Raw genomic sequence first — 144179 nt, 5'->3', positions numbered from 1 at the left:
ACATAAATGGGACGCTGAAAATCCTGCTTTCTCAACAATAAATTTGCAATGCAATGTAAAAACATTGCACCTTTTTAACAAAAGGCGAACTTAATTAAATATATCTTTCAGTCAACCTTTTATATGAAGTAAGCACCTTTTTATAAGGTCGTTGATCTCATCGATTTTTTTTTTGTTTTCTGAAGGATTGATTTACCTATAGGTATACTTATAAGAATTTTGCTGCGTCCCGATTTTTCGTCTCAATCCCGCTTTTTACCCGACAGCGACAGAAGGAGGGTTATAACTTTATACGTGTGTCCCGATTTTTTAAAGGGGCTTGGCAGCGCTAATCATAACCCACTTCGTGCTGATGAGCAAAACAACTCGCACGCGTCCTAAGCGCGCGCGCACGTGGCCCGAAGGTGATGCACTCGTGTGACTCCTTTCTTGTCAGCTAAAATTCTTGTGTCCAAATTAGAAGGTAACTCTATACAATGATTCTCACATTCTAGCGGACTGAATTTGTATATTTGTACATCTGCAATGTATCAAACATACCATCTACTTACATGACCCGACGAGCTTTTACCACCATGTTCAGCAGTGGACGTCCTATGGCTGAAAATGATGATGATAACTCAACGATACATACGACCTCAATTTCAGTGTACTATACGAGTAATTTACACAAAATAATAACTTAAAAGTTAACGGTAATAAACTTACCTGTTTACTCGTTTAGTTTTAGATATAAATCGCCAAATTGTACGATTTTGAGGTAACTAATTGTATTAACAGTCACGAAATATCAAAGCTAATGGTGATCATTCTAGCGAAGAATGGCATTGACACTCGTTATTTTATTGGCAGTATTAGAGAAAAGCTAACTTATTTCTGCCAAATAACAAAACCTAATGTCTATGAATTGGGACCCTATGTGCGAAGCCCCAAAGTAATAAATGTCGAGTTCCATTCGGGATCTAATGTAAATAGACATACAGCGGTCAGTGATAGAACTAGGATTACGGCAGCCGTCGCCGGACGGTCTTAAGCCAATATGATTGATGGGATCTCCTGCGTTATTCCAACCTATGAACTGACTTGTGCTCCAACACAGAACTATGCATGGAATGTATAGGGAAATGTATGGTTATACAGTGACAAGCAAACAAATAGAGCGTCGGCATGAAATTGATGTCACCCGTTCCATTTGATTCATGCTCTCTACGAGTACATGCTCGCTGCAAGCCGGGCCGATGTTTCGTACACAAAACCGAAACAAATATCCGTTGTACGAATACATTTTCGGTAAGCATTGCGAAATTATGTTTAAAACTGTTCATAACAACCATTACTTTAATGTCTTGTCATTTGTCAGAGTATTATAAAATACTTGTTAAAAATATTACAACACGAAATAGGAGGACGAAGAGACAGCGGTGGTGATAAATGACAATATAGATAGGTATTACACGAGTGCTTTTGCAAAATCAATCACTATCTTGTTGCAAATGTCCGCAGGTGGCCAGCGGTGATGACCAGTTTGCATATCATTAGGACAATCGACGAAGGAAGGGTGGGTACTGGGTAGCCACTTAGATGTGTACAGTGGAGTGGGGAATATAGCGTTGCTTCTTCGCACTGTAGTAGATATATTCGCGTCGAGTGCCGGGTCGTGGCCATCAATCATCGCTGACGTTGTAACACACGTTAAATGTGCCCATTTCCGGTGCGTGCGTCTGCTATTGTCGATACGCGGGTCAGGAGTTGACCTTTTGGTTCGGATATCGATAAGTGAGGCGCCGGTGCCATCGCTAATGTCCTCTTCGTTTACAAACACTGCAGTCGTTCTGCGTCATTTCGGTGCCGTGTTGTGGCGAGCTCACACGAGAATTCGGACGTTTTTTAAACAATAATGTAACTTGTACGACAGAAGATACGATATTTAAACTTATCCAGCAACAGTATGATTATTTGTGCATTCAGGAAAGTAACTGAATAGCCCTTTAACTCAACGACTCTACAGCCTTAGTTAAATAAATAAAGTAATACTACTCGTAGAAGCGTTTACCGAACCAATCTGATCTCGGAATTGTGCTGCTGAGCGCTTTTCACTTAACTAACTAATGGCGTATTTGCGTAGAAATCGCGATAAATAAGGCAATTTCCGCGTCAAATAGTTGTTGAGGTTCCTTATTATTAAATCGAAGTCCAATCCAATCCTCTTCGTTTCGCTGGGGCGGGCGGAAGTCGGTCGCATGGCGCGGGGCCGTACGGCTCCCCCCAGCCGCTTTCCTAGGGCTGCCGTAACAAAATTGAAAGTTGAAAGCCGAAGCGGAGCGTTCCCTAATAAGCTCAGTCATTGCATTTATAACTAGAAAAAAATAAAAGAAAAGCTGGGTTGCATCAGTAATTTGAAAGGTTTCTAATAGCTCGGAGAGAACATAAAATTCTTTGAAAGGCAAAGGATATCTAGATTTATTATTTTCTTGTTGAGTTTAGTAAAAGCTTTTTCTAAAGAGAGTTTAAACCCCCCTGCATTTTAGTGTGCTTGCAGAAGGCAACACAAATTAAAGTATCAAACATTATCAAATCAAGTTTCCTCTGCTAATTTAGGCAAGTATGTTGCAAATCGCAATGTAAGTACGGGCTATCCGAAAATTTGGGCGGAGGGTAGCCCTGTGGTAGTGACGCGCCTAGCTCCATCTCCCCGAGGTGAATGAACGTCTTAAACAGCGGATTTCTATTACGCATATTGGGCACTAGGCGATTAAGTAAATGTAAGCAACACGTGCCGTTTAGGCTCGGGCCGAATGAGCGTAATTTGCGTCGCGTTTTTTTGCGTAATTCACGCTGCATTTGGTCTTAAAAGTTTCGTTGAGGGAACGCGAGCGACGTAAGTCCTAATGTCGATTCAAAAATTAAGTAAACTTACAATTTAGTAAAGTAACCTACGTTGTAACGCCGAGGGCATTAATTAAATGCTATCTGTTTTATTATGGGAAAGTAAGGAATTATTTCCTTATTTTCCAGGTAATGCCTGATGATGATAATTAATTACCTATTAAATAATACTTAGATAGTTTCTTAATTATTATTTTCCAGGTAATGCCTGATGATGATAATTAATTACCTATTAAATAATACTTAGATAGTTTTTTTTTTTGCGCTGGCATCCCTAGCTGTCAGACGCGTAATTTTAACGGGCNCTTCTCAGCACTTGCCAAATGTTGGTCTCGAAGCGCTGGTAGGGTAAAAAGATTATGAGACATGTAGAGGCTCCTTAAGAGCAAAATGACGATTTGTAAGAACTATTTATTAGTCCAAACAAATAAAGAAATTTTGACTTTGACTTTGACTTTATTAATAATAAAATAATTTAGAAACAAAAAAAAAACAAAATCGAATATTATAAAATTTTAAAAAGCGGTAACGTACTTAAGAAAACAGAAAACTAATCAATAAGTAGTCGATATGTAAATGACCAGGTATTTATACTCTTTAAATTATCTTACATGAACGAACTTGACTGATAAATCGCGTAGTTATGGTGTCTTCGATGGTGCGATTACCAAAATTACCCAATCTTTTTGGTTTGCGTGAAGTAACGGAGGGGGCACTCCCTGGCCCACAGGGGCACGGCGGTGACTCATCCGAATGTCAGCTGTAATAAATTCTCTTTCTAACGAATCATTCGTGTTCCGCCTTTGCTCCTATCTCCCCAACCCCATAGATTTGGCTTAAGCGTTACGTTACACATTCTCGCATTGAGAATGGATTATTTCATTGTCATTATCGAATGGATTAAAAACACTTACCTACTAGTTTGTGTTATTTATAAATTTATTATAAAATACTGAGCTACCGAAGTGATTTTTGTTAATTTCAAGGATGTATTATCAAATGAATTAATAATAACAGAAGGTTTTTCTAAGCAAAAGTTAACTGTGTGAATTTAAACACAATTAAGTATAAAATCTATTGCTAAAATACCTAGTACCTGATTTTTTTTATGTTATTTGTAAATTCATGCACGTTCGACGACACAATAATTATTTTAAAAAAATTAGTGTAAAGCATAATAAAAAATTAATTACATTACAAAATACCTAAAGTAATAATCATCTAAATACCCCTTTTGTTATCCATTTCAGTTAAATATCCTTAAAATTATTGAAGCGTACTTATTACATAATATTTATTTGCTTATACAAATGGGTAATTATCGTTAGTTATGTAGTAAACCAGTGCGAATGTGCGATGATACGGCGCGGCGTGGTCGCGGTCGGCGCCCCGTGTCAGGTTCCCTGTATCACATACGGCTTTTCACGGACAAACGTATATTATACGTAAAGATTTCTACTTGGCAGTTAGCACCACAGATCACAGAAACTACAGGGAGATGTGACAAGGGGGCGGGGCCGGTGTCGCGGCAATATGCCCAAAAACAGCCCCCCTAGACAAAACGCACTTTTTGATCGAATCGAAAATCGAATCCGTCAAAACTCCATACAAAAAAGGGGCTTTTCGACTGGTTTGCGATTATAATTTGCACTTTGTCTAGACCCACAGAACACATTGCTTGTGAAAGCAATGATGACAGCAGCGACGTCATAATGTAAACAGTTTACATTGCTTGCGTAGTACCTACTAAAGAATAATCGAACGTTGAGTACTGATACCGCAGTAGATAATGAGCACATATTTTGATTTTGTGTGTGTGAATTTCTAATGCGACACTGAGTTTTGAACTCAGCGCATTAGTTGGCATCTTTATGGTTAGCACGTTTGCCGACGAACCGGACACGGTTGGACAATGTGGTGAATATGCAGAAGCTAGCGGAACTATTTGACATACGCACTACATGTGACTACAATCACCCTTGATAGAGTTGAAAGACTTGAAAACCAAGACAAAAAATACAGTCGAATTGAGAACCTACAGCTTTTTTGAACTCGGTTAAAATTAAGACAGAAAAAGATCCGAAATGTAACTCTATTACCAATCTATCTGATATAGAGAAAAATAATTTTATTTGTAAGAAACAGCGGTGAAAATTTTGAAGCTAGCGGAACTATTCCACATACGTAATACATTATTAACTTAAGACAATTTTTTAAAGAACTTATCGTATAATTAAGTAGCATTCTATCTATTTGAAGCTAATCTTACTTTTCGCCTTCAAAACTTTTTAAGGTGTTTAATCCGCGGCGCCCTATTGGAAGAACTTTCCACAAACTACGTTGGACACCTAACTTTATCGACAAACTTTACGCCAACTGCTATCTATCGATGGTTCCTAATCCTGGTAAAACTTTAAGACCTGTCTCTATTTACTAAAAAAAAAGTTAGGCGTTACAAGAAAATGCACACCACGTTTTACTTTAGTTTATCATCAAATCTATTGATTTATTAAAATTATAATTTGATTTTTAATCATGCAATTAGAAATATTAATTTATTGGACTCGCCGCAGTCTAAAAATTATGTAACATTTTATTCCGCAATTACTTGGCAGGCTCATGCACTTTCAGTGACTTCAGTGTGCCTACCATGAGTTTACGTTAGGTGTGCTCGCTAGCGACTGCGTAAAAAAATGACATTTAAATGTATGACATATTGTGCAGCGCCCCTAGCGGCTACTTTCAAGAAATAAAATCTTCATAGAATTTTTGACGTATTCGCTAGTGAGCTCACCTAACTTAAACTCATGGTAGGCACACTGATTTATTGTTCTACTTTTATATTACGCGTTATTGCCATGCACCCGTTGCTAAATTGCTATTAATCAGTGAGCTAATAATACTGCGTTGGTGCGAGTAAATTTAGCTTATCACACGACTGCAGCTCGACGACGGAGACTCACTTAAACTGTCTAACTCGGTTCAATTTCAAAGTTTCTAGTTCTGTCCCAATTCTATATCTGTAGTTAAATGAAGACGGATTGCTGACGCCCGAGCGGGGTTTATTAGATACCAACTCGAATCATGCTCGAATCATATCACGCTTCACACTCGCCTCGGGCTAATTCATTTAAATGTAATGAATTCGAGCCTAGTATGAACTGGAGGCTCAAACTCAACTCGAATTCAGTTCGAAATGAATACCTAAGTACGTGGAATCCTTAATCCTAATCAATTTTAGTGAAATTAACAATCTTATGAAAGACCAGCTAAATAAGATTACTTTCAGTTAATTAATCTTAGTCGTAATGATGTCAGAAGTTGAAAGTGCCAAAGGCGATTTCAGAGAAGGGTGCACTTGGAATTTTTAATTAAGTATCATCTATCTTTTCGAGGATAATATAATTTAATTATATTCCAATATTTCTTGAGATGAAAATCTAAAAGCATTTTTAATGAAAGTGTTATAATTTATTGGTAAGTAGCTCTAGCAATTGTTTTTATGGTTAATCAAATTCAGCGGTCCGACTGCTTAGTTGCTCAATGTAGCTACAGGTACCTACTAGGTAGAGTTCTCAAGGTTGTACACCCAGGTGGATTGGCTTTAGTAGGTCCTAGCCTACGCCGGGTCTCAAAGGTGGCAGGAAATTGCGTAGTAGTTATAGCCAATTAAACGAGCCGTTGAACTCTTAGATTAAAATGACATACTGCATCTCAACGAGAGACCGAAGGCGCCAATGGGTAGGTGTACTAAACTGTGGGCGTACGTTCGCGATAAATCTTATCGTAAAAGGAAAATACATTTTCGATGCAGGCAGATACTCGAAATAAATGTTATGTAGGTAGATGCCGTCAGTGTTGTCTATTTTCCTTTTATACGTAGAAAAGACTTCTCTAAGAAACTGATCGATAAGATAATACAAAGAACGCTAGACTCATTGTGTGTCCTAATATAACATTCTTTCTTCGATGTTGATATCCGATATAATGAAAAATGATATCATCTTCAGACCTAATGGGCTAATACATTCCGAGAAATGGATTACCTAGATCAAATTCACTCTTCCATTAATTGCGGAAAATGAGTTGTTGCTTTAGGTAAGTAAAAGAGATAGATATAAATTATCGGATAGCCTCGTTAAATCCTATGACTGGTGTATGTGTGTCATGATTACCAACATCGTTGACGTTTTTTGCATGCTTGTGTTTCGTAATTTGCCTATTCAGTTTTTACATGTCGCTTTATCTGTACCGTGAGATGAATACCAAATTAATTGGTAAGTAAAGTTTTGAAACTGCTTTGGATTTCGTCCCCTCAAAGGATCCGAGTCTGATAGAACCGTGATTATTTATTTACTAACTCTGCCACTAGCGTTAAAGGCAGTTCAAAATGTTTCCAAAAGTTAGAAAAACTAAAAGGAAACCTTAGTACCTAACTGGTCGTGTAGTCATATTATGTAGAGAAAAACTTTAGCTTTGTCGAGCACATTAAACAGATCGGTGAAAAAGCTAAAAAGAACTTTTATGCCTTAAGTCACATTTCAACCTCGACGTGGGGTCTAACGTTTAAAATCCTCCGAGTAATATATTCGGCCACTTATTTAAGCTCCATTTGCTATGGTGCACCAGTTTGGGCTGACAGAGCTACTATAGGAGCCGCTCGACGGAAACTACTCCAAAGTCAACGCCTTGCATTGATTTTTCTTTGCAAAGCTTACAGAACTGTGAGCACGGAGGCTCTGCCAGTCCTGGCTGGTGTACTGCCGGTCGACTTAGAGGTACAGAAGCGTGCGGCTATGTACTTCACATCAAGGGAAAATATAACCTCCGATTTCTTAAATAGCCGCGATCGTTCTAAAATAAGTCGATTATTTGATTCCCGAGAAGTCGTTGAAGAAGATTTACTTAATGAATGGCAAAAAAGATGGGATACGTCAGTCAAAGGACGTCACTTATATAAATTCTTCCCGAATGTACGCGAACGTCTAACTAGGCGATGGTTAGAAATCGACCATTGCTCGTCGCAGTTCCTCACGGGACATGGCAACTTTAAACATAAACTTCACGAATTCAAACTAGTTCCGTCTCCTTTTTGCGAGTGTTCCACTGATGATGTCAGTCATGAGCAGTCTGCCCATCATATCTTGTGGGAGTGTGATCTTTGGAAACATGAACGTGATATAATGCTTAATTCAATACAACATACATCTGTTTCCGCAATTTATTACACCGATCTTGTCGCGACAAGGAAAAATTTCCGTGCTTTTAAGCGATTTTGTGAAAAATATTATTGGCAGGTAGTTGCTAATTACTCATAAGATAGGCCCCCTTAATTTAATTTATTGTCCGTGGTGCATAATCTTTTTCTTAAAGGTTTTTAAACCTTTGTTTGTCACCTGTCATCCGCTTTGCAATGGAGGGAAGTCGAACCTTAATTTCGAACTCCTCCTATGTTCTTCTGATTAATTTCGTTGCGGGTCCAATTTAAATAACTTTCCCCCGGGACAAACTTGACCTTCATTGGTTGGGTTTTTGTGGCGGTCAAGCTGTAGATCCTGGCTACACAGGAGTTGCAGTGGTGGGAACGAGAGGTGGGAATAGTCCCGAATATTATGTATCCTAAAGATCCAACGCGTATCTTTATAATTCATGTCAAAGTACAAGAGCTGGTGGCAAAGATAAATAGGAAAACCTACCCTAGTTGAGTAGCGTTGGTACTTAAGCATTAGGTTATTTGTCTATTGTATGGTAGAGCTTATTTCTTTAACTCATTTTCACCAATGTTATCTCGACCTCTTAAAAAACTTTGCTAGCAGCGTCAGAAAATAAAGTTTTATTTTCCACGTTTACGCTAAATTCCTTGTAACTAGCCGTAGCCAGCACATATTTTTAATACAAGTCTATCTGATTTCCATACTTGACGTTGTAACAAATTCCTAATTGCCTTAACTAGCAATTTACAGCCCAGCAGTGATGTCAAATTGCATGTCGAATTTCCTATTCGTCGATTGAATGTTGCCGCAACCATTAACTCTACCTTTTGTTTTATCTGACGACTGCCGCAGATCTTTGCTGATGAAAATTAAGGCTTGCACCACATTAACTTTAACCATAACTGTAATTGTAACCGGTGTTCTTGTATGGTATGTTCGTCAGACTTTTGACATTTGTTTATTAATGAAAGATTGTGCAATCAAGGTTAGAGTTGCTACGATTAAAAATACTTCTTGGGGGCTTTTTTGTTAAAATTACAGATTTATTAGTGACTGTAACACTTATTATTACTCTGTGCTGTAACATCTAGCTAACACAAAAATCATCTCAATATCATAAAAACAATTGAAAATCAGTGACACAATAAAGCCGAGAAGCGACAATGATTGCATCAGTTTGTGGAGGTTAAGTATTTTTTACCCGACAGCGTGCCGCAAAAGGAAATTATGTGTTTTCAGCCTTTGTATGTAATCAATAAGAATTTTTAATCGAACCTTTTCCTATTATGGGGTCCCGACTGTTAAAGTCAATTAAATACGAGTTATTACTTATTTAACAGATATCTAGATTACTAGAGCGTAGCTATTTATTGTTCTGTTTTTATTCTAAGTTAATTTTTATCCGTTCTGATTGAATCCAAACCGGGAACATCGATGCAGCAAGGCACAGGTGCAGTCCTTGCATAATCTGGCCCACACTCCACCTCCCGCCTCGATTCCTTGATAAAGAGTTGGAGGTTCGAAAATTGCGCTATTTGTAAAAATCCCACGCTGAAATTGCGAGGAGCTCGAGGGAACATTGCGAATTATTCGAATACTTATTACTCAGTTCTGTTATTGTACAGATGACGAGCGACGATGAGATATCAGCGTACCTAACCATTTTGTGGCATCTAAATGTAGTTGAAATAAGCAGAATTTTGCGACGGAAATGTGTGTATTTTTGAATAATAGTTAGGTATGCATTTTATAGAATTGTCTTAAAAACTTTATGTAAGGTTTATTTCCCTCTTCACCGTCGTTAAAGTATTCATTTACTGGACTAGACTACTAGACTAGAGATTTGAGAAAGTTATAATCTCATATGCTACGATCTGCGATAAGTTCGTGGCTCTACATAATAGGTATATGGGGCACGTGTGTCGTAAGTTCGTAACAGATGTAATCAAAAATAAATTACGTATATTATGTATATGTATAAAAGACTTGCGATTCTACTGTAGCCAACAAATAAGATTTTCTTCTATTGTAGCCAATAAATAAGATTTTCTGAGAATACACAGGTGAAATACGTTATAATTATAAAAACCTCTACGTTTTTCTAATAAAGATAGAAAATAACATAATATAAATATAAAACAATACGCAGAAATGATAGAATACAAAATAAGGATCTATTTATCACGAGTAGGTAAATAAGAAATATGATTTTCGGATCTACTAGGTTCCTACGTAGTAAACGCCATTCGGATGTTATTAGAAAAAATACATAAGTTCTGCTAATAGAGCTGCTAAATAATAACATAAATAGAGAACAATACGCAGAAACGATAAAATAGAAATGAGGTATAATCCGTAGAATATGTAGAAAATAACTTACATTATATTTTTGGACATAGTTTCTTAGCCTTACTCGATAGGTAGGTAACTTATAAAATAGGGACAAATCGTAGTTAAGTGAGAACTTTTTTCTAAACTTATCTCAATACAATTCTGAGAAAGTAAATAGAACCACCTTCGTGATATGATCTAGATAGATAATAGTCTTGCGTAATTTAACCTTTAGTTAACTAACATGTACAGTTTTATCACAACTTAGAGCTCTACTTAACTACCTAATTAAAGTTGTTATTAACCGTGTTTACATAGCAGCAGTGGAAATAAACACAATTAAGAAGTGAATAACAAGTAATCAATTATAAACTAAATAGTTAGGTACTCGTATGCAGGAATACGTACGTTTTGGCTTCACGAAAGGTATATTTTTTTAATTATCAGTTAATAATCCTTTTTAAGACATTAATACATGGATTTTAGTATGAATACATAATTTTAAATAGTCTAATAAGATTCATATTAGAACGCATGCAATGTTTTTCATTGTAGAGCTTCCGATGAAGATAAGTTTTGTTTACCGAGTAACTTTTATTCACATCCCAACACTGGGGCGTGATAATTGAAATAAAGTTCCGTAACAATTAAGAACACTTACCGATTAGCGCCAGCGATCTTGCTTTGTAGTAACGAGTTCGTCAAACAATTCCGTTTCAGTCTATAAACACTCCGAAAATCTTAGCTCTACCATCCAATAACAATGTTAATTTCACTGGTGGAATGTGTTGAGAGTCAGAGAGGTGTCTTTTGTTTTTAAAAGTAAGCGACGCACATTCCGTGCACAACCATAATATCGCGTTCGCGTCTGATATGGTTGTCCCTAGGGCGAAGTCTGGGAGACCGCGCCGGCCGCGCTCCGCCGGTATGGTACCGCGACGAGTGCCACAAACTCGTGTTGTAGGCGGAAGTGTACAGCACAGCTTGCAGCGGCAACACGCTCGGAATTCCTGACGACGCCATCTAGCGGAACGGTGCTCAAACTTTTCCAACGGTGCTGTTTATAGCAAGGTGCAAATAAGCTCCTCAACCCTTGAGTAAAAAATATTGATTTTTTGGGTTTACAAGGGTCTTACGTGTCTTTTTAAGCTGCTAATGTTTATAAAATTTGCAAATTGAGTTTGTTTAACGCTATCTTTAAAGAAATGGTGTGTCAACAGCTCTCTACCATCACGAATCTTTTTCCACTAATGTCTTTATTAATTGAATATCTAGAGCTACCTATATTTATGCATTAATATGTAACTTTTATTGTTATTTTGTTATTATTCGTGAAAATATTGTTACATTTAGTTTATGCATGCAAAGCGACATCTATAGCATATTGTTCTTATTAACTGCTTGCAATAGCCGCGAGAAAAACCAGCAAGGTTTTCATGACAATTAGTTGACATTAATTACAACAGACGGAGCTACTAGTTCCGTTGTTAATAACACCCAACTGACTCTACATAGTAAAGTTTTTTTAACGCAATCTTTAGGTAAAATAGTGCTTTTTAACAAAGTGAAAAAAGTCATGTCCCGAGTGCAGACGAACAAAAAATGCAAACTTTGCGTAACCCAGAGACTGATCGACTCTACCTAGTTTCTTGAATTCCATGCGCTACTATTGGAAAGGAAATGAAACTAAATAGTGGAACCACCACCGAGGCACTGCGCGCGGTCTGTGGCAGTAACAATGGTTTCCGACTTCTGAACCATTTTCATACGATTTCATAAAAGCCATAATATAAGTAGAGTCTCTATGGTAATTTTCTCTAAGTAATTTTTCTGAGACTTCACTTTTAACGTGGCTTTTTCAAGGAAAATTATTTTAAGCTAAGCCACTGCTTAGCCATCTTATCGCAAATTGTGTTGGTTCAGTCAATAACTTCCAGTTTTAAAGGTACCACTTAAATATAAACTTGCTACGAGGATGCTTAGTAAGTAGGTACAGTCAGCGTCGAATAGTTTGTGACACCCAAAGTGACAAAAAACTTGATAAGAGAATCTTATTCCAGTTACAAAAGACTTATTGGAAACTTATTGGCTACTTTGGGTGTCACGAACTATTTGACTCTGACTGTACCTGTAAGGTGAAAGTAGAGGCTATAACAATACAGTAAGTATTCGCAATACAATATAGGTACATAGTTTATAAGTTTTAAAATAAACAATGCATTGTTACTGTTTCATGTTGAATCGCACAGTGTGAACATGTAAATCGAATGTTATATGACGAAGCACGCGCATACAGAAAACTACAATATTACTACAACTGTAGACAATAATAAATTGTCTGCAAAGTTCCTATAAACACCTTGGTGTATAATTTAAATATTTAAGTTGTGGCTTCGAATAAATGCAAAGAATGTTAAGCAAAACGCGTAGGTATCAAGTTTATAAAAATCATACAATAACGTTCGCAAATGGTAGAGCAAAACACATGACGATTTAGGTTGGGTTGCAACATCTTAACTACTTTAACCTTGACAATCGTCAAAAATCTGTCAAACTTCTTACAAAAAACACCGGTTATCGTTATAGTCACGGTTAAGTTACGTGTTATAACTCAGCCTTAGACAGTGAAGTTGGTGAAGTCTACCTGGGTTGCATCATCTTAAGTCTGTCAAAAATCCATACAAAAACATGTTATATGTACTTGGGCTTAAAGTCTTAAAGCCAAGTGTGCAATTTAGCTAAAACATGATTAATACAATGTAATTTAACATCCTAGTCTTCGTACTCCCCAGACTAAAGTTCAGCCGCAGGCCTACGCCTGATATATATATATAGATCCAAGCATTATTAACTACGTTACGAATTAAATTTGCGAAACTTTGTCACGTACTGCAACCTCATTCAATAATTCCTCAGAAGTAGGTAACTACTAACTTCCAGTAATCTTGTAGATAGACTCGTATCCCAAGACAATAGAAATGCTAGATGGTTATTAGATATAGAATGACAACTGTTGCATAAATTACATTTTTGGCGCTAAGTAGATAATCAGTTTTACAGGGGCATCGCACGACTGGTCGTTATTGTATAAAGCTTTGGGGGAGGCCTTTGTCCAGCAGTGGACGTCATTTGGCTGAAACGAACGAAAGAACGAATTAGTTAAAATACCTACTTCAGCCAATTTTAACATAAATATATTTTTTACATTAATTTATGTTTGTTACTTTGTTATATTTTGACCTACAGTTTACCTATCGTCAGCTTTCCAATGAAGTTTATCTCATGATGTGTAGCAGATTGCGATCAACGCCAAAGATCAACTCTTACTTTAGCTGATGGAAAAATGTATGCATTCATACTGATTGATGATTTAAATAAATAAATTTCAAGCAGCAAATCGAACGCACAGCGTTGAACAGAGCTCTGTGATTGGTTCGTGTGTCACCCTGTGAGACCTTTAGAATGTGTGCACAAAATTGGACAGGTACATAATCACGAGAAAAAATGTACCTATAATAAACTTACGTTTTCAGTTTAATTTAACACTTACTACTAGGGGAGAATTTGTGCTTATGACTGTACAGCAGTCAAGATTTTTATTTATTTATTATTTTATTTATATTAGGGAAACAAACAATTTTGATATACAGACAAATAATCACACAAAAAATAGGACAGAAATCAGCAAAGTTTCCACAGTTAAAATTAATACAGAGTGCAGACTAAATAGTAATTAAATAGTAATAAATTATATTCAGTCAGTAGAAATAGAAATAGAAATAGTTCAGTCTTGGTTTCAGTTGATTAAAATGATGTTCAACTCTACATTCAGAAACATTCTTATAAGTATTTTGCGATTGTTATTTTTTATATGTGCAATATTCCTTATTGTACCCAAATTACATGTTCATATTGTAGGAAGAGCCTATAAATACATAAAATACTAGGTAATAATAGTAAAGAAAGGAAACACTAAGTAGGAAGTTTATAGAAATACAATTTGTGTTGTGGAGGTATACGAGCACGGTGCCATGAAGCAACATCCTTCATTTGTTTGAAAGAAACGAAAATGTTGCGACAGGTCAATTGATGATAGAGACTGTATAAAAACCGTTAAAATACGAGTACCTACTTGCACTTGAAACAATGTTAAATATTATGCAGTTTTCATGATGGTTAAGTATACATACCACGTAAGGTTTAGTTTCATTTGAACTAGGAACTAAGTATCAATGTAAGGTAAGAGTTATAACTTTGAGTACGTTCCTGAAAAAAGTTAGACGCTTGACAACTTTTAGGCTGAGTTGCACCACCTAACTTTAACGGTAACCACAACGATAACCGGTGCTTTTTGTATGCAGTTTGACAGATTTTAGACGTTTGTTAAAGTTAAAGTAAAAGGGTGCTCCCAGCCTAAGTTACTACAGATAAAAAGTGACTTGTGAATTTAGTGTTACCTGTGAGAGCTTTAAACTCAACAAATATTTAACTGACTACGTTTAGTTTCGTGCTGTTACTTTGAAATGTTCAAATATTTGTGATGACAACTTACCTAGGCTATGAGAGGAGTACCAAGTGGAAATGGTATGTAACGTCGGCTAAAACGTAAGATGAGTGCTAATTATTGTCTTAAATGAATGACAAAAACACACATTTTAGCAAATTAAGTCTTAACTAAGTGCTAAAAACAAGATTATATTAGTCTCAAGTTACGTAATAATGGGAAATTGCGTGAACCTCAAAAACATTCAGAACATTTGAGAAACAAAGTTAAAAAACTAATAATACTTAATTGGATTAATATTTATTGCTTGGTCAACAAGGTCCTTAAAAGTTTTCCTTTTAGGGACGATTCATTGAAAACGGGTGGAAATTTCTGAATTTTCGTACCGAAGGTTACCAATTTTCGCTCCATTCTGACCAATTTCTAATTCATTCTAACTTTTGTTTCTAAACTTCATGTAAGTACTTATCTAACTTCTAAATATTAATATATTAATTTGCAGTTCAAACGCTGTTTAACGTCGATGAGTTAATAGAAGTAATTTTGTATTTTTTTGTAGCAATTTTAGTCGGTAGGTACATATTAGGTGTAATGACTATGATGCTTTATCAAAATTAATGATAGGCCCTATTTACGATTCTTGGGAGTTCAATAATTTAGGAATCGAAAACTACTCGTAAGTAAATTTCCTTATTAACAATTTCTAATTAAAAACTCGGTAAGTAGAGGTACCTACTTACTTAACTTCTCTTAACTGAACTTAATCCTATTTAGGTAGGCAAATAAGAGATCTTGCTCGAATGGAAATTGTTGAATTCATAAAATTTACTGTCACAAGCTGAAATCTACCTTGTGTTATTCTTCTGTGTAGTCATTTTCTCTTGTAACCCATTTCGACGCCTATGATGTCGCTGGCACAGCAAGTTACGTACCTAAGTAGTTTTACCATAGTAGGTTCTAAGACATTCATAAAACGTAAATAGAAATAAATGTTGATATTCCTTAGATGCGACTCTATTGTTAGGTATCGAATACTAATCAGTCGCGTGGCATCACTTCCGGAAAACACGTCCAATAGTTTACTTGAAACGCAACTTTACTTCCAGCACGGAATGTCATTGATACTTGACTCATCATCATCTGTTTCCTTCACCTAAGAATCAAAAGCTGGAAACGTAGAGTTGGTTGATTTATGTCAATTTTAATCGATGACGGGACTATCTTAAACATTGAAGGTGGTGGGCCCAGTTACTGGAAGAGAAAGTATGTACCTATTTAAAAATGCAATCCAGTGACCTGGCCCGTGTGCCAAGCTAAAAATGGGCCGAGTAACTGGAAGACTCCCTTCGTTGGTTGGGTTTTTATTCTGTAGGTAGTAGTAGATTTTGGATACCCAGAAGTTGTAGAGATAGGAACGAGAGGTGGGATTAATAGTCCCGCTAAGGAACCTTTTGGAAACAGAAATCGACTCGCTATGTAGGATGCCCATACGTAATAAGTAGGTAATATATGTACCTACTTACGTACTTTCAGATACTACAAATTACTGGCAATATTTAAATATCTTTGGACATTTATCTAATAAAATGAGTAAAGGAAATACTTAGCGCGATATGAATCGACATAAATTCGTAAACCCATAAAAACCATAATCAATACGCAATATCTACGTAGATCTCACTATCGCAATAGGTACCTACTATCACGAGTAGTAAGTATGATCACGTCACTAAATAGTGTAAAGAAGATTGAAGTATACGACCATGTTCATTTCATTACGTGATATGGAAAACAAATCGAAAAAAATCTTATTTTATACGCTGTTTACGAGGTACAGTGTGTTAAATTGCCTTTGTGTTAGTACACTGATTGAATTGGAGGCCCGTATAAAGAAACGGAATTCAAAACTTGATTAAAGTTGAGTAAAATTCTGTCCTGAAACTGGTTTAATTTAAAAAAATCTTTGCTTGAGATTGTTTTGTGTTTTATGTGTTGTTTAGTAGTAAATCTAATGGCCTAAGTGTGTGTGTCATTGTTTAGGTACCTCTCTAATACTTACATATAAAAATAAGTTTACACCTACTGATGTAAGTTAACTTAGATCAAGTATTTCAGTAAATGTCTTGAAGCGTTGCATATTCGAGGATACGATGGCACTTGATGGATATCGATAATATGCAGACAGTGATTGATCGTAGCCCATCGCATAATGTATCGAGTAGCACTAATAAATCAGTATTTATATAGATACTAGCTTTCCGCCCGCGGCTTCGCCCGCGTGGAATTTTGTCTGTCACAGAAAAACTTTATCGCGCGCGTCCCTGTTTCAAAAACCGGGATAAAAACTATCCTATGTTCTTTCCCGGGACTCAAACTATCTCTATGCCAAATTTCATCAAAATCGGTTGCGAGGTTTAAGCGGGAAAGCGTAACAGACAGACAGACAGACAGACAAAAAAAAAAAAAAAAAAAACATACGGGTCGAATTGAGAACCTCCTCCTTTTTTGAAGTCGGTTGAAAACAAGAATTTGAATTAGTCCGTCAGTTCTTATCAAATAATACACGACATGTATTTTTCACTTTTTCAAACTAACAAAAATTAAAGAAAAAATGTTCATAAGAAGAGGCCCGCGACGTCAAAAAGTGCTAAAGTCACACGGAACTTCAACGCATTAACTTCGTAATTACTTGTTTGTTTAACAAATAAAAATATACGTTTTCAAAATTTTTTCAAAGTCAAAGTCAAAATTTCTTTATTTGTTTAGACTAATAAAATAGTTCTTACAAATCGTCATTTTGCTCTTAAGGAGTCTCTACATGTCTCATAATCTTTTTACCCTACCAGCGCTTCGAGACCAACATTTGGCAAGTGCTGCTTTTGTTAATATAATTGACGTTTAAAAGTTTTTTTTAGGAAACTAGCCTATTTTGGTAACCGATATGGTATGATGATATTTTTTTATTGCTGGTATTTGTTGATTTATTCAGCATATACCTACATTACGGTAACGTTATACTCGTATAAAACATTTGATTGAATATTGCTCATAGTTGATAATATCATCGGTCATCACATTGTCTAGTACCGTCGGAAATCGTTACCTACGCATTATTTATTCATTTCCATTATCGTTGCATTCCAAGGTTTATCTGTATTGCTTTGCATTGTCCTTTCATGTCGTTTTTACCCGACTACGCATAGAAGGGTTATGTTTTTATCAGCTTATGTGCTTGTTATGCTATGGGTATATGGGCAAACACCAGAAGTTAACAGATGTGGGACACTTCCCAAATGTTAATTATAAAAATAATAAATACTTACATAGTTTTATATTTTTACTACAGTCAGAGTAAAAACACAATAATAATAAGTAGGTACTGAAGTACGGCCAACGAGAAGCGATACAAAAGGTCGATTCGACTTTCGAATTGACAATCTATTCTGTCTCTTCCCATCTTGTGTATTTGTCGTAATGTCTCGTTCTCCCGCCAAAATATGTCAAAGTCAAACCCTTAGGCTGGGTTACACCATCTTACTTTAACTTTGACAAACGTCAAAAATCTCAAATCCCATACAAAATGCACCGGTTATCGTCATAGTTACCGTTAAAGATAGGTGGTGCAACCCACCCACTATTCCAAATGACAATGACATTGGGTCTGTTTACATTTACGTACTAAGACTGTCCAACCACAGGTAACATGACAAGGTGTATTTCATTTGGTAAGTATTGGAAAAATTACTACTGAAACAAAATTGATTGTTCTTTTTACAGCTATATATATACGCTTAACTCAGTCAGTGCCTGTATGAGAACGGCATGGGAGGGGTGACATTGATATATTATGACGTGACAGAGCATAGAAATCTGAAGTCTCGCTGACATTTGACGTTCCATAAAATTAACTTTAAAAAAAAAAACCGACTTCAAATGCGTGAACACAAAAAAAAACTAAAAATAAAAAATATTGCGTATAAAAAAGTTCATCCCCAATTTTCCACCCTTGGGGGTGAAATATTTTCTTCAAATTCGCATGAAACCACCCTTTTGATAATACCTATTCAACAAAAAAATAATCGTTCAAATTGATTTATAATCGGCGGAGATATTGCGTATAAAAAAGTTCATCCCCAATTTTCCACCCTTGGGGGTTGTCGTTTCAGTGCGGATTTCCTATGGCCACCTTCCGGCTTCATCATCAGACCCCGGTTACCATATAGGATGGAAGTTCTCATCAATACAAATCAAATGAGAACAAACTCTATGGGGTTATGTCGTTTTATTGCAGAGCTCCTATAGCTACCTTCTAGCTCCATGTCATCATAATATTGCATTGTCATCCGACTTACACATGCATGAAAAATTTCAGCTCAATGGGAAACCGGGAAGTTGGTCAATTTTAAGTTGCAAGATTTGCAACAATAATAAAATACGAGGCCCTCTGGCCAAAATAAAAAATATATTTTTGTTGAGGGACTGATAATCAGTAAGAGTTCCTTTTTATTGAGGTTCTAAATCCGTTTTTTGCTTCTTTAGCATTTTAGAATGCCACCAGTGTCACCCTTAAAACCAATTGCGTAGAATCTTGTAACTTAGTAGATGAGTTAATCGGTAAAATTGTATCTTGTATTTAAGTAGGTACCTATTTATATTATGTTATTGCTATTTATCTATGAAAATAAGACAAAATATGTGTTACTAGCTTTCCGCCCGCGGCTTCGCCCGCGTGGAATTTTGTCTGTCACAGAAAAACTTTATCGCGCGCGTCCCTGTTTCAAAAGCCGGGATAAAAACTATCCTATGTTCTTTCCCGGGACTCAAACTATCTCTATGCCAAATTTCATCAAAATCGGTTGCGAGGTTTAAGCGGGAAAGCGTAACAGACAGACAGACAGACAGACAGACAGACAGACAGACAGACAGACAGAGTTACTTTGGCATTTATAATATTAGTTGGGATATAAACACTTAAGAGTCATTTACAGTAGTAAAGTTTGAAAAAAATATTGTTGTGAAATACAGAATCACTTTCGTGGCATCAAAAAATTCAAAACGTTATAGCTTCCAAACGAGACTCACTATTTGACTGATTTACTGAGAATACAATCTTCACATCAAGCGCTACAATTTTTGTTTACAAAAAGTTCAAATAAGTTAGAAATAAAATTCGCCACGAAGGTGACGATGAGAACCGTGGCGATGAGAAATACCCATTTACACTTTGTTTTGTATTTAGCAGTTTTTTAACTGTTCAAACCTTAAGTCTGCATTGTAAAAATTCTTGGTCACCCTAGCAAAGGAACACTGTAGGGCGACTCTATGGGTTTTTACCTTGACATTATACTGTTTACCATCGATTCACCCTTGATATGTTTACTCCGGATCCATATAGTCAGGGAAGGTGGTGACTTTCGCCATAATTATGGTAAGAGCGTCAAGTTAACAGTAGATTGTGCACACGAGTTTAAAGCTTCAAATATGCAAACGCATGCAGATCATGCCAGTAAACAATTATTTAGATTTGCTTTAGACTGCACTCTAAACATAACATAACGATCTTGAGTAGAGTTCAAGTGTCAAATCTCTTCTAAACTCCCGAAGGTGTCAGAAGAATAAGGACTTCTGACACCTGACCATTCAAAGCTATTTCATGACTAGTTTTATTTTGAAACTAGCTTTCCGGCCCGCGGCTTCGACCGCGTGGAATTTTCTCTGTCACAGAAAAACTTTATCGCGCGCGTCCCTGTTTCAAAAACCGGGATAAAAACTATCCTATGTCCTTTCCCGGGACAGACAGACAGAGTTACTTACGCATTTATAATATTAGTACGTAGATTAGCGGTATTCACGACTTCGTACTCGTGAAAATAGTTTGAACAATATTTCCCGTTTTTGCAACATTTTTCTTTACTGCTCCGCCCCTATTGGCTGTAGAGTGATGTGATATAGCCTAAAGCCTTCCTCGATCCCAAATTGGCTATCCAACAACATTAACACAGAATACATAATAACCAGTACCTAATTTCTATTAGCGCGTTCAAGCAAAGAAACACAAAAACTCTTCAGCTTTATACGAGTATGTATTAGTAAGTATAGATTCACGCAACTAGGTACTCATAGTCGTAACAGATCAAGCCTTTTTGGTCTAAATACTGAAATTTAATCAATCACACGTTGAAATTAAATCATGTTTCGAACGTCCGCAGTCCGCACGATAGACTGGCTAATCGTAATCTGTCTTCCTATGATAGGTTTTGACTTATGCAATCATCGCGTCGTCGTATCGTGTTAATCGTAATTACATACAACTACTTACTGCAAAAATATGAGAATAGGTATCTTCTATTTTATTTCTATTGTTATTTTTTAGGTATAACATAAATTACCTAATATGGTTTTTGGTATCAAAGTCAAAGCAGTTTAATTTCGGTAAAATTTCAAAAAGATCTTCAGATATGGCAGAGCATCTCTTCAAAAGATGTGTGGGATAGTCAGTTATAAGTCATCATTATCATTACTCCTTACATAGGTAGTATAAAACAAAATCGCTTTCCTATCTGTCCCTACTTATGTAATGCTTAAAACTATGCAACGGATTTTGATGCGTTTTTTTTAATAGATAGAGTGATTCAAGAGGTAGGTTTATAATAATATAGTATTTTAATTTATAATATGTAATATATAATATAGTATCTATGGTATATATTTTCGAAAATATTTTGTGTTTACGTAGGTGTTCTGTTTTTATTTTCTAAAATTTTATAAGTTTGTTTTTGTTTTTGTAAGGCTAGACGCCCTCTCTACCTATAAACGGTGCTCGCTGAATATCAGCGTCGAGGTACTATGTGCCTTGGCTTATGCTGAGCGAGGACCTGTTTGGTACAATTTTATTTTAATTTTAAGTTTAAATTTGTAATTTGTATTGTGTTGTACCAAATAAACGTTTTATTATTATTATTATTATAAGTATACTTAGCATCCGTACGAACTTACGAAGTCGGGGCGAGTCGCTAGTATTGTATACATCCAACAATACTTAGTCCTACTTCGTAAAAGGGAAGCATTTCTCTTAGTATGACGAGCGAATTTAAGGCACTAGATAGTTCTAGTGCCTTAATCATTAGTATGATGAATCCGGTCTATATCAGTATGTTTGGACAGGTCAGGAAAATCTATATTTCGCTGACCTCTATTAATGGTCCGGTCATTGCACTTTACTTCGAAAAACTACATTAATCCAGTTTACTGGAAAACCGGTATCCCGGAAAACTGAAGGTAACATTATTTGGATTTCACGTGAAAACCATCCAGCTATCGAAAAGCTATCATGAGTTTGATATGAAAATTGTTAGCGTTAGGTGGTTGCATTAATAAATTGTATGTAGTTTCATATTACGTTCTTATTTAATGTTCGTAATAATTTTCAAATGTTTAATAAGAATATAAGTTACGGCAAAACATTTACCATGCATTACTGTATACTGGAATTATTGTCAAAGTCAACCATATCATAAATCTTATTTATAAACATAATTCATTTAAAAGACGTCCTATTAAATTTGTAATAGCTAATTTTCAGCCAACCGTGCCAATCATAAATAAGTAACTAACTTTTGTCCGCGGTTTCGCCCACCTGAAATTTCAGATAGTAGCCTATGGCGAGAAGCAGAATTTCAAATACTAGCCTATGGCGCACCGCTCAGGAATAATGTTGCTTTCTATAGATCGATTCATCCACAAAGACGCGCCCCACCAATTTTAGGTCGAGGGAAGCGTGGGGTGCGGTGAGTTTGATCCGAGCAATCCGAGCGTCATTATTATAGTGTGCGTGTGCATTGATAATTTTTAGAGTGTACCGATAACACTCATCAAACTCTCGCGGAAGAATGGTGCAGCGTGTTTTCGTGGATGAAATGATCTAAGTATACGCGCAAACATTTATTTTCATAATTAGTTCAGTACAAAGGTTGTAAAGGTTATACAGTATACACCTACATATAAGCAGACTTATTACAAACTTTATTACTTTATATTAATAGTGGGTATAGTAGTGATAAAATTCATACAATCCCGCTGGTCGTAACGCTCGTCAGTTGGCGGTTGGGTACCTACGGAGTGATAAATAATAAATTTAATTTCGCTTATTTATAATATCTAGTACGAAGTTTTGTGCATAATGATACACCATTTGGATCGGGTTTCATCAACGACGGTTTTCACACGAGGAAAAGGAAGGTACCTAAGTAATTCCACGGCATAAATACTGATAACACTGAAAACCATTCCAAAAGACTATGGCAAACTTGCAAATACTAAGCTTTACTTTTATATCATCACCCTGGATGCGCTCTGGTAGTTAGGTCAAATGAACGCACCTGTGCGTTCTTTGCTCGTGCGCGCACAGCTAGCAGATCGCATCAATACATTGTATAGAGACCGACATTGTTGTTCATGATGCGGGTTGTGTTCGCTTTGACCAGACTGCAGACCTCAGAACGAATCTAGTATCCAACACATTATGGCCTTGTCCAGGAGGGCGAATTCGCCGCAAATGTCTTCGCGCGAACACGAGCGTATGTATGCGATTTACGCGCGAGTTTTGTGGAAGTACTTGTACGCGGGAAGACATTCGCGGCGAATTCGCCATCCTGGACAAGGCCTAAGTTTTTTCATGTTAGTGTAAGGTGCCCAGGAGGGCAAATTCGCCGCGAATCCTACACGCGTAGAATCATACGCGCGTTGGCGAGATACTAGCAGCCAATACATTGCGTCCACAAGGCACGCGCGAGTTGAAAATTGGCGCGTAGATCGCATCATACAATACAGTGATGGTATTAATACTGACAGTCTGACACCCAAATTGGGTTCCAGTAAATGGAGGACCTAGAGATAATAAAGTTTGTGTTTTTTTATTTTCATCAAAATGTCAGTCACTTGGTACAAAACTACTTACGTATTACATTACTTCATTGCAGCAAGTAACTTTACTATACCTATCTAGTTTAAAAAGTCACATGATATTAAGTATTATAACGTATACCTACTGTAAATTCGCATGTTTGTTGCATCATAAAACCATTCTGCTTAAAACCACTGAAGCAATTTATTGAAATAGATTGAATTTTTTGGATATACGAGAGGTTACATTTGGCCGCAACAAAAATTAAGGGGTGAAATACCAATCGAAGTTTAAATGGAAATATTGATTTGAAATTTAAAGGTGGTTTAAACGCGAGACTTGTTAACTGTAAAAATGTTTGTATAGAACTTACAGTAAGTAGCTCATAGGTAGAACACTCAGAATAAAATACCTATCATAATAAACGTTTAACTAATTATTTCAGAGAGTTCATAATACCATGTTTTTTACATCAAATCATGCTCACATTTCATGAAAAACATTTATTATCATCACACGACAGTCCACTGTAACTGCAAAGCATATTCATAGTTCATCTTGCAGTGATTTTTAATTTAAAATTAATAAAAATCTCAAACTTTAAATATGAACACAGTAATATCAATATACCGACCGACCTACGCCAATTTAATACAGACCGTATTAAAGAGGCGATTGAGCGAAACAAGGGCTCTAAAGTGTTCGCATGAGATCTGTCTCTTGGCCAAAGTCAACTGACCAAGCTGAAGACAGAGGATGGCAGAGCCATTTCGTCGGGGCCGGAGATATTGGAAGAGGTTGAGAAGTTCTACGGACAATTATACACGAGTGTACGCGCACCTGTCACAAATCTAGCCGAAGACCCAAGAGCTAGACTGACCCGACACTATACCGAAGATATCCCGGACGTCAGTCTGTACGAGATTAGAATGGCTCTCTAACAGCTGAAGAACAACAAGGCACCGGGTGATGATGGAATCACGGCTGAGCTTTTGAAGGCAGGCGGAACGCCGGTACTGAGGGCTCTTCAGAAGCTGTTCAATTCCGTCATCCTCGAAGGGAAAACGCCTACGACATGGCACAGAAGTGTGGTGGTACTCTTCTTCAAAAAAGGTGACAAAACCTTATTGAAGAATTATAGACCCATCTCACTTCTGAGCCATGTCTACAAGCTGTTTTCAAGAGTCATTACGAATCGTCTCGCTCGCAGGCTCGACGACTTCCAGCCTCCCGAACAAGCCGGTTTCCGAAAAGGCTTTAGTACCATAGACCACATACATACGCTAAGGCAGATTATACAGAAGACCGAGGAGTATAATCAACCACTTTGCCTGGCGTTTGTGGATTATGAGAAAGCCTTCGATTCGGTCGAGACCTGGGCAGTGCTACAGTCTCTCCAAAGGTGCCAAATTGACTATCGATATATCGAAGTGTTGAGGGATTTGTACAAAAACGCCACAATGTCGGTCCGCCTCCAGGATCGGGATTCGAAACCTATCCAGTTGCAGCGAGGGGTAAGACAGGGAGACGTCATATCTCCAAAACTGTTTACCACCGCCCTGGAAGATGTCTTCAAGCTTCTGGACTGGAACGGATTTGGCATAAATATCAACGGCGAGTACATCACCCACCTTCGATTCGCGGACGATATCGTAGTCATGGCTGAGACCTTGGAGGATCTAGGCACAATGCTCGATGGCCTCAGTAGAGCCTCTCAACAAGTGGGCCTCAGAATGAACATGGACAAGACAAAAATCATGTCTAATGTCCGTGTTGCACCCACTCCTCTGAAGGTTGGAGACTCTACACTCGAAGTTGTCGACAATTATGTATACCTGGGACAAACAGTCCAGTTAGGTAGGTCCAACTTCGAGAAAGAGGTCAATCGTCGAATCCAACTCGGATGGGCAGCGTTCGGGAAGCTTCGCCATATACTCATGTCCGAAATACCGCAGTGTCTCAAGACGAAAGTCTTCGAGCAGTGTGTGTTGCCAGTGTTGACATATGGATCCGAAACGTGGTCGCTTACTATGGGCCTCATAAGAAGGCTCAAGGTCACCCAAAGGGCGATGGAGCGGGCTATGCTCGGAGTTTCCCTGCGTGATCGAATCAGAAATGAGGAGATCCGTAGGAGAACCAAAGTAACCGACATAGCTCGCAGAATTGCTAAAATCAAGTGGCAGTGGGCGGGGCACATAGCTCGTAGAGACGATGTCCGTTGGGGCAGGAAAGTTCTCGAGTGGCGACCACGGGCTGGAAGACGTAGCGTGGGCAGGCCTCCTACTAGGTGGACCGACGATCTGGTAAAGGTCGCGGGAAGAGCCTGGATGCGGGCAGCGCAGGACCGTTCATTGTGGAAAACCTTGGGGGAGGCCTTTGTCCAGCAGTGGACGTCATTTGGCTGAAACGAATATCAATTTGAATCAGACTGTTTGAGGCTCAGCAGCCATGTACAGTACAGACTACTTACAGCACGTCAAGTTACTCTGTAGCAAAATATGTATGTTATGTACATACATATGTATGTACCTATGTAGTTGCAATAGGTGCTACTGTACAAAACCTTTACGCCCGTATTCACAAACATTACTATGAGGTCTCACAGTGCGCGTGGACGCACAGGGTCACACTCGTAACGAAACAATCACAGAACTCTATGCAACGCTGTGCGTTCGATTAGCTCATAGAGCTATAGAGAGATGCCAACTAACGCGCTGAGTTCGAAACTCATACACAAAGTAACCAAAAATGTGCTCATTATTCACTGCGGTTTGTCAGTACTCAAAGTTCGAATAATCTTTAGTACTACGCAAGCAATGTACCTAAACTGGTTACATTATGACGTCTGCAGCAATGTGTTCTGTTTTTGGGCATATTGCTGCGACACCTGCCCCGCCCCCTTGGCACATCTCCCTTTAGTTTCTGTGATCTGTGGATTAGCTGCTTCACTTAAGCAAGCATCGTTAGTAAATACGGGCGTTATTGTGTGGCGATAGTGTAGATAGTTCTTTAGGGAAAGTTGTAGTTATTTAGAGCGGCTGCTTCAGCCCATATTAATAAAGTTCACATAAAATAGAACTTGTTAGGGCGGGTGAGGACGACTTCGGATGACCTTATCGGGACATTCCACTTAACTATAGTGTCAAACCAGTCAAACATATGTGTTTTAATTAGAAAACTCCCACTAAGGACTGTGGTAGCCAGTTATTACGGCAATTGAGTGGAAATAATCAATCCACCTTTTGACCACGGGCTGGAAGACGTAGCGTGGGCAGGCCTCCTACTAGGTGGACCGACGATCTGGTAGAGGTCGCGGGAAGAGCCTGGATGCGGGCAGCGCAGGACCGTTCATTGTGGAAAACCTTGGGGGAGGCCTTTGTCCAGCAGTGGACGTCATTTGGCTGAAAAGAAAGAAGAAGAAAGAATCAATCCACAAATACGAGTAGTAGAGGCTAAGGTTAACTGAGTACAAGCGTTTTTGTATACATATAAGTTGGTAATGTCACTTCACTGATGATGATATAAAATTGATATAATGATACTGAATATTCCTAACGAACTCTATGATATTAGTTTAGTTTATTAAGAAGCAAGATACTAAATACGGAACATTTTGTCTTCTATTTATAAAACAAACCCATTTGTAAACAAAAATGGTTCCACGTATAATATTGGCAGTGGTAGGGTTACTGAGGTACAGTTACACTGCGACGTTTTAAAAGCTTTTTTGCTGAAAAAAATTAACATCAGCAAAATAAGTGGTAAACTAAGTAAGTAATGTGAGAAGTTAAGAATTAACATTTTAGTAAAAATAACAATTAATGGTAATTGTATTTTTTTCTAATTAGACTTTTCCATGTATCGCAATTTCTTTCCCTTCTTTCCCTATACTAAAATGTTTAATATTTTACCTATGTAACTTGTAAAAAGAAAAGAAACCCGTATTTGTCAATAAAATAGTTTATTGTTAGAATGAATATTTATTGTTACTTATTGTGCAATTAAAAACGAAATAAAGAGATACGTGATTGTGGGGACACTTTCGCGTAGTTTTAAGTGCCTTTTAGCAGCACGTTATGAAGTAAACGAGGTTAGGATTTGCCACACTGGATGTGTTCTGCGGTCTGCGGTCAGGTCACAAAGTGAACGCAGCCCAAATCATGTATGAACAACATTGTCGGTCAGGGCAATCATCGGTTCGGGCAAAACAATCTGTCAGTTTACACTAAGAGCGCTTTCACATAAGGGCGTTAGTAGCGCGACTGTAGCGCGGCAGCGGCGTTTTTATAATGTGAAGGCATGCATCCGCTGTTGTCTGTCACATAGTATGAAATTTTTGGCAGCGCGTCTGTCGCGCATTTGTCGCGCTGCTAAATCGCCACACACATAAGTATAGACGTTTTTGTAAAAATAATTTATATAGCGCTGCAGCTGCGCGACATATTATTATGTATGGATACGAGTCGCGTTACTGCAGCGCGACTTAGAAGCGCTACAGTCGCGCGACAAAAAAAGCCTATATGTGAAAGTGCTCGAATAGAGACCAACAATGTTCATACATGATGCGGGCTGCGTTCACTTTGACCTGACCTCTAACCGCAGGACGTATCCAGTGTGGCAAATCCTTAAACGTATTACGTATTTTACTCTACCTTTTTAAATTAAGGGGCAATTAGTTGCCTTACTGAATTGCGTACCCAAAAAATAAAGCGTATTATAATCCCAATAGAAGCAAAAAAGGTATGAAGAAATATTCTCGTAGTGAATTTTCGCTTTCATAGTTGGGTGAACATAATCTACAATATACAAATAACGATGTATCTGTTGCGTAGCTTTAAAGCTACTAAGAATTTAATTTAATTTAACGCTTTCTTTACTTTTAACTACTAGCTTTTGCCCACGGCTTCGCCCGCGTGAAATTTAGCTTGTCACATATTGTATGATATTGATGTATAAACAATAATACTGTAAAGTTGTATCAAAATCCATTCAGTAGTTACGAAGGCAATGTTTACTCACTCAGCAGATACTCGACTACTTACTTACTCGTATTTACAAGCACTATGTCACTAACTTTGACTTTGAGCTTATGTACGGTTATGGAGAATATTCAACATAGATCATTCCTGGAATAGCCGTAGACAAGTATCAACAACGAGCAAACTAGTAAGTACATAAATTGATCAATGAAATGCANTTTTCACCCGTCTTGACAAAATCCGCCATAGCTGTTTTTTTTTAGTGTTTCCTATTGTAAATTTTAAATCTACTGTACATTGATCTCGGAGCCATCTACTTAGTAAATTCAAATCTAACTAGAGTGATTCAAAGTCAGCACCTGACAATATTATTCTTAAAGCGGGCAATCACTACCAGTGGGCAATCACTCTCTGGTTTACCCTACTTAATTTGGATTTTAGAACCAATTTTTTTAGTTAACACTACACCAATAAAATAAATAATTTCAGAGAGAACAAGTTAACTCAACTCCAGTTAATTTTCATGATAAACAGTTTTCTTTGTTACGTGCTTGGGATGAACCCTGTAGCCTGATGTAGCCCAAGCCCGAGGCACAGGATTTTCCTAGTTTGGGTACCAGTCTCCCATATAAAGTACCATAGCATAGTAGTGTATAAATATACTTAAGTATTTCTTAAATATCTATGTTTATAAAAGCGAAAGGTCACTGATTTATTGACTGACTTACTCACTCACTCATCACGAAATCTCAGAAACTACTTACAAGTGCTAGCAGTCTAAAATTTTGCATGGCGGTTTCTTTTAGAACGTAGGAGTAGGTGCTCTATAATAACCGATTTTACGGATGTAAGATATAATCCTCTTTAAACAAATTTTTTGTCCTGAAAATTCAAAGACAACGACATAAGGTCCTATGTCCCCTAGATGGGGTAAAAGGCGTCCACAACAGTCCTCCATCGCGTTCAGTCTTGAGCTTCGCGTTTGATCTCGCTCCAAGTCTTGCCGATTTTCTTCCGAAAATTCAATTAGCCAAAGCATATTGCTAGCGACATGTTTTGACAACTTGTAATAAGTTTGATGAAATCGACCGCGGAAGTTCCGATCTTACAACAAACGAAAGAAGAAAGCGAAACATTCAAACGTGGTTAAATAATAACAAACTGTTAGTTAAAACAATGCGAAGTACAGTTGACATTCGTGGCAGTAGAGGCGTCCGATATACTTACTTACCTACTGAAAATAATATTTCACCGAGTGTCCTACATTTAAACAGTGTCAGTATGTTTTCAAGACATCTTCGTTACGGTCTTTCAATATTTATATGTGCCTAAGTATATGGTTTAGCACTAACAATAAGATTCTTGACTTTTTAAACATATTTCGATTTGAGTGAACAATTTTAAAAACCACTGAAGCGGTTACAACTAATTAAAGTATAATAAGTTATTAGCTACTGAAACATGCATTTTATTTTAAAAAATATGTTAAATTTGGTAAGTAAAAAAATATTCTGACTGCTAACAACTCGATCGACAAGTCAAAAAAGCTTTATACTTAATAGTCATAGGTAATTAAATCAGTAAAGTAATTTTTTAAAGTCTGTTTCAATATTACCTATATTTAAAAACTTATTTTTTTCTGCTCCACTAAATACAAAAAGTACTAGAAGTACTGGAATATTATTAAAGTAAAAAGTTTTCTAACGGGTGAATCTTTCACCAACCCGGCAGAGTTCTTGTCCCTAAAGTAAGTTTTAGATAACGAAGTTTCAGCGGCTGAACGGTCGCGCCGGCAGCGGGTCGCCCGTAGCGGCTCCTTCCTGGAGCTCTTCGACGGGGAATTGCTTCCCCTACTCGGAGGGCTCGTCACTCCGCAGTAGGGGAAGCATATAAAAGTAAGCGCCGGGTGGGCGCGCGACTCAGTCGCACCGCGGTCGACGACGCAGCAGCGACCCGCACGGCAAAGGTGAGCGCTCGCGGTACTCCCGAAACTGATCACGGTCTGTTAATTGTTGGTTATCCGGCGTGCTACGACGGTGCCGGCGGCGCCGACTCCTCGCCCGACAGCCGCTCGCGACGCCCGCGCCTCGCATGCCGACCGCTTAGGCTCGTACACACAACTCAACACTACCCCGGGTTCAATGAGGTCAGTACACAACTTTTCACATTTTCTTCCGCATGTTATGCTGCATATTGCGAGCTGATTATGCTTCACACTATTTCTTAGCCTTGTACAAATCCAAATGGTGAATTTCGCGCGCCCAAGTCCTTTCTAAGTTTTATTACGCTTTTCTGTTTTTATTTCATTTATGGTGTCGTGTTGTAAATTATAGTGAGTGTTAAAAATTTTAAATCAAGCATTAACAAGTGAAAACTGAGTTTACAGTAAACTAAGCTTTCAAGATCAAGTTAAAAGTGACTTCATCGTGTTATTTACTTCGCTCTAAGTTAAAAAAATATAAACATGTACGCAGTTAAACTCGCTTCACAACCATATCGTGAAATAATTAAATTTAAAATGACTTTTATCACGTTAGAAGATTGATAATAACATGGGACATGCTAACTGGTTGTTTTGTTAGATAGATAAAGTTTATTCCAAACACGACGCAGCTTGGTGCCCTTCTTTAATATATGATAACGTATGTTTTCTGTAAATTCTCTCTCTCGTAAAGTACGCGAACGTGATATCGTGTTTCTTAAAGGGATAACAATTTTCACGTGATCCCGGGTTTATGCGATTACTTACACCTCTGTAAGCAGATCGCTCGCTACGCGCCCTAATATCATTTCAATCAAAGTACTTTGCGTTCGAGAGGTGCTAACTCCTGCTTTATAAAAACCAGTTTCTCCCTAAATATTTTCTTGTACTTGTGAACTGATCCTAAATTGCGTGCCAATGTGAATAGGTTTATGACGTAGAGAATAAAAAGTTACGAGTTACTATTTATAGGAAAATTGATTGAAAGCCACTGTTTCTTTGATGTTACGAGAGCTATGCAATAATGTTAACATAACAAATGCACAATGTCTAAATATCCATTTCAAGTAACTTTGATTTTGAAGTAATTAGTTAGTTCACAATTTATGCAAAAAAATTGTCTTGTTTAGGTACTCCAAACATGACGTTGATACAAGTTATCAAAAATTTTTTAATAATGTTGTAGCTAAGTGATACTCATAATATTTGCGATTAAAAGACCGACAAAATGTAACATTATTCAAGATAGTTAATGTATCTAAAAATAATAATTCAAATGTCAAAACGTGACTAATTGGTTTTCGATAATTATTTATTTATACTTAAATATAATTTTGATAGTACACGAAGATAACATTACTACGAATATCTTACGTCAGTATCTAACTTCTTTTTGTGGGTACCAGTTACTTTTATGAATCGACAAAATATTTATTGAAAGTGAAGACCACTACTCACACTATAAACACGCGCTGGCGATATAAAATAAATCAGTAAAGAATTTTATAGACATGGAGCCTTTATTCGAGCAGCGATGATAAAATCTTATTCAATGAAAATGTCATCGTTCTTGGTTATCGATACACTCAAGGTCAATAAAAATTACGTACCGAAATAAATCCGATGGAGATGTTATTTTCATTTCGCCACTTGAAGAATACGTCCTTGCACGATAAATTGCAAACAAGCTACTCTATGTTGTTACTCCTGAGTCAGTAATGCCTCTCTATTCGATCATAAAAATGTCTATATTTTCTAAAAGCAGTTCCATCATCGTAAAATCGTTGGTTGTAAAGGAGCTGTCATATAAACCAGTGAATCCGCGGAGTGGGATGCATACCTGTCTGATTTAAAGAAGGTGGTTTACAGTTAGTGTGGAACTGTGCTCTCTAATCCATTCAATTCGATTGAGGTCAATAGTTCCGTTTTAATGTCGCAAATATCCTACATCTCGAAGTCAGGTCAACTTCAGATTTTAGATAATACGGTATTAGGTATGTTTTATCCAAATAAACAAGATACCGTTCGTTTGGTAAACTTTTAAAATGTATTGAAGGAGGTTTAAAGAAACGCATCTTCGGATCGAGTTGCAGTGATGCACGACTTTAATAGTAAGGACGAAACAGGCCTAGATTGCAGTGTGAGGGAGTGCCGGCAAGCTCAAAGAACCCACACAGTAAATTGATAACCACGGTTTAATAGTAATTGTTTCTGCTCTACATGTTAGTTCAGATCGCACTTTTGCCATACATCTCTACATTTGGATCTCATGTCAAGTTAGTAAACTTGCTAAAGATTATATTTTTAGTATAAATATATTTATTACCTATGGTGGAACGCAGTAATTATCATTCGTATTTGTATAGACGCAATTCCTTCCTATACAGGGTGTACAATAAAAAAGTCATCAAGAATATTATAGCGTTTTTTGTTTTTTGTTCAGCTACTCTGGTGACTTTCTAGTTTGTAACAATAATATTCACAACCTTGCCAAATGATAGTCTCGAACACTAGGGCAAAAAATTATGCAATATGTTGTAGGTACACCTTAAGAGCGAGCCCTTAAACGTTTTGGTAAAACATTTACTTATGTTTTTTTATTATAATAAAAAAACATAAGTAATCTACTTTAATCTACACATAGTAAGTGGTTTTTATTGAGTACCTACTTTGAATAAGCTCAGTTTTATACAAACAATTTAAGTCAATAGTCTGAATTCACTGAATACTAAGAGCCTATTGCTCTTTCTAGTTAACGTTAACGTATTAAATTTTAATATGTAGAATGTTATCAACGAAGAAAAAGGACGTCGCAATTCTTCATACATCCTGTATAGAATGCAATTAAGTGATGTTGTGAAGATTAGCTGATTGTCTAAGTATTATGCATTCCACATGTCAATACTAACCGCAATCAAATTGCCACACGTAATATAAACCGGTTTATTGTATCTAATTTAAATTGCAGAGAAATTCTCGAGTAAAATTAAGTAAGGCGCAGTTTTTTGATCCGTATTTAACATTACCAATTAGCAATACTACGGATCAAAAACTGGGCCTAAGTATTTGAAGTAAATCGATCCACAATTCCACATCCTTAGTTAATGCAATCACTTTTCAATTTAAGTTATTTTGGCACCCAACTATTAGGTTTTGGACTTAACTTAACTTTTAACTTCCAATAGTTATTTTATTAATTAAAATTAAATCTGCAACAACAGTTCGTTCGAAATATGATTAATTTACATGATAGTGAACACTTTTTAATTAACAATTGATTAAAAATGACTTAAGCTTAACAGTAATTCCATTGCACACAAAAATTGATTTTGAAAAATATTATTCAGAAATTTTGGTTTTCACCAAATTTTTTATTAAATATTCGTATGCATATGTACTTATCTATTTAAAATATTAGCTTACACTAAAATTTTACTATTACAAAACTGCAATTTAATTAAGTTAACGCTTTACATAAGTATAAGTAAAGTCATTAATAAAATTGCGTGATACTTAATAATGATTAAAACTTTCCTGACTCACAATCGTAACAAGGTACAATTATCTTCTATTACTTATAATAAATCTGTAGAGAGGTCAATTCTGTACATGAAATATATTTTCAAAATAACTATTTAGGGGGTGATTAGTGATCGATACTGATGCCAAAAATGCAATCAGTAAAATTTTTGTCTGTCTGTCTGTCTGTATGTTCCTTATAGAAACAAAAACTACTCGGCGGATTTTAACGAAACTTGGTACAATTATTCTTCATACTCCTGGGCAGGTTATAGGATACCTAAGAATGCCCACGGGAACGTGAATTAGCGGGAAAATTCTTTTGTATGAAAAATCTAAACCGCTTAAGTTAGACGCTTGAAATTTGGCATGCAGGTACCTTAGTAAATTCAAAGCTTAGTTACAACAGAATATTGCAAAATTCCCACGGGAACGGGAGTTAGCTGGAAAAAACATTTGTATAAAAAACTCTAAAACGCGTAAGATAGACGCTTGAAATTTGGCATGCAGGTACCTTAGTAAATTTAAGGCTTACTTACAACAGGATATTGCAAAATTTACACGGGAACGGGAGTTAGCGGGAAAAAACATTTGTATGAAAAAATCTAAACCGCGTAATATAGACGCTTGAAATTTGGCATGCAGGTACCTTAGTAAACTTAAAGCTTAGTTACAACAGGATATTGCAAAATTCCCACCTGAACGGGAGTTAGCGGGAAAAAAAATTGTATGAAAAAATCTAAACCGCGTAAGATACATAGGTAGATGAAGGGGGTAAATCGGGATCCACGCGTACCTACGAAGTCGCGCGCGGCCGCTAGTTTTTAATAAATAACTATTTCAAAGATATGTTAACACCTTTGCTGCGGCAGTAACTTTCTAATACTTTCCATTCCTTCGGTACAAGGTCAGTAAACCTGGTATTAAAACTTACATTGTGGCGGCACAAGGCTTAAAGACCTTGTAATATTTAAGATATATTAATTTTATTTTTGGCTTCATGTTAATAGATATTGTGTTTTTTTTCTTTGAATATTAATAATAATGCATTTATTGACATACACCTGAAGGCGTTCGTGAATAACTTGTTTAGTATAAAAATTATAGCTATATTCAAAATACAAGGCTTATGCACCCTGTGCCGCACTGAAGTAGGGAAGTCTGGTGGGTATTCTAGGGATGTGAAATACAAATATCGATAGTTTAAATTAAGTTTTAATAAAAATTTAAAAAAGTAACAAACAAAGATGTTTTAATAATTTAGTCTAAATATTTTACAAATAATATATACGTGCATAAATACTTAAATAAGCTTTATTTAAAGAAAACATATTTAATAACATTAAGTTGCAACTTCAAATGTTTGTCACGAAAAACATTATTTAAATTAGCAATAAATCGTGTAGCAAATTAAATTATAATCAATTTGCAGTTTTGATTTTGTTTGTTTTTCTTGACGCCATGTCGACATGTGCGTTTCTTACGAATGCGAGGCAACACTGGCTGCACGAACCTAGCGTGGGGTGCGGTACCAGGTGCGCAGGGTACAAGGTGCTTCGACCTGGTTTCGCATTGTGAAGACATTTTATTACTTTCGTGCGGTACCAGGTCTAAAAACCTGGTATTAAGGTAGGTACATCATTGGATTCTATTTTAAGAATACATCACAGATATATATTCATCACTTTTCTACACCGGACCCAATTGAAGTTATGCCTTTCGCACGACAAGGAAGTCTATAATTTTCTTAGCCGCACGGTAAGCGAGACGTACACAAGGTCTATAGACCTGGTTTCGCACTCAACGTGTTAAACAAATGTTTGTAGTCAAATAGGTACTATGTGTGAAACGAATTAATTTCATACATCTCAATATTCACATTAATTTCAGTCGTGTCGGGATTAAATTTCCGAGGTAAGATTTTAATATTCAATATTCAAGATACAATGTTTGTGTAATGGAATTACATTAGAATGTTATCTTTATTGGAATCTTTATCATGTGACTTTATATTAAAATGGGAAATATTTCAATATGTTTCCATCTTATTTTACTTTATAAGGACTTTTAGATCGACACGCAAAGGTGCCTGTATTTTGATGTGTAAGTACCTGTGTTACAAGTAATGTAGCTATTTATTAATATGTTCAAACCAAACTATTTTATTTATGATCTTTTAGAATCAGATTTTTATTAGAAATTACATTTCTTTATTCGTTATTAATCAAAATCGCACAGCGTGCTATTGAGAGGGCTATGCTCGGTGTTTCTTTATGAGATCGAATCAGAAATGAGGGGATCCGTAAACGAACTAAAGTCGCTGACATAACCCAACGGACTAGCAAGCTGAAGTGGCAATGGGCAGGGCACATAGTACGCAGAACTGACGGCTGATGGGGCAGCAAGGTTCTGGAGTGGAGGCCTCGTACCTCGTACCTCGTACACAAGGTGGACCGACGACCTCATAAAGGTAGCGGGAAGGCGCTGGATGCGAGCCGCCACCAACCGGCCATTGTGAAAATCATTGAGGGAGGCCTATGTTCAGCAGTGGACGTCCTGTGGCTGAAAATGCTGATGATGATTCGTTATTATCATATATGAAACACAAGTTGAAACATTAGCATACTGTGACAACTCTTAAAGGCGTGCGAAAATACATTAGTTTTTATAATTGAGAATTAAGTGAAGTTTCCATTTTCTAAAATGGTGACATTGCATTGTATGCCCCTCGATCGGGCCCACTAGAGTGAGCCCGCCGTAGGCTGGACTTTGGTCCATCACCGCGGTGGGCAACCCTCTAGTTGGGTTCGCCACTGATCGGGCGCCTTATGCGCTCGATACGGCCCGATCGCGAACGTCGGTCTGCGACCGACGATCGCCAAACGGCTAGAGTACCTTCTGTACTCGCCACTCTGCCCGGTGAAGCTGAAAAAGCTCCTCAAGCTACCAGAGCGCGTCCCTTAAAAAAAAAAAGCATTGCATGCCCGTCTATATCATTGGAAAACTTGTAGTCTTAACCAATCACAAGTCCCTACAACTTTTGACGCTAGTTGCAAGTACTTTAAGGCTAAGTTGCACCACCATATTTTAACCGTAACAATGACAATAATCGGTGTTTTTTGTATGGACTTTGACAGATTTTTGACGTATGTCAAAGTCACAGTAAGATGGTGCAACTCAGCCTGAGGTTGGTTATTATGGGTTTTGGCGGCAACAGATAAAATTGACCAGGTTTCTATAATAATTGTCTGACTTTGGCCTTGTATCATTGATGGCGTTATTTCAACAATTCTACGATCGAAGATTTTGAGCAGCTCTATAGACAGCATGGAAGCACAACCAATGATTCATGTGTATCGGCGAAATGAGAGCCCTAAAACAACACCACTAGAAACGAAAATCGCTCAAACTCTACATTAGCGGTAGTTACAGACGATGTGTCTGCTTCAATTGAACAATATTGTCGATCGCTTGACACTTAAATGTGATTTACAGTCCTATTTATGAAATTTGAATCGCAACATGCATTAGTATTAAAATGTTCTTGTATGAAACGCAAATTGATCTAAATCAAACACTGTTTTGGACAAGATTTACGAGTATCAAGAAGCAAAATACTAGTTTTTATTTCCGTTAAATTCCTGTTACTGCGATCAGATTGCAAAACTCAACAATGAGTTTGTCCGATGCTCAGGAGTTGAATATAGTAGGTAGATATTTTCTTGGAAAATTTCGTACATTTTTCTAAATTTTCTTTTAATATTAATTAATAAATAGTTTAATAATAATGTTAACAAGTCGAATAATTGCTAAAATGGTTCTTCTGCTATAAATTAATTTATTTTAGTGATTTCTATGACCAATACGAAGGTTACATACAAAGTAAAGTAAAATTTTTTCACAATCCAATAATTGAATCCATTGGAATACAAACTGAGTCGAATTCATTTTATAAAACAAGTAAAACAACATTAACATTGCACGTGTTATACTTAATTATCGATATTTTTTCTCGTTATTAAAATTCATGAATCATTCAGTCCGTCGTTATTCAATAAATAAATTAATTCAGTCCAGTGCTTAAGTAACGACGCAAGTTTGTATTAATTGTTGGGTCATTACTTAAACATTCATTAGAAACCATTTTAGCTAATGATAATTCAATTAATTGAGCTTTTTTCAGACTTCGATAATACATACTATTACTAGATTAAAAAATATGACTCAGTGACTTATTCATGTGATTTGAAGATATTTTTGATAAATATTTCAAATCACGTAGAAAAATGCGAGAAAATAACAATAGTGTTCATGTCGATCTCATCAAACGAACGAGTGTTAGTTAGTCGATCAGTCTTCGCGCACGCATCCTCCTAGACAAAGTTACATTCGCTACAGTTTTAATTTCAAAATCGCTTCACGGAGCGAAGTAACTACAGAAAACATCGAAGCGAAGCGATTGCAGACATGCAAATTGTCACATTTGTAACTTTATCATAGGAATCTGCTCTCTAGCTTTCAATCTATTAATTAACTGTGGATACGTTATCAACAACGTAAACTGGGTTGCACCATGTTACCTTAACGACAACAAACGTCCAAAGTCTGTCAAACTCCATACCAAGTCAAGTTACGGTTTAAAGTTAAGGTAGTGATATATCTAAGTTATCATACAACCTTTAGTAGGTAGTGTAGGTAGAGAAATCTATTATCACATCACAGATCGCAGTTAAACGCAGTTGTAGTAGATACTTATTCACATGAAACATGAATCCCTTGATTTATATTAACACATACAATGTTGTCCTTACGTAAAATTACGACGTTTCGCACTGTGTGATTCACGTCTCGCACAATTGTGATCTTCCTTATTAATGGAGGGTAAAATTAATTGAGTCTTAGGCTGGGTTGCACCATCTTACTTTAACTTTAACAATCGTCAAAAATCTGTCAAACTCCATACAAAAAGCACCGGTTATCGATAAAGTTACCGTTAAAGTTAGGTGGTGCAACTCAGCCTTAATCTTCCCCGGTCATGGCCGCTGAACTCACCTGTGTTGCCAATAACCGTGAATCACGTGTCACTTAACCCTCCCTTGGTATGGTTTTACATACGTAGTAACTTATGTCGTGGATTGGGCGGTCCTCCAAGCAAATTCTAACAATATGGATAAGTGTTTAAACTCCAGAATCAAAATATTTTATAAAGGTATATAAACACAAAATTGTCGTCACTTTTTAGTATATTTATAACTAACAAAAAAATATTCCATTTTTCTGCTAAAATATTAAATAAATTTATTATTATGTATAGCACCTCAGTACCTAATAACTTTTAATACTGTATGTATATCATCCATTTGTTCAAAAATGATTTATTTGTTGCAACCTACAAATAAATTCAGCTGCCAGAATGTGCTAATTTTAAGAGATTACTTGAAATAGCAGCTGAGCTCAATAATTTAAAAAGTAGATTTCCTTTTCTCTCTAAAATATAACGCTTTGAGCCAATAAGAAGCCTCCACCATTCAAAGGGTTAATATTTTCCCCTGATAAAACTAACTACGAAATGTACTGAACGACTCTACGGTAGACTGCGTTTAATTCTCACTCTACTACGTATTTGGACGTTGTTCTCTGCGCACGTCATATATTGTGATTGCTATAGTTTGTTCAGTAATTTTCAGTAGCTCGTTTAACTTAACCTTTTAGGAGCAAAGTTCAGTATCAAGAGACACATTATTTTGTTATTTTTAATGTTGGAACGGCTTTGATGTAATGCGATTTAGCCCTCTTTTTACGCGTTAGATAAAATTAATCCATTATTAGGCTAGGCTAAAGGATTCTTGTAGTAAGTAAATTAACTTGTAGTTTACGTATACGTATTTATTTACTATTCAAAAATGGCATGCATAAATCGCAAAACCACGTATCATCATCATCACATCATCATTTCAGCCATAGGACGTCCACTATTGAACATAGGCCTCCCCCAATGATTTCCACAAAGGCCGGTTGATAGCGGCCTGCATCCAGCACCTTCCTGCTACCTTTGTGAGGTCGTCGGCCACCTTGTAACCTTAATCGAAACTAGAAAAACGATAAATAATTACATAGTTATGTTTTGGAAAATCATCGTGTGAAATACTATTTATAATGTCGACTATTTTGTCAAAAATTACTACAATTTAGTATTCAAGGACCATAATATTAAACAAAAGTGCCGTGGACATGCTAGAGTAAGCATGAAAATGGGCTATGCATTTCATGTTTACAAAATAGGCTTGAACTGTTCTAAACTTCAAACCGATTTCAATACCTATCTTAAATTATTGTACTAACTACTAAAAAGAAACTGATATAATTTACCTAAAACTAAACGTACCTACTTACTGATGAGATCTCTGCCTGCGCTAAGTCCTTCGACTTTACATAAGGTAGGTACACCTATTTCCGTAACTAAACACCGAAAATGACATGGTTGCGGTCTACACGCAAAATAACCTATGTAATTAACTTTTGCAAATTCTCCCTTCAAAACAGAGTAGGCAATAGCCATGCAATTTTCGTTACTAAAGTAAAGTTGCAAATAAGTACTAATTACAGGCCTTAACTGCTAAATGCCTTATATTTTCGACCTTCATGTATGCTAAATTTAAATCGGTTTTTAGTGGATGTAGAAAACAAAATTGCGAGTGCAGTAAAGTAGGGCTCTCAAACAAGGTAAACTGATCGTCCCGATGCGTGTGCAGGCGCATCAAGTGCATTTAAGATCCACTTACAGCGAAGGAAACGTCGTACATGTTCCGAAGTAAAGTAGGAAACTACTCATTTAAAATCACCCTATTACTGATATTAGAAAACGTGTCTGGTCACGACCAGCCATTTATGTCACATCGATGTTTTCTTACACGTTTAACCGGATCCACTGGTTGTGGAAATGTGTAGCTGGTGAGATCAAGCGCGCTGATCAGGAGAACACCCTTTAATTTAATACTAGTAATAGATCGGCTCTTTAATTAGCTGGTACTAATTTAGTACATTTACCCCTTCAGTATGTCAGCGAATCCTGTCTGCTCTATTGTTTTCCGAAATAATCAGTGGATATTGCATTATGCACAGTGCAATGACCGAGAAACACGATTCTTTGAAGGACCAATAGAATAGATCGTACTTCCTTTTACGTGCTTGCTAGTGGGACGTACTTTCACGCCTTTAGTCCGCAGCGGATCTGAGTAACAACTGACAACGCCAATTTTAAGGCTGAGTTGCACCATCTTACTTTAACTTTGACAAACGTCAAACTCCATACAGAAAGCATCGCTTATGTTGTTTTTACGGTTAAAATAAGGTGGTACAACTCAGCTTAAGTTAGTCATTTATGTGACAACATTAACGTCAGTGTTTTGTTGCAGTGGGGACGCAGAGTACATATCCACGAACTTCAACATGAGGAACAACGTCAAGTAAGTGACTCACGATTCATGTTTTTAAACATTTACGCTAAATTAAGACAATACAAAGTCATTTAAGCCAACCTATAAAGCTGTCATTTAAGTAGGCCTACTTACCAGTATACTTTTATAATTGTATTTCAACATTATTTCCGCTTTTATTTGCTATTTTTTAAATTAATAGGGAAAAGTTAATCCTTTCTCAAAATGTTTTGAATTCTTGAACAAAATGCTCTCGGTTGAAAAAAGATTTAAGTATCACAAGAAAATTCATTGTCACCAAAGTATTAAAGTTGGATTTTTAAGAGTTAATTACAAAAGTTGAAACGAGCAACCATTTATCAAATATTATGCCAAAAAAATCAAAGTAAGTTTACTTGAACTTGACTGCACTAATGCGCATAAACACTCGTACGTAGGTACGTACGTATGACTCTGATCGACTATGACGTATGTACGTATGAAATGACTCTACAATACCTCAGAGAAATGTTTCAGTATTAGGTATGTGACAACTTCACATAATATCTATCTATAACTTATATGAAGTAAATCAGAAACTGAAGATTTTATATGATACCACAGAGTAATAATAAGTACCTACTATGATACCTCAAGTGATTCACTTTTTAAAAAGAACCTTTTGAAAATGGAATCGGCAATACTTATTTGCACAATTTCATTCGGCCGCAAACTTTAACAACCGCAATTTAACTCATTGAAAGCTCGTTATCGATGATTAATAAAAAACAATTGATTGTGGCGATTTAATAAATGTGTGTTCTGTTTTATGAGATCCGGGCTTATCCCGACCGCATCAACTTACTCGTAACATTAGTGCACTGATTAAAAGCATTGAAATGAGTTGTAAATATTATTATTTTTATTCCAATTACATAATGTAAATTCCTCATTTTCTATACATATTTTAATTATCCCGCTCCCACGTGATAAGGTTGCGTGTCATGTGCGTGACGAATTGCCTGAAATCACGCCTCTGCGCTTGGCAACGTATGCTCGTCACTTTTAGATTTGATTATTTTATTCATACGCCACCGACCCGCCCTGCCTTCGCGCAGGTGTAATTTGAATGTTTTATGATACACATTAACCTTCCCCTAAAAAATGTTTTGATTATTATAGTGAAAATAGTTCGATACCGGTAGAGGGAAAGTTTTAGGTTTTTAAGTCGATAGAATTTTGTCAGAATGGATTTTGATTCTAACGTGTGCGTTGTTAGCGTTTCGCGTAGTAGTTTCGTAGTAGTAGTAGTAGCGTTTGTCGTAGACATCGGACATCGCGTTTCGTTGACGAGAATGATGTTTCTTTTAATTTTGTCTGACTTGGAATCCCCATAGACTTCCGACTTTTAGTTGACCGATAGTTGGAACGACTTCCAATTTGTATGAGGAATCGGCCGGTGTAGTGTGTGTACTTCCATATAAGTCCTATTAACAGCCCGACCCAACTATCGGCCGACAAAAAGTCGGTGGTCTGCGCCTAGGCTTAACAAACTCAAATGCCAACGCCAGTCGAATGCTACCGGTTATACAGTGACATCGGCTTCCAGGGCCCCGATTACGCTAAAAATCATCTTCAACGTGCCCGGACGTCAGCTGTTTTGACAAATCCGTATCGCAGAATCGAAGAAATCGATGAAGCGCGTCTGTATTGGAGACGTCAAAAATTGGCGTAATCGGGGCACAGGACCAATCCGTCACCCACATCAGTAACGGCACCGGTACCTACTTGAGCAGATGAATTTGATTAGAGAATTACGATACTTGATTGTTGCTTTATTTCCCTAACTTTTGGTAATGGTGCAAATAAGTACTTATTTTGTAAAGTTTGCCCTTAATAATCAAAGACTCATTTCTTTACTAGACTATTAATAAACCTTATATTGGTTGATAACCTGTTGACTGTACTACGTTTACAACAGGCTTCGTGACTTTTAGCACATCAGATCACAAAATAAAGAAATTATTTATTAAAGAATCTACAGGTGGGTTTCATTATTGCAAGAAAAGAGCTTAGTTAAATAGTTACAATTAGAAGATATTTTTTCCTTCTAATTAAATAACATAAGCGGGAATTTTTCTAAAATACTTTCTGCGACAAAATTAATTTCAAGGTAGCATACTTAGGTGATGAGTCATTGATTAAAATTCTTGATTCAAACTTTTTTTTATGGCGTGTAGAATGTGACATTATAGGAGAATAACGAGTAGAATAATTAAGCATTTTTTTAATTAAGTATTACATTTCAAGATCAATTACCGCGCATAAAACTTATTCGTGTGTAGGTATAACAGTAGAACAGCAAATTGGCAAAATATCCTCGTGTACAAGAAATATCATAGCGCCTTAACCGCATTTGTCCTGCCCTAATAAGGTACACACACACGTACAAATCATTAGCACTTTTTTATTAACCATAAGTACAATATCTTGCGTCATTGTTTTTGTAACGTCGCCAGCCGACGTGTAATATTTTGTAAATGATCCCCTTTAATGAAATGAAAACAGAATACCGGGTTTATAATCATAATATTATCTATTTTCGTTTATTCGACGAAGGCTTTTACCTCTATCGATGCTTTGATTTATAATTCCCTAGTACCCTTATTCAACAAAGTCCTACAATATGAACATTGAACAGCGACTTGTAATACAAGAAATTAAATAATTAATTTCTTGAAATTCGACGTGTAATTAAAATTAAACATAATTAAAATCATGATAAGATTTTATCAATTTCCAACTATATCGAAATGATATTAGGTAGGTACTCAGAAATTAGCCCGCCTTTGAACCAGGTTAGTCAGTATTTATAATTACAATAGTTTTATTCAAATGGTACGTACGAGTACGTACTTCGTAATACGAAGTTATACGAGTATTATAGTCGACAGTTTGTTGTTTGATGCTCCGTCCAAAAAAATGACACTGAAGTAACAAAATAATAAAATGGATTGAGAGTATTAACAGGCCTGTTCATCTCCGCGAGTTTACATCGAAAACAAAACACGCACGATGGCCCACCTACAGGATACTATTCGACAAGGCCTCACATACGAGCGAACATTGACTCACGCACGCGTATTCTTGTGTATGATGGAAGAAAATAAAGAAAATGGTGTACTAAATACTGTGCAGTATTTAACTGCCTAAATAATAATAAAAACACAGAATGTACTTTTTTAAGTTGCCTCAAGACACTGAGAGGTAAATAAGTAGTTAATATTATCCATGATAATTCATGCTAAATCATGTATTTCCTCCGCCAATTTCCGCAGTTTGGCACCTCACGTCACATCATTTTACCGAAGTCAGCCCTATAGCTTCGGCGCAGTGCCGATCACTGACGTTTGTCAACAAAATGGTGCTTGATTCTTGAGACAGGCTAAATTACACCATATTGTTAATGGCATTGAGCATAATTTTTTTTTAATTCCTTCGCGAAGTAAAACTTCTGTACGTAGTACTTATTATTATTCTGTGGTATTAGAACTCCCTGATTTATACCTACTGTAGACTGAAAAGTCCAAAGAAAATTGGATTTATCTAAATAAATAACGCGCACATTTACAAATAACAAACACGAGAGAATATCACTATTCAAGTCTTGTGATATGTAAATCCGTGTGGTAGGTATCCGTTGAAATCCGATAGTGTTCCGTAATAAGTAGGCTCTTCCATACTATGATTAAACGTACGCATCATGGATACGAGGTTTTGTTTTTCTTAGCAGGTCTTTAAGTTACTTTAATAGTTTGAAAAGCGATTCAGACAATAATGATGATCATGACATAAAATCCTTTACCGTGTGTTTTCATGGCCTTGCAGCACGCAGCAATGTGAACGTCTACATAACCTGCGTACTTATATTGACCTAGACTTAGCGAGTCTATGTATTATTCTACTCAACCACACACTCCGAATAAGTACGATTCGTAAATCACATCACAATGCAGGCTTCGCAAGTGTTAATAGTACTGATAAGTTATCTAAACATCTTGCCGTCAGAGGCAGCATAATCGTAGTTGTTTTCCTTATAACGTAGAAATGAGTTGCCGAGCAAAAAGTGACGTTTATATTTATGCTCGCGCGGAACAAAAAATAACATTATTATTTTGTTCAGTATACTATTTACCTACTTTACTACCGCGCGTTGCGAGCTCGAAAAAAGTCATTTTACCAACACATAATGTAAATAAAACAAGTATAGATAATTGAGAATCAGTCGCGTTTTTCTTTAAAATGGCTGACAATGTTCATCTCAAAATAATAGTTTGCTGATGCAAGGGATATTTTCATTTACGATGAGTATTACGAGAACAATTTAGATGCTATTACTTTAATCATTATATCCCCTATGTTCAAACTGTGGTAAATTGGTGTTTCCCACACAGTTTAATTACTTAATTATTTTATTGCCTTAATATTGACTCATTCTTTAATACGAGTAAGTACCTATACTGTATTTGCCGCTACTTTTTGGGCGCCTAATAGAAGCGGTTGTTCACACACCGTAACTTTAACGAATTGTTTAGTGTTCGTTTATTCTAAGTCATAATCTTTTATAATGAATTGCCTGTAATGTTACACCCACTTGATGTTTGCTCGTTTGGATATAAAACTGCTATTAAATGAGGTATTATTGAAGTAGGCAACGATTCTTCTTAACTACTTAGTTGGTAGAGGTACCAAAGGTCACGCAAACAAGTTCTAAAGTTCTGATGGGTTAATAACCATAAACATGGCAAAACGAGAGATAATTCATAGATAGATAGATACTAGATCGCCATAACGAGTACTTATTAGATAAAGCTCTTAATTAGTCTCTAAAAATGTAGTCTATAAAGCAAGTTTAAACATGGGTTCTGACATGTCCACTAAAAACTCCATAAAATGCTTGTAGCGCTCAAGGTGTACCTACTCGTAATATTATAGAAAAAAATAAGATTAAAATTAATTTAATTTATGTGATAAATACCTACCTAAGTAGTATTACATAATATTTTGTGGTGATACACCAGTGGGTCTAGTCAAAACGCACTTTAAAATCGCAAACCCATCGCAAACCAGTCGCAAACAAATAAACAAATCGCAAAAGAGGTCGATAACAAAAAAGGCTTAGCCAAACGGCAAAAAATCGAATCGCAAAGCCCTACCTATCGATAATTCGAAAGACTGTGGGTCTAGACAAAGTGCAAATTATAATCGCAAACCAGTCGAAAAGTGGTCGAAAAGCCCCTTTTTTGTATGGAGTTTTGACGGTTTCGATTTCCGATTCGATCAAAAAGTGCGTTTTGTCTAGGGGGGCAGGATTGAAATTTCCCATACAAAGGCTTAGCCAACATGCATTTAAGACTCAATCAAAATCGAATCGAATCGCATACCCGCCATTTTCATTGCGATTACTTAAGCCCCGGTGTTGTTGTATGGAGTTTGACAGATTTTAGACGTTTGTCAAAGTTAAACTAAGATGGTGCAACCCACCCTAAGGCTGTTTTGACAAATCCGTATCGCGATGTCGTTTTGACAGCTAATTTGACTGCGAAGCATAGACGTAAATAGAGAGCAGAAAGAAGGAAGAAACTAATTTAAACAAAAAAGCTAAAAAAATTAAAAACAATCGCAGTCATAGACATTTTTTAACTTTTATTCGATTTTGAATGAACTTTTATATCGCCGCGTCGTTGGTGGTTCAATGTGCATTTTGGGTGCCATTTTCCGATCGAATCGAATTACTGGTGACGCGGCGACTGACATTAGTGAAAACTTCCTATTGGTTTGCGATGGCATTTTGACTAGACCCACAGGAGAGAAAAGGCACACGCACACACAAACCTCATGTTTTGTTTATTTTTTCTCTAAAAATTATACATACCTAATAGAACATTTTACGAATACAGTATTTGTATGCGAATGCGTGCTCACGAGTACTGTGATAAGAGGTTTGCCATTTTCAGCTTACTAGGCATAGAGTTTTCGCAATAGGCTCTATAAATAAATAAATAAGTTGTATAAGTAATATTCAGATAAATAAAAAGTATAATTCGTGTTTACCTACTGTCACCATCTGTAATCCTACTTTGAAATCAAATGTCTCAAAGTTCCAATACGAAATTGCTATGACAGTTCAATCTCTGATATAATAAAATCTTCATTTTTCAAAGTATATTAGAACTGGCTAGAAATAAGAAAGTGCTTGTAGTGCTAGTTATATAAGAAACTATTTTAAGTCAGCCATCCCTTACTTTACTTACTTTGTATACGAGTAAAATGTAATCAGACTCATGTCACGAGTGGGTGTGTATCTATATGTCTTACTTTACGACTGCTGATTTTGTCAGCTACTTACTTAAATTCATAGGTAAGACTCTCTAGGATAACTTTATATAACAATAAGTAGGCGATTGGCACCTTAGCCTTGATTCTGTTATGAATTAACTCTCGCACACGCACTCTACAATCAAGCGAAATTAATATTTTCAAGATGTCTCCAACAATTTATATGTACTCGTAAGTACCTAATTGGTGAGATGACACCATACACCATTAATTTCAGAGTACCAGCAATAAAACGAACGCATTAAATTTAACGTCTAAGATCTGGTTAATTTTAACAGTATTGTATAGTTACTCAAAAACTGCAGTAGTTGGGGTAGTGAAGCCTATGGCAGGAATCCCACTTAAGGTGAATAACGGAGCACCGGGATCTTTTTAGTGGTTATACCTTGTTCTTCTGACTTGGTGAGCCCCACATAACCTATCCTGTACCCGCAGGGTAGGTATGTAATTTTATTGTGCCTACCTTTAAGAGGCGATTTTCTGAAAAAATATCAATTTAGGTACCTATCTGTACACAGCAGCGACCGAAGGCTCTCAAATTGAACATTTTAAGGAATATGGCCGGTAAATAGTGGCCGATAATGGACCATCTCACATTGTATCCGATTAAGTCGATAACTGTTGTCGTTCCAAAGTCGTTTGGCTCTTAAGTATGCCATTTGGAAAGGAGGGGTAATTTGACTGGCGTTCAACGTCAAATTAAACATCTTTTTATTATAGTTTCGGAGGAAAATTGATAAATATGATCTGATAAAATTAAGTATGACAGAAGCTCTTCGATGAACGCATTATCCAAGAAAAGCCGGGCGAGGAAAGTTTTAAGTGCAAGTTAATGTCAAGAGAGTTCAGCAATGGATTTATTTGGTAGAAATTAATGACTTTTAGGTAAAGAATGACACTTTTAAATGACGACCCACCTAAAAATAACACGACAAATGAATTCTTTCATTTGTGCCAGTGAAAAGTCTCACATTTTTGACACAACAATGATATCAAAGATCATATTCGACTCGAACGATGACCTTCGTACTCGACTGGTTTTTATTGTTGTTTTTTAAGTACACAAAAACAAAACAATGAACTCCTATCTATAGTTAGTGGTTTTTTTTTCGCTAAATTGGATTCTGAGTGACGAGCCGTAATATAAAAAAATACTTATCTCTTTTTCTATTATAATGTTACAGAAGTTATTAAGTGAACGTTTATTAAAACTTGTTATTTCTTCAACTGCCACTTCAGCTTGCTGATCTGTCGGGCTATGTCAGCGACTTTAGTTCGTTTACGGATCTCCTCATTTCTGATTCGATCTCGTAAAGAAACACCGAGCATAGCCCTCTCCATAGGGCAGGGCACATAGTACGCAGAACTGACGGCCGATGGGGCAGCAAGGTTCTGGAATGGAGGCCACGTACCGGAAAACGCAGCGTGGGACGTCCACCCACAAGGTGGACCGACGACCTGATAAAGGTAGCGGGAAGGCGCTGGATGCAGGCCGCTACCAACCGTGCGATGTGGAAGTCATTGGGGGAGGCCTATGTTCAGCAGTGGACGTCCTGTGGCTGAAATGATGATGATGATGATGATGATGATGATTTCTTCAACGTAATCTTTAAAAACAGAAACTTCGTATGGTTACGTGATTTGATCATAAAAATTTAATACTTACGTCCTCCTATTATAATAAAGCTAGTTCACTTAAGTGCATATTCTATATTATCGGATTATTTTAATGGAAACTATGAATTCTCTATTTACAGATAATAAAGATATGTACATTTGCCTACTTACTTTTCCCAGCTGAAATAAACTGTATTTACTATACAATAAGATCATTGATAGTCGTAGGTAGTTTAGTAGAGTTAGAAAATAGTATTGGTGAAGAATCAAGTAAATCTTTGAGTTTAATTAATTATTCGTAATGGGCAATGCAGTTGGTAACAGTTCCCGTGATGGAGTTACAGTAAAGGCCTGATCATGCTCCAAACAATGTTCGTTCGCAGATGTTCGCCGATCTTTTATTCCCGTGCGTCTCATATAGCCCATCCATCGTCGTATGTAGTTATTAATAGATTGTAATTGATGTTGTGTGCAAACATACATTAATTACTGGTAAATTATAGTCTCTGATTCATTTTTTGTAGTGTAGAAACTTGTATGTTTTTTTTGCATTTCCACTTAAGCTTGGAATTACTTATTTATTATTCTGTGGTATTACGTGGACGTATTTCCCTCATTATTTCGCAGGTGTCTGCTTATGAGTATTTTGGCACTTAGCAAATACTTTTTGGTAAAGTCTACGACAAATCTTTGTTATTATCCATCCATCCAAACATCCAATTCAATTGTTTTGTGCTTGTGTGATAATTTTAGCTATAATTTAACCTAGGCAATAAATGACATTTTAATGGTTTCATTGTTATGTTTTATCTTTGCTGACTTAATGATCGTCAAGTACCCAATACCCTATTCGTAGTCTAGTGATTGAAAAATTCGATTGTCTCGATTAAAAAAAATAAGGAAAAAAACATATTTCGTAGGTCGAAGGGCCGATACACGTCAGTGGCTTTTAAGGTCTAAGAAATAATAAACCAACAATAACCTTTAAGGAAAAGAAGAAGCCTACTATAGATCTGTTTAATCTAGGTACGGAACAGTGCCCACGCAAGGCCTCGCCTTGGAAGATGTTCATTCCTAATCACTATCAAACACAAACGCCGGTTTGTGAATAATTTAGCATAAATAATCAACACCGCTATCCTCGTGTATCAACTAGTATTGTTGACAGTAAAATGATTGCTCAGTTCATTCAACTCTGAAGCTTATGTGCAATCGTATAACGGTGAAGCTGCCACTATTGTCCTGTCGTAATCCAGTCCTGAGACGTACCGTTCGAAACCGGTTTTGGCGGTCACGGGTCTCATTTTTTCTATCGGTGCTTTATCGGTATATGACCATGTGTCCTCATTTTTTCCAAACACCTTTAAGATCGAATATATAATTTTTATTATCCTGTTCTATAAACTGTGCTTCTTCTAAACACTAACCATAGCAAAACAAATCTCTTCCATAATGGTTTAACCACGTTTTATCTATGCGTTATCAATACAGACAGAGATTGGTTGATAAGATTCGCGTAACCAATCATAGTAGTTAACTAAGCTGACCAAACAATTAACTCAGTTCAGAAACCCACGTTTAGAGAAGACAAGTGAACGTTTGAATTAAACCACTGTGAGTACGTACTTCTTTTGTCATCCAAACATGATTTTTGGCTCTTAATATAAATACAATGGAATTCAAAAGTAAGAGTGAGCACACAAATCACTTAACTTTGGCGCATACCACCGTTTGTTTGCGATTAAAAAGGATCATGAACCTCAATGAAGACAATGAACTTGTGTCAAACCGGTCTTGTGAGATGAGAGAAAAAACAGCTTTAATAGGTTGCGCTGAGAGTTATTATAGTTGCATAACAGCTATTGCGTACGCGCATAGCCGTGAAACTGGTTCGATTAATAATCATGCACGTTGGTTTATGGTGCGGGAGTTAAATACTACGCTGTTTTATTTCAGCATCCTTTATAAGCTGTCAGGGAAAAACTAGAGTTATAGCGGTTGCACAAAAACTGTGGTAATTATCCTATGCATAGGTATGCTAGACGTAAGGAAAAATAATTTGCTTAGATTTAAAAGAACTTTAAGCTGACTCAGATTCCAAAGGAGGAACGCATTGTTCAAATATTATTCCATTCGTAGTACTTGCACGTCGCTCTACATAAAGGAAACCATACATAATCATCAAACCAAAATACTTTCTTGACGCTGATTGATTTACCGCTTTACCGGATTGATTCACAAAAAAGTTGCACGGTTATTTCACGGAATGTACTATACTTAACATTATGTACGAGGCAGAATACGCCTCGTATTAAGGCAAAAACCGAACCTGCAACAGATTATGGAATGCTGAAGCTGCCGTTCACCGAAGGTTTTCGATCCTCATCATAGCTTCGGCGAGGTAATTCTACGAATCGCTACATATCGTTGATCGCTACACGATTACTTGTTCATATTATTATGTATTGCATACTCTATAGAGGTTAATAAACTTACGTTGAACACCTGACTATTTTACTAATAGGAGCTGAATATTGTTTAATTATAAAATTATTAAGCATTGTTATTTCTTAAAGGGATTTTCTAACAAAACTTTCATAACATCGTAATCACAAATCAATACTTTAGCTTCCACACAACAAAGAGACTTGCAATTTTGTATGGAATATTTGATTATTTTCCTAATTCCCACAGTGAAAGTTTCAACAGTAGCCGACGCTGTAAATTACAGGAGTCGGGGTACAGTCGGTTAGCAATTAAGGAAATGTTAGCCTTATGTGACAACAGCCTATTCATTTCCACCACTGCATTTCCAGTAAAAGCCAGGAACTATAACCTCTAATCAGCTGTCCTTCTAGGTTATTGTCTTGAAAGAGAACCCCGGCCAACTAACGTAGAATTCCGTAACAATTTTACAAGATTATAGATAGCTGTGCCCGTGACTTTGTAGGTACGCATGAAAATTGCTTGAATAATATTTCCCGTTTTTGCAGCATTTTTCTTTACTGCTCCTTCCGTGGACTACCCTACACAAAAACATACGGGTCGAATTGAGAACCTCAACCTTTTTTGAAGTCGGTTGAAAAGATTTTTCAAAACGGACCAGTAGTTCCTGAGATTAGCGCGTTCAACCAAATTAACAGCTAGGTATATAATACAAATATTTAGTAGGTATATAGGTATCCACTACCTACTTTAAATATAGTATAGTAACCAACTTAAATCGAACTGACATTTCCTAGGTATTTCGCTTCATCAAATGAAGATTATTGACAAGTAGACGGACAGCAATAGCATTAATATTACTTAGGTACTTATTTAATAATATCTCGTTGGCACCTTTTCTTTATGGAACCCTAAAAGATTTAAATATTGTAATATTTAAGGTTTTCAAACGATGGTTCACCAATCCATTCTACGTCATCGTGTTGACACGGAATCAAAATAAACTTTTTGATTTAGAATATTGGCACAACATTTTTACCAATAAATATTTCGATGATTAGGTATTTTGGAGACGGATCAACAAGTAAAGATGTAGTAAACATACGAGTATAAAATTTGAAATTTGATTGCAATTTATCTTGTGAACGCAATAACGTAAAACACAATTTGATGTGTCCATTAGGTGTGAACGTGCTTCGCGATGTTACGAAATATAAATTGAGTTTGCTCACGAGGATCCTCCACACCTTGAATTTCAATTTGGAACCCTTTATCTCTATTCTGCTTATTTGGCTTTATTTGCCATTAATTTTGATTTGTGTTTAAACGATAAGCATAAATAAACATGCACCTTAAGTAGAACTAGCTGTGCCCGCGTAAAAATAGTTTGAATAAAATTTCCCGTTTTTGCAACATTTTCTCCTCCGGTGATGTTAAATACAGCCTAAATAAAGCCTTCTCGTTAATGGGCTATCCAATACAAAAATATTTTTTTCAAATCGGACCAGTGTTCTTGAGATTAGCGCGTTCAAGTAAACCAGCAAATTACTCTTAAGCTTTATAATATTAGTATAGATGTAGGCAGTTACCTTAAGCGGCAAATATAACTTATTGATTTAATAAATACACGGTCCTATTCTATTAGTTGTTTTCCTTTTATATCACGACTTTTCTGATCAAATACAGCCTCCCCTTCGGTACCGAAATAGAAACAAATATTTTCTTATGGTTAAATGATATGTTATTTTTATGTAACATGATGGATGTTGGAATGATAGGAAAATTATTTGTATTGAAGCAGCAAAATAGGTCTGTTTGTGAAAGTTATGTGCCTACTACGATTCGCGCCTAAAATTGGTGCTTAAATTAAGCATAACATTATTATCCCTACTTCTTAAGGCACATTTTGTTTTTGTGTTTTAAATGTTTACTAAAATTATAATTGCGGAAGATGATTTAACTCATTTGTACAAAAACTACGGAAAATATTTAACGAAACTTTACAATCTTATAGCTTAAACGTAGGCTTTAATTACCTATACTACTCGGTGTTAGGCGTAGTTATTTTTTATTGAAATCATCTACGTAGTCGACAGTCCCGGCCAAAAGCTAAATGTAGTAAAATAATAAAAAGAGATAAAGTTAGTAACTTTGCAATAAATGTCAAAAATCTGTCAAACTCAATACAAAAAACATATCGGTTATCGTTAAAGTTGCCGTCAAAGTTAGGGTGCAACTCAGCCTAAATCAATTTCGAAAATTCTTTCACCTTTAAAAGCTTTACTTAATAAGCCTATCCCTGAATAGCTTCGCTTCTGTGGCAAATCGAAATACACGCGGGTGCAGGCAATCATTTAGTACCAAATAAATATTTTTTCTTTCTTTCTTTCTTTCTTTCAATAAACACATAATACAAGTAATGTTACGATTACAAGTATTAACCAACACGTGCATAACGATATTACATATTCATTGCCCGCGAGTAGGTATTAACATGTTCATTCTGATAAAACGATAGCATCATAAAAAAGTCTGAAACTGTTAACGTGTTAGTTAACGCTACGTGGTTGGAGCAGGATGACATTAAGGAAATTTCCGTTTAACTTGATTTAACACTTTAGCGGGTAACTCGATTGATAGGTAATAGGTATAACCAGTTTGAACGCACGCGCTAGCTAACGCTAACACTGTTACGTAGAGCACATCTGATTGAATATTTGTTGCAATATAACACTTAATACAACTAAATAGAGCGACTGCGTGATTTTAGATGTGCGTAGTCCTCACGTGTATCATAATTTATGTACGGTAACGTCTAAAGTCGTAAAAATACAGGATAAAGTTCACGAACAAATAAAAGAAATACTTGTAGGCATAATAAATCTTAACTATTTTGTTCCTTCATAGCAACAAGTTATGATGACTAATTAGTTTAATTTAAGGTATTATTAAAATTACTTGTACATAATTTAATTGAGCAATTTTATTTTATTTTAGTAAGCTTGTAATGTAAAAACCCACTTTTTTAATACTTTCGGGTAAAATTGTGCGAGCTAGTAACTAATTATTCTGTGCTAGTACAGTACCTCTAGCATGAACAACTTTCGTCTTCGAATCGTTTGCGTATTCCATAAATTTCGATACTCAATCTTCGAATTAAACGATGATGTGACAATTTTGATATGCAAAATAAGTTTCGTGCAACCACATCTCATACTAAGTTCACTTTACGACACGTTCACAAGGGCGCTGTTGTAGTTTACTTACTTAATCTTTTGATGGCGATTCGAGTACGCAAACGATTTGAGCTCGAAAGTTTTTCGTGCTAGCCGTACTGAAAAGTTGCAGCGCAAAAAACGTTGAGTTAACAAGATTAGAGCGTCGCAGGTTCAATTAACATGTTTACACGCATTCTTTTACCTTTTAGCTACTTGTAGTTTTTCGTTAAAATAATAAGGTGATGGGATAACTACTTACCTCTAAAGTTTACTCGTATACTATAATAATACAATAATACTCTATAATAATATAATATAATAATACTCGTATAATTTGGATTAAACATTTGCGCAATAATTTATTTAGTTATTTATTTATAATGTTATCAAGCTGATAATTTTAGTTTGAAGAAATGTGTTTAAAGTGGTACCTCTTTATTTTTTTTTAAATCTGTATTTATTTAGGGGCCTCTTTATGAAATTAAATAAATACTTAATAATTCATAATTTAAGTGGGGTCGGTTGATATAAAAATTGGGGTTAAAATTTTCATTACTTTTTACGGCTTTTAAAATATTAATTTTACGAAAAACATATTGTTTCATCGAACATATTTGTTAACTTAGCCGAGTATTTATGTGCGTAGCATAATAACAAGTAAAACAATTACGATATTATCTACTCATAATAATTACAATGTTTTTCTAGCTCGGGAAAACTAATCACGGTTAAAATCGGTAGAGCCCGCTCGTTAATTCTTCGAGGTGTTGAGGGTAGTTGTCGAAGTTCCACTCGAATTCACTCGAACTAATCTATCTTGATCGATCATACTTGGGGAGCTGTAGTTGCTAGTTACGTAGCTAATGTGAATGAAAGGCGTTCGCCGCGAGACGCTGGGTGTCGTAGGAGGGACATAGTAAAATCAAACAGTAAATCAACTTCATTTAAAACCTTCATTACGCACAAATATAAATCGTGATCTATCAGATTTCGATCTTTCTAAGACACTTCAGCTGTCGTTACGTAGTTGAAAATGTATGAGAAAGGCAAACAATTTCTTTAACTCGTTCGATTAGTTATCGAAGGTTTTGGTTACGCTCGCACACGCACGTTTTTTATGTTCAAAAAGGGGCAATTGTAGAGGTTCTGCTTTTCCCTTTACTATGGCAGAGGTGGGCAAGATTGACTCATGACAACCGTGAAGTTCAATAAATTGATCCGCCAGTCTTATTTTTCAATTTTCAGTCGATCGTAACAACGGAAGTGTAATTACATAATAATATCGTCTAGACATATGTGTACGTTTTTTTAATCTTCTTTCATCATACTTATATTTTAGTCTTCATTATACCCACAGAGATAGTAAATTACTATTGGACGAATTGACGAACTAATATTATTTTTAGAACCATCAATTCTCCGATCGGTCGACTCATGTTCATGGATGGTCGAGTTGACGAACCACTCATTTTTGTCGTGATAGGTTTGCTTTTGCTATCTCTTTTTTGCTTCGCTTAATAGCTTTCATTTGGTTTTTTTTTCACACTTTGAATTACCTACCTAACATTACTATATTATGGTAATTAGTACAACTGTGTTTATTTAGCAAAACGTCTCGTCGTTAATTGATAGATTTTTAATCACAATTTTATTACAACGAAACAAAACCTACCTAACCTATGTAGCTACCTACAAAATGTAAAATTCATGAACGTTTACTTTTTAATCCCTGTTAATTTGAATTCAAGCTGAAAAAACAATACTGTTACTGACCCGTCGGGAATTGACTCTCTAATCCCTTTCATGAGTAGGTAATTAATTTAGCAATTTTCATTGTATGGGGAATGGACACTTTTTAAACCTGTATCCAATCCAATGAAACATTGGTGTGAAATATTTTGATTTTATGTATTTTCACAAACATGAGTACACCATACATGATTTTTTCTATACTTGAAACAAAAAGAGTTGATTCTACTTTGCTGATGAAAATTTTTATGGAAAGATTTTTTAAATTATATTTGAACTCTGGTCCCTTGGGGAAAGTTGTTGCATTTGAGCACTAGAAGCAATCATTTTTGTTTTCTGATTTAAAAATTACTCCCTGTACAAGGGCCAATAGACCTGAAGTTTCTAATGTGATACTTATTTTACTTTGGCCGCAAACCCCTTTTTGTAACTTGCCAGAGTTCAAAACCTAAAACCACTTTCTGTTTTACTATCGCGATAAAATAATTAAAGCCACTGAAAGAAGTCTATTGGTTGTATCATCTTATCTCGTAATTAAATGGATTGGACACAGTCCAAAAAACTTTTCGCCGTTAATCAATTGGGAAGTATTATTGTTTACGCGACTAACTCGATCGGCAGCCCTCGAGGTCGCAACTGCCCAAAGTCAAGGAAATTGTCGATGATTGGAAGATTTTTATGAGAGTGCTCTGTTGTTATTGTTTGCGAAGTAAATTATTGTTATTATAAGAGCTAATATTGAGATTGAAGGCTGTGACGACACTTTTGGACGCGCTTGACGGTTTTGAATAAAAAAACGTCTGCAAACAGCAAGTTTTGCTTTTTAGATGCAGTAGTCAAGCTTGTGTGATTGTAATTTAGCAATCTCAGACGAATCTGTGTTGATTCTTAATTAATTTAACTACACAACTGAATTCATGCTTCGAGATGTGAAGGAAAATCAATTTTATGTGTTTAACTTTTTAATTCTAATAGTGTTTGGTAGCAATATAAGCAATGTTTATTTGTTATGTGAGTAATGGATAAAAATTAACCTCAATTTCCTAATAATCATAAATTATTATGTTGTTAGCCGACAGCAAAGCCGGCAGTATTGGAAATAAGTTGTAAAACTTGTAGTCTTGCAAAATTGGCACGCTGATGTAAAAGGCTTGTAAAGGAAACTAATTTGCATGTAATTTATATTGTTTCTATAAATCTTACTTAAAAATAAACATACAAACACACACACACATGTTTGCGCTCGCAAACTCACTCTTGCAACCTGAAAAACACAAATTACCTAACACCTATCGTACTTATAACAAGATCTGAAACTAATTACGTTTTCTTTTTTAATTTTAACTTAATTTGATGTAATAAATATATTATTTTATTTTATTTTAATAAAAAAGTGTAGCACAGTGGCTTGCGTTCAGCCGAAAATAGCGCTAGTTAGACATTGTTAGCAAAATGACGATCGCTATGGCAGCCGCTGAAACTTTAGCATGTTTTCAGGCTAGGATACGTTTGCTAAACTTCAAAAGTGACGTTTTCCCATAGATTTTTTTGACAGTGACAGTACTTACCGCTAAAATGACACTATTTTACTTGCTAGCGCTATTTTCGGCCATACGCCCCCAGTGTGACGTCCCACGGAAATTCAACACACCATGACTTGTAATTTACATGTTTGATTGACAAACAAAAATATTCGTGTCTAATATTTTTAACGGACTGAGTAAATGGTTTTTTTAGCAAATGTTTGGGCATCGGACTGTCAATATTAGATGCAGCCAGTTCGTTCACACTACAATTATTGTGATGAATCCGCTCTTAAAATATATTTAGCCTAATAACTTATGTGTCTTCGTTTGTTTTTCGTTTGTTATATTCCTTTGCTCTACTGACACGTGGAGGAAACTGCATCCCTAAGTGGGCGCGGAAACAGAAGGAAATGAGATCGGCACAGACCACTTCATTCATAGACAGGCCTCTACAATAATAATTATGTAACATAGAGTTCAGTACTTAATTTTTTTGTTTGTTTTAACTTTCTTAAACGGCTCTCGCCATAGTGCCGTAAGTTAGCCGGTTTAACTAGATTTTTATGACCGGCTCTAATACAAGTGATGCTGAAAAATTTATATTTTTATTCATCAGTCAGTAATGAATTCAGAATTCTAGGAAAAAGAGTATCACGGAAGAGACAACATTTGACTGTTTCATTTGAGCCGCTCTATCTCTTCGGACGTCTGTGGCAATTCATACCTTACGATACTTACTATGATTATGTATAGCCTTCAAAAGACATAAGTTTTGGAAATATTTCATTGCTCGAGTGAAAGTCTAGGCCTTCAGAATCATTATCATTAAATATAATAAACGAGTCAAGAGCGTTACAAACGGAGCATTCCATTTTCATTTCCATTCTTATTATAATTATTTATTATGGCCTAGATTTAATTTAATATATTATTTCTAATGCATACCAACAATATTTATAACCTTTATATATTTATGACCTTTTGGATAGTAACACTTATTAGATAGAAAATATTAACACGATCGAAAGATGTATTTATGTACCAATATAATACATGTAGACATTAACAAAAATAGCGTGAAAAGAAACGTATCAGAAGCGTAATGTCTCTTTTATGTAATTTTTAAGCCGCTTTTCGCAGAAAAAGCAAAAGAGAGTTTTCTTTAAGACCCCATAAGAATGGATTAAATATGGCTCCCTCGCGAGTTCTTTACGGTTAACACCAGAAAATTGAGGGTACACGAAAATTGGGTAACCAAAGCAAATTGAAAATTTCGAAGCAATTTTCTCCTTCAAGAAATAAAACACTTTAGTTACCATTTATCTACACATTCATTGATCGATATGGCATTGGTGGCGGGGATGCCAGATGAAAATTGACGGGTGAGGTTTGTAGTGAGACGTAGATTTTTCATAAGGTAAATTAAAAGTAAAAGCAAGCGTGTGCGTTAAAGGTCGTTTTAAATTGAAATGGTTTCGCCAATTGTTGGTATACCATGGCATGGCATTAAGCAAATAATGTTGTATTTATTGTTTTTATACATATCCATCACTTACGTATTAAGTGAGTTCAATACGTGTTTTTTATATTGGTTTTGTAACTATCACATTTTTTTACAAGTTGTAGGTACCCCCTAATCCTTATTAATTTCAGAGTGGAGTGCAGCTGAATTAAAGACTAACTGTTGTCCTTTGCCTCAGGCCTTCATTCTGGGGCCAGCGCTCCAAGCTGGAGAAGAGACTGATGGTGGTGGCCGGCGTCACCTCGGTGCTGGCCATCGCGTTCCTGGCTGCCTTCATCGCCAGCCTCCTCATGAGGACCACGGCCGACATAAGCAGTAAGCCTTCCAAACAACCAAAGCGCCAGCTCCTACCATCTCAAACTTCGAACTTGTTCTGTTCTCTTCTGATTATTTTTTTCCTGGAAACCATTTTTTAAATATAACAAGTAAAACTTATAAATGGTTCAAACTAAAGTCGGAAATTGAGTCAGAATCGAACTTGATAATAATATAAATTAGACATCAAACAAAGCATTTGCGCTACCTTTTGCATTATTACTTAACTTACTTACAATCCAATCCAACAACTAAATGCACTTTGATATCTCTAATCCAAAATCCAAGTTACGAAGTTCTGAGAAGGCGGGATTTGTGTTCGGTTCAACTCCATTTACTTACCTTGAATTATTAATACAAAGAAATGTATTCAAGGGTCTACGTACAGTAGCGGATAGGATTCCTACCACTCCACAAAGCTGGATTTTTGTAAATATACAAAAGAAAATTTAACATCAGCAACGAAAGCGTAGATGCTGCGGCTCTGATGTAGAATGTGCACTTCGCAAAATTAGCACTTCGTAGGTAAGTAAAATGCTCACTTTTTAACTACATAATAGAAAGTGCGCATTCTGCGAAGTGCACATTCTACGTCAATCCCATGTATGCTTTGTCGTATCTTGTGTTTCCGATGCTTAAATTACTTTCAGTAATTAAAATCCTTTATTCTGTACGGAAACCCTTATTCAAAAAGCAGCATAGTGTATTTGCACGCATTAACGTGACTTCCAAACAATAACCCAGTACATTTCGCTCGACTTGGCACTCATTTTAACAAGTGGTCTATTAAATATTTATCGTCATTTAAAATTAAATTTTCAAGTATTTCGCGTTAAAATTAATTCCACAAATTCCGTGTTAACTACGAGTACCAATTGCATTCCAATGGTCCTTATTAAAAGTGTACATTAATTAAATGTCAATAAAATTAGTTAAGTGCAGCGCTTAATTGCCGATCCATGAGAGAACTGAAAAGGATCGAGGTAATAAACAATAATTTTCAATTAGCTATGTTATTGTCATGACAATTATTTGCAATAACTAATTCTCAAAATAATTTCGTAAGTTGTTAAAGGTTTTGCAATAAAGTAAGGCTGGGTTGCACCATCTTACTTTAACTTTGACAAACGTCAAAAATCTGTCAAACTCCATACAAAAAGCACCGGTTATCGTCATAGTTACGGTCAAAGTTAGGTGGTGCAACTCAGCCTAAGTATTCGGTGAATAACCACAACAATGATTGTGAAGGCCTCGAGTGTTTATCGATGTATTTGTTATAAGAATGATAATAATTATAGACTGGCTATTGCGTTCTCATCCAACGTAACTAAAGGACCTTTTACTTATAATATAGGTACTACTACTAATACTTACTACAGCTTGTATTACCTACGTCACGAAACGACTCAAACTTAATTTAAGTCTGGGACTGAATCTACTTTTAAAACGTCTCTTCTAAATATTCTTGAAACAAACTTTTTGTAAGTACAATTAATAGATTAATTTAAATCCGTTCTATACCTATTTATTTTAATATGTCATCTAAGTAAGTGGTCTACGTCACTGACTTGAGGCTTAGGTATAATCTACTAAATCGTGCCAATAAAGTGATAATAAATAGTATTACTTACTGTATACAAAACATCTTTCTTCCCGAATCGAAGTCACGGTAAAATGAAATGACGACACTCAATCGAATTTTATTCGAATCCGTGTGTAACGAATACGCCATGAGTATCGATTCAACGCGAATGTTCACGGCATACGCAATTAGAGAAAATCAACGTCTGATTCAAGTATCATTGTTGCCGCTATACATAGAGCTGTTTGTTTAGTGTAGTTGTATTCCTATAACGAACTTTACTTACGAGCAAAAGAATGGAATAACCCACTTGTGTGTTGTTCAGAGCATCTGAAGAACTCATTTTCAATTTAATCTTCATTGTCATTTAGTTCTAAAGATCACTCGAAACTTCCATACTTTTGCTCGTGACTGTATTAGATTGGACCGCATTATGCCACATAATTTGAGAGTTACTTATATGTTCCGTATGAAAGAGAAGGATCGGGCGCCAAATAGTATCGTAGTAGTAATCGAGATAGAATAAAATAGTAGTAGTTACTTAGTACCTACCTACTAATTTCTTATTACATCAAACCAGATGTATTCTGAATTTAGAATGAGCAATTGGTTGGTTTGGACAGAATTTGTAGTCAGGTTTCTTTGTACTTAGAATCAACTAGACAAAAGACAATGAGTCAAAAGCTGTGAAAGTCACTTTCGCGCTTAACACTTGAACCAATGGAATCAGGGCAGTGAGTTTTCCTTATTCCGTTTAACTAACAAAGCCAATGTATCAAGATTAAAGTCTGTAATAGGTCTGAATTGCAAATCAAAGTGTGCACCGTATCCTTGGCCTGGCTTATGTCTGATTTACATGATCCATGCAATCAGTCTTGAAAATGGAAAACTCTTTATAAAATGTGACTTGCGCTTTCTTCTAACTAACGATGTATGTAGCGTGGCTCAAGGGCTTTCTCGTGACTAGAGGTGACTTGGTCACAATTTGCTAATCATTAATTTGAATTACAGTAATGTTCCGCATGTACATACTTACTTCTTGGTTCATGATTCGGCTTTCAGAGCCGACTAGCGGCAACTCTCTGTCTCTACTCTTTAAAATGATTTCTTAGAATTATGAGAATGATGCCCGTTTTCACCATCAATTTGAAAACAAAATTCCTGTTAAGTGTTACCTTAGGGGTTAGGGGTCACTAGAGACAGTATCAGGTAGACCAAAAATCTGGCGATTTTAACGAACGACTAAAGATCACGGTAGGGATACCTTTGACGTGGTCATCTTAGATAGCCCATTACTCAATTATCCAATAGAGTGCAAAGGTGATGTATGTATTTGGGTTACCTCGACACTCTGCCGATGGGCGTGATGAAAATCGCACTCTGGCCTTGCCAACCCATCCTGTGCCAGATTCACCAAAACCCTATTTTATTAAACCAATAGATGAGAGAAGAAATCCTATAATAATATTTTAGATTTCGACTGGGTTATTTACTGAAACTTGTGATCCTCATACCCTTATTAATATTTCAGTCGCCTCTATTAATACAAAAACTTTTTTTTTTAAAGAAATAGACTTATAGTTATGCGCTTATAATACTTATGATGAACGGGCTTGTTTCGTTTCTTGCCGCCAGCCTTTACGATCACGGCTAACCTTTGTTTGAGAAACGCTGTAATAGACTATGCGACAATCTTTAAAAAGGAAAGTGTATAAATAAAAACTTTGCACATTCCAGCAAACTAATAGCCCCATAAATGATGAAGATGACGGTGACACATCAAAAATAAGTAGTAATAAATACTCGTAATGACAACAATTTATTATCATTTCAAATCTCGACGTAATTTTCTCATTGGAGTCAAATACAGAATATAAAAATAATGAAACTTCATTAAAGTTTCTATTTTATTGGTTTAACGACAAGTAATGATTACTTCAGTTGTTGCAAAAAACTTCACCTGTTGTCCCAAAACATTATACGCGTATTTTCTTACTAATATCCTGCAGACCTTTATACTGGAGCGGAATACAGTGAGTGAGCCAAGAAATAAAACATAAATCCCGCTCTTCTTCCTATCCGCTCCACTGCGAGACAATTCCCATGTTTAATTTCCTGCGTTTTCCGGTGGGTATACCTACTGAAGTCAAATGTACGCAGCAGCAGGTATTTTAAATCGAATACCTAAAATGGGCAATTTTGCAGTGAACCTAAGTAATAAAGGAAGGAGGAAAAAGCAATAGGAAGTCGATATAAACCTTTTTGTGGCTGTTTTGCGACGTTAGGTGTTTTTACTGTCTACTGGATTTGTTTTCAATATGCGGATGATGGGAAAATGCTCGAGGCGCGTGCATTCCGAAAGCTTAATAAACTGAAGCCAGCCGAATGAGAAACGCGATAACAACACAAAAGCTATTCACCTGGTAGGTTACGAGCATGCTTCCATAACGTCACCACTAGCAGAACATCCTTGAAACTGTGAACAATAGTAGACAAATATTTGAAAATTCACTTAGCTGAAAGTTTGTAGACATAACATATTGCTCATAACTTACTTTAAATCGTGAAAACATTTGTGATTTTATGCATCTCCTTTGTTTTATTGGATCATTTTTCCATCAGGAAGTCGCACCTGCGCGTTCCTTTAAAAATAAACTATGCACTAGGCGTAGCAGGTAGTTGGAAATTTCTATGCGGAGACGAGCTTCCTAAACTTATAAAATACTGCCGCAGCACACGTAAATGGAGCCTGTGGTAAGTGTAAGCAAATTTCGAGAGGCAATTCCCGCCCGCGCGCAACGGAATCCCTCGCACACCATGATTGAAATTTTCACATCACTGCGCCACTTGCGGAAACTAGAAACCAATTATGTGAAATTCAACAACAAAAGTGTCACTTTATTGCAACAGGACGCTGTAAATCTACGGCAACACAACATTATACCTACGCTTACTAAATGTTAGATCACGCCGAGTGGCGAAATGGATACGCTCCGCCGCGCGCACTCGTGTCCCCATCTGGACACTGATATAATAATATACAACAATGAATAGAGGTCAATTTTCTCTGAAAGTTGGGTAAGCTCGATTGGGAAAGATCATGGACATAATGGCAATTGAATTCGGAATCGAAACACGTTTAATGGCACGTGAACGAGAGCACGAACTTGAGAATTTAACTGTTGTATTCTAATTCAGGTATGAAAACGAAGGACTCTACAGTCTATTATGTCCTATGTCTACCATTTACTGCTTGTAGTGCCTACTTTAAAACAGTTTAAAAGAGAATTTTAATTATATTCGTGTCTATCAAACACTATTTGAAAACATTACGAATTGGGCAACAAAATTTAAGATACTTTTTATAAGCTAAATGTAGAGGCAGACATATAACTTTACTATCTAATCGTATTTATTTTGTCTCGAATAATGAAGACAATTTTCGATTTACCTGCACGTGTTTTAAAAGTGACCGACTACAATTACAAGTGGCAATAGACCATTGGGAACGTAACTGCATTCAATGGTGGCGATGTAATTGGCGTACACCATTATTACCGTCCATTGCAAGTTCCACGGCACCATAGACTAGTAATTATCTTTTATGAATGCTACCACAGCTCCTAAACAACTACCTTCGATTGATTTCCGTCCGCGCCCATTGTAGATTACTTTGTAACGTGTCTGTAATTCAGTTTTATTACTGGTGGTAGAATTGGAAAAAGAGTGGCATTGTGTTGTTATGAAGTTTTTAATTTTCATAATTTTGGTTTTATGAAGTTTATTAACAAATTGAAGAATCTTTATTTCGAGCAGTGAGAGACTGAGAAGTGACTTCTCATCTTAGGACAATATTATGTATGTACGACAATCTTCTTTACATTGTATGAAACAAAGTCGCCCCCGCTATCTGTGCAGTTTTCAGCAATATAGAGTGATTCAACAGGAGAGTTTTTATCCATAATACAATACATACCACTCGTGCGAAGCCGGAGCGGGTCGCTAGTCAATAATAAAAAATAGAATTTTAACCGTTTAACGTTTTGATTTTAGGTTTCTTGTTTTTAACCAGGAAAAATTGCAAGTCAATACAATTTTGAGGCCAAGTTCAGAGTGAATCGCGGTCAATATCAACAACACGCCAGCGGCCGCACGAAAGTACCACAGTGTAGTTACGGTGATGCCTTCCATACTAATATTACTCGTATAAGTGCGAAAGTTACCCAGTCTGTGTCTATTACCTTTTCACGGTAGTCACTAAACTGATTGAGATGAAAATATGTGGTGAAAAGATAGTTTAGACCCGGGGAAAATGTCCTATAATTTTTGTCGCGGTTTTTGAAAAAGAAACTCGCGCGTGACGGAGTCTTTCAGTGACAGGCCGAAATTCAAGCGGGCGATGCCACGAGCAAAATATAGACTTGCTTAAAATAAACATTTTATGCTGAGCCATATAAATTACAAAAATGTCGAAATAAAGCAAATATTACAAAAATGATCAAGTCTCGGAAATGAAAAACGCTCTACAAATAACAGTGCGTTGCACATTCAAAATGAGAGGCTTTTCTCAGAAGCGTTAATACTGAAACTTGTATGACGTGAGAGAAACAATAAACGTAACGTACTGTTCGTCAGGTCAACATGATACCCCTCACAACGCCATTCGTTGGAATATCTAAAGTCAAAAACCGAATTGTTAAATTGATATTTGTGGAAAGTTAACCGCCTCTGTGGTCTAGTTGTAAGATCACTTGCTTCATATTCATACGTCCCGAGTTCGATTCCCAGTAGGGGAAAAAAATCTGCTCGGTTTGATTGATGCTTGGGCTCGATCGCAGCACGCCAGGCTGGCAACCACCATTATATGTACACATGTAGGTATGTCCCATGAAAACAACAGCATAGTTGTTTTCCGGCAGTTGAAGATAATATAGCCGGTTCCTCTGTGGTTAAGGCTTCCGGTTGAAGCTCGCTTCGAAATTCGGCCTGATCATCACTTTCCATCAGATGAGATGCAGGCCAAGCAAGAACTTTCTTCTTTTGGATAAAAAAAGTTCATGAACAAGTGACATATAATGTCGCAGTCGGATTGTATAATCCGCCGTATTACATTACGGCTAGCCGTTTTCGAATGCGGCGATTCAACGATTAGCGAGATTGAAATCCGCCGGATTGTATTCGGCGCGATACGTTCTTTATACAACCCGGTCGAGTTAACTGCGCACCTGTGTGCCTACCATGAGTTTACGTTAGGTGTGCTCGCTAGCGACTGCGTAAAAAATGACATTTAAATGTATGACATATTGTGCAGCGCCCCTAGCGGCTACTTTCAAGAAATAAAATCTTCATAGAATTTTTTGACGTATTCGCTAGCGAGCTCACCTAACGTAAACTCATGGTAGGCACACTGGTAGTCGTGACGTCACATCGACGGTCTGATATGGACGGGGCGAACACGGGGAGGTGTGCGGTTGAGTGCAAGGGAGAGTCGCATTCCAGCGAGGTGAGCAGTTAGCTCGGTCGGGATGTAAGCACCGAGCCTTCTGTATCTTTGTGTTTGTGACTAAACGAGCAAACAGCGGCTGTCACAAATTACGCCCTGCCCGCGGGGTTAAGATTCACAAAACATGCGAACCTCGAATTGAGCGGGAAATCACTCCGTGTTCCTCAATTAGGCTAAGTACTTCAAGTAACATTTGCATAATTCAAATCATTAATTATGACAAAGTTTAACATTAACCTTCAGCATTTTGAGCCATAAACCTTAATGACAAAAACTTTACAAGTCAAGTTATAAATGAAATAATTTATAAATTAAATTAAGCAAATACGAGTCCCTTATTCCTATAACTGCACAATACTGACAAGAAAACGTTAACGGGAAACATACCGGCACTGTGAGATCTGCAAAATAAAATATTAATAAGTAACTTAAAAAAAGCCTTAGGCTGGGTTACACCATCTTACTTTAAATTTAACAAACGTCATTCATCTGTCAATATCCATACAAAAATCACCGGTTATTGCTATACTTACGGTTAAATTAATTTGGTGCAATTCAGTATTAACATGTTAAAACACTCGTCTGGAAGAATATTACAAATTAAATAACACAAAACGATGTGTGTAATTATCTACTCTGTCAACTTGTTAGGTAATCATCCAATTTATTAAAACGATAGCTGGTTAGTGCTTAACTGCTAACTGATAACTTCATAATTTAGTCATAATGTTTGTGTTTCTCAATGCCAAGGCGACTGAAGTTGCATGTTATTGTAGTTTAACATCTGTATAATTGAAATAATAAATTGTTATTTTCTCATGACCTCGAATGTAGGTAATAAACAAAAATTGCGACGTAAGTAAATCTATACTTATAATAAATCTGTAGAGAGGTCAATTCTGTACATGAAATATATTTTCAAAATAACTATCAGGGGGTGATTAGTGATCGATACTGATACCAAAAATGCAATCAGTAAAATTTTTGTCTGTCTGTCTGTCTGTCTGTCTGTCTGTATGTTCCTTATAGAAACAAAAACTGCTTGACGGATTTTAACGAAACTTGGTACAATTATTCTTCATACTCCTGGGCAGGTTATAGTATACTTAGGAATTCCCACGGGAACGGGAATTAGCGGGAAAATCCTTTTGTATGAAAAATCTAAACCGCTTAAGTTAGACGCTTGAAATTTGGCATGCAGGTACCTTAAAGTAAACGTAAAGCTTAGTTACAACAAGATATTGTAAAATTCCCACGGGAACGGGAGTTAACGGGAAAAAACATTTGTATGAAGAAATCTAAACCGCGTAAGATAGATGAAGGGGGTAAAACGGGATCCACGCGTACGAAGTCGCGGGCGGCCGCTAGTAATAGTATAATTTGTTACATGCCCATAAAAATAAGAATCAAAGGGAAATTCAAAGCAAGTAATCATAACGCTACGAATACAATAACAAATTGCGGCTATTAGTTAAAAAATTATACATGCATTTGGTATAATTAAATTATAATAATATGTATTTAAACATATGACGCGACATAAGGTTGCACGCAAAACGCGATGTAACGTAATTACTTGTACTAACTGTAATTAAGCATTATTATATTAAAAGCACCTTTATTTTGAAGGGGAGAATACGGAAAAAATGTACCTTTACTAATAAATACTTCTCGTAGACAATTTAATAGCATAAAACTTTTTATGTAACGGATTACAAGTGAAAATGAAAATTTGACAAAAATGGAGCACATTTCTAAAAAAAATTCACAGATAACAAATTAAAAAAGATTTTAGTATGATATAAAAACAAATTATGTAGCTTGCAATAGCCAGTTCTGTCTGCTTTAAACGTGATGGACTAATCAGATCGGCCGACTCTTTCTTTGAGGCTCGTTAAATACAACGATAAACACGTGGCAGTGTGTTAGCATACAACACCTGCACTTAATAGTTTTTTCAAGGATATCAATTCTATTGTTCACGTTGCGTTAGCTAATAATAGTAAAAGTTATCGTATTTGTGTGGTCTCATTATTACTTTAGGGCTGGGTTGCACCATCTTACTTTAGCTTTGACAAACGTCAAAAATCAGTCAAACTCCATACAAAAAGCATCCGTTATCGTTATATTTATACCGTCAAAGTTAGGTGGTGCAACTCGGCCTAAGTATATGCACAGCATTTGTGTCACTTGTGCAAGTTTGAGCGAAATGTAATTTAGATACAAGCGGCACAGCCAAGAAACATCAAGAAAATAAGGTTCTTATTAGTTTAATCAGAAGTTATGCATTTGTCACACTGCATGCGTTTTGTGGTCTGCGGTAAGGTCAAATGAACGCAGCCCGCACCTGTCAGTTTGCGTTCTCTGCTCATGCCTGCACTTTCGGATCGCAAGATACAAAATGTTTAATAAAGAATGACAATGTAGTTCATACATGATGCGGACTGCGGTCACTTTGACCTGTACCGAACAACGCAGAATGCATCCAGTGTGGCAATCCTATAACTTGTCACATCGGTCTATGAAATTTGCACTTTATGCATACAGGGTGGAAACGATAAGTGATCTCACTCGATTATTTCTAAACTATACAAGGTCACAAAATATAACAGAAGGTAAACTCATGTATGTACTTCGCTTCGCGAGCCTGCGCTCGGCCGTCGCGCTAGGGTTGTCTTGTCATGTGTTGCGTTTATTTCGTTATGATAGAAAAATGTAACTCTTAATACTATGGAAGAAAGACCATAACAGATATCCACATTATATTTATATTATTATGTAGTTATGTTTAGTACGTTATTATTATAGTAATAGTTTGCAAACAAATACACGAGAAGGAAGTAGTATCACGTAGTATGTAGTTGGGTGGTTGACACTATTATCCAATCATTCCCAAAACCTCTTTAAAACACTTCGATATTCCTAATAATTGAGTTGGATTTCAATTTGTCAACTTTAAACGAACTATTGAAATACAAATAAATACCTTACTTACCTCCCGGAATCAACTGGTAGTTTAAAAAACGAAAATTTAGTTTTTAATGTTGAGTGTAAGCAACCATCTACTTAACAAATGTTATAATACCCCTTTTTTGTTGTTCACTCATTTTCGCACAAACAAAATAATTTCACAAACGCGTGAGCAGCATCACTCAAGCGAACGCAGTCGCGCCTCGCATTCGTCCAAGACAGTCTTGATAACGCGTACGTGAGCGGTGTCTATGTGTGCGTGGCTCGAGCGCGCTTAGTATGGAGTTTACCTTCTGTTATATATTGTGACAAGGTATTGAAGAACTGGTTACTAATCCTAAAAGTGCTTCACGAGCTCTTTCAAACGGTACCAATAATATAATAGGTTACAGAACAAACTGGATTTATCCGAAAATTCAATGTTTCTAGCTTCCATACTAAATATTATATGCCAACCACACAATATTATTAGAAGTATATTTTTTTTAAATTATAAACTCGATAATTGCATTTTAATTTTAATTTATTTATGGTAAACATTAGTTTTATAGGCTTTACTTGCTTTAATACTAGTTATCAAGAGATGAGTGCCATGACTGTGGTAGTACTAAATGTATGGAAGATGGAAACATTGAATTTTCGGATAGATCCAGTTCATTCTGTAACCAGTTTTTCGACTAGGTACCTTGTATAGTTTAGAAATAATCGAGTGAAGTAACTTGTCATCTCCACCCTGTATAGTATTTGAACCTTAATTGCTTAATGCTACACGTTCTGCGCCGCTGCAACTCATCCGAATGTCCCTGTGTGCCTGCATCGTGTGCATCGTACCACGCATTCATTTGCATGTGTCTGCATTTTAGACTTGCCACAGACTAGTGAACTGAGACTTTCTTCATCCATGCCGCCAGCCGTCGTCTCCAAGGGAGGTACCGATGTCAAAATATGCAGCAGTCCCGGGTGCATCCATACGGGTAAGATAATAATGTCCAGTTTCTTTATAGTAAAGACACAGATAATACAAATAATGTGATATTTACACAGCAGTCTTAGCCCTAAAGCGCAGAACACACTGAAGCGGTAATACTGAAAGAAGCGCTCGTATGATCCTCCATGTTTCTATTGGCGTAGCAACTCAAACCTAACACAAATAGGCTAGTTTCCTAAAAAAATTTTTTTAGTCCGTCATGTTTAATATAAAAAAATATTGGACACATATATTTTTATTTGTCAATCTAACAAATAATTACATAGTTATGGTGCGTTGAAGTTCCGCACGACGTCACAACACAACGTGCGGCACTTTTATGCAAGCATTGACGTCACGGGCCTCTTCTTATGAACTTTGGCGCGCTTTATCTCTTTAAATTTTCATTACTTTGAAAAAGTGAAAAATACGTGTAGAGTATTTTTTGATAAGTTAACTGACGGACTAATTAAAACTCTTGCTTTTTGACCCAGGAAACATCCCTATTCTCACCGCTTCCGGTATTTCCCGTACCACATGTGTGTTTTGCGCCTAAATGCTATGTGTAGCAATTAAATAGCTAGAGTGGATAAAAGAGCAATTTTCAGCCTGTATTTAGAATCAATTTAAACTAGCGATGACATTGAGTTACCTAACCCATATTTATGTTAGATTGATACATGTTTTAATTGCAGTTCTCCACATGTACATAGTTTAAGCTCATGGTAGTTACAGGTTAGAATACAGGTTTTTAGATTACCTACTGTAAAAAAAGTATTTATCTATAAATCTCTTGAGTACATTTTTATCTAGTAAATCTATCTAGCCCGATATAACCACAGATATACCAGTCTAATCTAGATAGGGACGTGGGTTCAATTCCCATTCCCGTAAATCTTTGGAAACTGAATAACATAATCGCGTATTAAAGGTAATTTTTTTTACATTTTAAAATGGTGTTAGTTTAAGAGTGTTTAAAGTTATAAAGAACGTTATATAAATAAATCTGTGTCTATTTGTCTTTTTTGCTCAACAGAGTTCTGTGTATCAGAATAAAGTCGTATGCAACTAGGTATTTTGTACGTAGCGATGCGATCACGAACTCGAATTCAAACGAATACTACATTATCGACCAGTGATCAATCGTCATTGTTCACAGCGTCCAAACTCCTGATGAACCTGGATGAGAAGGTGGATCCTTGCGATGACTTCTACGACTTCGCGTGTGGTTCCTTCGTGAAGAACACCCGGATCCCAGACGACAAGACCTCGGTGAACACCTTCTCCATCATCACGGATCAGCTCCAGGAGCAGATCCGAGCGCTTCTCGACGAACCCATCACGACCTCCGAACCCAGGCCTTTCAGATTGGCCAAGACCCTGTACCAGGCCTGCATGAACCGAAGTAAGACACTAAGGATAACCCATCTACACTGGATCGCAAATAAAAAGGGTAGCTTAAAAAATCCTCAATATCTTCAAGCTTTATGAAATAAATCCAACATTAATTAAAAATTCGTAGTTTTTCCAGTAGGTATGTCTTATTTAGACAAGATTCTAACCTACCCTTTTTCTTTGCGGTCTAGTGTATTAACTTAGGCTGGGTTGCACCATCTTACTTTAACTTTGACAAACGTCAAAAATCTGTCAAGCTATGGAGTTAACCGTCTGTCAACCGTAACTATCTATATCGAAAACGACGTTATAGTTACAATTACCATTTTTCTTTCTTTCTTTCTTTCAATTAATGTTAGGAGGTGCAACTCTGCCATAAAATAATGTAACGGTTTGGTTAATTAATTAGAACACTACATATTTACAGGACACATAAATATGTACCATACTATCCTACACTCGACAGCAAATAAATCGCACCACCCGCGACACGAACTTTAAAGATTTTCTTTTGACACAATAATGGTGCCCCAACAATATTGGTGTTATTTAAAAGCCCAATAAATATCCTTAAAGAAAAACACATTTAATTTCTTAATAATTGATTAACATATACCATAAATGTGACTTGAAAAAAGACCTCACTTTGGGCTCACCTCTGGGATCAATTAGACCAAATTTTATGGTTATAAAACCAAATAATGACCACACGTGTCCTCTTTAACAGATCGATAGCGATTAATCCCAACTTAACAGTTTTATAGTCATAAAAAATGGCTATAGCGTAACTACCTATTTTTTGAAGAAGTGACTATGGATCCTTGTAAAGACACATTTTTGGGGTAAAAACCTTTCCTTTAATAAAATGAAGTTTAGAACTAGGCTTTTAAATGGTGCCAATATTGGTGGGAAGTAGGGATGCATACGTTTGAAAATGCTTGTCGCGGGTGGTGCGATTTATTTGCTGTCGAGTGTAGATTGCATCTCACTTAACATCAGGTGCGATTGCGGTCATGTTCCAAATGAAACCTTGTTCAGTTAAAACATAGTGTTTTGGTGTAAATAGCGATATTGAATCCGTTTTCCAGAAATAGTGTAATGAAATCCATTTTGCGAAACATGGTGATTTTTTGGAATTAATAAATTCGAGCCGATAAAACTGAAACGTTCAGGATTCGGTTCTTCCTGGAAAAATGGGTTTGAATTTCCTGAATGGCTGAGTGGCTCTTGTTTGTTCGGCTTGGTGACAGATTCGGATCAGTTTTTCAGTGAGGATACTGTTACAAATACGATATGTCAAGTAATGAGCCGAGTAAATGACAATTTATTGTTTGGTTCCACAATACAGTTTCCGCACAAAACAAACAAATAGTACATAATTCAAAGCAGCCAAAAAGTTCGCAACACGTCTTTGTTACAATTGGAATAAGGTTGTGTTGTCAAGTTTTTGGCCACTTTGGGTGTCACAAACTATTTGACTCTGACTGTTCATATAATTTCGTAAAAAACTCTCTGAACATTTTGGATGTTAACTAGGTAACTATATTGTTGCTAGTAATACAAACGACATAGTTATTTTTATCCTTATTACTTTGGCACTGCAAATAAAAACAGAGAAGTTTAAGGACCAGAACAAACGGTGAAACGCAACTGCAACGAAGTTGCAACTTTCTGATGATTCTGATGAATGAAACTGAAACTGAAAGTTTCAAACTGGTCGCGTCATGTGTAGTCTCTCAACGGACGCTATGGCAGAAACTTAGATGCAACTCAAAAGTAACTAGCAGTTGCAGTTTCGTTTCAGTTGCGTTTCACCGTCTGTTACGGCCTAACAGTAACTTTGTTGGTAAACGCATGCACTAGAGAATAGTTCTTCAAACTAAACTTAGTTTGACCTGTTTGCAGCGCAATTTTCCGTTTGCTCATTAAAATTTACCTAATGCTCTCTGTTTCGTTTCTATACTCATTTAGCTGTCTAAAATTTAACTGGGAAATGGGATTACTAATGTTTGGCCAAAAAACGTTTCCCAAATTATCACATCGCAAACAACGTTGTACGGAGCGTGTGCGATTCAGTTTATGCTGTAGGTATTAAGGTATTACTTAGTGCGAGAGCTTCTTTTACTTTAAATATTGATTTCGTGAGGCAGTCAGTATCCAAATACGTCACATTTTGTAAAAAAAGACTATTGATTCTTGCGCTTTCGAGTTGATGATATTTTTTTGATTAGTAGAGAACATTTTTTTTTTCAAAAATACCTTGCACGATTCGATAGTACGAGTACTACTAAAGGTAAATCATTCGGCCGCGGGAAAACAACCACTAATATTTTACGGTGTATTAGGTAAATAAATTCTTGCGATCTCTTTCGACTAACGAAATGTTAAAAAGTTCTCACCTTCTATAATATTTTCACTATATCATTGTCCTTTAAAACGGTGTAGTGCCATGAGAAAATGATTCCGCATCTAATTATGTAGCATAAAGAAAATTAAATTAAACAATGCTTGCATCAGCAGGGTCTATTTCTACCAAAAATTTTGTCACACTGCACGCCAAGCGGCAATGATGTTCGTACAGTCAGAGTCAAATACTGCCGCACAATTTATAAACGCAGTAAGTAACACGAGAACAGTTTCGAGAAAAACGCGATCAAAGTTGAAATTTTTTTTTGGGGTGTCTACAATTAGTTACGCAAATATTTGTAAAAAAAAATATATGGGCTTATAGAGCTAAACTCAAAGTTTATTTTGATATGAGGTTTTTGTATTTTAATTAATATTTTGTATTTAAAATTATTAAAAAACTGTTTATGTTATGGATTAACTAAGTTTTCGTTCGATACTTACTACCCATGAATGCAGTATGATTGTTCCTTACTGCGTTTATCAGTAGTTTTCGTTACTTACGGTACATGTGTTAAATGATTGATTTAAATTTTAGTTCTTACAACGTAATATATGCGCCGTATCTTTACAACTTACTGCATTTATGAGTGGGAGTGTGAATCAAAATAATTTATTAAAACTTTAAATGTGCAGTAATAATACAATTATACTGCGCTTATCATAAGCCAATAACGCTTTCATGTTGAACTTTCCCAAATGACCAAGGGGTAAATGAAACAAGTATTACAAAATAATTGCTGAGATCGCTTGTTATTAAATCAAAAATTAAGATATGGCACCCACTTTTAGATCTTAAATATACCAATCTAATAAAATAAAGACTCGATCGTTCGTTTCAGCCGAAAGACGTCCACTGCTGGACAACGGCCTCCCCCATAGATAAATTTGAATGGAAATAAGATATAGAACATTTGAAATTAGTCAGTAATAATAACGCAAACCGAAATTTTACGACAGTACAATTTTATATTAACTGGCAAAAATGAAGCACGTGCACAATTCCGCTCACTGCGCCGGCCGGCGGGACACTAGCTATGGCAACATGATACGGCGCGGTTTATAGGTTAAATCGAGTCAAAGACATATCTTAATTGCGTTTAAGATCCTAGTGAAAAGAGCCTGTTACTACTTACCCCTGTTACAACAAGCCCCTCGCTCCCCTACTCAACATCAAATAAACCGCACCTTCCACGACGTGAACTTTAAAGATTTTCTTCTGACGCAATCATGGTACCCCAACAATATTGGCATTATTTGAAAGCCCAATAAATATCCTTAAAGAAAAACACATTTCATTTCTAAATAAATGATTAACCCATAAATGTGACTTGAAAAAAGACCACTTCACTTCAAGTGACTCTGGATTCTTCTACAGACACATTTTTGGGGTAAAAACCTTTCCTTTAATGAAATGAAGTTTAGAACTAGGCTTTTAAATGGTGCCAATATTGGTGGGAAGTGAGGATGCATACGTTTGAAAGTGTTTGTCGCGGGAGGGACGATTTTTGTGATGACCAGTGTATTTGACGCCGATTGTACAACAATGAAAATTAATTAACGACAAACGATGACAAATCACTCGTCCACTGTGTATCGCCAAAATGCTGCCTTGGCCTTAATATCGTTGTAGGTAATTCTCGTAACGTCAATTTAGTGCATAGTTTTATTTTAGTTCTTCGACATTAAACAACGTAATAAGTTGTTAACACCAATTAACAGTGCATTACATTCTCGCTTTCTTGATAAATCCTACTATAATATTAGGTATAAATGCGAAAGTTTGTATGGATGTCTGGATGTTTGTTACTCTTTCACGCAAAAACTACTAAACGGATTTTGATGAAACTTTACAGTGTTACTATTTATAACTCAGAATAACATATTGGTCATAATTTATGACGATATGTGACAAACTACATTTCACGCGGGTGAAGCCGCGGGCAATAATACATAATCCTTATGAATGTTCGTGGAAAGCAAATGTTATATTAACGCGAAACTTGGAGAGGTCGAATTATAATGCAATTCATCAACAGTTTATTGATAGGTACATAACTTATTACTAGTTATGTGAGTAGGATCAATTAGGTTAGCTTCGGTGTCTACTTCTTAAATCGCATGAGTTGTCTAAAGGAGTTCACAACTCTGGTGTCAGAATTTCTGAGCGCTTCTGATATGGCTTAATTTTTGTGATACTTTTCTGACGAAAAACAAAATCTTATCGAACAATAAATAGTAAATCTTATTTTATGAGCAATGAAAATAACTCGACACAACATCTTCAGGAATGGCGTTTATTATGACGATTTTCAATACGTTTGTGTAACTATCTGCATCCTATAAGAGTAGACTGAAACTCATCTCCTTTCGCTGTGATTGTATTTCCTTTTCACGCCGTCATTTTTCTTGCGCCTAGTCTATGTCTTTGTTCGTATTCGTATTTATAGCTATGTATTTTTTTGGGACAGGAGGCCAACGAATGGACGGATGGTCCTTAAGAATTTAAAGAAAATATTGAGACGTGAAAATGCATCAAATCGACCAAGTTACATTTTCGCATTCATAACATTAAAGCTTGTAGACTAAGTAAGAGCTGGTGAACGCCAGACCTACGTCATTTTATAAAAGCTGAAAGTTTGTCAGCGTATGCGGGAATAGGATAGAATGTTGGTGAATCATGAAGTTTGGATCATCGTGGGTTTGGCAGCTATCCTAAAAAAGACTGTCTGGCAAGAAGTTGGAACTGTCAAAACTGTCTGGCTGATGTGAAAACAACTTCTAATCATTGCCCAAAAATTATACGTACATAAAAATCAGATTTTATGGTATAACGTAAGTAGAATTACAGTCTATTGAATATACAGAAAAAGCCATCGTAAAAGTTAGGCTTACGTTATACCATAACAGCTGATTTTTATATGTATAAAATATTAGGGCAATAATTAGAAGTGGTTTCCTCATCAGCCAGACAGTTTTGACAGTTCCAACTCTTTGCCAGACAGTTTTTTTAGGATAGCTGCCAAAGCCACGATGATCCAAACTTCATGATTCACCAACATTCTATCCAATATTAGGAGTATACGCTGCAAAACTGTCAGTATTTATAAAAATGACGTAGGCACGGACGTAGGTCTGGCGTTTACTAGCTCTTACTTAGTCTATTGGTCTCATACGTAAGGACTTATTCGACAGGCATGTCTATGCGTGTAGCACGAGTTATAGGCCTTAATTTGCGAGCGGCTCTATTTGTATGAAAATGGAAACGAATCCGGATATTATGCTTCTGCCGTAACGAAAATCCCCGTCAACCATATCATCCATATCACATAACCAAATTGAATAAGTTACGGAAATATTACATTTTTGAAATAAATTGATTCGTGTTACACTCGCGCCGGCTGCGTGCATATGGGTAGTGATGGGGAGTGACGAACAATCTCATATCAAACTATTTTTTGATGGAATTATAGCACTTAATGCATCGATATAATATTAAATCTTTATAATACGTCGTCCATACCTAGGTACTTAAATTACTTAATAAAGATTTTGTTTAAGTATTTTGTTAAGTAAGCACTTATTCTCTTTGGTGTACCTAATTGGCGTCAAATATAACAAATGCATTGCTAAATATTCTCAGTTCTCCAAAAAAACGATATCTATGTAAACAAATTACGTGTACTCCCAAGTAACATTTTACTCCATTTAAGAGTTCACATTTAGTTCCAATGTGTACTTAAAGCATTAGTACAGTTCACTCGTGATGTATAAGCTGTATTATTGCAATTAATTACACCTATACCTGTCTAAGGGACTTATAGGAGTGTAGACTAGTGTAGAGTTATACTTTTATACGATTGTTGGTGTTATAATACTCTAACAACTATCCTTTAGTCAGCCGTCTGACTAAGAGCATTATAGGAGGGTAGAGATACGGCAACCGCTGTTTAACGGCCTACTTGTACGATGTTATAGAGCTAGCATTTTAATAGAACACACGTGGTCATTTATAAAGCCAAAGGCTGTTATGTTTACTTGTTTTAGACTGTTATACAGCTAGTAGCTGTAGTAGGACTTGTTTGTGTTAATAAAATAACCTTTTTTTACTATCTGTACAAAAGTGTTTCAATGGTTCGCATGTGCACTGTAGGCTGTTAAAAGGACTATATGTGTTGTCCATTAACATCAATAGCAGTTTATTTGTCCACAAGTACTACTCTTATTTGCTTTAAGCTGAAAATGAATGTGAATGTGATATTCTATTACACTTTTCCCCAAGCCTGTTTTTAGTTGTATTTATGGTGGTTCTGTACATGATGCAGAGGAAAATATTATGCCTGAACCTGAAAGTTCCCTTCAAAATATACAGATATCAGAGTGTGATGATTGCAGTTCTAGTGATAGTGAATACAATTTTGATTTAGACAATTATTTAACCTTTAGCAAAAAAATAAGAACATGGGCTATTGAAAATCGTATTCCTCATTCCGCTTTGAATAAATTGTCAGGCATAATAAACGAATTTAAACCGGGAACACTACCGTCTGATGCTTTAGGTATTCATACTTGACTATTAGTACCTGGGCTAGGCGATTTAACGGACATTAATAATTTTTATTGCGGATCTCTAAAATTTCAGTATTTGAAAGAATTAAAGATACACAATTGACCTGAACTAGGTACATCTTAAAGCTGTACATAAGTTCACATTAGAATAAATTTATAGACATTAGCGCTGTAGTGGTACAAATGTGGAACTTAATATAGATAACAGCATTCTAACAGAACACATGTGAACCTAATATACGCTCACCGCATTAAATTGGAGTTATAACAGTTCACATAGCCGTATTTCATTTCCACCATTTTGTTCTACATAACCTAAAATATTTACCAAATAAATCTCCAAAATTAATGCAGATTTATCACAAAATTCGCAGATAGAGCGATTGAGTTTTGGTTTCATGTTATAATTAATTACCGTAGTATAATTATAATGCCAATACAATATCAAAAACTGAAAATTGTAGATTTCCTCTCAGCCAGTTTTAAATATTTTAAAATGAATATCGCGTTTTTACAGAGGCGCGTAAATATTTTAGCTGTAAATATGTATACATTTCACGATAAAGTTGCATTCCCAATGGCATTAACATTATTAAGTATTTAAAACCCGTGTTATTATTTGCATAAATGATTATATTATCCGCCCGAGTTGTTTCCTCTTGGCACTCACGTACAAATACCAAACTAATATTAAAATGTGGAAATAATTTAGGACACACGTGAACTTTATGTAGCATTGGAGTACTTTTGTCGGACTTTATAACTTTGAAAGCTGTGCATTTAGCCACTTGTTACTCTTTATTGTCCTCACGTACGTTGTATGGTTTACACTGCGTCCCATATAGTGCGGTAAGTCAGCCTTAAGTACGATGTTACTACTTAAACTGCTATTATAATGCTATTATACTGCTAATGTACAGCCATAGTGAACTTAAAGCTGTCTAATTTGTGCCCAAACTGGTTCTATAAAAGCATTATAGCAAGCTATACAGCTCGTATACAGCTGACATACACAGCTTGTGGAGTACATGTGAACGACTATTGAACTCTTAAATGGAGTAAAATGTTACTTGGGCTGTCACGTTTGGTGTAAACTCTACATATTTCGGTATTTACGATATAACTGCTATTTTGGACACATACACACACAGTTCTGCTTTATCTCTTATTTTGGTTTAAAAATCGAGTATTCAATAAGAACAAGTAAAAGGCAATTTCATTGAACTAAAAACTTTGCCAATCATCGTTTCAGATGCCCGCTACATCGAGCAAAAACTGTAAAACGTAACATCTTGCAAAAACCACAAAATATTTGTGTTACAAGCAAATTTTCGCGATAAACTCACCTGTGGAAATAATTACGACAATTATTTAACTGTTGTTACTTAAACCAGTTATAGCTATAATGGGAGTGAAAGTGAACTAATGATGTTACTTCCGCGATTTGCACAACTCGTGACGTAAGCGACGGATGAACGGACATCGCCTATAGGGATCCTTTGAGTAATTAATTAGTAATTATATTAGGTGAGAAGATGATTAGATTTTTATCTGTTAAAATATTTTTATAACTAGGTAGTTAATCGCACCCGTTTCATCATCATCATTTCAGTCACAGGACACACAGCTGAACATAGGCCTCCCCCAATGACTTCCACATCTGAGCCGTTTCTGAGATTCACCCGTTTATAAGATAAGAATTATACCCTCTTATTGCGTCAAGGGCTAAAAACAAAAAAAAAGTTTTTAAATTGTAACTAACACTATTANGGCCCATAGTAAGCGACCACGTTTCGGATCCATATGTCAACACTGGCAACACACACTGCTCGAAGACTTCTATTAAATAGTGTAATATACTACATGTAGGTATAATATGTTATTTAAAAGTCAATTACAAAATTCGAATATAAATTTTAGAATGCCAAGTAAAACAAAAAAGAAACTTAAGGTTCTTTATTATGTAAACATATCGACAACAAAACATTTGTTTACGGCGCAGGAGTGCCTTTAGTTTAACTTTTCTTAGAGTCAAAAACAGAATCCAAATCAAAAACATCACCAATACTTGAATTTGATTGCGAGGCAACTCTGGCTGTGTATCCTGAAAGAAAATCAGAGTAAGTATGTAAGCAATAATTAATTACTTAAAATTATTATTAAATATATAAATATTGCTGCTGCTGATCTGTTGATACCAATGCCTTACTTTTGAATAAATGGGAAAGTATGAAATTCACGATAGTAATTTAGTCATAATAGTCATAGTCATATATGTTTATTGCATCATGTTGGTACATTTGGATCTTAAATATTAATACAGAGTCCCGAAACATGGCCCTGTAAGGGCATTGCAACATTATAGGTACATACAATATTAAAATCTAAATTATCAAAATAACAATATTACAGACAATTGCTTAGGTATATTTATTTATTTATCTCCTCATTATTTAGGGAGTAATATTATAAATTAATTCAAATATTAAAATCAAATCAAAATCAAAAATATTTATTCAGTTTAGACCACAAGTGGCACTTATAATTTAATTAATCAGGTTGTCATATTGTCATGGATGAAAATACACTAAAAACTAATTAAAACAAAAAGGATGGGGAAAATATTCCATTATTCTGTGGTAATGGTAACGCTAACAAAATTAACGCGTGAATTTTTTATACAATACAAATGTAATTCAATATTAAAAAGTAGGGTAAAATATTCCGTTGACTTGTGGCAACACTTACAAAATACAACCGTGATTTTTTTTGTTGTACCTTGACCACCCAACTAGCGATGTACCTTGGTCACTGATTTTCATACGTTTTAATGAGAATTTTATTGTAATAAAAAAAACATATCATACTGTTATAGATACAATGCCCCGAAGACCTCAAAATAGCAATTTAAAGTCTGTTTTTGATATGTATTTTTTTAATTTCTAATGTTTTTTAAATTTACGTTTAATGTATCTTCATATGACTTTTTTAAGATTATTTTTGTTGATAAAGCGGTTTTAATGGATATTTTGCTAGAATTTATGTTAAATGATAAGAAATAAAAAAAACTAGATTGCAAGTTAAAGCCACTCCAGCGCGTATTTTGTCCTACACGACATAACATATCAACATTCAACAAAATTTTCTAGAAAAAATGTTGAATATTGTCATATTTTAGTTGATTGTGTAAGGCTGAACATGGACTGGAGAGCCGGCTTAAACTTAAGTGATTTGTTGCCAAAAAATTGTGAAAAATAATTAGTACAAAAAATATGGATGAGGATCTTTTTAAAAAAATACTTTTACTTAGATATTGTTGCTAATAACTGTAATAATTGGTATTTCAAATAATAATTTAACAGAAAATTAACAAATTGAAGCGAATATAAGCATTTATTTAAATTTAAATAGGTACAACGTACACGGTCCAAGGTACACCTGGTTTGTTGTACCTAGGACAGTTTTCCCTTTTTTTTTCTAGCAGCTAGTATGCCCAAATTTTTTAAATTATACACAGTTTTATGAATGAATTATATAGTTAATTAAATGATCTTTAAATATAACTGCACTAGACAAGTTTAACTATCACCATTATTTTTCAAAAAATCAAAATTCGAAAAACTGGCCTAAGTACAACAGGTTCCCCTACTAAGTATGCAATGAAATATTATGGACTTGTTCTTTTTAGTATGTTTTTAAAAGGCAAGAGCAACTTAGGATTTGGCAAGATTATTAATTTGTGCTCTGTCACTCACAAACAACTTGAATATTAGGATCTACGTCATCATCATATAGTAGACGGTTAATTTTAATGCAAACCTGTCTCTATGATCGTAATATAGAGCCATTAAAATGTTATTTTAACCTAGTGTTAATATGGGAATGTACCTATTATTGACTTAGCATTTCCGAAATGACTCCTCTAAACAAGGTTTAAAACTTAGCATAGTTTTGATACCTTAGTCCAATCATAGACTTTATACTTGAGAGTAGGTATATTCATCTCCGCAAGCAGTGCTAGTAGTAATTTATCGTGTTACTTTCTAACAGCCGCTATCGAAGCTCGTGGAACCAAGCCTCTGCTGGACATGCTGCACCGACTGGGCGGCTGGCCTGTTCTGGATGGAGACTCCTGGAACGAGCGCGCCTTCTCCTGGGAGCAGTCCGTGTACAAATTCCGCTCCGCTGGTTACTCCGTCGATTACTTCCTGGACTTCTCCATCAGCGTCGATGTCAAGAACTCAACCAAACGGATCATCGATGTAAGCACTGCTATAGTTATACATGTCGGCCGACTAAAACTGTCTAGTTTTACGTAACCTTTCACTTCTTTTTGGCAATATCACAAACTGCCAGAAGGAAGCAGCCGAGGCGAGTTTATGTGCATAGCGAATTTGCTGCAAATAAGCGAATGCGAGTAAATTACTTGTTAATGAGTGTATCGAATGTTGACTTTATCGACAGCTGGACCAAGCCTCGCTGGGACTCAGCCGAGAGTACTTGAACCGAGGGTTCAGCGACAAGCTCGTGCAAGCGTACTACGAGTACATGGTGGATATCGCTGTGCTTCTTGGAGCAGACCGCGCCCGCGCAGAAGTCGAGCTCAAGGACTCTTTGCAGTTTGAAATGAAACTGGCCAATGTAAGTATCCTAACTCAGAAGTTAGTTGGTTTGGTAAATATCGTAGGTTGTACGACCACTGAAACTTCAAACCGCCGCAAGGTTCCGCGGATTTTCCTTAAGCTGTAGTTAAAGCCTTTAACCAAAATCAAGAACTGGGTCAATGATTCTTGATTACGTAACGTACTGTTATGTCGCATTGTGAATTTTAATACGTGTAGGTGACGTCAAAATAACGGCGGATATCGGCACGATTACAAAACAAAGCAACGACAAAAAAGAATGTTAGTGTAACTAGCACAGTTATTTTAATGGTATTGTTTTTGTAAGAAAGTGTTTAAAGGAAGAGTATTCGGGTTGATATGCCAAAAGGTTCATAGAATCCGTGTTAGCGAGTGTCCGAGCGCCATGGGGCCACCTAACCAGGCCTCACGTAAAACAATAACAGCTTTATGGGGCCACAAAGAAGTGAATTTTTACGAGCTTTGTTGACTTTAATGTAAAATGAATCACTGGTGAGGGCTATGAATACGTTTTATAAAGGCTGTTTGTTTGTGTATATAAACATTTTCTTCAAGGTTCCTTCACGTTACGAAAACATACTAATTGATGTTATCGCAATAAAAAATTTGAACTTTGAACAATGCTCGGCTTGTTGTACTAAAAGTTCTATAAATGCCTACAGTCGAAATTAATATAGAGACATTCCTATTAGTAAACTGAAGGTAATAAAATAATTATAGTGCTTAGTAGTACGTATTGAGACGCACATACTTACTCATTTGTGACTACATTAAAAACCATAGAATGGGAATTCATAAAGATGCTCTACTGGCTCCGCATTTATGTACTAGATATTGATACGAAAATAAAAAGCTCTATTATTTCATTATAATAGTAGCCACTTGCCCAAATGTTGAGAAGGTGTTGAAATACATCATCATGGTACTGTCCAAAATTATCGAGTTTTATGTCCATCTGACGCCCGTATTCACAAACATTACTATGAGGTCTCACAGTACGCGTGGACGCACAGGGTGACACACGACCCAAACACAGAGCTCTATTCAACGCTGTGCTTTCGGTTTGCTGCTTCACTTAAGCAAGCATCGTTTGTGAATATGACCGTGAGCTTTTTACTTTAATAGATTGTGTGGTAGTGTTCTACAGTTATTTAATTATTTTTAGATCTCATTGCCACTGGAGAAACGTCGTAATGCCACCAGCCTGTACAACCCAATGACCATAGCTGAGCTGCAACAGAAGTTCCCCAAGTAAGTATCCATTTACTCTCAAAAACTGTGAAGATTAGGCACGAAATGCAGTGCACTCTGGGAGTCAAGAATAGGGGTGCAATTTACAGCTTGTTCTCAACGAGTCACCCAAACAAGTAACACTATTAGATATTCATTGGGAAATAACTTCCCAAGTCACTGTTACTTTTAGGACATTTGTTCACCTATATCATGTTTTTTATGGGTGTGGTGGCTCGTTGGGAACAAGCGTAATTTTCAACTTTATCCATTTGAATACACCAACCCGCATTTCGATAGCACAATTTTTTCCAGTTGGGCAATTCCGCTTCGAATCAAATTCGTGTTTTCAGTCAGAACAGTAAATATTTTGTGTTTTTAGGATTCCGTGGTTGGAATACATCAACAAGCTTCTGGCCCCTCATGTGAACGTTGGACTCGATGAAATCACCATCGTCAGTGTGCCTAAATACATTTCTGATCTTGAGGTTAGTTCAGTAGTTACAGCATAAATATTTCTAATTTTATTTAAGGTGCTTTAGGTTAGCAGCGCTAACACCAAACAGCAAATTTATGCTTTAATCTGACCGACGCCGGCTTCACGTGTTCTCTGAAACACGATTCTAGTGGTTTGCGTATCAAACACTATGCCAGTGTTACGGGTTCGATCCCCGCACAAGTGAGAGCATGAACTGTATAGTGAATATTAAGTAATAACTAATAAAAAGTACCTACCTATACTATAGTAGTAATATTTAAATTACTTTACATCGTTGTCTGGTACCTGTAGATAGGTAAGTACTTACTTTGTGTCTAGAAACTAGATGGATTTGTCTTATTTTAAAAGGTGTCTGACTGAAGAGCGTCGGGGCAGAATTTCATTTAATTTTGTAGTACGGGTTTATAATTTCAAATCTTGAGCCGACGCCCGGCGAAGGACTGTGTTTTAAAAAAAACTGTTTTACATGAAATCGTGGATTTTTACGCGTTCCTGTTTGTCTTTTCGAGAAGATTTTTCTATAGAAGAGTAAAACGTCCAATCTATTACTTTCAAAGGTTCTCCTAGCCAGCACCCCGGCGCGAGTGCAGGCCAACTACGTCATGTGGCGCGTAGCCGGCGCCTCCGTGTCATACCTGACCGACGACCTGCGCAGACGCCAGCTGGCCTACGTCACCGCGCTGTCAGGCAAGACGGAGCGCGAGAGCCGCTGGAAGGAGTGCGCTGACACCACCAGTGTTAGGTATGGCTATTGTATTATCTACAGGGTGGAAACAATAAGTGATCTCACTCGATTATTTCTAAACTATACAAGATATCATAAAACTAGTTACTGAACCTGAAAGTGCTTTATGAGATCTATCAGACGGTGTCAATAATAGGTTACAGAATAAACTGGATCTATCCGTAAATTCAATGTTTCCAGCTTCCATACATTTTGTAAAGCCACATAATATTTAAAAGCTACACAAGAATCTTAAAACTGGTTAACTACTGATCCTGAAAGTGCTTCACGAGCTCTATCCTACGGTATCAACAATAGGTTACAAAATAAATTGGATCTATCAAAAACATAAAATTTTCCATCTTTGGCACTCATCTTTTGATAATATTATAGCACGTAAAGCCTAAAACAAATGTTTTCCATCAATAATTTTAAATTAGGCGGAAAGCTAATTATAAATATAAGGAACAAAGCGAGACATTTTACCGAAGAAAAGCTCGCATACAGTCGTTACCACCTGCTTCGACTGCATATACTGTATTCATCAATGAAACTGCAACTAGCTAAACAACCTAAATCACCTCGCGACTTTCGAATGCAATACGATTTTTGTTTGTCTCAAACTTTTGATTCAGTTCTTTAATTAGGTATAGTAGTTAGGTACTTATTTAGAATCAACCGCAATCTGGGCTTGAGTTTGAATTGAGTCTTAAACATAAGAAATTCATGTGTATAATTAAGCTTTAATTACCAATTGTGTTTTTAGCATGGCCATCGCTGTGGGAGCGCTCTACATCAGAAAATACTTCAACGAGAACTCCAAAGCCAACGCTCTGGAAATGGTGAATGATATCAGGTAAAATTTAATAAAATAAGATAATGTATACGATCGATCAGGTACTTAGACTTTGTAGGGCAAAAAAACCCGTGGAATAAAAAATAAGGAGCCAATTAAGTATTAAGTACTTCGAAAAAATTTTGCTGACTAACGCCGGCCTAAATGTTTTAATAATCAAAACGTTGGGTTTTTCCTTGAACGGCTTAATTTATAACTAACTGTCGTGGTAGCATGATCATATTTTAATTATGATTAGTAAAAAGTGGAGCTTAGTTAACGCACGAATAAATACGTTGTGTTAATTTACTTAGGCCCGATTCGACCAAACTTTTATCCGAGAATAACTCCTGGTATAACCGTCACATTGACAGATTCAGTATGGGAAATTCAAAATGTCGATCTGACGATATATTCTGAGATTAATATTGGTTGTTTGGTCCAATCCACCCTAAGTTATTCCCTATGAGTTACTATTCTAATGAAGTAGTTTTATTAGAGGCTTTTATACATAAATATAGCTATGAGTAAAAGGAATATTTCAGCGACTTTAGTTAGATTTATCATCATTTATAGAAGAGAGCGTATCTTCACCTTAAAGGCCGGCAACGCACCTGTAACGCCCCTGGGTCTGCGGGTGTCTATGGGCGACGGTAATCACTTACCATTAGGTGATCCGTCTGCTCGTTTGCCTCCTGTCACATAAAAAAAATCTGATTCGATTTCGTAAAGTAATTTTTGCTAACTCCATCTTCTGTTTAGACTGCAATTCCGCAAGACGTTGACCGAAGTGGACTGGATGGACGAGATGACCCGGAAGGCTGCCTTGGAGAAGGCCGACGCGATGGCCTCCCACATCGCTTACCCCAGCGAAATGCTTGACGACAACAAACTTACCGAGTTCTACGAGGGAGTAAGTTAATATTTGTATTTTTTTCATGTAATTCACCATAATTGATGATAAATGATAATGATAAGGATGCAATAAAGAATTGAGTATTGCGTATTGACGCCGTGTGGTGACGGCAGAGAAGAATACATTTGTCACCAACCCCTACTCTTCCCGCGGGTGTCGTAAGAGGCGACTTAGGGACTACACATCAAACAGAGAATGGGCAACAGCGCTCTCTGAAAAACATCAATCTTTTAAACTGCGATCTCCAACCCGCCTGCCAAGCGTGGAGATTATGGCAAAACCCTTCACTTTAGTGGAAGAGGCTCATAGTCCAGCAGTGGACTGTAAAGGGCTGTTGATGATTGCGTATTGAATTAATCTAGGGAAGACCGAGGTTAGTTGTAACAGAGGAGAGTTGTGACACTGTCGATTTTGGAAACCTTTTAACTATCAGCGAGCTCGCAACAGCGCGCATTTGTTAGTTAGAGACCCAAACTAAAAAACGCACACTGTTACGAGCGCGATAGTAAAAGTTCCAAAAATTCGACAATGTCACAACTCTTCTCTGTAACAACTCACCTCAGTCTCCCCTACTTAACTAGGTAGGTACTTACTATAATTTATACGATTTATTTCTATTCGTTAGAGTTGGCCCTATTTCAGATAATTATGTATACTTAGAGATTCCTGGAAGCACTGTGATGCTGTGACACGTGTACCTACTACCTAAATCGTTCGTATTTATCTTTGTGGTCTGGTTCAGACATGCGCAATTACCGCGCGGTTTCTGGATGGTTCTGATTGACGGTAACCGTGTGGTTATGTATTTACATAGCTGGACACCGTTAATCAAATAGTTAACTTCGTTAATCGTTAAACCGTTAATAAAAAATTTAACTTCGTTAAACGTCAAAACGTTACATTTCGCAAGATTTAACGCAAGTTAACGTCAATCGTTAACACATGATAATAAAACGAAAAAAAGAATTGTAGATATGCAAGGTTCAAATAATTTCGAAAGCTTGTATCGCGCATGGAATTTATTCCTCTTTTATGTTTGCGCTACAAGCTTTCGAAATTATTTGAACCTTGCATAAGTACAATTATTTTTTTCGTTTTAGTACAACTGCATTTCAGAATAAAAGCTTGTTTTTTTTTTAATTACCTATTATAATTTTATTTTACACTTTCTAGTAGTATCTCAATCTCAGAGCCTTAGTTCAATTACAATACAATTTACAAACCCAAACTCGATAAGTTTCCACCGTTTCGTTTAGGAATTCCTATGGCCACCTCCTGACTCCATCATCAGGACCCTGGCCATCATCTAGTCTAGTACTAAAGTGCTCGAAAAGACAAATCCAACGGACCCAAATTCGATGCAATGCCGCAATTTCATTTAGGAGCTCCTATGGCCACCTCATGACTCCATCATCAGACCAGCTTAATGGTACCATAACATTGCATTGTCATAGTACTTACATAAGTATACCAAATTTCAGCTCAATCGGTTGAGGAAAACTGGTCTTAACTTCAGTTGCAAGATTTGTCCCACACATACTAACAAGTGTCGTTAGTGATCTGGTTACAAAAAAAAACTGTTGTTTTGGGTTCTGGAAGCCCGAACGTACTTATCTGAACGCGTTTTTCTAGCGTTTTTCAGCGTGCCTACTGTATCTTTTTGGTAAATAGTAGGTACTGGATTAACGATTAACGGACTTAGGATAATTTAACGGAAGTTAACGAGTCCGTTAACTTTTTTTATAGTTAATTTAAAAGTTAATCCGTTAATAGAAATGTTAACTTCGTTAATTAACGATTAACGGATTAACGAGTTAATGCCCAGCTATGTGTATTTATGAGAACTGCCCAGCAGCGATTATTATCGCTGTCTAAACTAGGCCCAATTCATTCATATTTATTTTAATCTTTATTGAATAACTTATTTGACAGTTTAAACTCTAAGGTNCGTTTACCTTAGCCCCCTTATTATTAAAAGTTATACCCTAGTTCAACTCTGGCTTAAGTTGTCATTTAGTATGGAAATGTCATTTTAATCCAGTGTTCATCCTAGGTGTAACTTTTTATTAATAAGGGGGTAGCTATAAAAGGTAAGATTACTCGTATACATGTGCCTAATTTCGTAGGTAGCTCCATGCTCCAATGTTTGCAGTTCAGATCTAGTCATAATCCTTTAGCTTTTCCCGTCTTGTTTAAGATTAAGAAGGAAGGTTGCTAAATCGAAGTTCTTTCCAGCTGGAGATGTCATCGGACATGCTGATGGAGTCTGTGCTCAACCTGACTCTGTTCGGCACCGAGTACTTGTTCGGAAAGCTGCGCGAACCCGTCAACAAGACCGACTGGATCACCCACGGACGCCCCGCCATCGTCAACGCCTTCTACTCTTCAATCGAGAACAGCATCCGTAAGTATGAGTTCATATCAGCAGGGTTCTGGGCAGGGTCAACGACCTCATAAAAGACAAGACCGACTGGATCACCCACGGACGCCCGGCCATCGTCAACGCCTTCTACTCTTCAATCGAGAACAGCATCCGTAAGTATGAGTTCAGATCAGCAGGGCTCTGGGCAGGGTCAACGACATCATAAAGGTAGCAGGAAGGCGCTGGATGCAACCGGTCAATCTGAAAATCATTTAGGGAGGCATGTTCAGTTCAGCAGTGGACGTCCTGTGGCTGATGTTTAAAGACATCTGGTGATCTGAAGGTTCTGGAGTGGAGGCCACGTGCTGGTAAACGCAGCGTAAGACCAGGTGAACCAGACGTCCTCGTAAATGCCAATCTGGATTAATTCGGAGAATCAGTCATGTTCAGCAGTGGACGTTCTGTGACTGAAACGATGAATGAAATATCTGAGTATTCACAATGAGTACTTGAAGGCACCGACACATTCACTTCAACATTTGACTTCATTCACGTCGATTTTACACGACCACCGACAACAACTAAGAACAGTACCTGCTACTTACTGTATCATCCATCACAGTCGCCGACAATCAAAACGTATATCTAAATAGATCAAGAATAGGACATGGTTCAGTTCAACAGAAAAATAGGACTACTTACACGCACTCTTCCCGTGGAAGTGGTAATATTAGTCTTCCCATGTATCCAGCGTGGGGAGTGTCAGCCAAATCATTCTGTTTCCTAGTAGAGAGGGTCATCCTGCACGACCCTCTTTCTGTAGGGACTAAATGACCTGATGATGATGATGATTATACGACCGATGATGATATAATTTGTGTTCCTAAATATACTTACAGTGTAAACCAAATTTTCAGAATTCCCCGCTGGTATCCTGCAAGGGGCCTTCTTCTCGGCAAAACGCCCCGCTTACATGAACTATGGCGCCATAGGCTTCGTAATCGGACACGAAATCACTCACGGATTTGACGACCAGGTATTAACGGATATTGCAAAACGATAATGTCACAGTACTAGACCGTCATTTGTTACTCTGTTTAATAAATGTCTTCTTTCAGGGTCGACAATTCGACAAGAACGGCAACCTTGTGGACTGGTGGCAAGAAGTTACCAAGCAAAAGTATTTGGAGAAAGCCAAATGTATTATTGATCAGTATTCCAACTACACCGTTAAGGAAGTGGGCATGAAGGTTGGTTTCATATTAAAAACAGTATCACGAGCCACTAAACAATAAGAAACACGACAGCACGCGCCTCTCTACTGGAATATTAATTTATTTCACATCAATAATTATCAAAGGCACGATTTTGCGCTTATGTAAGCACAGTGAGCGATAGCCTTGAGGATGCGTGTAGGGTGAATTTCTTTGGAATTTTCTAAATGTGTCTCCTGTTCATACTTGCAGAATCTATGCCATAGCACACAGGTCAAGTCCAATCTTTTAAATTATCTGGATAGCGCACGCCATATAAAAAAAAATGCTATACATTCATTGTTATTTTTAAGGACTTCTTTTTTTTTCAAGACTTTTTTACTTGTTCATTTACACTTTTTATAACGACAACTGTAACTGGATGTAACTATGATACATAAGCATTGGTAAAAGATAAAATTAACCATGACAGGTTAACGTTTATCTATGCACTAGCTAATATACTTCCAAACTGTAACCTTAGTGACGTCATAACATGTTTAAATGTAAAATTCCAGCTGAACGGCGTGAACACGCAAGGAGAGAACATCGCTGACAACGGTGGCATCAAAGAGGCGTACTACGCGTACCAGGCCTGGACGCAGCGGCATGGCGAGGAGACCAGGCTGCCTGGACTGGAGAAATACACTCCACGGCAGGTAAGAACTTGGATCCACCTTCTTAGGATAACTCCTGGACCATACACATAGCGATAACCCGAAGATTTGCGCTATTGTGTAAACTTTGGTGCTTTTTTGCATAGTTTCAAAACTTTGCTCCGTTGTCAAATCAACGTTCCCCGAGTGTTATCCCGATGTACCCATGTGGCCCAAGGGTAAGATTAATCAAGCCTAGTCAATTGACAATGTCAGTTTGACATACTTTTTACGAGCTGTCAAAACACGACTCTCCCATAGATTTTGTATGGCAAAGAGGAATATGACGTCATCACGTCGAGAACTTAATTTTAGTTGGGTCAATACCCAACTTTAGTTAATCAGATAACTGAGCGAGAAACAATAGGCGACTCAAATGAGACCAGTTTGCCTTCAACCAATTTGTCAAACTTTCAACAAATCTTTATAATGGTGCATTTCTTTCGGTATCAAAGTCTGGGTTGGATTCCCAGCAAGATCTTTTAACTGTTTCCTCATTATTTTAATAAAGAGACCAGCCAGGCTGTGATGCGCATTGCGCGCCTATCAAAATCTGACGGCTTTAGACGCTGGGCTTATCGTCTGACATCTGAGGGCTAGTAAGCGCGTAAAAACAATAAATGTATGACGGATTGTACAGCGCCCCTAGCGGAAAGATTTCAAGAACTAATATTTTCATATATTTTTTAACGCGCTCACTAGCGAGGACGTTCGATGTAAACTCACACTAAGCCCTCTGATCGATTAAAAGAGATACTGATTGTGTTTTGTTTAGCTGTTCTGGCTGAGCGCCGCCAACACCTGGTGCGCGGTGTACCGCAACGAGGCCATCAAGCTGCGTATCACGACCGGCTTCCACGCGCCCGGCCGCTTCCGCGTCGTCGGGCCCATGTCCAACATGGAGGAGTTCGCCGCAGACTTCCAGTGCCCCCTCGGATCCCCCATGAACCCCGACAACAAGTGTAAAGTTTGGTAGTGCCTACCCGATTACCCCCTCGAAATCCGACAGGCCCTATGCAGCCTCACCTAACGGATTCGCCTGATGAGCTATTCACATTAATTTTCTCTCTATTTTAAGGCACTTTTGACAGACCTCGTATTTATAGCTCCAATTTTTCTTACCGACGAGGCTCTCAACCCATCACTCGCAAATGTGGACGGCACTCAGGCTTAGTGAAAAAACACTATTTTATAGCACTTATACTTCTTATTGATGAACTGTAAGTTCAGTATTTACTACTGTTAGATGTAATTCGATGCCGGTGCCCCATGGGGCGCCGGCGCCCGCGCACGCCGCGGTTAGAGCGAGTCTGAATGTTGAATGTTTAGGTGTCATCAGATATATCGATGTTGTTTAACTTGTAAATAGAATTAGCTGAATTGTGTTTTAGATAGTAACGTCAATATGTCACGATCATAAGGTTACAATATTTACCTTGGGTGAGATTTTAGACTGAGCACGTTACATTGTTAATCGCTACGGGCAAAATTCTACTCGAGGCTCTTACTGTCAACTTTACATGAATCTTAGATCTGTATCATGAATCCTTACATTGTAAATCGAGCGCAGGGGCGTTTGCGTGTACATCACAAGTACAAACCAGTATAAAACAAAAGTAGGAAATTGCCCGACGATGTTTGTGCTGCCTAACATCTAGTTGTTAATATAAGCGTTGGATTGTCACAAGTATTCGTATTTATTGTCTGGGCGGGCGCACCGCGGCGCATCCCTCGACGAATTTACTACTTTGGGCGCAGCGGCTGTCGCCAGCTCGTCGTGTATTTATCTATGCTGTATCGAATCTCACTCTATGTGACTATGAAACGAACAGTGATAATTTAATTGTAGTTATTAAGTACTTTAAGTGTAACACTTTTGGATACAATCATATTGTTGTAAAGCATTAAAAACACCAATATAAAATCTTTTTATCAAGTGTATGAGTTTTACTTCCTTCTCAATGTTTTAAATAAGTACGTAGTTAACTAACGATGTTTTCATAACTACTACAATATCAAAAGACTGTAGCAATTCACATGTACTTGAATACGGATATTGTAAATATCATGAAAAACCAACCATTATGAACTATTACATATTCTTGGTAATAATATAACACTTATTACAAACAATTCCATAAGATTATTATGTCTCTCTAAACACAATGAATTATGAAATAAACGTAAAGTTAAGTTTTTTGTTTGGTAAATTGTTATAAAACACTGCGTAAGTAAAGTTCGTTTATTTGTTCCAAAAATAATACAGAATAAGGAACTTACTATTAGGTACTCTGAACGAATAAATGATACAATATAACGCATGCATACATAATAAATATCCAAAGTATTCAGTCAGTTTCACATAAGCAGCCTCGAGACTAAGAATACATCACTCTGGTATTGCATTAGCCTACACAAGTATTTGGCCACGTCATTAATATTCCAACATGACCAAATAACAGTAGACTATAATAAATTAACGCTAAGCACTGGAGAGAACTGCCAACAACATATACACCATATCTACTTAACTATACAATGAGTGAAATAAATATTCGATTGAGATATCCAATTAATTTGTAATGTGGACTTGTCGAGCGTTTACATATTATTATTATTACATTTACTTGTATTTCCAATATTATTATTCGCTTGCTTATATAATTACTACATTAAAATATTTATATTTGTATTACGTATAGCAGTATCTACCGTTAAAAGGTCCCCGTAGACTTATTAAAGGACTACGCAAATAATGCGTCGAATCACGAAAAGACGTAACTGATTTTTATCAATTTTACAGAAGCGACGTTTAAAGATAATTTGAAGTATGGAAAAATGCATTTCGGGCCCTTTTTACCTGTCAATACTGGCGTCCTGAAAAATAATTCAGTTACGATCTTTTGTGATGTTATAAAATGCATGTTTTTTAATGACATGGTGTGTTTTAACTCAATATGTCCATTTTGTTAGATACGCCTTTTCGTGATACGACGCACGAAATGTGATAATGGATGAACGCTCGACTTGTCATGCCACTTCTTTAACTGCGTTGTATCACGTCGATTTATTGAAAGGTTTTCACGACATCTATACCACACATATCCCAAGAAATAATAACTTAGATTATTATTGTCTTGAATAAAAAATGTGTGGCTACTTTTGTAGATAGGCAGACCACACTTGACGTGTTAAAAAGCAGGTAGAGTCGTAGCATTATGTCTGTATTATAAGAGCTGGCTATATGGGAACATTTATCGAATAAAATACCCTCGACGAATCACTTCATACGGGCTCATCAATAGAATTAGTTTACAAAAGGGTCAACCCGATGTATACGAGTGACTCTACTGGATAATAATAATCACGACATGGTCTCCGTTGAAATAGCGATCACTATGTAAGGTAGATATTATAAATTTGAAAGAGATTTATTGTCCTACAAGAGTATCCAATAAAATATACATGTATTACACAATATAAAATAAATCTGTACATTAAACTAATGTTCCTTTGAATAAAAAGGCCTAACAATTTTATGAACATATAGTAGCCTTATGAGGTCGTAAAGAATATCTCACAAAAATATTTATTAATAAACAAATATTTTTTGTATACAAATAACACTAGTTTACAAAAAAAAAGTTTTTCTTTTACCCAAAGATAATTCATATTGCGTGTGTTTTCTACCAGCCCCCTTATTACAAAAATATATGTCTCAAATTTTTATCACGTCAAGTTTTTGAGATATCCACATTAACCTAAGTAAGCTGTCTTGTTATTCGTGTCGGTTTTTCTACTTTATTTTAATTGCGTTTAAGTATTATTCTAACATGTTCACTTGTTTTAAAATGTCACCAAGGCAGTGTAAATTAAGCCCAAATAACTTTTGCTAAGTTTGTGGTCAAATTATATTGTCAAAAAATAAGAGACCAATCACTGAGACCCTAATACGGGCCTATTTCTATTACTTTCAAATCTCGGGAACAAACCTGAAAAAATGGGTTCCTGGTGTAGTGTGCGAAAATTTGAGAAGTATATTATTGCACTAGGCTGCAGGAAAAAGAAAACATATACGATTCGGCACCCCAATGTTATGGAGAGAACCAACAAATCACTCTAATGACTGTTACTTCTGCCTCACTGAAACTGCAGGTTTTAACAACAAAAACCAAGAACATACAATATCCTGATGTTGCATCAGTCACAAAACCTGTGCTACAATCTAAAGGAGTTCTTTATCCATCATTACCCAGCAATTCCAGTAAGGGAAAGATGCTTGGTATTAATTTAAAGCAGCAGTGAAAAGTTTCCTGGGAAACTATAAATTTATCTGAGAATTATGCAGAAATTGTTTCCAAATTATTGAGGAATTAACAAAGAATGGGTGTGAATAAGTCGTTAAAAATTCATTTTTTACATTCTCACCTGGATTTTTTTCCTGAGAACCTGGGAAGCGTTAGTGTTAAGCAGTGCGAAAGTTTTCACCAGGATTTGAAGGTTTTTGAGGAAAGATACCAAGGAATTTGGGATAAAAATATGTTAGCGGATTGCTGCTGGTCTATAGTAAGGGAAACTGATACTAATCAGTATAAAAGAAGGAGTAACACGACTTATTTTTGATTGTTTTTAGAGATAAATGTATAAAAATGATAAAAATTTTAATAATCAGTATTTACAAAATTTGACGTCCTAAATTTTTTCTAAGTTCAGTTTTTAAGTAAGGGTTAACAATTCTACCGATACATATCAGTTTCATCTCTGGGTAAAAAGCCTTGTAAACTAGTGTAATTCACAATAATGTTAAAATAAATAGTGTTAAGAATCCAAATAAAAATAGTACAGGTACATAATTCAATAACGTTAAAGACGGTTGACCAATTAATTAATTTAGAATATTGATCAGGTGATGATTTTTATAGTGAAGTACTGATAAAGTGGTACGGGAATTTCGCCTTTATGCAGTACTGCGCACTCCTACGCGACTTGGTCGCTGACCTAGTGTCAATATGACACCTCTACTAATGTACAGCGATCACTCACGCGGAGCATATCACAAACCCGTGTGGATATATCACTAAGAATATTATTAAAATTGTTATACATTTTAAAACCTACTATCGATAAATAATATTTTTTGATCTGTATACTTCTATAAATATTAAACGCCTCACCGAGATACGTTGACAATAATATCGAGTGAGTCGGAATTAAGAGCAGGCTGGTCACCACAAGAACTGTGCTAACATAATTTAGGTTAGTTCAAATAGCTATCAAGCAAAGCTAGAGATAGCTTAATAAGGATGAAAGAAGTTTGGCATGTAAATAACAAAGGCATAATTTAGCTTGGTGGATTGAGATTAGCAGAAGAGCTAAAGACTGCTAAGTTACATACCTATTTCAAATTCAATTAGCTCAAATAATATCAACACTTGCTTGCGGTGTGGATCCAAGTTCAACAAGAGCTACTTTAATTTTAATGATCTTGTGGTGCGACCTGCACTTCAATACATTAGCTAAAACAAATATTGTATAACACAAACCTTAGCCAGCGTAATATCTGAGATCACAAAAATAATGAGCTTAAAGTACGTTACACTAATAAAGCATGTGGAGTTGACGCGTGGGGACTAAATCGACTGTACGTAAAATATCATTTTAATACTTATTAAGACAACCTGCTTGTGCCCCTTACAGTACAGCAAATAGATCATGTTCTGGAATTTGTATGCATGGTGGCTTACTCGTCTAAACTCGGAGGGTTGTCATCTATGAACACCATCGGGGACCTCAGGTAAATCAGGAATGCTAGCAGCCGATCGTTTTCTGCCTCAGACCCCCTAAAAGGTAAAAGATTATTTTATACAAAGCTGGCAATGTATTAAGAGTTGCAAAACTCAAGCAATTATAGTTTTTTTTTTAATTTCGGCTACCGATATCACATTTAATGTAATCAAAAGTAGTAAATAAAATAATTCAGTACTTAAATATTAATATTACCTAGACCGAGGATTACTCATCAGCCTCGTGTGGGCTACATCGTGTCTTACAAAGTATTGAATTATTATAACAATCTCAATAAAAACAAAACTTACTCTACATCAATTTCGATGGCCAATACAGTATTGTGTGGTTTTCCTTCTTCATCGAACCATCTGAAAAAAGATTACGGGATCAACATGATAAAAGGTGTATTGATGGGACACTTTCATGTTAGGCGTTTTGAGCAGGATGTCGTCATGCGTACACAGGAAAATATATGACAACTGCGTTAGGATGAAAATATCAATTACCAACAGTTATAATGCAAACGCAAAAATATTTTAAAGCTTTTAACTTCGTTTCGCCTCGTCTCGTCCGATTTTCTAAAATTGTCGGTAAATGCGCCTCAGTCAAAGAGACTATAGTCGTAAATCAAAGTCACTCACACGTCGAGCGTGGCGGCGGGCGCAGTGGAGAACATCATCGTCATCATTTCAGCCACATGACGTCCACTACTAAACATAGGCCTCCCCCAATGACTTCCACATCGCACGGTTGGTAGCGGCCTGCATCCCGCGCCTTCCTGCTACCTTTATCAGGTCGTCGGTCCACCTTGTGGGTGGACGTCTCACGCTGCGTTTTTCGGTACGTGTCCTCCCTTACTGCCCCATCGGCTGTCAGTTCTGCGTACTATGTGCCCTACCGATTGCCACTTCAGCTTGCTAATCCATCGGGCTATGTCAGTGACTTTAGTTCGTTTACGGATCTCCTCATTTAGGATTTGATCTCGTAAAGAAATACCGAGCATAGCCCTTTCCATAGCACGCTGTGTGCAACTTTGGGCTTCTTTATGAGGCCTATAGTGAGAGACCACGTTTCGGAGCCGTATGTCATCACTGGTAACACACACTGGTTACAGACGCAGTGGAGAACGCGGTCGTAAAACCAATCAAGACTCACAAGTCGAGTGAAGCCTGCGCCGAGCCTAGGGTCGAGAGGAGGTGATGTGTCTTGTGTCGCTAAGGAGTATAGTCGTCTAGCAAATCAATACTCACACGTCAAGAGCGGGCGGCGCGCGGGCGACTCGGCGGCGGCGGCCTGCGCCGAGCGGACCACGTGCCAGAAGGCGCTAGAGCTCAAGCTTGGGTCGCGCTATAGCACCGAATGTTGTTGGTAGAGGAGGTGAGGCGTCTTGTGTCGCTAAGGAGTATAGTCGTCTAGCAAACCAATACTCACACGCAGTCCTGGATCTGTCAATAGGCCGTATAGACTGCGGCATAGGGGCGGCAGCGTCCTAGGGGCGGCAGATTCCAGATGACGCTTACTCGATTTCAGAACCGCATCTGTGGTCTNCGGGCGCGATGGTAGGCCCTAAGGCTCTAGCCTAATGGCGCGCTATAGCGCCGAACTGTGTAGGCAGGATGTGGATATATTTATGTCAAACAGTGCCGCTTCCATCTTCGGTCTGATCGTCACTTACCATCAGGTGAGATAAAGGCCAAGAGCTTCCTCGTTGTGGATAAAAAAAATATTAACGCTATACCGCAGTGACAAGTATACGTTCTTCTTGAGGAATCCTTCAATGCTTCAATACTCACACGTCAAGCGCGGCGGCGGGAGCGGTTGTAGGCGCGGGAGCGAGCGAGCGCGGGCGGCGCGCAGGCGCATCGGCGGCAGCGGCCTGCGCCGAGCCCAGCGTCGAGCGGACCACGTGCCAGAAAGCACGCTGAGCGGCGCCCACGCCGTCGATGCGCTCGATTCGCACCCAGCCTGGTGAAGATACACTTATTATGAATTGAGTACAACACACTATAGTTCATTCAACTTATGATGGTGATTTAGACAGATAAAACGTTTCGTTTTATGATTCTAACTTTCTACGAATAAAAATATTGAGTTGTAAAAATCAATTACTTTTGTGTGTTTTCATCCTTCCAAAATATCAATAACTAATCTTTCTCAATTAACCTAAACAAGAATTTCTATTTATTTATTAGTTTATTATTTAGAAAAATTGTGAAAAAATATTAAATGAATTGCTTCTGCGTTAGTCGGAACTTTTGCCCATAGGGATGGGACATAAACAATCGCAATAAATCAGTAATCGGCATGGTGGTCATCTTACCATCGAATCACGATTATTATCTCAGGCAGGTCAAAGCTAAGTCAGTACGTGTGCGTTTGCCTTTGATGACGGTTTTGGTTAATGCGATTTCTCCACGTATTCTTTGTTATTGTTATTTTGATGTTTTATTGAATGAAATGCATATATTTAATTCTTTGTGATTTATTTTGTACCACTAAGAATATTCACGTTTATTCCATTTCCAGATAGTTCAAATTCATAGATATAATTTTGATCAAGATTAAAAATCAAACAAATAAAAGGCGATTAGATTTCTATAGAAAATATTCTCGATTCTAAAAAATATCGATTAGGTTTATAAGGAGCGCCTCACTAAATAGAACTGTCATAATCACCATCTTACGCTGAATGGACTATAGCAAATTGACATACTTTTTACAGCGGTTTCAAACTACCGTTTTTGGAAGCGTATGCGGCATAAGCGCTCCTTTTGCCACACGCGCAATTCGTACATTTGATGCGCTCTTAGCTCGTATACGCGTCGTAACGTCGAAGTATATCCGTGTACGCGAGTGAAGCAATGATATGCCTGCCTCTGTGTGAAGTCGCTGATAACCAATATGAGTGCGAGAGAAATCGTGATATGCACTAGTTTATTTTTACACCGCCTACCACGAGTCTTTGCGTCGAGTTCAGTATGTAACCGTTCTTAGTAACTGTCAAAATGTTATGTAGAAAAAAATAATGTGCAAAAAATATAATTCTGCACCTGCACCGTGGGGAACAGTTCAATCAACGTTTGTCTACTGCTAAACATAAGCCTTTAACAATGTTTGCAGGTAATTTCACATTATATTTATTACAATCCCTCAAATGAAAATGATATTTAGAACTTACCCGCAAGTGGTGGTTCCGCATCAGGTTGGCAGTTACTACAGTAGCACTTGACTTGACCCCACGACACCGCCTGTCTCAGCTCGGGGTACGGCAAAGCAAGGAAGTTCCAGTATTTCAGCACCAAATGCAAGTGCTCGCAGCCCTCGCCCGAGGCTTCCCACTCGGCCTCAAGGCTTTGCCCTTCGGCGCCTTCTTGATCGAAACACAACAAACGATTCAAATAATGCAAATTCTCCGCGGATAATGTCTCCGTCCAGAAGTCGTGCCGTGTCGAGTCATCCAACGACGAAGATTGCTCCTCACTAAGATCAGGCAAATTCCCGGTTTCGAGCGTCAACGCATCCATGATTTCATTATCCAAATTATCGACATCGCTAGCCTCAGGGTAGCGGTCGTTGTGTCGAATATTCGTATCACGTTCAGTATCACCGCCAACTCTAGACCCAACGCTGTGCGTGTGCCGTAAAGATCCTTTTATTTCGCTATCAAAAATATTATCATCGGCGACTTGAAAGCTGTGAGAGGAATGACTTTTACGTATGCAGCGATTGACGGCCTCATTGTTGTTGATGGGGGTGGAAGTTTTTGCTGGCTGGAGTATCAGGCTCTGGTGCAGGGCTACCCCGCTAGTGGTAGGGCTAGCTTTCGATGGCTCTGGTTCAGGATCTGGCATTTGTACTACTTGTTTGACGAAGGGAACACAAGGGGAGCACGGCGGGATCCAGATCGGACTCTCTGGATCCGGGTATGAGCTGGGGCCGGGTTGAACGAATATGGGATCTAAATCGTCTTCCACAAGGTTGTCTTGGCTGTACGCTTTTATTTGGCGCTTGGGGCGTATATCAGGAATGTGCATGTAGTCGCTGAAGCTGCCTCGATCGTCGTCATCGTCGTCCAAATCGAGCTCGGCGAGGGATTCTTCCCGAAGGTTTTCCGTTATTATGGGGAGATCGAGAGAATTCCCGCTCGCTACCACGTAGGGGTGTAGCAGGACTGATACCTGAAGTGAAAGAGAAAAACAAAATGGTCAGTTCATTGAACCAGGTGTCCGGGTACAATACAAAGACTAGTCAGGCTGCCCTGAGCTAAAATACCGACTATAGGATGTTATTGCTATCAGAAACTAATTTAGTAGATCGCGTGTACGCAAAGAGATTAATGTGCGTCTTCCATTATTACCCGACTGCGCCAGAAAGAGGGTTATGTTTTTCGGCTTCACCCGTTTGAAATTTAGTGTCACAGATCAGAATCATCATCACAGAAAAGAAATTATAGCCTATATGTATGTTAATCTGGGTTATAAACAATAATACTGTAAAGTTTCAACAAAATCCGTTCGGTAGTTTTTGCGTGAAAGAGTAACAAACATCCAGACATCCAAACTTTCGCCTTTATAATATTAGTAGGATTATTTAATCTGTGTAACGTGATTTGAAGTTATTAAAACTGGCATCTTATACAGTGTGAGTCACGTTAAAGTGTACATATGAAAATAGATGAAACTAGACCTATTTTTATCGACAAAAAAGAGGACAAAAAATTTTTGAGATTTTTTTTTAATTTTTTATACAATTTTTTTTCTTCCAATTACTTATTGTAAAGAAAACGTAATAACTTTTAAACTAAGCAGTATATCCTGATAAAATAAAAACAGTAATAATGCTAAATAACAGGCAATACTAAAAAAATACATAAAATACACAAAAAAAGCCAACAAATAATAAAAAATGATTACTTTTGAAAAAAATCTGCTTTTAAATTCGTGTTTTTTTGGTTATTTGATAAATTTCTCCAAAAAATGCCCCTATAACCGGTGGTTTTTATTGCGTTGTATTATTTTCTATCGTATTACCTTCGTAAAACCAAAAATCGCATGTCTCTATCCCTATCACAACGTTTGCAATGATCGTTTGAACTAAGCCTCTCCGGGCGCGCTATTCAATGCTTCATTAACAACGAAACTGAAAATGGCTCTAGATTTGTAATTTTGATAAAGACAAGTTAGATTTCAAATCAAATCAAAAGATGTTGAAGTAAAATAAGCATTTTAGTTAAAATTAAAATTGTCTCTACCTGTAGCGGAGAATAATGTTGTTGTAAGGCCTTTGTTCAAACGATCATAGCAAATGTTGTGATAGGGATAGAGACATGCGATTTTTGGTTTTACGAAGGTAATATGATAGAAAATAATACAACGTAATAAAAACCACCAGCTATAGGGGCATTTTTTGGAGAAATTTACCAAATAACCAAAAAAACACGAATTTAAAAGCAGATTTTTTTCAAAAAGTATAATTTTTTATTATTTGTTGGCATTTTTTGTGTGTTTTATGTATTTTTTTAGTATTGCCTGTTATTTAGCATTATTACTGTTTTTATTTTATCAGGATATACCGCTTAGTTTAAAAGTTATTACGTTTTCTTTACAATAAAAATTCGAAAAAAAAAATTCTATAAAAAATTTTAAAAAAATCTCAAAAAATTTTTGACCTCTTTATTGTCGATAAAAATAGGTCTAGTTTCATCTATTTTCATATGTACACTTTAACGTGACTCACACTGTATAGTCGCATTAAGTACGATTTTACTTCAAAAACTATCCTTACTTGTGTTACGCGACCATATAGGTCGATCATAGGGTAAACGTGGCTGAAGGAGCGCGGAACAGGCCCGAGCATGCCCACCACCTGGCCGTCCAGGTCTACCACCAGCTCGCTGTTGAACCTGAAATGGACCGTCAGCACGGACTGCTCGCCCAACTCCTCTAGTGCTGATGCCATGCTGGTCTTTTTCTGAAAAACAAAAAGGGCTATTAACGCCACGTATGCCTAAGTGCTGATCAGAGTGAGACAAATATTTTTATTTTAGGCGATTATCACACTATACCACGCTCCGCCGCGGTCCGCGTGGCGACCATATAACGAATCCCGCGCGCAAACGCGTTGTCGGTGTGTGCCGCGCGTGTTTTCTATACAAACTGAGGTACTTGCATATAATGATTAAATCTGTCGTCCCGCGTACCGCGGCGGAGCGCGGTGCAGTGTGATAATCGCTTTACTATCTGGAATCCTGGCATGCGACCGGTTAAAAAGTATACGATTATAAAGGCACGTTTTTAGTCCAGGATCAGTCAAATAATTATGGGGTTGCCAACTTTCCTTTTCATAGCAGTTAGATAGGTTTATTATTATGATGAACTTATAACTTAACTATCGGATTGTCTTCTCAAAACAGATGCCAATCCAAGATGGCAGATATTGAGATTTGAAAAATTAACCACAACTAAAGAAGGATTCATCCGATTTCGGACGGCCCACAGCGGGGGTTCCAGGTAAATAGCGAAGGCTGGCAGGTTGTCAAAACGGAGACGCTACCAGTGGCCTTATTCACGCATTTTGACAGTCAAGATCTCGCTGACGTTCAGAAGTCGTCCCATTGAAAAATAGTTCTAAATCCGTATTCATAAGGATCATTTCGATAGAAGATTACTCGATAGGATCGCAACGCAACTCAGCGATTTGTTGTCATTGACGTTTTGTTACGTCGTCCAATCGAAAAACAGTTCTAAATCCGTATTCATAAGGATCATTTCGATAGAAGAATACTCGATAGGATCGCATTCAGCGATTTTTTGTCGTTGAAGTTTTGTAACTTGAATGAGGCTACTGGCCATTGTCATAAGACTCACGAAGGTCCCGTTGTCGTGCACCAGGTCGCTGGAGACTGCCCACAGCGGGGGCTCCAGGTTCATAGCGCAGGCCGGCAGGTTGTCCGCCGGCAGAGTCCCCAGAGCCCCGATGGAGACGCTACCAGACCACTCCCCACCCACTTTGTCCACGCGGAACTGTGGACAACGAGACACACCTTCTATTGTTAAGGGTCCTTTCAAAAATCGGGTTGTATTGCTAAAAACGATAGAAAATAAAAATAAACAGCACATTGACAGTTTCTGTTTTGACTATATTGATCGTCCAGGTAAAAAAAAATTGAAAAATCAAGTCTATAATAACTATTATGGGATCACATAAGCTACTGCACGTTATATGCCCTTTCTCTATACACTGTAATGTATCAATAAGCACTGTTTACAGCTAGATGAACTTTAGCCCTATTGATACAAATTCAAGGTCAGCTGTGCTTGCGGGTTCAAATCTCGCATGGGGCAAATTTTAGTCAGACGTATAGAGACGTCTATTTGTATTAATTTTTTGTCTGGTCGCCATAGCTTTGTTTAGTTTGGGGCGAAGTTTCGATTTACAGCTTAGTAAGCAACCGCAGAGCAAAAGTTGTAGTTATGTAACTAGCATATTATTATTGCAATTCTTTAACTTATACACTAATTTAAAGCATAAATATTCTTTGATTTGAATAAGAACTATTGGTACGTACACATAGTTATTAGGAGACTATGATCAGTACTGTATTTTTAATTTATTAGTCTTTTACAAACGTCTTTTGGTAAATTCATCTCTTGGAAATCGCTTAGCGAATTCGCAATAGGCAAATAAGAACTCGTTTACAGAACTATCATTATATGAAATGTACGTGCGTGTGCGTATTATACTCATCATTGCAGCGCTTTTAACAATCGCGTGGGCTCAGTCCAACACCTTTTTTTTAATTAGTAATTTGTCAGTACATTATTCCGTAAACCCCTCGTGGTAAGCTAATAAAATATAAATAACAATAAATAACGCTTGTTATACAAGTTGGCTCATTATAATAGTTCAGTAGCGGCAGGGTTCGAACCCGCGTTCCTCGGATCTCGAGTCGACATTTATGCATACGGTAACCTCACATTACAAATGCAAATGTATTTTATGCAGTAGCATGATTTCGCCAGCTTAATATCATGAAATCCACATTATAACAACTTAAGCCCTTAATAAAAACGTGTTAAGTTTATTTGTCCATGACAGGATTTGAACCCGCAAGCGCTTAATAATTTTTAAATACTATTCTGAAGATTCTTTTAAACGTGGTAAACGATCATAATAATGTAATTAATGTATGTGCATTAAAATATACCAAAAAATAACGAAATGAACATGTAATAAAATCAATAAAACAGAGCAAAAACAAATAAAAAATAAGCCGTGTGATAATCACACTATAAATTGCATTTACATCCCACATACGCAAATTGCAAACTCAGCCAAATCAAGCCAAAAAAAACTAAAAGAAATTATCAAAGAAAATTGGATCAATTGAACTTGAAACTTTTTACTTTTTACCCAATGAAACACAGCGCGGCAACTAAAAGCTTGTAAAAAATAATAAAGAAAACATCAAATTAAAAAAGTAACACGAAAAATAGCGCTTTACCAGTAAAAATATTTTCATATGGCCACCTACCCTAAAATTGTTTCCCCTTCTTAGCGGTTGACTAACTATAGCGATACCATCTTTATATCCTGTCGTGCGCACAGCAACGGTGTCTGAAAAGATTGTTCATCAAACGTCAAGATTGAAGCATCAACAAGTACTTATTTGAAAAGCAAAATATTTTTATTGGATACACATCTATGGTGTGGTGTGTCGTGGTGGCAAGCCCTCGCAAAGATAGATAGGTACATACAGTATGAACTTTGTAGAAAAAGAACATACTTAATTTTGTCTATTTGAAGAAGAGGCAAAATAAATTATGACGATTCTGACACGACACAACACAACACAGATGTATTCCTCATTCAACTCATGTCAAAATCAAATGAATTCAAAACAATGACCAGCATTAACATGAAATAAAATATTAGATGTGCAAAAGATCTCACCTGAACTGCACAGCTTGATATTCTTTCCGTGGACGTAATGAAATGTGTACGGTAGGGGGCGTCGCTTTTTCTTCGGCTCCGTATTCGCCGGTACAGCAGTGGAGGTACTGGCTTCTGCTCCATCGCCAGTCTCAGCCGCTGCTGTCTCTTGTTCAGCGGACGCTGGTTCGTTTGACAGTGGAAGTTCAGGGACTTCGCCTTCGCTGGTAGACGCTTCAGCTTGACCAGCGCTATTTCCTTCGCCGTTTGCATCAACTGCTGGTTTTACGTCATCGTTCGGAACTGTGAATGAGAATGATTTGGTTTATAATGACGTATTTTAAACGGATAAGTATTGAAATGTAATAGGATAACAGATCTCTTACTTGTTCGTTGCAAAAACGCTCTGACTAGACATCCCCTGCTAACTGCTTGTATTTTTGTGACGTTGCCAAACAACTCCATGAGGACATAAACTCTCTGTAATAAAGTCAGCGAATGTACATTAATTTATTTGACTATGAAATAATTTATCTGTATATCAATATCAATAAATCAATCTTCAATCTTATATGACCGTAGCATTAGCAATCTGTAATCGTGCTACGTTAGGGCTTGTACACAAAACTGCGATGCGACGTCGCATCGTAGAAAATCGTGTCCTATTTTGTTTGCGTTGGGAATCCGCATCGCGAAGTTTTGTGTACAATCCCTTATTCTTAACTTACATCAGGAACTTTTTCGAAAGCCATGTCCAATAGCTCCATGTTGTAGTATATTAGCACACGGTTATCTGTAGTCTTCTTGAACCCGATGCGATCGCCAGGGCGCAGCCACTCGAACGACGGCAAGAAGGAATAGATGTCATGCCCTCGCGAACCCAATCGAGTGTATTTCATGTACTTGCCTGGAATGAAAAGGGTGATAATTTGAATAGGATGTATGAAAGAGAGTAAAGTAATATGCGATAGCGCACCATTTCGGTTCAATACTCGTTAGTGTCGTCATCGTTTCGTTACTACAAAAAATATTGTATAACAGAAAAGTGAAGAACAGGCTTCGGGCTGTTTCAGTACGGTAATCAGTACGGAGAGAGATGTATGGAAGTGCGCACATTACACCGATTTGGTATCGAACGATTCTTCAAATTAAAATCGGGCTCAACTATCGGGCAACTAAAAATCGATGGTTAGCGCCTACGTTTAGCATGACAATGTTTTTGGTGGGATCATTTATTGCGAATCAATGCGTCATGACGCATAATAGCGTTTGTGCTAGTAGCGACCTCTGCAGCGAATTCTGCGTATAGGTCGCGCAACGAATGTTGAGGCGAGCACATACTGATATAATGTTTGAACAGAGAATACACACAATACATTCGAGTCCAAATATCGAATACACTAGCTGCCTCGCTTTTGCTAATTGTGTGCAAGCGAGACAGAAAGCATACCAGTCAGGGCAAGCAACAAGACGTCTGCGACAAGCGTATACAGATACAAATCTTTGTTTTTGTTGATCGCCTCAACTCTCGATGCGCGACCTATAAATCCTATAACAATCCCAATACCCACAGATGTAATGGTAAGACCAATACATTTGTGGGTTATAACAAGTGCATACTAACCGTCAACAAAGGCCGTGTAGTGAGGCAAGTACAACGCTGACGGTGGGAAGCTACTGTTGACGTGAGCGTTCAGTATGTTGATGTCAGTCACGCCCATGCGAAAGCTACCCGCGTAACTATGGTTGGTTTCCATTATCTTGATCTGCAATATTATTTGTCATTTGACAACATCAAAGTAAAACATATTCCAAGAAAGTGATAAGAGATCTACGATATCGAGATTTATAATTATGTAGATATATTATTGTAGCTGGTGAAGACAAAATGTTAAGAGTGGAAAGCCATTACTTCTACTTGATAAAATAAACACATCTTTTCATCGCAAAAAAGCGAACTCAGTTGACTGAAAATTGTTTGATTTCAAAGATACTAAAACCGCCAGTCGAAACCGAGGGGGCGCGTGCGCACAGGTTTCTTTTGTCACCGTGACAGTATGTTTCTCCATAGAAGAATAAGTCCAACGTTCTCTCTTTTTCTCTTAATTAAAGTGTAAAAGAGAAATGATATACTTGTCACGGTGACAAAAGTCACCGGTGTGTGCGCGTCCTAACTCGTTTTTTAGGGCTAGAATAAGTATTTAAAAAGAAGGTATCATGGAATCCTAATATCTTAATTTTTGTGGCATACCTCGAACATCTCTCCAATAGCAAGATGCGTGGAGCTGAAGACCAATCCTGCCATCGGGTCCGGCGTGTATCGCTTAGCGAACGAACACTCTTTCATTAGGCAGACATTGTCACCGCAGTAGTCGGAAAAACACCTACGGATTCAAAAATAGTTCAATCTAAAAGCGAAAGGTCACTGACTGTCTCACTCATTGCGAACTCACAGAAACTACAAGTGCTAGGAGTCTCCAAGTTTCCATGCGGGTTCCTTTTAGAACGTAGGTGATCACTAAGACGGGAGTTAGCAAAATGCAACACCTAAGGGGGTAAAACGGGATCCACGCGTGCGAAGTCGCGGGCGGCCGCTAGTAGTTAAATATTTTCAAAAACACCTCCACTTTTAAATCTAGCATTTTTACTAACTTACCAATATGGCGGAGGCGGCGAAATGTAATTTCTTGCTTCCAATAATGAATTGTCAGAATTATTGCATCCGTTGTAATTGAATGCTCTTTCTTCATTTTTCATTATTGTCACCTATGGAAAACAAAGTGTGATGAAAATGAAATATTTTCTGGTTATAAAAGATGTTTATAGCAAAAATGGCCCTTTAATTCAATAAATTAGTTCTACTATAAAACGCCGTGCCCGTACACGGTTAAAATACGAGAGCTCGTTTTTAGTTTTCAGATAGATGATTAAATAATTTATCTAATTTGATATAGATCGTTTCATCCACGAAGATGCGCCCCAACATTCTTCCGCTAATGTTCGAGTGTTATCGGTACACACTAAATTATCCATGTGTGCACACGCACACTACAATAATGACGCTCGGATTGCTCGGATCAAACTCCCCGCACCCCGCGCTAACCTCGACCAAAAATTGATGGTGCGCGTCTTCGTGGATGAAACGATCAATATTCGACGACATCGGTGTTAAGCTTGTGAAGTGCAGCCAATAGCACTTCAGACCACTTTAAGGTATAAGATTTTGTGTTACACTTGATATGCTGTCGTCTGTATATGAACAAATACTAACCTGAGTGCACTGGCCATAGAGATCCACCACGGCGTATATGTTGAGATGGGGCACGTACCACGCCTTGCCCATATCCATGCCGTCAAGGTAGTAATGCAAGCTGCGGTCAGCGTGCCACATGATGCCTGCAGGAGATATATGAAATAGAACTGTTCTTAAAAGATGTAGAAAAGTTTTAAGATACGTTATACGTCGCACAACGAAAGTTGAGGCGAACACTTAGTCACACTAGTAATATTTGTAACTGTAACTAAAGTAATATTTGAATACAGAACAATGGATCAGAATACACAAGAAGTCATCAGCGCGACAAGCATATAAAGATACAAATCTTTGCACATGTTGATCGCCTCAACTCTTGCTGCGCGACCTATAAATTGTTAACAGCAGAACTGAATTATGTGAATGAGATTATGTATCAATTAAATATACTAAAGTGAGACCACATGAGCGTATTACACAGAATATTAAATTTTGTTTGAAAAGACAAAACCAAGAGACTGCGCCGATTAAGATGTGTACTGCGACCTTCGCACTGTCCATTCAGTGTGCGCAGTCTTCTGTTACGACTATGCTTACACTATGAGCGTGTTGAGATTAAGTAAGTACCCACTTCTGCCGCTTTGGGGGCGTCCATTAATTACGTGAGACAATTTTGGCTATTTTTTAACCCCCCCGCCCCCCTTGGTGAGATTTCATGAGATTTTGCCAGACCCCCTCCCCCACCCCCTAATCTCACGTGAGATTTTCCAAAATGCCTATTTGCAATGTAAATAAGATAATCCATGCTTCGAAAATATTAGATTTTATAAAAAAAACCCGACCTGCGTAAAAAAATTAAGTGAAATGATAAAACAAAACGTTTTATCATTTTAGTACAATTTTTAATCATTAGTTTACATTTTGTTAATACTTAAGCATTGGTAGCAAACTGCGTCAAAGATAGATGCTAAGATGTTACCATCTATGACGGTGCTGCAAAAGTCTCTTAATACTTCACTGGGTCTACTTTACTCACCAACTCTGCTTCCCACGGTGAGTGTGTCCAGATCAAGCGGGTACCCGCTCCTGACGCATTCCCCGTCTTTCATCATGGCGGCGCCGCTCAAGATGTACGTGTCCCAGCTGAGATCTGTCGCAGTTCCTGCTAAGGCTCCCACGCCACCGTTGCTTTCAAGATCCTCTGGACGTATAGCTGTTACGCCTGCCAAACAAAACTCAGATTTGAGTTTTTGACAACAACTTCAATGTAAGGTAGCATCAATATCTAAATTTATTAAAAAACACCTGTATTTTAACGGACCAGACCAACCATGTAAAGTATTATTTATGATCCAAGAACCATTATTGTTTAGTTTTTAGGAAAGAAGTAAGGGTTGGAAATTCCTGAAAGATTAGAAGACTACGAAGATAGCCTCAAAAAATTTGACACTCTTATCGCAAATGATTTTAGAATAGAATAGAATAGAATAATTGTTTATTTGCATAAAACATGGTATACAGTTGTTACAGCTATAAAATAAGTCCACATGTTTTGCTACATAAACAATACATAATAAATAAATAAAACAATTTGGGGTGTTACTCATATTTAGAAAAAATATAGCTTTATAACTAACCAATCTCAAGACTGCCGATCCAGCAGTCGACCATTTTGTCGATTCGAAGTTCGAACATGTCGCATTCTCGTAACGGTCTCGAGCTGAACAGCACAGCGTCGTTGAATTCCGAGTACACGGTGCCTCGGTACGCCGTCGTTCTAGCTCGGTTAAGGTACGCGTTCCGTCCGTGCACTCGGTGAAAACACATCTCGCTGTGGAACAAGCGCAGACAATGACGTCACAAGACACTAAGGCCAGGCGTACACAGACTGCTTCAAGCAGTTGAGACCATAGAAATGCCAATTAAAAAGTAATCAGAATAAAAATAATGCGTCGCGAAGAGTGTGTGTCATGCACACATCGCATTCAGAGCTACTATTCGTTCGCTTACCAGGTTGCAAGTAATGTACGTACAGCACCACTACATACGCAGTGACGTGCGATTGAATCCATTCTAGTAGTTTGAATGTGGTCATTATCCACTGCGGTATCAGTACTTAACGTTCGAATAACTTTTAGTACTACGCAAGTAATGTAAACTGTTTACTTCAATGACGTCCCTGCTGTCATCATTGCTGATACGAGCAATGCGTTCTGTTTTTGGGCATATTGCTGCGACCCTGGCCCCGCCCCCTTGTCACATCTCCCTTTAGTCTCTGTGATCTGTGGTTGAGACCGAGTCAAGCACTCGGTCTAGCCGCACAAGAACAAGCCGCGACCGCGCGGTGAACTATAGTCATTCATTCGCTGCCGTACACACTCGAGCAGTCCTATAGTTCACCGCGCGATTGCGGCTTCAAGCAGTCGGTCTCAACTGCGTGAAGCAGTCCATGTACGGCTGGCCTAATACAGGATGTTATAGAATTAACGCTGATTTTCTTATAATTGTATTGCAACAACTTTTATTATAGCACCAACAAAAACTCCCAATTGTAACTATTACAAATTGAATGAAGAATTTATTACTTAAGATTTTTTAAGACCGTAAACGCTTGTTCACATTCAATTTGTAAGGCTGGTTTTAGTGTCACGCGGACCGTCCGGTGCGGACCCGCTCCGCACGGCCAATCTGTATGAACTTCTAGGAAACGTTTTAGAGTAATGCGGTCCGGAGGAACCGCTCCGATCCCTAGCAGTTCATACAAATCGGCTGTGCAGAGCGATCCGCACTGACAGTCCGCGTGACACTAAAACCAGCCTAAGCGCATAAAACCAAGACTGGGTTGCACCATCTTACTTTAATTACATGTGCATTACTTTAACGAAATTTCATACCCGGGCAGTGACACAATTTTTGAGCGTAACAAGCATACAATTTGATCTGATAATGGCATTACGTGTTAGGCAGTGTTAGTTATTTGGCACGTGTGAAATGGTTTGTAAAATTGTAAAGCGAATTTACAAATAAACAAATGAATGAGTTTTATGAGTGCCATTATGATTTATTACTTATTTAATTATATTTATTATATTTATGTTTAAAACAAACTTTACATAGTGTGAAATAGATATTAGCACGAAACTAAAAGTATTGTTGACATGAATATTAATTCAATTTGAGAATATTGCAAAATCCAAACAATGATACATTTTCACAAAGAACATCCACTTATTCCGATTCATAGCAAAATTGACTTTGTTAACTAGCCCTATTAATCTATGGACAACTATAAAATAAACTTACTTTTTTTTCGCTGCGGCATATGAGTAATTTGTTCTAACATCATCACGTATGCTACAGAAACAATTTGTACAGTTTTACTTATCAGGACAGAAGTATTATGTATGTTTATGACTATGTATAGGTACAGTCGCCAGCACACCAAACATTTTATTGCAAATTAGCATCTATCCCAAGTGAATAAATTGCCAGTAATGAGCTTGATGTGCCGTCGTCGGTACAAGCGGAGCTAGGCGTGGAATACAAAGCTAAGCGTGAAGCAGACTAAAGTTAGTTAATTTATTTATTTAAAAGCTAGTGACCAAAGCCTTTAAACTTCATTATTAATCATTTTGATTCGTGTGAATCAATCATTTTTAGCTCAAAATGTGCATTATAAACAACTTACGGGTAAACAGTTGCGTTAGATTCTGTAGATATAGGAGATTCGGGTGAGAACGGTGGTGGCATGTAACACTCCACTATTGTAGCCTGCGCGACTCGCCCGTACAGATCTATAGATACAAAAAGTAAAATGAAATATTTTTCAGATACGAGTGAACATAACAACAATCAAATCCTAAAGTTTCAAGTTATCAGACTGTCGATTTCAGAAGACGCAGGAGAAATTCCTATTACCTGCCAGACGTTTATGAGAAACCCATAATTTACAGCTTAATAATATTTATATTCATCTTTCTTGGAAATGTTAACGGATCAACTGTTTTAACTATCCGCCTCTCACTTATATTCCTGTAACCAAGTTCTACAGTAAAACCAATATCGCCAATAATACCCAACCAATAAAGACTGACTATCCCATGGATAAGTGAATCTGTCATTAAACCATGACTGTTCATTTACCAATACCAAATAATATACAGCATATACAAAAGCGGTTCAATAACGGGAACTGTAGGAACCACTGTTCCCGCTGGAACTCCTGTGTTCCAACAGGACTGTGTGTGTGTAAGAAATTAGTTCACTTACCAATAATACCAAACACGTGTTCTGGTATGTTGAACGCAGCAGGACCTTGATCGACGCCATTCACAAAAAAATGCAGGATGCCCATGTCCTTTCGCATCACGCCAACTGTATCCCCCTCCTGAAAAGTAAAAAAGAAATATATTGCATAGCACTTCTAAGAGAATAGAGAAGCGAGTGCTAAATTCATAACAAGTTTTTTTTAAGAACATAAAAAATAAATTGGTATTTGTATAAATCCTAACAAGAGGTACTTATCTGGACAAGAGGTGTTTTTCTGCTATTTTAAGTTCATTACAAAATACAAACTAGGTACATACCACTAATCTGTTGAGATTCCTGACATACTGAGGTATAATTATTGTCCCATCTCGAATCACGTCTTCTCCGGTCATTGCCCAAGTGCCGGATCTGTCAGAAAACGTTAAAAATAACATTTTATAAAACAAGACCCAATGCTAAAAAATCTATTATCGATTAAAAACTCAAATGAAACTGTTGTAGCAGTCCTGTAATGAGGGTTTTCGCGATTGAAAAATCCGCCAGATGGCAATACGTAGACGCGAGTTCCAAATGCTGCGTGATTGGTGGATTTTGACATATCTGTCAATGTCACATCAAAAATAACCAATCATGCAGCATTTGGACCTCGCGTCTACGTATTTCCATCTGGCGGATTTTTCAATCGCGAAAACCCTCATTGTCTGATGACTCGCCTCATATTAGAATCCCAACATTATATCGTTTATTGTCGAACTACTCAGTCAAACACAATAAACAGCACATTAGGTATTGTTTTATAGCCCGACCAGGAACATAAAAACCATCGCCATGTTGCGGAAAACTAATGGTACTAATTTCTTTTAATGGCAACAGTAACTGAAAACTTCATTGACATGTCACCTTGCATGTCAGTCTATTGCTGTCAAAGTTTAAACCAACTTTATTTTAAATGTGCGCAATTGATTTTGTGAATTAAATTGCTAAAATATTTTTATAGTCGTGAAAGAAAAGTGGTTCACAATATGTTGAAGTATTTGTCGAAGAGAAATACTAAGGGTTCGGACAATATTTTCATTGAATAATGTTTCCGACAAAGGTTGTCAAATTGACTGACATGTTTATCGTATAGTACAGTCCACTATGAAAATTAGTTGTGGTTTGTTTCAATTACCTATTTTAAATTTTTTTAGCACTTTCTAAGTGTTGAATTTTATGGAATTGGGAAAGAAGTACCGAGTTTAAAGCGTTCATGAGCAGACATTGCAGTTGAATATTCAAGTTCTGAATTTGATTATTGATGAACAATAAAATAAATCCTACTAGCTCGATTGATGGTTTCATTTAATTTGTTTAAACCAGGTTACCTATAATAATATCAAATATCATTATCATCAAATTAGCCCGTAATCTTGAATCCTGATACATAAAGTTAGCCAATTAATTTAACACAGGTACGACTGTACTCAGTGTTGCACTATCAAATGCAATGGGGATGTTGCCTGGGTCAAAAAGCAAGAGTTTTAATTAGTGCGTCAGTTAACTTATCAAAAAATACTCTACACGTATTTTTCACTTTTTCAAACTAATGAAAATTTAAAGAGATAAAGCGCCCCAAAGTTCATAAGAAGAGGCCCGTGACGTCAACGCTTGCTTAAAAATGCCGCACGTTGTGACGTCGTGCGCAACTTCAACGCACCATAACTATGTAATTATTTGTTAGATTGACAAATAAAAATATACGTGTCCAATATTTTTTGATATTAAACATTACGGACTAAAAAAATTTTTTTAGGCAACTAGCCTATTGACGCGCCTCTATGCTAGGGTTTTTATGTTCCTGGTCAGGCTATAGTTACAAAATCACACGGATTACAAAATAATTAGGTGCCACAAAACGATTAAGTCCTGTTGTATGTTCAAAGTTATATGAAGTCAATGTTTACTCAGGCAGGCAACTGAGGTGTTAAGAAAGAGATATGAAGATTACTCAACAAATTACGTTTCCATAAAGTTTCCTAATTTCGCAAGTGTCATTTTATGAATTATCTAAATAATAAAGACGTATTCACTCACTTTTCATTGCTCATTTTGAATGGAAATTTAATATCATTAGAAGAATGCTGCGTGACTCCAATCTCAATGCTTCCGGCCCACTTGGGGATGACTAGGTCGAGCCGCACTTGGAAAAGCTCGCCAGTCCTGAGGGTCCTGTTGGTCATTACGATTCCGTTGTTGAAGTATTCGAAAGCACTGAAACACAAATAAATATAATTGATACATATTTACTTGAGCACTTGATAAATGATTTTGTAGGGTAGTTGACACCACCAGTTTATTGATGATCTTGAGAGCTATCAAAATGCAATTCACCCAGATTTTGTAAAAATACAGCAAAACACTACACTTTTTTTTTTGTAATATCACCCCTATTACGACTGCATGAACTACTGCACTGTCTTGCATTTTGAGAGCTCTCAAGGAACATCAAGAAACTGATGGTGTCAACTGCCTAATCAAAATGGAAAAAATATACTCACTTAGGCCTATGAGCAGTCTTACCATCATTAATAATAATAACATTCGAATCACGCAGCGTATGAAATAAAAGTGTATGTTCGTCTATAGCCGGCCTATATCGACCTGAAACATTAATGGAAAGTTAAACAGTCTGGCTAGAATAATATTTAACATAAAACCCAACTGAAATTGCTAAACTTTTCTATTTTGTTCATTCATATAGAATAAAGATAACTCACACAGTGGTACTGGAAATGGATATCTGCAAGGGACAATAGCCGGTGGATTAATGTTGCTATCTATGTCCTCACAGGGGTCAACTATGGTGACCTGCAAAAGAAATATTCCTTGTAAACCTTAGAATATCACTTACCGAGATACCATGTTATTTTAAGTGAAGATATAAACTTTCCTCCTCCATTTTCACACTTCACTGCACAGCTGAGCCAGCCAGGTGATATTAATATTATATACGCAGAAAAACTACCACACGTGTAGACAAGATCTCAGAGCAGTGTCTACTGATAAAAGTCGAGGCACAATGGAACACCTACAGACGGTTAGGTACAGTCATCTACAAAAAATAGTTGACACAAAAACCGCTATCGATTTGTCGCACACGGCTTATAAATATTATTTTTAAAAAGAGGATTAATTTCGCTTTAAGAATTAACATGATGTCATCTTAAGGTAATCGTGATAATTATTATCTTTCTGATCTATGAAGTTCGCCGTGAGATATTATTATGCATTTGTTATTTTGTGAAAATCTATTAAGTTGTCCGTTGCCGGCAGTTCTCTCGCGGTAAGATTGTCGGTAATATTCCCTAAGTTACAGGCAACATTCACCGAACACTGCTAGTGTAGTTAAGTTTGCCGGGCTGATTATACCCAGGACCAAAATAGAAGAAGGTGAAAAGGGTGAGATGCAAGGTGATCGTATAATTATTTCGACGCACTCAGCTAGACAGCCTCCGCAGCTTCAGTTGTATCGCGTTATGCTGTTAAAACGTCGGGATAAAAGGTATTTTAATTTGATGCACTTAAAAAAATCTAGTGGCTACGTAAACATTCTTTTTTTCATAACTGTCGGATTAAGTTTCTTAAAATAATAAAATTTCAATGTACTTATAATAACTTAAATTCAGCATTATGAATTAAAACCTTTGAAAACAACCGTTTTTTACTTGCATGAGTAAAGAAGGTGACTCACAATAATTAAACATCAACAACGAGCGCTACGTATTACGCGTGCAAACAGTTTACATATTTTTTCACTTTTGCAAAATTTTACAATGACGCTCTGCTCCCTATTGCTTTTAGCGTGATGGTATATAGCTTAAACCTTTCTCGTTAAATGGGCTAACCAAAAAGATTTTTTCTAATCTGACCTGGTTCTTGAGATTATTATAAATCCTAATGAAAAAAGGATACTATAAAGTAAACGATTTTAAATAACAAGTGCGCGTGGACTTTATCTACCTAGCTCGTACTTATTACGTGTCGTGTAAGTTATAAATTGCTGTATTTGATTGAAAAAGAGGCTGATAAGGGTGACTGAGTTTATTCCGCCACTTCTTATCAGCACCTGCCCATATGTTGTCCCGAAATGGTAGCAGGGCAAGCTATATTAGAACGTGTATAAGTGCCCTGGAAAGGGCCTTCGTACCGAATAAACTATTTGAATTTAAACGCGTACAACCAAACAAAGTCATCAATACTGTATCACAGTGTTTTTCAATCTGTGGGTCGCGACCCCCTGGGGTGTCGCGAAACCTCTATAGGGGTTCGCGAAAGGTCGTAAAAACTACCTCAGTAAAAAAAACAGTAAAGTATAAGTAAGTAAGTTATATTTACCAATTATGCAAATTAATGTATTAAATGTTGTGTGGATTGAAAAATTCGGTTCCTACGACATCTATGAAACCTTAAAAAATGCGCGAAAAAGAAAGCGAACGGTCGGGGTGTCGCAAAATATTTTTTCATAGGGGTCGTGCCATGAAAAAGGTTGATAACCACTGGTATCACATACCTTCACAGTCATGCCGTAAAGGTCTACAACGCCCCACACTTGGGGCTCCATCTTGTCCGTAGCGACCCCCTGGTCGACGCCGTTTATGAAGTAGTGCAGCTTGCCGTCAGTCTTCCTCATCATGCCAACTGTATCACCCTCCTAGGGAAGTAAATAAAAAATGGCAGGAAAAACAGATTTTTTTCTATGAAATCACCTATTTTGTGTGTAGATTGATGTGCAGATAACATTATGCATCTAATAGTTTTCAAGGTGATGGGCGACATTTTAGACAATCAGATAATATAAATAAACATACATAAAAATATTTTTTCTAACAATAAAATCAATAAGTAATCAAAATAGGTATTGGAGTACTGAATTTCACAATAAATCATCTACATATTTTCTGCCAATAGACTTTGATAAGCACTTTTACAACGTATCACTTCGTGGATATTTCAGAAAATTTTGTTAATTTCATAAAAGAAATCTTATTATTTATTAATAACATCCAAAACAAACAAACATTGAAACTTATTAATAAGTTATCTAATAAACCTTACCCGCAATTCGTCTAAATTGAAGTTCCCATATTCCATGCAAGTGCCGTTCCCGTTGAGCAGAACTTTGCATCCAGACATCATGATGGTTCCGGAGTCCATGTTGGTCATGGTGGACGGAAACCTCACTGTTGCTGGGTTGTGTGTAGTCACCCCCACCTTGACATGTTAAATAGAGATTAGTCGTATCAAGTCTGCAACTGATACGCCATTAGTTCATTACGTAAAAGAATTACTAGGTATTATCCATTGTACTTTACGTTAATCTCTATCCTACTCTGTATTTGAATAAAACTGGTGCAAATTTTTTAATAAAAAAAATGTGTGTGTACAAATAAGTTCCACTTAATGAAATGGCTCAAGTTTTTATCTACGCTCAAGAAAATATTCTATTTGTCTGACAATGGTCTAAAATATAAATTGAACTAATCAAAGCCTGAATCTAAGGTAGAGTTCGAATCGAGTTTTGGGTGTAATTTCATAATAATAGGCCAAATAGAGGGTGGTAAAGACAAATTTTGTTTAACTTTAACAGTCACAGACATCAATGGGAATACTTTGGTATTGAATACCTCAATACTGCCACTCCATTTGTCGACGAGGCGATCTATACGAATCTCGAATAGTTCATTGTCGTACAGTGGCCGATGCGTCATCACTACGCCATTATTGTAATCATCCAGAGGCCTGGCTCTTTCAGCAGACCTGTGGAATACAACATTATTAGCTGACCTATTTACAATTAGATCATCAACCTATTATTATTGTTTCATGGCTTCAATGGTGCGTATTTGAAGCATACTGGTTTCACCAATATCAAGTGTTAAGAGACTCTAATAAACAGAAGTAGCGGTCAAGCTCAATGCATGGTTTTTTACATCAATTATTATCGCAACAGTAATGTACAAAATTACTAGAAGAAATAAGTTTTTTACACAGCACATTATACATATTTCACACTTACTTATTATTACTGGATAGCTTGACTAGTATGCCACACCTCGGATGAAATCGTAATCGTTCTTGAGTCGCTGCAAAAACGAAATCACATAAAAATTTTGTTAATAATCAAAAACTTGTTGCTTTTCAGATAATGCCGTCAATGCAATGAGGTCATCAACTTCGATGACGTGGTGGACAACGAACAAGCAACTTCACGTCGCAAATCATTTCTGAGGTTCCTGGTTTGGTTGGCTAGTTGCCTGATCGGGGCACATAAAGTGATGAATCAACAACTTTCAAGTTTGATTACGTCTGACCTAGGTAGATTAAAATTTAAAACAGCTGCCAGTTTCAATTAAATTGTGTATGTGCCCTGTACACAATTAATATATGTATACCTACTCAGTTTTAATTTACAATAGAATATACTAAGGGCCTCGTTCACCATCTATGAAACCCATAGACGTAGCAATTTATCGAAATTCATCATCTCTGAATAACACTAAAATACTTCTTATTTTACTTGCTAAGTAGTGGTAATTAGGAAGAAATTAACTAATTGGAACTTTACTCGGAGATGGTGAAAGAGGTCCTAAGACTTACCTAGAGCAGAAGCTCCATCAGAAACCATTGGAATGTAAACATGCGGGAGTGATGGTAAATCCTTTGGGACCGGTTCTGCAGGCCCGACTGCCCCTTCTAACTCACTCGACGTCAAAGTATCGTCATTGTTTGGATCCTCTTCAATCTGAAATGAGATATATTTTATAGGCCTCTTCAAAGTGAAAGGGATTGGTAATCATAGCTCATGCCCACTTAGGGACTTATGGGGGGTAGGGTAGGGGAGGGGTTTGTCACCCCGGTCGCCAACACCGCCACTGACTGCATTGCTGTTGCTAGTTACAGGCGTAGAGATAGTCTGTGTGAGCTACTTGTAGTATTTTTTTTTTTCAAAAATCAACCTGTTAATGAATACATGCAAGAAAAATCTACTAATCACGTTCGTTCGTGGCTGGCTGGCTGGTGGCTGAAACAACAGCCAAATAACATCCACTGCTAGACAAAGGCTTCCCCCAAGGACACTACGATACTAAAAAGTCACGATAGCCGGACGGTGAAGGGGTCGGACTGGCCGACTCGTGATCCGGAGAACGCGGGTTCCGTCCCCGCCGCCGCTTGACTATTGTGGTGAGCTCACTCATGACCCAAGCATATTTAGCTTAGTACGAGGGGCTAACAGGAGCATTAGTAATTTGTGAAATAAAAAATTACTAATAATACCTAATCCTTTAAAAAAAAGGATTCCCACAACACGGCCGGTCCTATGATGCCTGGCGGCTATTAGGTATGGCCACCTGGCTATTAGCCAGGTATTTCCTGTGCTAACCACAAAAACCAAAACAGAAATAAAATAATGTTAATGTACCTGATCTAAGCTGCTCTCCATTATAGGTCTCATACCATTGGAATTAGTAATAGAAACTTGCACACATTGTCCGTAAAGATCTATTACGGCAAACACTTTAGGAGGCAATTCCGTTGCTGCTATGCCTAGGCATCTCCCATTGATATAAAACATTAACTCAGCCTGTTGAAGGAAATTAATATCTTTAAAGTAATTTAAAAAAAATAGTAATCCTAGTAATATGTTAACATTTGCAAGTATTGAACATTCTGAAGGTCTTGTCTTAATAAAATTGTACTAAAAACAGTGCTAATGTTAAACTTTAATAAATAAATCTAAAATCAGATGGTTTTGGAATTTTCTATGTTTATTTAACATTATGCATGCTTCAGATTTTTCATGATTGTTTCCATATTTTCAATAAAAGACCATGAACACTAAAGAAAGATTGATGAAGGTAAATTATGAAGGATAATAAATAAAAATCTACTTACTTTACTGGAGCGCATAACACCCAAACAATCTCCTTCTCGGAGAGTGTCAAGTTCTGGTCCATAGGAGTTGACTACAGTTACACCATCTTTAACTATAGAACTCCCAGACATAATCTAGAAAATTAACACCTTAATGCCACATGGGTCGCACACAATGGGGTTTAACATCGCTAAGTGACCCTCGGCATTTAACAGTTAATTAGAGCAAACAAATATCTAAATTAAAGCACACTACTATAATTTCTATAAAATAAGATGGTTTTAAATACCTAACTAAAAAGTCCAAACCCAAAACTAAATCTATAAATTATAATGAAATGTTATTAAAGTAAGTAATAGTGTAAATACCCAAGCAGTATTTCGAAGCTTAGTGGCTGTGGCTGGAAGTTCCATATACTCCGGATCCAACGTTGTAACACCAATTTCGAGTGACCCATTCCAAACATTCACCTAACAAAAATTTTTGATTCTTATTAGACATTTTAAACTTCCGACTCAGATATTCTATTGATTGTATAAATGATATTTTTTTTACGTAACATTAGAAAGGAAGGAGACCCAAGATGATATTTTATAATAATACCCACATAATTATATTTTTCTTGTAACCAGCTCAACCTTTACCAGGTATTTGTTTAGAAACCAAAATTAATAAGGTAAATAAAGCTTACTCTGCAATGTAATTGTAAGACAAGCTCTATATGCCCCAAAAACCATAAGTAAACAATGAATAAGGAGATTCTGTGTTCATATTTTAATAAAGTTTGCTTTGCAAATAAACCTTGTACTTAAAAGCATTTGTGCTTTGTTTAAAATAACAAAGTCTATATTATAGTAGTTGCAATACTGTTTTTTTATTTATTTTTCTATGTATTTGGGATGCTTTTACTTTGGGCCTTTATGAACCTGAACTGACAAGATTATGTGAAATATTATAACTAACTTGTATGGGTATTCACATTGTATTAAATGTGATTACTAAGTCATTTAAAATGTACATGCATTTTAAGAAAATACTTTAATCATAAGAAAAACTGTATTGCTTGCTAGTCTTAAAACAAAGGAAGGGGCATTGTTAAAACTACAGAAGTTAGGTGTACAGGTGCTTACCTTTCTATCAATGCACACTTCAAACATAAGATCATCTTTCAGAGGCTCTGCGCTTAGTATCAGGCCGTGATTAAATTCTACAAAATTTCGAATAGCAGTCGAATTGTCGTTGAGGAGCGTGACCCTGTCACCGCACCTCCTGTGGAACCTCATTGTTCTAACTAAACCACGGGCACCACTTAAAACTTTATATCGAAGCTTAATAGGACTAATATCATTTTCACAGTCTTTTTTCCGCACTCCATTATTCTTTATTTATTCAGACCACTTAGCACCCATTTATGTGTTAATTACTTTTAAATGCATATCAAACGAAAAAGCCCTCTCTACGCATAGATTTTTTTTTCCAATATTATAAATATAACACCCAATTATATTCATTATTAAAAAGACATAGTTTAATTAATTTAGAAGAAAGAAACTAAATAATTTCCTCGATGAATTAAATTTTACGAACAGACAGACATGAATGACGGTTCGATGAACTTCAGTCAGAGACAGATTATCAAACTTCATTCCCTGACACATAGTGTTGTCCCTACAATGTTAGTCGAATCAATTTTTAAATAATTTTCGTAAAGGTACGGCTTTGTAGTTGTAATTAAGCCAAGAAATTAATTATAATAATTAGTATATCAATGCAATTAAAATTTTTGCACACCTCGATGACAATACGACTCAATGGACCATAGACACTCCAGACAGTTGTGGTTGGCATTTAGAAGATTGCCCAAGGCTGTGTTTATAATTTAAAAACCTCAACGGTTGTCTTTGGTACCTAATGTGATATTCTGCCACTAGATGGCGATACTGATCTTTGAAAATCTTCGGTTGGAGTTTGGCGGTAATAATGAAAACGGCGCGCGTCGTTCAAGCACGGTAATACTATCATACAGTATTGTAACTTCATATAAACGGACGAAACGCGAGCTTTCCTTCGAAATTCAAATCTCGGTATGCGCTCGACATGCAAAAGTCGGGGGTGTCGCAAATGTGCCACAGTAAAAAACTGACGATGTGTTGTTTTGTAAACAGTAAGTGTTTTTTTTATAAAAAATAATTACAAGTACCTATTTATACAGGGTGTTAGGTAAATGGGCTTATAAGCCGACACTAGCCCATGTTAACATTGTATGTAAATGGTATGGTGTAGTCAGTGATATCATATTTTTTTAAATTGTCATACAAAATAAAATTTATTTATTAAGATTTGTATGAAAATTAAAATTATTAAAATGCTGATATCAATTTTCTGCCTTCACCATACCATTTATATGGACACGTTAACATGGGCTAGTGTCTGCTTATAAACCCATTTACCTAACACCCTGTATAATAAATCAAGCATTTTGTACGCCTCAGTCGAGGCGCATACATTTTACGGTTATTTGTTACTAATTCTTAACACAAATAATTTTTTTTAGTTAAACCTGCTAATGACAAGACAACATGCATTTTTATCTTATTTCATTCACAAAGAATTTTGTTTGTCATAATAAAATAAAAAATTACAATCACAAAATACATTCACCAAACTAGATAGAAATTCTAAGTAGGCAGATGTAGTGATAATAGGGTCTGCAGGTGGGCAGCCCTATCGCATGTTGTCATACGGTGACGTACCGCGCGGCTGTTGACATTTATTTCAAAAATATGGCCGAGTTGGAAATAGTTCCTTGCGAATGTGGCTTAGACNGAAATCAATTGAAATTGAAATTGCCATAAAAAAAGAAGAAGAAGAAGAAGAATACTGTATAGATAGTATTACCGTGGTTCAAGTGACTTCCGAGGAAACGACCATGCCATGCTCAAACCGTGCCCAAACTAATGATTCAAATCTTATCATTAAAATAATATTTAGATTAATTTGTTCTATAAAATTTTAATTTTTCACTTAAAAATGCTATCTGTAATTTTAACTATTGTAAGTACGATTTACACTCATACAAACAGCAATATTTGTTAGATTCGTATTCCAGCAAGATCCAAACCCCCCACCGCAATACAAAATTTGTCTTTCCAAAAAAAATTGCAGTCTTTTATTTACATTTTTTTTAAACAAGTAATTTACAAACTACTAGTACTTAGCTAAAAACTATATTATTATACAAAAAAAGATAATTACAATTTAACAAAACAGGAAAATGAAAGTTAACTTAAAAAATTGGCCAAGTGCGTGTCGTATCACGCGCAGTGTAGGGTTAGACGTTTTCTTTACAATAAGTACTTGAAAGAAAAATTATATAAAAAAAATCTCAGATATTTTTGACATGTTTTTCTTCGATAAAATATGTCTCGTTTCACATATTTTTATATGTGCACTTTATTTATCGTGACTCACACTGTATTATTAAAGTTTCTGTGTTATTGATTGTAATAAATAAATACTAACCCCCTTACTAATAAAAAGTAACACAGTTGTTGATCACTGTTTTAAAATGACATTTCCATACTAAACGTCACTTTAAAACACTGTTCAACGAGCGTGTAAGCTTTATTAGTAAGAGGGTAAATAAGTACCTACCTACTATCGGCAACTGTGTTAACTACCCATGCATTGCTGGTCATATTATCTCGTTCTATCGCAAAGAATCACCTATTTTATTTATTATAAGTACCTACTTAGTTAACACAGTGGCTGATGTGCTGATAGTAAGTAAAGACCTACTTACTTAACTCACCGCGCTGAAACCGAGGAGTTAAGTGATTGCTTACTTAAGTGCTTCATAAGTTGACAGAACACGGCGTTTGTCAACTTAAGGTTAAACTTACATTCTTACAATAGTTTCCTAGTTACTTCGAACTTACAGAACTGAGATTCGCAAGAAACTACAACGCAAGTAAGTAGTTAGGTACTTAGCTAGCTGCTAGACAAAGAGTAGGTATAGCTCTCTCTCACGACATGAATAAGTATACTCTAACCAAAGTAGCTAGGTACTTAAAAACTCAAATGAAGTATACCTGCCTACTCCATTAGACCTAAGATCCAGGAAGTGGGAAATTTCGTTGTAAGTACATAAGTATTTCTATTGTTTGTGTAGAGTTGCTATCTTGAATGATACCCCGTCTGCATCTCTAAAGTAGGTCTACGTAAGTAAGTAGGTGCCAGTATTTTGTATATTGACTAAACTTAACAGCATGCACTTAGAGCTCCATGTCTTTTTGTATCAGTGCCTTGATTTTCTAGATTACGCCTCCTAAATCATTCTAGACTGGTTTTTCCGGACTTCGTAGCTTTTGATTTCATTTTTTAGCAATACACAATTGAAGAGTAGATTATTTTATTAATATTAGGAGTAAGTAGGTAGCTACTTATTGCGGGTTTTATGCCACCACACTTTCCCACCACTGCAACTACTGTATAGTCAGTATTAGCCAGGATTATCTGCCTGCAATGAAATCCAATACCTGAAGGTTGAGTACCAGAGAATTTCCCAATTTTTATACTTAGCAATCATTACTTTTTATACCTTCCTGGGCAGTCCTAGAAATGGAGGCACCGAAGAGGACATCACTTCGCGCATTACCAAGGCAAGAGCTACCTTCGTACAACTTCGCCCTGGGTGGCAATCACAAACATTCGGGTCCAACGTTAAATTCGTTCTGCTCTATGGATGTGAAACGTGAAAGGTCACCAAGGCTATCTCGCACCAGCTTCAGGTCTCGTCAACCTCTGCCTTCGCCAAATTCTCGGCATATACTTACTGGCCCGAGAAAATCTCCAACGACGAACTCTTGGAACGCTGCCACGAAACTCCGATCCACCAGCAGATCAAGCGCTGCAAGTGGAACTGGATCGGCCACCTCTCCGCAGGAATCCGGATCACATCCCCAAAGCAGGTTCTGGATTTGAACCCCCATGCAAAACGCAAACGTGGTCGCCCCAAGTAAACTTGGCGGCGCACTTGACTGTAGCAGACAAAGCGAAGAAAATCGGCAAGACTTGGAGCACAGTTTTATCTACTGTGATTGGAGCAAGATCAAACGCGAAGCTCAGGTCTAAACGCGATGGAGGACTGTCGTGGATGCCCTCATTGCCCCATCTAGGGGTCAATTAAGACCCTAATTAAATCAAGTCAAGTAAGGTATAAAGGCAATGACAATAAGCAATGCATAACCCGTGCGCAAAAATACTGTAGACAGTTGTTATCGAGGGTCTATAAAATTAGCCTATAATATGGTGGGTTACAAATTATTGGTTACCGCACCGTGATTATAGTTTACTAGCGGCCGCCCGCGACTACGTACATACTTACGTGTGGATCCCGTTTTACTCCTTTAAGTAAGTAGGGTTTGAATTTTGCAAAATCCCGTCTTAGTGAGGAGTAGGCCTACGTTCTAAAAGGAACCATGCAAAATTTGAAATTACTAGCACTTGTAGTTTCTGAAATTTCGAGATGAGTGAGTGAGCCAGCCAGTGACCTTTCGCTTCACTACATAAATACAAAGTCACTTCCATGTCACTACGCTGTCTGTCTATCCATGTCATCGACAGATATAATAATATTTAAATCTTTAAAATCGCAACGGATTTTGATGCGGTTTTTGTAGGTTTAATACCTACATTGTACAGTCGCCGTCAGAAATATTGGAGCAGACAAAGTGACCAAATACTTCTGAACAGTTAAAAATATCAATAAGTTAAACTATTAAGTAGTTACGGATAAAGTAAGTTTGTGCAACTCAGCATAAGAATAAAATAATTAAGTGGGTCATTAAAGATAAAGGGGATATTATGATATACTTACTTAAATTATACGTAGGGGAAAGGAAGGCAAAAAGGACCCTGTGGGCAAAACGGTCCACCTTGATTATTATGAAACATGTAAAGCCATTAAGCCATCTATCTGATTTTTACGTCAAAATATTGGAAGCCATGTTGCCGCTTCTGCAATATTTTGAATTAAAAATGAGATACCTACCTACATAGCTATGTAAAAAATATTTTTGATCTTTAGGTCCATTCGTTTTGTGTTACCGATTCCAAGACATTATTTTAACATTGAACTGTAGCAAACAATATAGCACTCGCGTTTCTACCGCCCGAGGCATAGAGCCAGATAATGCAGCGTAACCTAAACCCGCCCCAACCTGCCCTGAGGTCAGGGTGAGGCATCACAATTGGTGTTGCCGAGCTGCCTCCTATCGGATGTAACTAGTCTTGCTGTCGGGTGATATCGATATTAGACCGATTGATAAATCAGAGGTGGAATTGTGTAAAGCAATCATTATCATTTGACAGTTCTCGTACAATTATTCTGTCAAACGCTTTGTTTAACTGACATTATTGTACGTTATGAACTGTCAAATGATTACGATTGCTTTACACAATTCCACCTCAGAAACTTATGGTAGAAAGAATTATGTAAGTTAAGGCATGTGTATCTACCACATTTTGAATGAGCAATGAGGTAGGTAACTAATAAGAAACAATATTTTGTTAAATCTATTTGTGCCACTGATTCCTAGAAATTATTTAACATCTACTTACTGTAGCAAGCAAAATAGGTCTAGTCCAGATAATGCAGCGTAGTTAATCTAAACCCGCCCCAACCTGCCCGGAGATCAGGGTGAGCGCATCACAATGAGGGTTTTCGCGATTGGAAAATCCGCCAGATGGCAATACGTAGAGACGTGAGGTCCAAATGCTGCATGATTGGTTATTTTTGACATGACATTGACAGATATGTCAAAATCCACCAATCATGCAGCATTTGGACCTCACGTCTCTACGTATTGCCATCTGGCGGATTTTTCAATCGCGAAAACCCTCATTGGTGTTGCCGAGCTGCCTCCTATCGGATGTAATTAGTTTTGCTGTCGGATGATATCGATATAATATCCATGTATAAAGATCATCAATCGGAAACATTAATTACAATACCAACAATGTTATTAAAGTTGTGTGCTTACCTTATTGTTGTGTTGCTAAATATCTGGGCCTAGGTAGGTACATACTAGTATATTGAGGTTTCACAAATCGGAAAAAAGGATTTTATAGGAATAGGGCACTTCTTCGAAATCGCATTCTTCGGCTGATTCATATGGACAAATTTCAAATTCAATTTTAGGTTTGTAACATAGACTCATATGAAAATAGGTACACCCAATAACATATATTTGGATAAGGGACTCGTTTTTGTAAAGTAGTTTTCAAGATATCGACGTTCAAATATTTTGTGCCCATATGAATCAGAATTTGTTACATATTAATCAAAAATAGAAATAAAATTTATGATATTCATGTACAATAATTGTACATGAATACTCTAAATTAAGAAAATAATCATATTATAACAAAAACAATGATCTGTTGTTATGAAAAAATGCAACGATTCCAAAATAATTCGTGAAAAAACATTTTTTTGAAACTTTATTATACATCCATAATATTTTGTCATCATCATAATCATTTCAACTGAACATAAGCCTCTCCCAATGATTTACATAATGACGGATTGGTAGCGGCCTGCATCCTGCGCCTTCCTGTGGGAGGACGTTCTACACTGCTTTCCGGTACGTAGCTTCCACTCCAGAAACATGGTATCCCATCGGCCATCATTTCTGTATACTATGTGTCCTGCCCATTATCACTTCAGTTTGCTAAAACATCGGACTATGCCACCATGCGACTTTAGATCGTTTACGGATCTCCTCATTTCAGATTCGATTGCATAAAAAAAAACAGCATAGTCCACTCCATAGTACACTACGCAACTTTGTGGTTCGTAAACCTACAGTGAGAGGCCGCTTTTCAATACAATTTGTCATCATTGATAAACACACACTGGATGTAGACTTTCATCTTATGGCACTAAGGTATTTTAGATGACTCTACCGAGCTGTATCACTTATCCAAGCTATTGTTGTTAAGACGTCCACCTACAAGGTGAAGAAGGTGAGATGAGCTTATAGAGGTTGTGGCAATGGCAATCAGTTAATCTCGAAATCATTGGAGGCCTATGCTCAGCAGTTTAGTATTATGTGCTATGGACGCCATAAGTGTAGCTGAAATAATAATAAAAATAAATAAATCGTTGGGCAATTTCATACAGCGCCATTTAGCTACAAAATAAGCAACAAATATGCTTGTGTTATGGTTGCTAGCTTAACGGATATACTACTTATTTACTGTTTAAACACAAATGATAATGTTTTTTTTTATTCATAACAAGACCGCAATTGCACCTGGTCTTAAGTGATATGCAGTCTGGGATGTCATTCTTAGTTAAAAAACCCTTTTTTGGTGCTTGAAAGACCAAAAACTAATTTATTTTATGATTCATATAGGGCCCTGACCATATGAATCACGCACAGATAAATCAGTTTTTTGCCTAAAATCGAGCAAAACTCGTCATACATACAGACTACAGTGTTGTCATTTTTCTACATGAATCTATAACCCAAAAGCATCACAAGAAAGACAGATTAGATTTTTAATGCAATAATGTAATTTTATAAAGTAGGCATTGTAATCAGCATGCCACCTGAACCAAGCACAGATGAATCAAGTATTTGCCTTCGTCACACCGGGTTCTAAGCCAACCAGCTCCACGTCTGCCTTCTAGCTCATCCGTTGCAAGATGGGCTTGCCTCCACGCCAGAAACCAGACTCTCATGATTAAAACCTGACCAGTTATGGTCAAGAACAGCTCACGCCATATGAATCAGTATTTTATGCCGGACACTGCTTATTTATTTTTTTGCGAACAAACTAACTTAATTAAAATTATGACACATTTTTTTTGTAGAAGGACAACTCATTAGCTTTCGAAATAATTTTAATTTATATTGATATATCAAAAGGAAAATGCTACATCAACCATTTTGTTCCGGAAAATGGCTAACGGACACACCATATGAATCAGAGAATCACACTTCAAATATTTTTATTTTGTATAAAGACAGCAATTATGTAAAAAATGTAATTTGCGCCAGATAGGGCTATAGCTAAGCTATACGAAAAAAAATATTGCATGCCATTTTGTTAGTTGGTTACAGAACTATACCCAAAGACATCGAAAATTTTGCCTCCGAAGAAATACCCAATACATTACTGTACGATTACGAGAGTCATTCGTGCTCGAGGCACAGTGCAGACTGCAGCTGCAACCACAAGGCTATGCAGATGCGTTACCCAGGCAGGAGGCATGCTACATTTACCTTTATGGTAGGTAAGAGAAGTTGTGTAACTCTACTTAGTTATTAAAGTCTAGTAATTAATTGTTAAACTAATTGTTTTTTGACCACACCAATAAAAAGGTAGCAGGAATAAAGGCGCTGGACGCAGACCGCCACAAACCGGGCAACATGAAACGCATTGGGGGAGGCCTATGTTTAGCAGTGGACGTCCTATGGCTGAGATGATGATGATGATGAAACGATAACATTTTATTCGTATTAAACTTTTTTAAACGTTATAGCTGCAGTTAAATCGACAACGTGACTTTCTGTTGGTCAGTTCAATACCAACATATTCCATTGTTTTATTTGAACTAGAAACTGGATAAAATATTTTTATCACAGAGCTTGTATTAGGGTGCGTCCACATACACGGGTTGACGCGATCACGAAACATGGACCACAACACAACACGCGATGTTCTTGTACCTTCTGTGAAATTACGACTAAGTATCCATCCATACACGTTAGTAACATGTACAATACATGACTTCGTAAATTATTTATAGCTAGCTTTCCGCACACGGATTCGCCCGCGTGAAAAAAGGGCTGTTTTTAGGGCTTTCCGGAAACAATTCGAATTTTTCTCGCGGTAAAAACCATCCTTGGACTTGAGGCGATTAGAGTCCTCAATGACCTTGGGCGTTTGACCTTCACGCCGCGCGAAACACCCGCGCACCCCGCACGAAAACTCCGATTTGACACCGATCAAAATTACACGAGCATAAGTAGATACAGAATAGAAGCTCTTTTTTCATGACATTACTGCCTATTATTTTAAACTTGAATTGATGAACCTTGATGTTAGAGATGGGTTTGTAGCCAGCTAGTTTGGATAATAACTGATTATTATCTATTAATAGCCATTATTAGCCATCCATTGGCTAGTAACCCTGCTATTAATAGTTTCTTACGTTTTTTCTTCCACCTCAAAATCAAATCAATATTAAAATCAAATATTACTCAAAGAAACAAAAAAGAACTAAAAAACATCAATGTAATTTATATAAACGACATTGTAGTTAAAAAAGAATCTAAATTTTATACAATAAAAGGAGAAACTGACTGACTTAGTGACAGATCAACACACAGCCTAAACGGCTAAACGTAGGCACTTGAAATTTGGAAGGGACGTAGCTTAAATACCGTAGAGGTGCACTAAGAAAGGAATTACCAAAATTCCCAAGGGAACGGGAATTAGCGGGAAAATCCTTTTGTATGAAAAATCTAAACCGCTTAAGTTAGACGCTTGAAATTTGGCATGTAGGTACATTAGTAAACTTAAAGCTTAGTTACAACAAGGAATTCCCGATATTCCCAAGGGAACGGGAATTAGCGGGAAAATCCTTTTGTGTATGAAAAATCTAAACCGCTTAAGTCAGACGCTTGAAATGGCAATGCCAGATTTTGTATGGAAAGTGGCGTCTTTTTTTTTTCGCGCGGCCATCGACCAAACTTTGTTTTTTGATTACAAAATAGTGGAATAAACCAAACTTACTATGGCATGTATACCTCTAAACTCAGTCTGAACTGAGTTACGAGCATTAGAAGTTTAATGATTTTCATACTAGATTTGCTTTTTGCCCGCAAGTTTTGTAAGAAATTGTAACAAAATATTGCGCTATTTTTTTATTGCGCTGATTCTGCTGCACACTGATGTCTGGATCCTTTAATGGATGGTATTGTTTGTTTACACATACAATGTCATTATTTTGTTGCAATTTCTTACAAAACTTGCGCGCAAACAGCAAATCTAGTATGAAAATCATCAAACTTCTGATGCTCGTAACTCATTTCAGACTGAGTTTAGAGGTATACATGTCATAGTAAGTTTGGTTTATTACACTATTTTGTAATAAAAAACCAAGGTTTGGTCGATGGCCGCGCGAAAAAAAAAAGACGCCAATTTCCGGCATTGTCTTTTGAATCTTATGATGTTACACTTTTGTAGGTAGGTAAGCAAAAGGTACCAGTCTCAGCATAATGCTGAGCTACAAGCTCAGCGCTGATTATCAGACTGGCCCTGAAAATGGTCGGTTGGGTTGGGAGGATAGTGTGTTTTTTTTGAGGCACATGTTAATTTTCTGTGGCGGTGTAGGTGTTTGAGTGTGTTGTTGTTTTGTGTTATTAGCTAGGTGTTTTGTGTTTTATAGCTTCGTTATTTAATTTTCAGCCCGCGGCGTCACTCGCGTTAAACTCGTATATCGCAACAATATCGCATTTTTCACGCAAACACGAAATTCGCTTTTTAAATTCGTCGAATACAAAATGAATTTTATGAATCACCATGTTATCTTTTACAAACATTTTAACCAAAAAATTAATATTATTTTATTAAAGGTGCCGCAGCAAACAAGACAACGAGTGTATGTTTTTAATTCCTGGAATTCAAAATGATTATTATAAAATCGACGCAGCTGCTACACCTCGGGTGATTGCTTTGCATTTTTAATTAACATTTTTTTATGAAATTCGACCTACTTGCAAAAGTGCTACTTTTACCTTGTTTTAATCCAATTAATTAAAGTTATTGTAAACTGGTTTACATTGGGAACATAGACATTTTAGAAATGACACACAAAAGATGTGCCTTTGTACGTACCTGGGAGCAGTTCTCGTTCATTATTATAATAAAAAACTTACAGTGGAAGTAATGAATCACTAATTACTTAAGTACTGCGCTGCGAGGGATGCCTAGAATTTTTAAATTAATATCTCTGTAGCGAAGTAAGTGCTTGACTGTTAAATGTTCTGATTCCATTGTTAAGTTAAGACTGGTGCTCGGTTCATTAATGTTATTAAAAAGCTCTGTTAATAAAAAGCATTCAATTCATTCTGTTTTAAATGGAACACAGATAATGTACTTTTTATTCCTTAAACTAGCTTCTGCCTGCGAATTCGTCCGCGTGAATAGTTACTTGTCTTAGCGCGATGATAAGTATAGTATAGTCTTATAGCCTTCATCGACCGGGCCATCTAACACCGAAAGATTTTATCAAATCGGACCAGTAGGTACTTTGTTCCTGAGATTAGCGCGCTCAAGCCAAGAAGCAAACAAAAAAAATTTGCACTTAAATGTTATTCTGGGTTTCATGTCCTGATAAAAAAAAATATAATCATAGTAATGTAATCATAAAAGGCCACTTTATATTTAATTGCAATACTAAAAGTAGCAAACCACAACCCATTTACATAGGTATTTCCAACTTCTGCAGAGTAGAGCGGAAGCTTTAACTCAATTTAAATCCCACTCGGTGGTATGCTAGCCTCTCTACGCATAAACATTGAAAGGAAACTTTGCTAAGCGCTGGCAGTCTGTTGTCAGTTGCGTTTCAATCGCGTTCCACGAGCTAGCCGAGTCTGCAAATAAATGCGGTTAAATTGTTACGTTCAATCGTCTGAAACAATATACCAATAGCCGCTTTCACGGTGATTGTAGTGAGTTCCAATACGAGTTGGTAACACGCTTGCGAACTAATATTTGGGGATTTATTTGATAGAACTCTCTATTTGATTTAATAGATGTATAATGTATTATTATATCAAACAGAGATAGCATGTGCATGGTGCATGGGAACCATGAGGATAAGGTACAAAATACAACTAACATGTTATTATTTATACATAGATTGGTATTATCAGTTTATAGCTAACCTAAAGAAGTGTACCCTATTTTGAATTTACTGAAGAAGTGACGTAAGAACATACGAAGTCGATTTAAAGTAGCTGGTAGATAATTAACTAAGTTTTGATTATTCTGTGTTCTAACAAAGTTTCGTCCAAATGACACAGGTTGGTCTTAAGTTTCCTACAGTTGTGAGGAAACTGGAAACAGAACCGAAAACAAGTCTCAAGCTTCAAAACTTAAAAACCAACTTCGAGTACAAAAACAATATTTCCCTTAACGTCACCCACAAACAGACATTCTGAGTACGCCTCTGTCTAGGTAGACTCGGATATTTTGCGGTAAAACGTGGGCAACCTAGATTGCTTGCAGTGTTCAAAACCGGCGTTTTGGTAAATTATTTTCATAAACTAAATACCAACCACATTCCAGCACGGCTGTTATGTACTACAGAATATTCTAAATATCCTTTTGGGCAGATCGTATAAAGTATTTAATAGGGAATTTTGATAATTTTAGGCGTCCATTATACCATATAGAATGTAGAAAATGCAACTCCGTCAAATCGTAATTCAATCAAGTAAACATTTTATAGTAAGTATAGTAACGGTGTAGATCCACGTACCACGTCCAACATTTCCTCGTTCGTTTNGAACGCACGTGGCCAACTGCTGGCTGGCTTTATGGAGAGGGAGGGCCTCTTTATGATGAACTCCTTCTTCGGGAAGCCAAAACAGCGAAAGTGGACATGGCTGCATCCCAATGGCGCTATAAAAAATGAGATCGACTTCATCTTGTCGACGAAGAAGCATATATTCAATGATGTCTCTGTGATCAACTCGGTCAAAACAGGAAGCGATCACCGAATGGTAAGAGGCACATTGAATATCAGACCCAAGCTCGAGAGGCGTCGACTGATGAAGTCTACGCTCCGCCCAGCGCCCATCCAACTCCAAAACCCCGAAAGCTTTCAGCTCGAGTTGCAAAATCGTTTCGAATGCCTAGGAGACTGCGAAAATGTGGACGAATACAATGACAGGTTCGTGGAAATTGTCCAAACGACTGGGTCTAAGTTCTTTAAAACCCGTCGTCCAAAAGGAACCAAAAAGATCTCTGACCTCACCAATAAACTTATGGAAGAGAGACGAAACTTGGTTCTGCAGTCCTCTGAAGATGCTGCTCAGTATCGGCGTCTTAACAGACAGATCTCCAAGTCTTTGACTCGCGATCTACGCCAATTTAATACAGATCGTATTAAAGAGGCGATTGAGCGTAACAAAGGCTCTAAAGTGTTCGCTAGGGAACATTTCCTCACCAAAAAATATTTCACTTTATGTCTAATGCCTTTTGTCCAGCAGTTGACGTCATTTGGCTGAAACGAACGAATGATGTCTATGAAAGTTCTCGATTGGCGACCATGGGCCGGATGTCGCAGTGTGGGCAGGCCCTCACTACATGGACCGACGATCTGGTGAAGGTCACGGGAAGTGCCGGGATTGTGGAAATCCTTGGGAGAGGGCTTGTCCAGCAGTGGACATCATTCGTCTGAAAAGAACGAACGAACGACGTCTATGAACACATATTAGATCTACGAATTAATTTCAACTTGATAAGTCACTTCAATTTAGGCCTAGCAACAAATCCCAACTACTCTGTCTGTCTGTCTGTCTGTCTGTTACGCTTTCCCGCTTAAACCTCGCAACCGATTTTGATGAAATTTGGCATAGAGATAGTTTGAGTCCCGGGAAAGAACATAGGATAGTTTTTATCTCGGTTTTTGAAACAGGGACGCGTGCGATAAAGTTTTTCTGTGACAGACAAAATTCCACGCGGGCGAAGCCGCGGGCGGAAAGCTAGTTTAGATAATCATAAGATCTAACATTTAGATAATCATAAGATCGAAATAGGTAGGTACCTGATCTAGTTCATTTTATTTATTGCGTGGGTTGTACTGAATAAATAATAGTACCTAATGGATAGTTATTAATTCTAATCCCAAATCGAATGTAAAAATACGCAATATTTTAAATTGATTGGCCAGATGCTTTTTTGTTAATCTATATACAGTGTGAGTCACGTTAAAGTGTACATATGAAAATAGATGAAACTAGACCTATTTTTATCGACAAAAAAGAGGTCAAAAATTTTTTGAGATTTTTTTTAAATTTTTTATAGAATTTTTTTTCTTCCAATTACTTATTGTAAAGAAAACGTAATAACTTTTAAACTATGCGGTATATCCTGATAAAATAAAAACAGTAATAATGCTAAATAACAGGCGATACTAAAAAAATACATAAAATACACAAAAAAGGCCAACGAATAATAAAAAAATATACTTTTTGAAAAAAATCTGCTTTGAAATTTGTGTTTTTTTGGTTATTTGATAAATTTCTCCAAAAAATGTGCCTATAACCGGTGGTTTTTATTACTTTTTATTATTCTCTATCGTATTACCTTTGTAAAACTAAAAATCACATGTCTCTATCCCTGTCACAACATTTGCTATGATCGTTTGAACAAAGGCCTGCCACAACATTATTCTCCGCTACAGGTAGAGACAATTTTAATTTTAACTAAAATGCTTATTTTACTTCGAAATTTTTGTTTTTATTTGAAATCTAACTTGTCTTTATCAAAATTACAAATCTAGAGCCATTTTCAGTTTCGTTGTTAACGAAGCGTTGAATGGCGCGCCCCGAGAGGCTTAGTTCAAACGATCATTGCAAACGTTGTGATAGGGATAGAGACATGCGGTTTTTGGTTTTACAAAAGTAATACGATAGAAAATAATACAAAGTAATAAAAACCACCGGTTATAGGGACATTTTTTGGAGAAATTTATCAAATAACCAAAAAAACACGAATTTAAAAGCAGATTTTTTTCAAAAAGTATCATTTTTTAATATTTGTTGGCCTTTTTTGTGTATTTTATGTATTTTTTTAGTATTGCCTGTTATTTAGCATTGTTACTGTTTTTATTTTATCAGAATATACCTCTTAGTTTAAAAGTTATTACGTTTTCTTTACAATAAGTAATTGGAAGAAAAAAAAATCTATAAAAAATTAAAAAAAAATCTCAAAAAATTTTTGACCTCTTTTTTGTCGATAAAAAGAGGTCTAGTTTCATCTATTTTCATATGTGCACTTTAACGTGACTCACACTATATAAAAGAAAGTCGTGTTAGTTACTCCACTTATAACTCAAGAACGGCTGAACCGATTTAGCTGAAAATTGTCAGGGAGGTAGTTTAGAGCCAGGAGAAGGACATAGGATACTTTTTATCCCGTTCGAAATAAAAAAAAGTCTGCTTATTTATTGCCATTAAGGCGGAACAAAGTTCGCCGGGTCAGCTAGTGTTAGATATTGGCAAAGCAACCGCCAAGACTAACTGATGTAAGTATAGATGCATCATATTTGGAACCCGATAATGATATACCTAAGTTAATTAACATTCTAATACTGTTCAGAATAGAATTAGAATGGACGATTCAGACTAAATCGAGTTCTGTGGTGAACCATCAAGCAACAGACCTAAAATTAGTTTTAGGTAGGCCTAGTTGGACAATTCTATTTCTAATTTATTCAGTTTTAGCTCAGACAAAAGTTACCGCAGGAATCAGCCCTGTGGATGTGGTTAGAGCCGAATCACGACTGATCTAAAATATTAACGAACCGTTCGTTTATTAAGCAAACAAGAAATAAACCCTACTAGTGTTTACACAGCTATATTGAAATTCATTATTAACAAGTCTGGAAGGATTAAGTCTGGTCCCTTGAAAGAGAGGTAGTATTATTTGACTTTTCACAACTACAATTTTTCCAACCTACCAGGCAGGATATATTACACCAAGTTAGACTTTTGATTGACGGCTCTGCCACCGTACCTTCCTTTCCCATTGATGATCAGGGCGAATCGAGCTTCACCCGGAATCCGCCACCACAGAGGAACAGTAACTTTCTTCCAACTACCAGAACACAATAATGCCGATATCGCGACAGACTTAGGTAAGATGGTGGTCATGGTGATAGCCAGCCAAGCTTAGAAAAATCCCCCCACTGGAAATCTAACGGGTTTACTGGTTAATGCTATACTATATCGTCAAGCAAAAGCTTGGAGCTTGCCGCTTGCTAATTAAATGCGTTCAAACATGCAGATGTGGCATTTGCACGGCCTTTCTGGTGGGAGAACAAACGTAACAATTCGTCCTGTTTATGCTAGGTCACAGTTCAATATATGCTAAGTGCTTAATCAAATACAGTGTGAGTCACGTTAAAGTGTACATATGAAAATAGATGAAACTAGACCTATTTTTATCGACAAAAAAGAGGTCAAAAAATTTTTGATATTTTTTTTTAATTTTTTATAGAATTTTTTTTCTTCAAATTACTTATTGTAAAGAAAACGTAATAACTTTTAAACTAAGCGGTGTATCCTGATAAAATAAAAACAGTAATAATGCTAAATAACAGGCGATACTAAAAAAATACATAAAATACACAAAAAAGGCCAACAAATAATAAAAAATTATACTTTTTGAAAAAAATCCGCTTAAAAATTCGTGTTTTTTTGGTTATTTGATAAATTTCTCCAAAAAATGCCCCTATAACCGGTAGTTTTTATTACTTTGTATTATTATTTTTTATTATTTGTTGGCCTTTTTTGTGTATTTTATGTATTTTTTTAGTATCGCCTGTTATTTAGCATTATTACTGTTTTTATTTTATCAGGATATACCGCTTAGTTTAAAAGTTATTACGTTTTCTTTACAATAAGTAATTTGAAGAAAAAAACTTCTATAAAAAATTAAAAAAAAATCTCAAAAATTTTTTGACCTCTTTTTTGTCGATAAAAATAGGTCTAGTTTCATCTATTTTCATATGTACACTTTAACGTGACTCACACTGTATAAGTAGACGTAAAATTTTTGATAGTTCGAACAAGGAACTATTACATCCTGTATACGTACCTACCACAGAGCTCTACATCGGCACTTTTAATCTAGCTATTTACGAAAATATTAAAACTTAATTAATAATTAGATTATTTTAAAAAGATGATTAGTTAGTGGCTACAGTCCTTAACCCATTTGTAAATTAGAAAGAGCGTAATCCTACAGTAAAGACCACTTAGTCTCTACTGCACGAGCTGTCTAGTAGTTAACGGTAACATTATTTTGTGTCGGTGTCATAACCATAGCATTATTAACATCATAGACTAATTTGAAGTGGCGCCACTGAGCCACCCCACTAATTAAAAATTATGTTTTTTGTCAATTATATAAGACGATTCGCTTTCAAATACTTGTAACGACTTAACGCTTTAAATTAACTGAAACTGAGAATATACGCAATTTTATGAAGAAAAAGCATTTCAATTCGCAATATATCAACACGCCTCTTCGAGTTACGAGCATCGCAGCAACATTGTGTTCCTTCGCGGCCGAATTATNATTAAAAATTATGTTTTTTGTCAATATATAAGACGATTCGCTTTCAAATACTTGTAACGACTTAACGCTTTAAATTAACTGAAACTGAGAATATACGCAATTTTATGAAGAAAAAGCATTTCAATTCGCAATAATATATCAACACGCCTCTTCGAGTTACGAGCATCGCAGCAACACGAGCCACTTGGCTATGATGATGATTCAAGTACCTACCCAATTTGTCTTCTTGAGAATTTCAATTCTTAAGCAAAACAAATAGAGTAGGTACCTACTCAATAATGTAGGAATATTCTAGTCTCTAAAAATAGGTGTCTTGGAAAATGGCTAGACAATAATGCTAAGACGTAGAAGAAAACGTCAAACCTAAAGGTGGGTGATAAATAATGTATACTTATTCCGCTGGGACACGTTGACATGTGCGTCCAACCGCGAGTGCACACGTCAATGTGGATACTGTTTGTGGGGTAAATTGAGAACGCAGGGCTTAAATGTAGGGGAACCTGTTGAACCTTGGACAGAGTTGTACCTAAAACAATTGTATATATTTTTTAAATTATGCGGTTTTATGAACAGTTGTCTAGGGTATTAGATACGTTATTTGTCAACATTATCGTGAAGTTAGCTAAGATTCGCCGACGCCGTGCAAGTACAAGAAAAAATGGTAGTTTATTATTTTACACTGACACAGTGAGTTTTTGGAGGTTTACTTCATGTCAATTTATTAAAAATGTTGCATGTTTGACAAAACGGTTATAGTTAGAATATAATCTTTATATATCTAGCTACTGGACGATATAAGTTTCAGATCCTAAGCTCAAATGGAAGTGGGTTTATTAAGCTTATTAAGTGAAGTAGTCGCAATGTTGTACCTTGACCACCCAACTAGCGATGTACCTTGGTCACTGATTTTGATTACGTTTTAATGAGAATTTTATTGTAATTAAAAAAATATATTATATCGTTATAGATACAATGCCGCGAAGACCTGAAAATAGCAACTGAAAGTCTGTTTTTTTTGGTATATTTTTATGAAATTTCTGATGTTTTTTTTTAATTTATGTTTATCGTATCTTCATATGACTTTTTAAGATTATTTTTGTTGCTAAACCGGTTTTAGTGGATATTTTGCTAGAATTTATGTTAAATGATAAGAAAGCAAGAAATCTAGACTGCAAGTTAAAGACACTCCAGCGCGTGTTTTGTCCTACACGACATAACATGTCAACATTCAATAAAATTTCCTACAAAAAATGTTGAAATTTATTATATTTATGTTGATTGTGTAAGGCTAAACACGGGCTGGAGAGCCGGCTTGAAATTACGTGATTTGTTGCCAAAATATTATGAAAAATAATGAGTCCAAAAAGATGGGGGGAGGATCTTTAAAAAAAAATACTTTGACTTGGATATTGTTGCTAATAACCGTAATTATGGGTATTTCAAATAATAATTCAACAGAAAATAAACAAATAGAAGCTAATATAAGCATTTATTTCAATTTAAATAGGTACAACGTACACGGTCCAAGGTACATCTGGTTTGTTGTACCTAGGACAGTTTTCCCTTTTTTTTTCTAGCAGCTAGTATGCCTAAATTTTTAAAATTATACACAATTTTATGAATGAATTATGTAGTTAATTAAATTATCTTTACATATAAGCTCACTAGACCAGTTTAACTAGCACCATTATTTTTCAAAAAATCAAAATTCGAAAAACTGGCCGAAGTACAACAGGTTCCCCTATGCGGGCTTAGGTAGGTAGGTACTTGAAGTAAGAGGGCGCTAAGAATTGAATTCAGAATACTGTGTATGTATCTATACTTATAATAAATCTGTACATGAAATATATTTTCAAAATAACTATCAGGGGGTGATTAGTGATCGATACTGATGCCAAAAATGCAATCAGTAAAATTTTTGTCTGTCTGTCTGTCTGTCTGTATGTTCCTTATAGAAACAAAAACTACTCGGCGGATTTTAACGAAACTTGGTACAATTATTCTTCATACTCCTGGGCAGGTTATAGGATACTTAGGAATTCCCACAGGAACGGGCATTAGCGGGAAAATCCTTTTGTATGAAAAATCTAAACCGCTTAAGTTAGACGCTTGAAATTTGGCATGCAGGTCCCTTAGTAAACTTAAAGCTTAGTTACAACAGGATATTGCGAAATTCCAACGGGAACGGGAGTTAGCGAGAAAAAACATTTGTATGAAAAAATCTAAACCGCGTAAGATAGATGAAGGGGGTAAAACGGGATCTATACTAATATTATAAAGCTGAAACTGTTTACTTGAACGCGCTAATATCAGGTACTAGTGGTCCGATTTCAAAAACTCTTTTTGTGTTGGTTAGCTCATTTATCAAGGCTTTAAGGTATAAATATCGATATAGGGGATAGAGAAGAAAGAAAAATGTTGCTATTATTCAAACTGTTTTCACGCGTACGAAGTCGCGGGCAGAGCTAGTTAAAAAATATATTTGGAGTTCTAATTGTTATGTCGTCAGTCTCCGTCTAATGTATTCATAAATCGTGTTGAAGTAAACAGTGGAAATTTCCACATTTTTCACAGAATGTGTTTAATAATTTTCTATTGCTACACAA

General features: G+C 36.7%; 2 protein-coding genes across 5 annotated transcripts; one reads left to right on the top strand and one right to left on the bottom strand.

The window, feature by feature from the left end:
• Window positions 1–30745: 30745 nt before the first annotated feature.
• Window positions 30746–94968, top strand: Nep2 (M13 family metallopeptidase neprilysin 2). 3 transcript variants are annotated; one of them, XM_028318409.1, is made up of 17 exons: window positions 30746–30961; window positions 41731–41781; window positions 60385–60521; window positions 71488–71550; window positions 72703–72948; window positions 83964–84175; window positions 84378–84554; window positions 85722–85807; window positions 86169–86274; window positions 86843–87027; window positions 87776–87865; window positions 88607–88757; window positions 90996–91164; window positions 92040–92158; window positions 92241–92372; window positions 92894–93034; window positions 93807–94968. In XM_028318409.1, exons 1-17 carry the CDS (start codon window positions 30957–30959, stop codon window positions 94005–94007), a joined length of 2271 nt encoding a protein of 756 aa, XP_028174210.1. In that variant the 5' UTR covers window positions 30746–30956; the 3' UTR covers window positions 94008–94968. The 3 variants fall into 3 exon arrangements, with proteins under 3 accessions (XP_028174210.1, XP_028174209.1, XP_028174211.1); XM_028318408.1 differs by having other exon boundaries at window positions 71440–71550; XM_028318410.1 differs by lacking the exon at window positions 71488–71550.
• Window positions 94969–97711: 2743 nt separating this feature from the next.
• Window positions 97712–124794, bottom strand: Neurl4 (neuralized E3 ubiquitin protein ligase 4). Of its 2 annotated transcripts, XM_028318406.1 has the most exons (32): window positions 124314–124794; window positions 123552–123653; window positions 123204–123317; window positions 122731–122892; window positions 121908–122052; window positions 121327–121393; window positions 120935–121067; window positions 120366–120521; window positions 119821–119961; window positions 118028–118118; window positions 117809–117911; window positions 117345–117521; window positions 115589–115679; window positions 115272–115389; window positions 114691–114796; window positions 114306–114356; window positions 112640–112833; window positions 112039–112224; window positions 111021–111145; window positions 110406–110515; window positions 110001–110133; window positions 109374–109515; window positions 108478–108656; window positions 108136–108229; window positions 107771–108052; window positions 107352–107434; window positions 105685–105840; window positions 104603–104788; window positions 101997–102996; window positions 100612–100783; window positions 99127–99186; window positions 97712–98871 (listed from the first exon to the last, which is right to left on the bottom strand). In XM_028318406.1, the coding sequence occupies exons 1-32, from the start codon at window positions 124464–124466 to the stop codon at window positions 98772–98774; spliced, it is 5112 nt and encodes a 1703-aa protein (XP_028174207.1). In that variant the 5' UTR covers window positions 124467–124794; the 3' UTR covers window positions 97712–98771. The 2 variants fall into 2 exon arrangements, with proteins under 2 accessions (XP_028174207.1, XP_028174208.1); XM_028318407.1 differs by lacking the exon at window positions 114306–114356 and having other exon boundaries at window positions 124314–124466.
• Window positions 124795–144179: the final 19385 nt, after the last annotated feature.

This window comes from Ostrinia furnacalis, unplaced genomic scaffold, assembly GCF_004193835.3.
Source record: "Ostrinia furnacalis isolate ACB-3 unplaced genomic scaffold, ASM419383v2 OfSCF6815, whole genome shotgun sequence".
Taxonomy (NCBI): domain Eukaryota; kingdom Metazoa; phylum Arthropoda; class Insecta; order Lepidoptera; family Crambidae; genus Ostrinia; species Ostrinia furnacalis.
This window is presented reverse-complemented; position numbering and strand designations above follow the sequence as displayed.

Excerpts from the sequence above, each read along its gene's own strand:
- Nep2 (XM_028318408.1), top strand. Across the intron at positions 87,866-88,606 it reads GAAATGGTGAATGATATCAG|ACTGCAATTCCGCAAGACGT; the intron begins GTAAAATTTAAT and ends TCTTCTGTTTAG. Across the intron at positions 93,035-93,806 it reads AGAAATACACTCCACGGCAG|CTGTTCTGGCTGAGCGCCGC; the intron begins GTAAGAACTTGG and ends TGTTTTGTTTAG.
- Neurl4 (XM_028318406.1), bottom strand. The coding sequence starts at position 124,466 with ATGAGGTTCCACAGGAGGTGCGGTGACAGGGTCACGCTCCTCAACGAC. Across the intron at positions 115,680-117,344 it reads TTCAAAATGAGCAATGAAAA|ATCCGGCACTTGGGCAATGA; the intron begins GTGAGTGAATAC and ends GTTTTCTGACAG. Across the intron at positions 99,187-100,611 it reads CCCGCCGCCGCGCTTGACGT|ATGGTTCGATGAAGAAGGAA; the intron begins GTGAGTATTGAA and ends ATCTTTTTTCAG.